The sequence below is a fragment of the Bufo bufo genome, chromosome 6 (assembly GCF_905171765.1).
Source record: "Bufo bufo chromosome 6, aBufBuf1.1, whole genome shotgun sequence".
Taxonomy (NCBI): Eukaryota; Metazoa; Chordata; class Amphibia; order Anura; family Bufonidae; genus Bufo; species Bufo bufo.
In genome coordinates, this window is record NC_053394.1 from 95379467 (window position 1) to 95523645 (window position 144179).

Here is a 144179-nt window from a genome sequence, read left to right on the forward strand (position 1 = left end):
GCCTGCTGCTGCTCGCACAGTCTGTCCAGCATATGCAAGGTGGAGTTCCACCTGGTGGGTACGTCGCATATGAGGCGGTGAGCGGGAAGGCGGAAGTTATGCTGTAGCGCAGACAGGCGAGCAGCGCCAGGGTGTGAACGCCGGAAGCGCGAACAGACGGCCCGCACTTTATGCAGCAGCTCTGACATGTCGGGGTAGTTGCGAATGAACTTCTGCACCACCAAATTCAGCACATGCGCCAGGCAAGGGGTGTGCGTCAAACCGGCTAGTCCCAGAGATGCAACGAGATTTCGCCCATTATCGCACACCACCAGGCCGGGCTTGAGGCTCACCGACAGCAACCACTCGTCGGTCTGTTGTTCTATACCCCGCCACAACTCCTGTGTGGTGTGGGGCCTGTCCCCCAAACATATGAGTTTCAGAATGGCCTGCTGACGTTTACCCCGTGCTGTGCTGAAGTTGGTGGTGAAGGTGTGTGGCTGACTGGATGAGCAGGTGGAAGAAGAGGAGGAGGAAGCTGAGTAGGAGGAGGAGGAGACAGGAGGCAAAGAATGTTGCCCTGCGATCCTTGGCGGCGGAAGGACGTGCGCCAAACAGCTCTCCGCCTGGGGCCCAGCTGCCACTACATTTACCCAGTGTGCAGTTAGGGAGATATAGCGTCCCTGGCCGTGCTTACTGGTCCACGTATCTGTGGTTAGGTGGACCTTGCCACATATGGCGTTGCGCAGTGCACACTTGATTTTATCGGACACTTGTTTGTGCAGGGAAGGCACGGCTCTCTTGGAGAAGTAGTGGCGGCTGGGAACAACATACTGTGGGACAGCAAGTGACATGAGCTGTTTGAAGCTGTGTGTGTCCACCAGCCTAAATGACAGCATTTCATAGGCCAGTAGTTTAGAAATGCTGGCATTGAGGGCCAGGGATCGAGGGTGGCTAGGTGGGAATTTACGCTTTCTCTCAAATGTTTGTGAGATGGAGAGCTGAACGCTGCCGTGTGACATGGTTGAGATGCTTGGTGACGCAGGTGGTGGTGTTGGTGGTACATCCCATGTTTGCTGGGCGGCAGGTGCCAACGTTCCTCCAGAGGCAGAGGAAGAGGCCGAGGCGGCGGCAGCAGCAGCAGAAGAGGCCGAGGCGGCGGCAGCAGCAGAAGAGGCCGAGGCGGCAGCAGCAGAAGAGGCAGCAGGGGGAGCCTGAGTGGCTTCCTTGTTTTTAAGGTGCTTACTCCACTGCAGTTCATGCTTTGCATGCAGGTGCCTGGTCATGCAGGTTGTGCTAAGGTTCAGAACGTTAATGCCTCGCTTCAGGCTCTGATGGCACAGCGTGCAAACCACTCGGGTCTTGTCGTCAGCACATTGTTTGAAGAAGTGCCATGCCAGGGAACTCCTTGAAGCTGCCTTTGGGGTGCTCGGTCCCAGATGGCGGCGGTCAGTAGCAGGCGGAGTCTCTTGGCGGCGGGTGTTCTGATTTTGCCCACTGCTCCCTCTTTTGCTACGCTGTTGGCTCGGTCTCACCACTGCCTCTTCCTCCGAACTCTGAAAGTTAGTGGCACGACCTTCATTCCATGTGGGGTCTAGGACCTCATCGTCCCCTGCATCGTCTTCCACCCAGTCTTGACCCCTGACCTCCTGTTCAGTCTGCACACTGCAGAAAGACGCAGCAGTTGGCACCTGTGTTTCGTCATCATCAGAGACGTGCTGAGGTGGTATTCCCATGTCCTCATCATCAGGAAACATAAGTGGTTGTGCGTTAGTGCATTCTATCTCTTCCACCCATGGTGAAGAGCTAGGTGTATGCCCTTGGGAAACCCTGGCAGCAGAGTCTTCAAACAGCATAAGAGACTGCTGCATAACTTGAGGCTCAGACAGTTTCCCTGATATGCATGGGGGTGATGTGACAGACTGATGGGCTTGGTTTTCATGCGACATCTGTGCGCTTTCTGCAGAAGACTGGGTGGGAGATAATGTGAACGTGCTGGATGCACTGTCGGCCACCCAATTGACTAATGCCTGTACCTGCTCAGGCCTTACCATCCTTAGAATGGCATTGGGCCCCACCAAATATCCCTGTAAATTCTGGCGGCTACTGGGACCTGAGGTAGTTGGTACACTAGGACGTGTGGCTGTGGCAGAACGGCCACGTCCTCTCCCAGCACCAGAGGGTCCACTAACACCACCAAGACCATGTCCACGTCCGCGTCCCTTATTAGATGTTTTCCTCATTGTTCCCGTTCACCACAATTTTGAGAATGGCAAATTTGGGAATAGTTTTTCAACCCAGAAAAAAAAAAGTGCTTTTACGGTCACTACAAATAACTTGACCAGCTAAAACAGTACAGATTTGCTTGAATAGAAATGTGAGACCTGGTTTTTTTTTTGCACTGTGTGACAGGTTAAGGTTTAATCACAGAATCAGACTTCTATCTGCACGGTAGCGTGTGTCTTAGGTTTTTCTGAATGACACTATCAGTACCTTTAATGTAAGATATCCTTTTTGGGATAGATTTCAAGTAGGCCTCAAATACCAGAAACTAGTTATTTTGAGAATGGCAAATTTGGGAATAGTTTTTCAACCCAGAAAAAAAAGTGTGCTTTTACGGTCACTACAAATAACTTGACCAGCTAAAACAGTACAGATTTGCTTGAATAGAAATGTGAGACCTGTTTTTTTTTGCACTGTGTGACAGGTTAAGGTTTAATCTCAGAATCAGACTTCTATCTGCACGGTAGCGTGTGTCTTAGGTTTTTCTGAATGACACTATCAGTACCTTCAATGTAAGATATCCTTTTTGGGATAGATTTCAAGTAGGCCTCAAATACCAGAAACTAGTTATTTTGAGAATGGCAAATTTGGGAATAGTTTTTCAACCCAGAAAAAAAAAAGGGCTTTTACGGTCGCTGCAAGTAACTTGACCAGCTAAAACAGTACAGATTTGCTTGAATAGAAATGTGAGACCTGTTTTTTTTTGCACTGTGTGACAGGTTAAGGTTTAATCTCAGAATCAGACTTCTATCTGCACGGTAGCGTGTGTCTTAGGTTTTTCTGAATGACACTATCAGTACCTTCAATGTAAGATATCCTTTTTGGGATAGATTTCAAGTAGGCCTCAAATACCAGAAACTAGTTATTTTGAGAATGGCAAATTTGGGAATAGTTTTTCAACCCAGAAAAAAAAGTGTGCTTTTACGGTCACTACAAATAACTTGACCAGCTAAAACAGTACAGATTTGCTTGAATAGAAATGTGAGACCTGTTTTTTTTTGCACTGTGTGACAGGTTAAGGTTTAATCTCAGAATCAGACTTCTATCTGCACGGTAGCGTGTGTCTTAGGTTTTTCTGAATGACACTATCAGTACCTTCAATGTAAGATATCCTTTTTGGGATAGATTTCAAGTAGGCCTCATATACCAGAAACTAGTTATTTTGAGAATGGCAAATTTGGGAATAGTTTTTCAACCCAGAACAAAAAGTGTGCTTTTACAGTCACTACAAATAACTTGACCAGCTAAAACAGTACAGATTTGGTTGAATAGAAATGTCAGGTCTATTTTTTAGGCGCTGGGTGACAGGCTCAACTTGCCCCTGATGTAGTATATGGCCAAAAAATAACCACACTGTTGATGGTTAAATGCACTTGGGTGACACAGGCTCAGCCTGCACCAGATGTAGTATATGGCCAAAAAATAATCAGACTGTTGATGGTTAAATGCACTTCGGTGACACAGGCTCAGCCTGCAGCTGATGTAGTATATGGCCAAAAAATAACCAGACTGTTGATGGTTAAATGCACTTCGGTGACACAGGCTCAGCCTGCAGCTGATGTAGGATATAGCACAAAATAACCACACTATTGATGGTTAAATACACTTGGTGATAGCTTGTGCTGGCGCACCACAAGTCACAAAATGGCCGCCGATCACCCCAGAAAAAAAGTGATCTAAAAACGCTCTGGGCAGCCTCAAAAAAGTGAGCAAGTCAATACTAGCACTTCAATGATCCACAGCTGCAGATCGATCACAGAATGAAGTCTTTTGGAGGAGTTAATCACTGCCTAATCTCTCCCTAACGTCGCAGCTGCAACCTCTCCCTATGCTTCAATCAGCAGAGTGACGTGCAGCGCAACGTGACCCAAGCTTATATAGAGGGTGGGTCACATGCTGCACTGGCCAATCACAGCCATGCCAATAGTAGGCAAGGCTGTGATGGCCTCTTGGGGCAAGTAGTATGACGCTTGTTGATTGGCTGCTTTGCAGCCTTTCAAAAAGCGCCAAGAAAGCGCCGAACACCGAACACGAACACAGACTTTTACGAAAATGTTCGGGTTCGGGTTCGGGTCCGTGTCACGGACACCCCAAAATTCGGTACGAACCCGAACTATACAGTTTGGGTTCACTCATCCCTAGTCTTCACTGATGCGCTCTTAGATCTTACCCACACCGGACTTTGGAAGATATTAGATTCGCTAGCACTACAATCAAAAGTATGTTCAGAATATATTTCCAATGTATTCAGTCAATGTCGCCGTCCACACCAGACGCATTTCGGAAATTCTGTTCCTTCCTCAGTGGCAGAATAGTCGTAACTTCATTGGGATCATTAGTTGCTTTAATAGAGCTATATTGGGCATTTTCAAAACATGGACCGGACTTTATACAACATATTGGTGTGATATACACACCTTGAGATTTTTCAACTCTCCCCAACTTTATTTTACATCTTCCAAATGAATACTGTCATTTACTATTGACCAATACTATATTCTGTCCATGATTGTAAGGAGGGCAAGATACCAAGTATGATTGGTCCTCTAGATTTCAGCATCAGTGGTACGATAGAGGATAGACATATATGATGCACCACATATTTGGTAGATTAACAAAACCTATGGTGACAATTTGGTAGAAATACAGGAGGTTTTGGTTGGGAAATGCTCCACTTTTTATCCCCTTTCTAGTTGGCAGTAGTCTAGAACTGTTCTCTAAACAGGAGATACATATTTGGTTACATTCTTGAGACAATATCATAATAAAGCCAGCCGACATGGGGGTAATATTGTGTTTAAGTCAAGGAGCTATTATGTGTCCTAACCCGAGAGACCAGCTCCACCTATGAGGATTTACTGTGACCCGACCACCAAGTTTCACACCAAATTTCAGAATTTTCTACAAAAAAGTTAATTATCAGCTTACTGATTATCCGAATGCAGACTCTATTCTGTGTTTGGATTCTTAAGAAAATCCAACAACAGGAGAAAAAGAAATTCAACACAAGATCCAAGTCTTCAATAAAACATCTCAGGATTTATTAATATTAATATGGACAATAGTTGTGAAACTACTGGGCCAAACAACTGGTTTCACTGTGGGCTAGGGTGTTATCCTGGCAGTCCTCTGGTATACAACCCTTAACCTCTATACAGGGATCTGGGCTTCTCTGAAGGGAGCCACCAGGCTGCTACCTCTTGGAATAGTCCTGGTGTGGTTGACTGCTGACTCATGGAGATGGTCTGTGGCACCAAAGAAACAAAAAAAACTCACAGTCAGGAAACAGGCAGAGGTCAGGGCTGGTAAAGTTTATGTGAAGCTGTGAAACAATCCAAAGGTCAGGAAAGGTGGCAGATGGTCAGGGTCCAGGAATCATGCAGAAGTCGGTACACTGAAGGACAAATGGATTGTAGCTCTTTACAAGTTTGAGCAGGCTAGAGAGACCTGAAACTGAAATCTGTAGAGACCAGCAGGGATCACTTGCACAGTAAAAGAGTTTAGGTCAACAGCAAAGATAAGTAGGTGCATCTAAGCTTATTAGTCAAGTAGCTGAGGACAGGATCTGAAAGGGCATTAACACCTGCAGTGCTGCATGGAAAGATTCTCTAATACATACACAAGAAGAGGCCGTAAAGGCCGTATACACCTTTAGAGGCAATTTTTTCTATGATTGCATTTTACTCAATTTGGGCTAAAAATATTTTTTTCAATTCGTCTTTATTTAAAAATATTAAGCCTTTCTGTCAAAAAGGTTAACTGTTTTTCTAGCTGTGTGACTGGTACTTTCACTTTGTACCGGCTGCAATAAACCTTATCTCAAAATTTCTAAGGTCATAAACACTTATATAAGCCACATTATGAGTGTTTATAATGTCAGAGAGTATACTGCTAAAGCATCTCAGCTATGTACAGAAAAAAGGGCTCCATATTTTTAATAAATTACCAATTAAAAAAATATTTTTTAGCTCAAAATGAGTACAATGCAGTAATAAAAACAAATTGCCCCCAAAAAGCCAGTATGCAACCTATGGGACATAGGAGTCTAGCGACAAGGCACAAAGTGTCAACATAACATATATCTTCATAAAATTCAAAGTAGAACACAAGAATCCCAGCAGCAGGGGAATCTTGCATACATTTCGATCTATTAGACTAATTTACAAACCTCATTTTCAAATACCCTAGAATTGTGAGTTAAAAGTGGAGACTCCTACAAAGAGGGACCCAGATTTACTAACCATAAAGATGGTGCAAGCTTAGCCAGGCTGTCTAGACCTGCACCAGATTTATCACATGGGCTCAGTCTGGATGATAAATCTGATACAGTGATAGACACTTTTCTCTGACTCTATACTAACTTTGATATAAATATTTATGCCAAAATCTTGGTGCAAAATAGTACATCGTAGGCCTCGCCCACTTGTCGAGCATGTCAAAAAATTGTGTAGAAAAGTGTAAAAATAAGTTTTTCCCAACCACTCCTGCTAGTTTGTTCCAAGCACCTAACATATTTAAAGGGCATCTGTCATCAGATTTGTACCTATGACACTGGCTGACCTGTTACATGTTCACTTGGCAGCTGAAGGCATCTGTGTTGGTCCCATGTTTATATGTGTCCCCAAAAAATAAATTAGACCCTATCTGGGAAAGTATTAACAATAAACAATCAGATAGCTACAAGCTAATATCCTCTCTTGTCCCAGATATTAAAATATAACTTTTAATAAATTGATTAAAATAGTATAAACAAACCTTTTAGACTATTATAAGTGGGCAACATTTTTGTGGGTTAAAACTAGCTGATACTCATTATTGGTGCCATATATCTGCGTAATTGTACAGCTTTGTTTCTAGAGGGTGGCTGGGAGTGCACTACCCCACACCACCACTCTGATTGTGGTGCACACTGGCACACACTATCCACTCTTAAACATGAGTGTATATGCGGATATTTCCTATCACTTTAGAGCACATTTCCATAAGAGACCAGCGTCTAAAACTTAAGTCTGCCCCCCAACATGTTTCACCAGTTATCTGGCTTCATCAGGGGTTTGGGCAGCATTGAGAGCGGAACGCCACAGATGGAGTATAAATGACCTATGTGATGTGATTGACAGGTACTTGCCCCAACAAGAAATGCTGAGTGTCATTAAAGTGGGTCTCGGTTGCCTGGAGGTTTCTCTAATTACAACTCTTGACTCTGCCTATCCCTGTCTTTAGGGGAGTGTCCAAGATCATGTGCTGCGCCAAAGAACGATGCGCACTGACTTACCTCACTGAATGCATACAAGTCCACACGGAGACTGCGCCAAAACGTAGAGTTTTCTCAGTGCGATCACACTCCATACTGATATGTTGCACATCAGAGGATGTGCCGGGACTTATCCTGCATACACTTCATCTCCCTCAGTACGCATGTCCTGCGCACCAGCGGGATGCGCCGGAACCGGCATGAGCTCTTGTTACTGAGCCTACGCCAGAACTTATACTTAAAACTGACTCACTTCGCTCAGTATACATGTATTACATGTGTAAGAAATATGCCAGGGCTTGAAATTGCTTAAGCCACATTGTCAATGACACATAATTATATATTTAAACACGGTTAGCAGTGACTAACACATCAGATTGAATAACAGAACAATTCTAGACGCAGAATGATAGGTAAGTAATACAGTCTTCAAATATTCAATTTATGTTGCAACCCAACCTTCCTCATTTATCAGTACAGCATTGTGAATTCCATAACATATTCCATTGGCTTCTTATTGTTTATTTCCGCATGCTACATGCTCACAAATGGATCATCAACAAATATAATAAACCATATATAAGCCTTATTATGCAAGACAGAGTCTGCGGGTGGCAGTTCATAAAAATGATGAAAACGTAAATCCGTCATTAAGGCCTTTAGGGCTGAAACTGTCTAGGCGGTAAATCCACCTTGTTTCTTCTTGAAGAAGGACTTTGTCCAAGTCACCTCTTCGTGCTCCAAGGGTCTTCTTATAGACACCCCAAAATTTGAGACACTTGGGGTCCCCACCATGAACAGACCTAACATGTCTGGAAATCGTTGTATCAGCTTTAGTATTTATACCCAGAATTATCCGAACAGTTTCTACGAGCCCGTATGTACTGTCCAATGGGTATACCCTTTCTCAGAGGCAACGGGTGGTGACTCTGCCAATGAAGCAGGTTATTGGTGGAGGTAGGTTTACTATATACCTCTGTTCTGATGCGTCCACCAGAGTCCAAGGAGAGACGCAGGTCCAGAAAGGTTAAAGTATGCACATGTATTTCGGAAGTAAATTTCATTCCTATGTCGTTAGTATTTAGAGCCTTCACAAATTTCTGAAATAGTGCTGTGGTGCCATCCCATAAAATCAAAACATCATCTTTAAAATGGCCCCAAAATAAAATGTGCTCAGTGTATTTTCCAAAGTGTTGCTTGAAAACAATAGTGTTTTCCCACCACCCTAAAAAAAGATTTGCATAATTTGGTGCACATTTACTACCCCTGGCGGTACCATTTAACTGTAAATAAATTTCCCATTAAATAGAAAATAATTATGTGTCAAAAGATAACGTAAAAGTGTGAGTATTAACTTATTGTGAGCGTGAAATTGCTTTTGGTGAAAAGAAATGAAGCCACTGCCTTTATACCTAACTCATGCTTAATGCTGGTATATAGGGCCTCAATATCCAAACTGGCAAGTTGCGTCTGTTCTGTGACCTCAATCTCCTGGAGTCTGGTGAGCGCATCTTTGGTATCTCTGATGTAGGAGGGCAAAGAGGGAACAAAGGGTGAAATTAACTCATCCACACATTGACTGATATTTTGAGTTAGGCTATTATTGCCAGACACTATTGGTCACCCAGGAATGGGTAGTCTTTGTTTGTGGATCTTAGAGATCAAATAAATTGTTGCAATAGTGGGATGTGCTTTGAGCAAAAATTTGTATTCGTCTTTGGAAATCAAATTATCACTCTTTGCCTCTGCTAAAATAACTCTGAGCTCCTCCAAAAACCGTGACGTGGGATTGGTTTCTAACTTCTTGTAAGTATGGATATCTTTCAATAGATCCATAACCATGTCCTCATCCATATGTCTCTCCGTAAGGACAATATTACCGCCCTTATCTGAAGGTTTGATAACCAATTCCAAATAATCCCTCAGTTCCACCATAGCCAATTTCTCATCCGGTTCTAAGTTATTACTGGTCAGAGATCTGGACGGTCTAATGGTCTTTAACTTATCTGTTACTAGGTTGACAAATGTCTCAATGTTTCCATACTGGGAAAATGGAGGTGTAAACTTGGACCGTGGTTTAAGTGACGACGGGGGGGGCTCTATACATTCAGGCTCTGTTAGATTATCACAATCCAACGATTCTAAAATTGCCAGGGCTGTGTTCTCTCTTACAAGAAGAGAGTGACAATTTCTCTCCTGTTTGTAGGTTTTGTGTAATGCTAATTTTCTTGCAAAGAGGTTAATGTCCTTCACCCACGTGAAACACTCAAAACTTGGTGTCGGGGTGAAGGACAAACCTCTTTGGAGGAATTCATAGTGTCTGTCCTCTAAACAAAAACTGGAGATTGATAATCTGTAAACTGTCTGAATTGTTTAATTATTGACACTGTAGGCCCATTTGTCCCTGTCTCTCAGTTGCACACCTGGAACTAAAAAAGGAGGAGGAGGGACCACCATAGATGTGTTGGTCATAAGGAGTACATTGGCACCCGAGGCAGAAGAAATACAACCAGGAGCAGAGAATGTCAAAACTGCCTGGGTGAAAGTAACCGTTACCGATGCATTGCTGAACATAGAGGGAGATTTTACCATCCCCGTTTGTCCCATAGCCCCTTTGTCTGCGATTGGCGCTGCGGTATCGCATATTGTCTGATTATTCGCTGCAGCGGAAGCTGTATAGGGTGTTGAACCTTTTCTTTGTGAATATGGTGTATGATATTTATTTTTACGTTTTGTCCCCTAATTGTTTATTAGGGTATTGTCTTACAGGTTAATCCTCAGGACCTGAAATATCCGATTCTGAAATATCTGTGTTGGATGCTTGAGAATTACCATTGATTGGTTTATTTCTCCCAAAGCAGAAATTATTAGCTATATAGATGTAAACCTGACCTGCGCCAAAGTCTCGCCTATCTCTGATATATTTTCTATGTTTCCTTTCTTTGATTTCTGTCTGTAACCACTCTACAATTTTTTTGCAATTTCTGCTCAAAGGTCGAGAATTCTGGTAATGTCTTAAAACACTGAATCTGTGCTCTCTTTTTCTAACTGTGTACTGATTTTACTAAAAATACACTTTTCATAATCCAGAAGGTATTGTAACATCTGCAATGAATTTTCAGTCAGAAAATGTTGCCACCCCTTGATAAATTCAGCATCCTCCTGATGAGAATTGGGAACAATGTTGATTCTCATACCTCTGTATATTAGTCCCTGTTGTACATAAATTTCTAAACTGGTAATCTCCCATAGTGACCTAATGTATTGTTTGTAGGTTTTATTAAGTTAATGTCACACAAATTAATGGGTAAGCTTTCTTTAGAAAAAACATGTTCAGCCTCATAGACTGGGAGTTAGTTTGTGAGACAAAAACCCACCCTCTAGAAACAATGTTGTACAATTACGCAGATACACTCACCTAAAGAATTATTAGGAACACCTGTTCTATTTCTCATTAAGGCAATTATCTAGTCAACCAATCACATGGCAGTTGCTTCAATGCATTTAGGGGGGTGCTCCTGGTCAAGACAATCTCCTGAACTCCAAACTGAATGTCAGAATGGGAAAGAAAGGTGATTTAAGCAATTTTGAGCGTGGCATGGTTGTTGGTGCCAGACGGACCGGTCTGAGTATTTCACAATCTGCTCAGTTACTGGGATTTTCACGCACAACCATTTCTAGGGTTTACAAAGAATGGTGTGAAAAGGGAAAAACATCCAGTATGCGGCAGTCCTGTGGGCGAAAATGCCTTGTTGATGCTAGAGGTCAGAAGAGAATGGGCCGACTAATTCAAGCTGATAGAAGAGCAACGTTGACTGAAATAACTACTCGTTACAACCGAGGTATGCAGCAAAGCATTTGTGAAGCCACAACACGCACAACCTTGAGGCGGATGGGCTACAACAGCAGAAGACCCCACCGGGTACCACTCATCTCCACTACAAATAGGAAAAAGAGGCTACAATTTGCACGAGCTCACCAAAATTGGACTGTTGAAGACTGAAAAAAAGGTTGCCTGGTCTGATGAGTCTCGATTTCTGTTGAGACATTCAAATGGTAGAGTCCGAATTTGGCGTAAACAGAATGAGAACATTTATCCATCATGCCTTGTTACCACTGTGCAGGCTGGTGGTGGTGGTGGTGTAATGGTGTGGGGGATGTTTTCTGGGCACACTTTAGGCCCCTTAGTGCCAATTGGGCATCGTTTAAATGCCACGGGCTTACTGAGCATTGTTTCTGACCATGTCCATCCCTTCATGACCACCATGTACCCATCCTCTGATGGCTACTTCCAGCAGGATAATGCACCATGTCACAAAGCACAAATCATTTCAAATTGGTTTCTTGAACATGACAATGAGTTCACTGTACTAATATGGCCCCCACAGTCACCAGATCTCAACCCAATAGAGCATCTTTGGGATGTGGTGGAACGGGAGCTTCGTGCCCTGGATGTGCATCCCTCAAATCTCCATCAACTGCAAGATGCTATCCTATCCATATGGGCCAACATTTCTAAAGAATGCTATCAGCACCTTGTTGAATCAATGCCACATAAATTTTTAGGCAGTTCTAAAGGCAAAAGGGGGTCCAACACCGTATTAGTATGTTGTTCCTAATAATTCTTTAGGTGAGTGTATATGGCACCAATGAGTATCAGCTAGTTTTACCCCACAAAAATGTTGCTCACTTATAATAGTCTAATAGGTTTGTTAATACTATTTTAATCAATTTATTAAAACTTATATTTTAATATCTGGGACAAGAGAGGATGTTTATAGGTGCCCGCATTGCTGAGAAAAATGATGTTTTAATGTATGCAAATGACCCTCTAGGAGCAACGGGGAGCTGCCATTACACCTAGAGGATTTGCTCTCACTGCAACTACCGCTCCCTCTCCACTCTGATTGACAGGGCCATCTGGTTTTAAACCTAATACATTTTAAAAGCAAAATACCATTAGGTTCATAGTATGGAGGGATCCCGGACCTTATGGAGGGATCCACATGGGTTAAAATTTCACAGCACTGCACAATGACATAGAATTGGTTTAAAAATTGTCATGGCTAGGAATGATGAATTTGTTAGCTATGAATGATGAATTTGGGTCCAGTTGGTGGAGCGATTTGTCTGGTAATACCTTCGTAGTTCCGACCATAAATTATTGCAATAACGACGCAGACAAATTTTTGTCACTAAAAAAACATTTTGGCTACAATGAATTTGGGTCGAGTTGGTGGAGTGATATGTGTGGTTCATTCCGATAACCAACAAGATTCCTCCATGCTAAGTAGTTATTTGACCCCAAGTGGTCCGCGTTTAACATCTTCGAAGGACAAGTGGTGTTCAGCAATAACAGGTCTTTGATGCCCTTAGATATCCAGGGCTGCATGCGTGCTACACTGAAGGGATCGCCGTGTGTCTACCCTTCGCTGAAAGATGTGGGTAACCTGCTCTACGCTGTTCATCAGATTAGCTATGATGAACAGGGCAAAATATTTAACTAACTGAATCATTAAAATAATGGACTAACTCTGAATGCCGGTGCAGTAGAATGTGATGCACACGACGATATATTACACCTGCAGCCATAGTAATTAAAGCTCCATCGTGTATTAAAGATTCATGAAGCTAAGAATCTTGTAGTTGGATTTTCAACTGTAGCCTAATACTGATGCTATATAACGCAACAGCTAACAAAAGTCATTTGCTATGATAAATTTGGCTCCACTGCTCACTTGAACAGGGCAAAATATTGAACCGTGGCCTCATACTGACGCTATGTAATGCAACAGCTAACATAGTGCATTCACTATGATAAATTTGGCACCACTGCTCATTTGAACAAGGCGAAATATTTAACCATGGCCTAATACTGACGCTATGCTACAGCTAACAGAATGCATCCACTATGATAAATTTGGCTCCACTATACAGTTAAACAGGGCAAAATATGTAACTGTGGCCTAATACTGACGCTATGCAGCAGCTAACAGAATGCATTCGCTATGATAAATTTGGCTCCACAGCGCAGTTGAACAGAACGAAATATTAGACCATCATGGAGTACGGACGAAACATAACTGTTGCACTAAGAGAATGGGTGCATTAGAACGTGCTGTACACGGTGATATATTACACCTGCCTTATATACTGAGGCACACTGGGGGAGATTCATCAAAACTGATGTAAAGGAAAACTGGCTTCGTTGCTTATAGCATCAGATTCCACCTTTTTTCCAAAGGAGCTCTGCAAAATGAAAATTGGAATCTGATTGGTTGCTATGGGCAACTAAGCTATTGTTCCTTTAAACCAGTTTAGATAAATCTCCCCCACTAACTGTATAAGTAAAATAATGGATTAACTTTTAATGTGGGTGCAGTAGATCATGCACACGGCGATACACTCATCCTGCAGTCTCAGTACAGTCTCAAAACAGTCTCCCTGCACTGTTCCTGCACTCTCCCTATCCAATATTCTTTTCTAAACCAGTTTTCAGCAACACCGTCCCTAGCACGAGCGCTTGCCACGTAAGTCCCTATGCTCAGCTCACAGTGAAATGGCAGAGACATCAGGGCTGTGACATCACAGGGGGTGGCTAACAGCGAATTGGCACGGCATTATGCGTCATATCGTGTTCCCAGGCTTCTTACTTTCACTTTGCAACACCTGCAGCAACCATTTTAGGAAAAACTGATTTGTTACCACCAAGCGCGAGGAAATTTCAATTAGTAGAGAATCGAATTTTTCCTAAAGTTCGGATCAAATTCCACTTTGGATGCTTCGATTCGCTCAACACTACATATGATCATTGGACCAACACAGATGCCTTCAGCTGCCAAGTACACAAGCTACAGGGAAATTTTCATGTCAGTAGCCGGGTACATAATATTAGGAGCATCAGGTACTTCTGCACCTTGTCAAATGTAAAACAGTTGTGAGTCATAAGAAGAAGGAAAAAACACTACTAATTATATATATATATATATATATATATATATATACACATACATATACTACACACACAGTCAGGTCCATAAATATTGGGACATTGACACAATTTAAACATTTTTGGCTCTATACACCACAATGGATTTGAAATGAAACAAACAAGATGTACTTTAACTGCAGACTGTCAGCTTTAATTTGAGGGTATTTACATCCAAATCAGGTGAACGGTGTAGGAATTACAACAGTTTGCATATGTGCCTCCCACTTGTTAAGGGACCAAAAGTAATGGGACAATTGGCTTCTCGTCTGTTCCATGGCCAGGTGTGTGTTTATTCCCTCATTATCCCAATTACAATGAGCAGATAAAAGGTCCAGAGTTCATTTCAAGTGTGCTATTTGTATTTGGAATCTGTTGCTGTCAACTCTCAAGATGTCACTATCAGTGAAGCAAGCCATCATTAGGCTGAAAAAACAAACAAACCCATCAGAGAGATAGCATTTCAAATCTATTGTGGTGGTGTATAGAGCCAAAAATCTTAGAATTGTGTCGATGTCCCAATATTTATGGACCTGACTATATATTCACGTGAATCATGAGTGTAATTACTATACAGTTTCAAATGATGTTGTAAGGCCAATGACGCAACGTAATGAGGAATGGAACATTACACAGAACATCCCTAATATCCTTTAGCCAGGAATCTATGACTGAAGAAGACAATGAACCGACCAAGCCCTCGCAAACTGAGCGATGCCCAATAAAATTGGCCTCATGGGTGGCTTGTCAGTGACTATAAGTACTATAGGGTTCAATACACACAGAAAATCCAGCTGTCAAGAATTACACCCAAAGGTACTCCCTCATCTATTAATTTGAACATTTTTTTCCCCATACTTAAAGGGGTTGCCCCACAGTTTTCAAATGAGCACCTGGATCTGAATACTTTTGTAACTGCATGTAATTAGAAATGTATTATAGGTACTGAGTTATTCAATGAAATATCTGCATAGCGCCACCTGCTGGTTTTTATTTCTTATATCCTTGTCCGGCTCACTGAGATGGCCGCACATGCTCAATTTCATCCTTCAACTGCCTCCTGAGTAGTGATACAGACAGTGCAGCAGAATGGACACGCCCCCTGAGCTGTGATAGGGAGAGCTGAGACACGCCCCCTTAGCTCCAGCAGAAAAGACCCCCCCCCCCTGAGCTGTCAGCTTGATATAAATCTAGCAGAGGAATGAATGGGGAGATCTCTGGATCCATGGGAGGTACAGGGCTGGTTCTAGCTTTTTCGGAAAGAGCTTATCATGTACTTATATGATGTCTGATTTTCTTTATTGACATTAGTCATGGGATAACCCCTTTAAGATAGTGGGATCTTTTACGACTACCGATAAGTAGAAGTGTCCTGTAACATAGCCATTAGAGATGGCCTTGCGGTTCGCCCGGCGGTCGTTTCGCGGCGAACTTTCCGTGTTCATGATTCTCTGAACATGCGAAAATATGGAGATGTTCGCGCCCGCCATATTCTTTTACATTGTGAAGAACTTTGACACATGACACATCCATCAGGTGGTACAGGACAGCCAATTAAGACGTTTTAGCACATGGACATACCACCTACCTTATAAATAAACCTGATCTGGCCGCCATTTTACATTCAGTGCTTTGCCAGTGTAGGGAGAGGTTGCTGTGTGGAGCAGGGACAGGCTGTTAGGGACACCAAACGCTAGCTATTAGAGCCACAAAAGTCCTTTTATAGGTGTACTATCGATAGGTGTGATATACTTATAATATACTTTTATAATGAGTCAAAAACACATAGATCTATATAGTGATCACCTGGAAGTCAGGGGCCTAGGGGCTTACTAGGGCCATTTTTATATAGGGTAAGGTTCCGTACGGGGTCGCTCTTATCCGGGCGGGTGGTCTGTGGTTAGGCTATCAGGGCCAGAATAGCACCCCCCTGTAGGGCAATATCAGGGACAGTTCTTTGCCCACCCTGTCCTTCAATACCACATCATTATCTAGCCCAGGGATAGATGGTTTTTGCTTTCCCTTTCGGGATTCATGGATGTGCACTGGAACCCCCCGGATTGTGGTAGGACATATGGTTTCTGATTTGGTGCCGCCGAGTACTTGTTATTGCCTACCACATCTATGCTTTTTGCTTAACTTTAATAATTTAATTTATTTTCATTTTGAGGGATATCTTTTCCATTCCCACGTCCGCAAAATGGGTCCGCACCCGTTCCGCATCTTAGCAATTTTCAATGGGGCCGGAATGTGCTGTCCGCATCCGCATTTGCGGATCCGCACTTCCGCATCCCTCCTTCCGTTTCCACATAAAAATAGATCATGTCCTATTCTTGTCCGCAATTGCAGACAAGATTAGGCATTTTCTATTATGTGCTGGCGATGTGCGGTCCGCAAATTGCGGAATGCACTCTGCCAGTGTCCGTGTTTTGCGGATCCTTCCTTGTACAGTGTTATAATATACTTTCTATGTTAGAAAGTATATTATAGAGCATTTGTATAGTGCGGCAGTTGTGTGTGGTTCTGCTGCGATACTGCAGGTATATAGAGGGACAAGCGTTATTGGAACAAATCATTTTTACTGGTGTGATATACCAGTCCCCCACAAAAAAACTGATTGAAGCGGGGTGTTATATACCAATCTACTTTGCTTATAGTGCATTTGCGCATGCGTGTACGCAAAAATTATATTGCCGATATTTCGCATTGAAAACAAAAATTAATGGAGATCGCAAATTCGAATAATACATCTGGTATGTCACTGTCCATGTTGTGGGACTATTTGTGCACTTCTAGTAATTATTTCTTGACTGCAAATATGAGCTGAAGGTTTTTCAGGTTCGCATGCCATTAAAATGAATGGGACCCGCCACGAACTTGTGGTTCGCGAACATTTAATCGCGTTCGCGAACCATCCTGGCAGATGTTCGTCCATCACTAATAGCCATCACTCTGTATGGATAAAATAAGCTGTCCATAACCATCACTGTGCCTCCCTTGTCGGCCATTTTGATGACCAAATTGTACATGTTTTTTAGCTGTGCCAATACATCACTTTGTTTTCTAGATAAATTATGAAAAATAGTGGTGACATCATACAACCTCTTAAGATCATGTTCAATTAATTCTTGATATCTATCCATTAATAATGGATTAGAAATATTACATGAAACGGCATAACTGATGTTCCGCTGCAGTGTGCACAACAGTTAACTATATAACAGCCCTTTATTCCACAAAGTCTAAATTTCTAAACTCTTTCTCACCAGGGACACATGACAGTGTGGTAATTACATATGAAAATTTCCTTTAAAGTCGAAAACAAATAAAAAATCTTAGGCTACTTTCACACCTTTATTTTTCTGGATCCGGCAGGGTTCAGCAAAAACGCTTCCATTACTGATAATACAACCATCTGCATCCGTTCAGAACGGATCCGGTTGTATATCTTTAAGATAGCCAAGACGGATCAGTCATGAACTCCATTGAAAGTCAGTAGGGGACGGATCAGTTTTCTATTGTGTCCGAGAAAACTGATCCGTTTCCATTCACTTGCATTGTGGGTCATGGGGGATCCGTCTTGCTCGCATCCCATGACGGAAAGAAAACCGCAGCATGCTGCGCTTTGCTCTCTGGTATGAGAACGCAACTAAATGGAACAGAATGCAATTTGAAGCATTCCGTTCTGTTCAGTTATGTTTGGACCCATTGACAATGAATGGGGACAAAACGGAAGCGTTTTTTCCGGAATTGAGACCCTATGATGGATCTCAATACCGGAAAACATTAACGCTAGTGTGAAAGTAGCCTTAGCTGGTACAAAGGTAAGACCCAAAGAAAGTTCACAGGAGAGAGTCACAGATGATAGATTTAGGGTACGGCCACATAGAGTTTTTTGGACAAGTTTTTTAAGCAGATCTACCTGCAGGATTTTCAGCCAAAGCCAATTGTTCCTAGATTGAGTAGTCTTTGGGGGGGAATTTATCATGAGTAGAGTTGAGCGGACACCTGGATGTTTCGGGTTCGACGGGTTCAGCCGAACTTCACAAAAAAGTTTGAGTTCGGGACCTGAACTTGACCCCGACCCCGAAGCACTAAAATGGCTCTAAAGAAGTAATGGAAAGGGCGGCTAGAGGGCTGCAAATTGCATCAAAATGTGGTTAAGAGCATGGCAAGTGCTCTGCAAAAAAATGTGGATAGGGATATGACTTAAAATAACATAAAATACGCAAAAATAAAAAATAATAATCTTGATCTAGGAGGACGAGGTCCATATGGAGTAGGAGGTTGAGGAGGCGGTGGATGTGGCAGTGTAGGTGGAAGCGGCGGGGGAGGAGGAGGGAGGTAGCCAACACTGCTTTTTGGTTTTAAATTTATTTTAATTTTTTTTAAATTAGGGTACACCCCAAAACATTGGGAAATATAACCTGTGATAACCCCCTCCAGCTGTGCTAAACAAACGTTCAGACAATACACTGGCTGCAGGGCAGGCCAGCACCTCCAAGGCGTAAAGGGCAAGCTCAGGCCATGTGCCTAATTTGGAGACCCAGAAGTTAAAGGGGGCAGACCCATCAGTCAGTTCGTGTAGGCGTCTGCACACATACTGCTCCACCATGTCACACGTCCCCATGATGTCCATGATCCAATTGGATATCTGCTCTATCAACTTTCGATGTTCTTTTATGCGCCTACCATGGTCATCACGGGTAACGAGGAATCAGGGTTCCAGGCCGGAGAGGGAGCCTGAAAAAAGGGATACCACATCCAAGGGACGTCAATGGAGGAAATGTGATCGAGCGGAAATGTGGGAGAAGTTATCAAAGCGGAAGGATCGAATGAAAGGAGGGGGCGCACAGCAATTACCCACGCCCGACTCGGGAGATAGGGACGATAAATAACAATACAGGACTCTTAAGATGCCCTGTTATTGGAATGATTAATAAAAAAGTATCACTGGGGTATTTCGGATTTGGAAACATTAGACAGGAGAAGCCCTGCTGCCGCTTTGTTGACTCTAGATAACATCTGCCTGATCGCATGTCTCCGTGACGTCCACAATCCAATTGGATATCTTCTCTATCAACTTTTGATGTTCTTTTCTGCGCCCACCATGTTGATCATGGTTAGCGGCGAATCAGGGCTCCACGCTGGAGAGGGAGCGTGAGAAAGGGATACCACATCCAAGGGAGGTCAATGGCTGCAATGTGATCGAGCGGAAATATGGGACAAGTTATTAATGCGGAAGGATCGAATGAAAGGGCCAATTAAATACGAATTATAGAAATTTAAGTCCCTGTCACCTATGCAGAACAGGGGTTTTTCATCGGCAAAAAATGGGTTAATGTCAGTGTCGGACTGGAGTACCTAGGGCCCACCAGTAAAATTTATTTTAGAGGCCCACCATACGGATACAATCTCACAAGTTTATTTTTCTTATGAACATAGGCTGGTTGAGGTGCTGTAGATTGAATATATGTATGTAGTGCAGTAAGTCTAATGTGTTATGTGCCACTTGTGCAGGGGGTGGGATACTAGGGGCCCACCTTACTCAGGGGCCCACCGGGGGATTCCCCTGTACCCCTGTGGGCCAGTCCAAGCCTGGTTAATGTCACCCTCCAATGGAATAGACGATTTTAAAAAATTTCGGGCCCTGTCAACTATGCAGAGCAGGGGTTTATTCACGGCAAAACTGTGTTCATGTCACCCACCAATTGAACAGACGATTTTACAAAAATTAGGTCCGTGTCACCTATGCAGAGCAGGGGTTTGTATACGGCAAAATTGGAAAAATGTCACCTGACAATGTAACAGACGATTTTTAGAAATTTAGGTCCCTGTCACCTATGCAGAGCAGGGGTTTATTCACAGCAAAAATGGTAAAATGTCACCCAAGAATGTAACAGACGAATTGGTGAAATGTATTTCCTTGTCCACTAGGTAGAGCAGGGGTATATCACAGCCAAAAATTGGTGAATTTAACCCGACAATGTAACAGACAAATTAGTGAAATTTATTAACCTGTCTACTAGGTAGAGCAGGGGTATATCACAGCCAAAAATTGATGAATGTCACCCAACTATGTAACAGACAAATTAGTGAAATTTAGTAACTTGTCCACTAGGTAGAGCAGGGGTATATCACAGCCAAAAAATGGTGAATGTCACCCAACTATGTAACAGACAAATTAGTGAACTTTATTAACCTGTCCACTAGGTAGAGCAGGGGTGTAGAGCAGGGGTATATCACAGCCAAAAATTAGTGAATTTCACCCGACAATGTAACAGACAAATTAGTAAAATTTATTAACCTGTCCACTAGGTAGAGCAGAAGTATATCATAACCAAAAATTTGGGATATGTAACCCAACAATGTATCAGACAAATTAGTGAAATGACTTAAAATAAAATATGTAAAAATTAACAAAAAATAATCTTGATGTATGAGGTAGAGGTCCATATGGAGTAGGAGGTTGAGGAGGCGGTGTACGTAGCAGTGTAGGTGGAAGCAGCAGTGGAGGAGGACGAGGTAGCCAACACTGGTTTTTGGTTAAAATTATAATTTTTTTTTAAATTAGGGTACACCCCAAAAGAGTGGGAAATATCAAAAATACAACAATGAGCAATTGCGCTGTAGTATAACAATGGCTGGGTCAGGCCGGTATACATGTCTATTCTGCACAAGGTACGGACGTCCTGTGGGATCCATGCCTGGTTCATTTTAATGAACGTGAGCTTATCCACATTGGCTGTGGACAGGCGGCTGCGCTTGTCTGTGATAATGCCCCCTGCCATGCTAAACACACGTTCAGACAATACACTGGCTGCAGGGAAGGCCAGCACCTCCAAGGCGTAAAGGGCAATCTCAGGCCAGGTGCCCAATTTGGAGACCCAGAAGTTGAAGGGGGCAGACCCATCAACCAGTACATGTAGGCGATGTGCACACATACTGCTCCACCATGTTGCTGAAATGCTGCCTCCTGCTAAGACGTTCCATATCAGCTAGTGGTGCTGGTTGTTGTGGCGTGCTGACAAAGCTTTTCCACATTTCGGCCATGCTAACCCTGCCTTCTGAGGTGCTGGTGGTGCCCCAGCTGTGTTGGCGACCTCTTCCTCCTCCTCGGCCTTCGCCTTGTGCTTCCACTGTGCCCCCGCTGTCAGGTGGGAATGCCACCAGCAGCGCGTCTACCAGCGTGCGCTTGTACTCGTGCATCTTACGATCACGCTTCAGTGACAGAATTATGGACGGTACGTTGTCCTTGTAACAGGGATCTAGCAGCGTGGCCACCCAGTAATCTGCACAAGTTAGAATGTGGGCAACTCGGCGGTCGTTGCAGAGACACTGCAGCATGTAATCATTCATGTGTGCCAGGCTGCCCAGAGGCAACGAAAAGCTGTCCTCTGTAGGAGGTGTATAGTCTGTGTCCTCTGTATCCCACCAGCCACGCACCAGTGATGGCCATGAGCTGGTTTGGGTGCCACCCTGCTCTGAACACAGTTCCTCCTCCTCCTCCTCCATCTCGTCATCCTCCAGAACTGTGCCCTGGCTGGACAATTGTGTACCTGGCGTTTGTGGGTGCAGGAACCCACCCACGGAGCCACTTGTGAATGACTGGCCTGAAACCCTATGAAATGATCCCTCTTCCTCCGCCTCCTCCTGTGCCACATCCTCTTCCATCATCGCCCAAAGCGTTTTTTCAAGGAGGCATAGAAGTGGGATAGTGACGCTGAGAACGGCGTCATTGGCACTGGCCATGTTGGTGGAGTACTCGAAACAGCACAAGGCACACAGATCTTGCATGGAGGCCCAGTCATTGGTGGTGAAGTGGTGCTGTTCCGCAGAGCGACTCACCCGTGGGTGCTACAGCTTAAACTCCACAATCGCCTGCTGCTGCTCGCACAGTCTGGCCAGCATGTCCAAGGTGGAGTTCCACCTTGTGGGCACGTCGCATATGAGGTGGTGAGCGGAAAGGCCTAAGTTACGCTGCAGCGCTGACAGGCAAGCAACAGCAGGGTGAGAACGCCGAAAGCGAGCATAGACGGCCCGCACTTTCTGCAGCAGCTCTGACATATCGGGGTAATTTTTAAGGAACCTCTGCACCACCGAATACAGCACATGTGCCAGGCAAGGGATGTGCGTCAAACCCGCTAGTCCCAGAGCTGCTACGAAATTTCGCCCATTATCGCACACCACCAGGCCGGGCTTGAGGCTCACTGGCACAAACCACTCATCAGTCTGTTGTTCCATGCCCGTCCACAGCTCCTGCGTGGTGTGGGGTTTGTCCCCCAAACAGATAAGTTTTAAAACTGCCTGCTGTCGTTTACCCCTGGCTGTGCTGAAGTTGGTGGTGAAGGTGTTACGCTGACCGGATGAGGAGGCGATAGAGGATGAGGAAGCCAAACTGTTATCTGCCTCAGGCCCAGCCCCCACTGCAGTTACCCAGTGTGCTGTTAGGGAGATATAACGTCCCTGACCGTGCTTACTGGTCCACGTATCCGTAGTTAGGTGGAACTTGCCACAGATGGCATTGCACAGTGCACACCTGATTTTGTCCCGCACTTGGTTGTGCAGGGAAGAGATGGCTCGCCTGAAAAAGTAGTGGCGGCTGAGCACGACGTACTGTGGGACAGCCACCGCCATAAGGCTTTTAAAACTCTCCATCTCCACCAGACGGAATGACAGCATTTCAAAGGCCAGTCATTTTGATATGCTGGCATTCGGGGGCCAGGGATCGCCGTTTGGGTAGGAAGGGGGGGTACTTCCTCTTTCGCTCCAGTGTTTGGGAGATAGAGTTGAACACTTCCATGGGACATTGAGGAGATGCTTGGTGACCCAGGTGGTGGCGTTGCTGGCAGATCCTCTGTTTGCGGGGTGGCAGGTGCCACTGTCAATCCAGAGGTGGATGAAGAGGCCTAGACTGCAGCAGAAGAGGAAGAGCCAAAGACCTTTCTTTGTTTTTGAGGTGTCTACTCCACTGCAGCTCGTGTTTTGCCCTTAGATGCCTGGTCATGCAGGTTGTGCTCAGGTTGAGAACGTTTATGCCTCACTTCAGGCTCTGATTGCACAGCGTGCAAACCACTCGTGTCTTGTCATCAGCACATTGTCTGAAAAGGTGCCACGCCAGGGATCTCCTTGGAGCTGGCTTTGGTGTGCTAGGTCCCTTGCTGCGGTGGGCAGTAGCAGGCGTACTGTCTAGGGGACGGTTGCTCCGCTTTTGCACCCTGCTCCCTCTTCTGCTCTGCTGGTGGCTCTGTGCAACCACTGCCTCTTCCTCCGAACTACACAGGTCACTCGCATGAACTTGATTCCATGTGGTGTTGAGGACCTCATCGTCCTCCACATCATCTTCCACCCAGTCTTCACCCCTGCCCTCCTTGTCGGTCTGCACACTGCAGAAAGCCAAAGCAGTTGGCACCTGTGTTTCGTCATCATCCGAGACGTTCTGCGGTGGTCCTCCCATGTACTCATCCTGAAACATAATTGGTTGGGCATCTGTACACTCAATCTCTTCCACTTCTGGGGCAGGGCTATGTGGATGGCCCTGGGAAACCCTGCTAGCAGAGTCATCAAAAAGCAGAAAAGACTGCGCCATGACTTGGGACTCAGACTGCTTGACTGATTTGCAAGGGGGTGAGGTGAAGGACTGATGGACATGGGCTGCAGGTGCCAACTCTGATCTTTCAGCAGGAGACTGGGTGGGAGACAATGTGAAGAAACTGGAGGCACTGTCAGCCACCCAATCTACTATCGCCTGTACTTGTTCTGGCCTCACCATTCATAGAGCCGCATTCAGCCCTACCAAATAACGCTGAAGGTTCTGTCGCCTATTCGCACCTGAGGAAGGTGTTTCACTTGTGCGTGTAGCTGGCACAGATCGACCACGTCCTCTTCCTGCAACAGGAGCTTCACCAGCAGCACCACGACCGGGGCCACGTCCCTTATTTGACACTCTCCTCATTCTTTGTGTTCACCCACCAAACTAACAGATGGTTTATGTCCGGCAAAAAATGTAACCGCCAATAGTCAACAATTAAGTTCACTGAGAGTAAGGCAGTGCCGGTGTCATAAAGAGGAAAAATTTCTTGAGGTCAGACAACAGTGTGACAGGCAAATTTTATACAATTACTTCACGGTCACAAAAAATGTTAATTTGTCAACCAACAATGTAACTGCAGTATTGACTGCCCAAAATGGGTGTTTTTTTAATAACAGAATATAACAGCAGTATCTAACACTTGTATTTCACTATGACAAATGCAGCAAAGACCACAAATGTATTATCTTGCCCAAAATGGGTGTTTTTTTAAACCCAGAATATTAGTGCAGTTTTTCAAGCTTGTATTTCACAGTGACAAATGCAGCAAAGGCCGCAAGTTTAGTATCTTGCCCACAATGGGTGTTTTTTTAAACCCAGAATATTATTGCAGTATTTCAAGCTTGTATTTCACAGTGACAAATGCAGCAAAGGCCCCAGATGTAGGGTATTGCCAAAAATGGGTGTTTTTTTTTAAAACCCAGAATATCATTGCAGTATTTCAAGCTTGTATTTCACAGGGACAAATGCAGCAAAGGCCCCAGATGTAAGGTCTTGCCAAAAATAGGTGTTTTTTTAAACCCAAAATATTATTGCAGTATTTCAAGCTTGTATTTCACAGTGACAAATGCAGCAAAGGCCGCAAATTTAGTATCTTGCCCAAAATTGGTGTTTTTTTTTTAAACCCAGAATATTATTGCAGTATTTCAAGCTTGTATTTCACAGTGTCAAATGCAGCAAAGGCCCCAGATGTAGGGTCTTGCCAAAAATGGGTGTTTTTTTAAACCCAGAATATTATTGCAGTATTTCAAGCTTGTATTTCACTGTGAAAAATGCAGCAAAGGCTGCAAATTTAGTATCTTGCCCCAAATGGGTGTTTCTATAATACCAGAATATAACAGCGGTATATAATGCTTGTATTGGACTGTCAGAAATGCAGCAAAGGCTGCAAATTTATTATCTTGCCCAAAATACGTGTTTTTTTAATAACAGAATATAACAGCAGTATCTAACGCTTGTATTTCACTGTGACAAATGCAACAAAGGCCGCAAATGTATTATCTTGCCCAAAAATGTTTTTTTTTTTTAAACCCAGAATATTATTGCAGTATTTCAAGCTTGTATTTCACTGTGACAAATGCAGCAAAGGCCCAAGATGTAGGGTATTGACAAATGGGTGATTTTTTTTAAACCCAGAATATAATTGCAATATTTCAAGCTTGTACTTGACTGTCACAAATGCACATATGCTGTGCTAGTGCACTGAACGGGAAAAAAATTCAACTTTTTAAATACCCTGTTTTTTTCACCCCTGGGTCTTATGGGGCGAATACTAATGAAGCGCTTCCATTTTGGAAGCGCTTCATTAGTACCGGAGGACCAGGAAGCAGTGAAGGATCTATACTCACTGCTTTCTGGTCCTCCGCTCAACTGTGTGCTGTAAAGGGCTGTGCACCATGTGCAGCGACCCACTCAGGAACACGTGGGAACTGCAAAATAGCTTAAAACTGCATTATCATACTGTATGTTATTTTGTACTACAGCACCTATTGTATCCCTGTTCATAGGCTGGTCTGGTGTAATTCATACATCCCACCACTAGATGGGGATAGCACTTAGACTATATATAAACCTTAGTCAGGCCTAGTGTGGAAGGAATTCAAATTCAGAGATGAGAATGCAGAGTGAAGACGATTAGTGAGTGGAGCCAACTTCGCTATGTGGTAGTACCAAGGTGTGAGGCGCAGAAGAGCGTTTTCCTTCTGTGGCCGGACTATACACTTGCATCCCTGACCAGAAGGAGAGAGTTTGCCTCCCTGGAACAGACCCAAGCATCAGAAAGATTCATCGGTGATAATAGCCGTTATTTAGGGCCACAGACACCTTTGCGCATGGTGGAGGACATCATAGCCTCTGGCTGCCACACCATAATTCTGGGAAACAGATTAGCTACCTGTCCCAATATTCAGCTTGGAGGGAAAAGACAAGGTATAGGACTGAGCATACCAACTAAAGTAAGGTACTCCATAACCACAGCCTGAATCAGGGCCTAAGAAAGCCTATTAACAGTGGATCAACAGGATTCCTTTAAATTACAAAGGACTGTATTCTATTTGATGTACATGCTACAACTGGAACCAACATCAGTAAAAGTTGTGAGTTGAATCCTACCACTGTCTACTTCATTCTTACCATTGGTTGTTCCACCATTAACTGTACTGGCGTCACGACAAATACCATCAAGGGACTCAGCCAGAACAAGGGACTCAGCCAGAACAAGGGACTCAGCCAGAACAAGGGACTCAGCCAGAACAAGGAACTCAGCCAGAACAAGGGACTCAGCCAGAACAAGGGACTCAGCCAGAACAAGGGACTCAGCCAGAACAAGGGACTCAGCCAGAACAAGCACCCCTGACATCAAGGGCACCTCAACCACCATCTTGGCTGATGCTTCCCTACCACAGAGCGTGCCCCGGAGGATTTCGTGCTGTCCACCTCAACACTGTGCTGCCAGCCCAGGGAGGCTTTCTGCTAACTGTGAGTAAACTGATGAACTGTGTGTTGTTATTTGGCCCCTCATCGGTCCACCATGCACCTCACGTGTTGCCCCTGCGGTACTGACTGGCTGCATATCTTTTCTTGGTGTCACAAACAGGATATTAACCCCTGCGCCATATTTGAGAGACTGTCGCATGTGAATAAGCCCCTTTGCTTTATTGAGAGACTTTTACTTATTGCGCACTGTATTGGGCCACAGAACTGTTTAACCGCCTCCGGACCGCCTAACGCAGGATCGCGTTCCGGAGGCGGCAGCGCTGCGCAGAGTCACGCATATACGCGTCATCTCGCGAGACGCGAGATTTCGCTCAAAGCCAGCCCGCGCATGCGCATTGCGGGCCGGCAAAAGTTAAAGGACAATTTCGTCACCAGCCTGCCAGCAACGATCATTGGCTGGCAGGCTGGCGATTTTCAAAAAATAGAATCACAAGCCATATAACAGATCATATTAGTAAATATGATCTGTTATATGGCTTGTCTGCTCCTCTGCTGGTCCTTTTCGTTGGTTGGATCCAGCAGAGGAGCAGGCTTCACAGTGAGTAGCACCAACACTACACTTTAGCCCCAGATCACCCCCTGCACCCCAATTAACCCTTTGATCACCCCTTTGATCGCCCCTGTCAATCACTAGTGAAAGGAAAAAAGTGATCAGTGTAAACTGTCACTTTCTTTTTTCACTAGTATTGGCTGTTAGGTTTTAGGATAGTTTAGGCCCCTTGGTTAGGTAGTTAGCGATTGGTTAGCGCCCAGCCCACCGCACCGCAGTCCCTTATTCGCTGTTTAGCGTATCGCTAATCAGCATTTGTACTTTTATAGTATCTGTATAAGTGATCAAAACTGATCACGGTCAGATCTATAATAGTATTAGTGTCACTTTAGTTCGCCCTCCACCCAAAACGCAGTGTTTGCCCGATCAGGCCTGATCGGTCGCCCACACGTGCGATCACCCACGCCCGCCTCACCGCAGTGACAAAAAATTTTTTTTTTTTGATCACTGCACATTCACTTTACAAGCACTGCGGCGATAAAAAAATTTGTTTTGATATTTTTTATCAACCGCAGCGGCCTCCGGTACTTCGCTAGCCTCCCCTTTGTAAGACAGACTTTCTTTTTTTCTTGGGTACTCAGGGAATACCCCTAAATTTAGTAGTCCAAATGTCAAACAGGGGGTATTCTTCTGAAGAGGCCTACAGGATTCTTACCCAGTCGGATGAGGAATGGGAACCCTCATCTGACGAATCTAGCGGGTCAGAATATGAACCTGTGGAAAGCAGTGGCTCTCTGACCCAAAGTTCGGACGAGGAGGCTGAGGTCCCTGATAGCACCAGGCGTACCCGGCCCCGTGTCGCTAGAGCACAGGTTACGCAGGATCCGCTTCAAGAGCAGCAGAGTGGGGCTGGCGCTGCCGGATCACGTGGTGAGGCATACACCAGCAGCGCAGCCCTTCCTGGACCTAGTACCAGCACTGCCGTACAACATGGTGACGTGGCGAGCACCAGAAGGGTAGTTGAAGCTGGTACGGTGGCACGTGCAATAGTTACCCCGTCGCAGCCACCGCACAGACAGGCCCGTAGAGCCCCTAGAATCCCTGAGGTGCTGGCAAACCCTGATTGGCAGTCACCAACTTCAGCCGCACCATTAGTTCCCCCTTTCACCGCCCAGTCTGGAGTTCGGGTTGAGACGGCTCAGATCGGTTCGGCCCTGGGATTTTTTGAGCTGTTCTTGACTGCGGAGCTCTTGGACTTAGTCGTGGCAGAGACAAACCGGTATGCCACACAATTTATATCCGCCAACCCGGGAAGCTATTATGCCCAGCCTTTCCGGTGGAAACCAGTCCAAGTTTCCGAAATTAAAATTTTTCTGGGCCTTCTCCTAAACATGGGTCTAACTAAAAAGCATGAATTGCGGTCATATTGGTCCACGAACCCGATTCATCACATGCCCATGTTCTCTGCTGCTATGTCCAGGGCACGATTTGAGGCCATCCTGCATTTCCTGCATTTTAGCGACAACACCACCTCCCGTCCCAGAGGCCACCCAGCTTTTGACCGGCTCCACAAAATTCAGCCCCTCATAGCCCACCTCAACCAGAAATTTGCAAATTTGTATACCCCCGAGCAAAACATCTGCGTAGACGAGTCCCTAATACATTTTACGGGGCGCCTTGGCTTCAAACAATACATCCCAAGCAAGCGTGCCCGGTATGGGGTCAAATTGTATAAGCTCTGTGAAAGGGCCACAGGCTATACCCACAAATTTCGGATCTATGAGGGAAAAGATCAGACCCTGGAGCCGGTCGGTTGCCCTGACTACCTGGGGAGCAGTGGGAAGACAGTCTGGGACTTGGTGTCACCCTTATTTGGCAAGGGGTACCATCTTTATGTGGACAATTTCTACACAAGTGTGGCCCTCTTTAGGCATTTGTTTCTAGAACAGATTTGCGCCTGTGGCACCGCGCGAACTAGTCGCGTGGGCTTCCCCCAACGGCTCGTTACCACCCGTCTTGCAAGGAGGGAGAGGGCTGCCTTGTGTAACGAAGAACTGCTCGCGGTGAAATGGAGAGACAAGCGTGACGTTTACATGCTCTCCTCCATTCATGCAGACACGACAATACAAATTGAGCGAGCAACCCGTGTCATTGAAAAGCCCCTCTCAGTCCACGACTATAATTTGCTCATGGGAGGGGTGGACTTCAATGACCAGATGTTGTCTCCGTATTTAGTTTCCCGACGCACCAGACGCTGGTATAAGAAGGTGTCTGTATATTTAATTCAATTGGCTCTGTACAATAGTTTTGTTCTCTACAGTAAGGCTGGGAGAACACGATCCTTCCTAAAATTCCAGGAAGAGATCATCGAGAACCTCCTGTATCCAGAAGGTTCCGTGGCCCCATCCACCAGTGTAGTTAGCAGTCTACACGAGCGACATTTCCCCAGTGTCGTTCCTGGTACCTCAACCCAACCGTCACCCCGAAAAAGATGTCGTGTCTGTAGCAGGAGTGGAATAAGGCGTGACACCCGCTATTTCTGTCCTGACTGTCCTGACCACCCTGCCCTATGCTTTGGAGAGTGTTTCCGGAAGTACCACACCCAGGTACACTTAGCATAAAGATTGCATCTCACAGGACAGGCACACAGGGCTATTAGGGCCCTTTTACTCACAGCTGCTGCAAACCTCTCCTTTCACCTGGGATAAAGTGCATAACGTACTTCGCCACATCTTTGGGCGATTTGCGCTTTGCACATTGTCCCATGGGGAAGGAGAGGTTTGTTCTATAAAGGTAAAAAAAACAAAACAAAAAAAAAATTACCGGTAAGTAAAAAAGTTTACATTCAGTTAAAAAAGTTAAAAAAAGTTTATATGTTCTGTTCAAAAGTTAATAAATTTATTGCGTTGCGGCCTGGTTTTTTCTTTTTTGTTTTGTTTTTTTTACCTTCCAGGTGGACCAACCGATCGACTAGCTGCAGCACTGATGTGCATTCTGACAGAAGCATTGCGCTGCTGTCAGATTACACGCAAGTTGGTGTATGCGGCGCTGCAAGACGAGATTTCTCCTCTGCAGTAAAAGATACGTTTGCGGAGGCATATGAGCTGAGGAGGTGGCGGTGTTCATATACTTTGGCAAACACTTTTTATATATAAAAAAAAAAAATCCCGGCAAGGATTTATTCATCCACATCGATTGATGTGAATCGAGAAATCTGGTTTGCCAGGGCATACGAGCTAAGTGGGTATGGATGTTGGGCGGAGCTCCTATGTCCTGGCAGACGCCTTTCCCCTCCTTTTTCTTTTTTTGGCAGAGATTTTTTCATCCACATTGATCGATGCGAATGAAGAAATCTGTGCCGTTCATTTTTTTCTTTCAGCCCAGAGGCTGAACGGAAAAAAAAAATCTCATTACCCGTATGCTCAATATAAGGAGAATAGCAGAAACTCCTAAAGCTGGCCATACATGTAATGATTGCGGAGACCCTCAAATGCCAGGGCAGTACAAACACCCCACAAATGACCCCATTTTGGAAAGAAGACACCCCAAGGTATTCGCTGAGGGGCATATTGAGTTTATGAAAGATTGAAATTTTTGTCCCAAGTTAGCGGAAAGGGAGACTTTGTGCGAAAAAAACAAAACAAAAAATCAATTTCCGCTAACTTGTGCCAAAAAAAAAGGAATGTGGGCCCCTTTGCGCATCTAGGCTGCAAAAAAGTGTCACACATGTGGTATCTCCGTACTCAGGAGAAGTTGGGGAATGTGTTTTGGGGTGTCATTTTACATATACCCATGCTGGGTGAGAGAAATATCTTGGTCAAATGCCAACTTTGTATAAAAAAATGGGAAAAGTTGTCTTTTGCCAAGATATTTCTCTCACCCAGCATGGGTATATGTAAAATGACACCCCAAAACACATTCCCCAACTTCTCCTGAGTACGGAGATACCACATGTGTGACACTTTTTTGCAGCTTAGGTGGGCAAAGGGGCCCACATTCCAAAGAGCACCTTTCGGATTTCACCGGCCATTTTTTACAGATTTTGATTTCAAACTCCTTACCACACATTTGGGCCCCTAGAATGCCAGGGCAGTATAACTACCCCACAAGTGACCCCATTTTGGAAAGAAGACACCCCAAGGTATTCGCTGATGGGCATAGTGAGTTCATAGAAGTTTTTATTTTTTGTCACAAGTTAGTGGAATATGAGACTTTGTAAGAAAAAATAAAAATAAAAAAATCACCATTTTCCACTAGCTTGTGACAAAAAATAAAAAGTTCTATGAACTCACTATGCCCATCAGCGAATACCTTAGGGTGTCTACTTTCCGAAATGGGGTCATTTGTGGGGTGTTTGTACTGTCTGGGCATTGTAGAACCTCAGGAAACATGACAGGTGCTCAGAAAGTCAGAGCTGCTTCAAAAAGCGGAAATTCACATTTTTGTACCATAGTTTGTAAACGCTATAACTTTTACCCAAACCATTTTTTTTTTTTACCCAAACATTTTTTTTTTATCAAAGACATGTAGAACAATAAATTTAGAGAAAAATTTATATATGGATGTCGTTTTTTTTGCAAAATTTTACACCTGAAAGTGAAAAATGTCATTTTTTTGCAAAAAAATCGTTAAATTTCGATAAATAACAAAAAAAGTAAAAATGTCAGCAGCAATGAAATACCACCAAATGAAAGCTCTATTAGTGAGAAGAAAAGGAGGTAAAATTCATTTAACATAGAAACATAGAATGTGTCGGCAGATAAGAACCATTTGGCCCATCTAGTCTGCCCAATATATCTGAATCCTATGAATAGTCCCTGGCCCTATCTTATATGAAGGATAGCCTTATGCCTATCCCATGCATGCTTAAACCCCTTCACTGTATTTGCAGCTACCACTTCTGCAGGAAGGCTATTCCATGCATCCACCACTCTCTCAGTAAAGTAATACTTCCTTATATTACTTTTAAACCTTTGCCCCTCTAATTTAAAACTGTGTCCTCTTGTGGTAGTTTTTCTTCTTTTAAATATGCTCTCCTCCTTTACCGAGTTGATTCCCTTTATGTATTTAAAAGTTTCTATCATATCCCCTCTGTCTCTTCTTTCTTCCAAGCTATACATGTTAAGGTCCATTAACCTTTCCTGGTAAGTTTTATCCTGCAATCCATGTACTAGTTTAGTAGCTCTTCTCTGAACTCTCTCTAGAGTATCTATATCCTTCTGGAGATATGGCCTCCAGTACTGCGCACAATACTCCAAGTGAGGTCTCACCAGTGTTCTGTACAGCGGCATGAGCACTTCACTCTTTCTACTGCTTATACCTCTCCCTATACATCCAAGCATTCTGCTGGCATTTCGTGCTGCTCTATTACATTGTCTTCCCACCTTTAAGTCTTCTGAAATAATTACTCCTAAATCCCTTTCCTCAGATACTGAGGTCAGGACTGTGTCAAATATTCTATATTCTGCATTGGGTGGTAAGTTGCATGACCGAGCAATAAACGGTGAAAGTAGTGTAGGTCAGAAGTGTAAAAAGTGGCCTGGTCATTAGGGGGTTTAAGCTATGGGGGCTGAGGTGGTTAAACTGATTGGAAATTGCATGGAAGTGCTATACTAGTCATCAGCATAAAAATCGCAGTGTTAAAAGTGAGAAAAGCAGACATTTGTGTGTTACTAAAACGGCTTGCTGTCATTGAATAGACTGTTTCTATACGCTTAAGATGGCCGCCGGAGTTCTTGTTTGAAAAAAAATATACTGCGCCATCACTGTGGACGAGTTAGTAACACCCCCTGAAGAGCAGGAAAACGTAGAGCCGCCCATTTATGCAAAATTGTCTGGTCAAGCCCATCCTACCTTTACTGTGTCCATTCTGAGAGGCTGAACCCTGTATGCAAACGCAGCGCCGCCTCCTCTGCCCTATGAAAAGTTCTGCCGCAGAACGGAATGGGTGGAACCATGTGTGGAATATCGATGTGCCCACTTATGGGATGTTGTGACAAAGACATAGCCACCTATGAATATCTTAACACACAAAAAGCTGCTCCATTATTATGTGCCCCTACACCATCCAACCCAAATGGAGTACTGACCAGTGTTGCTCCGGACACCCGATTCACTGAGACCGCCCCTTGTACGATGGATAATGGTTGTGCCGCTCCTGTCACTCAGACAGACCTGGGAGGCTGGCCTAGCACTCAGGAAGAGCGTGACGTGCGTGCGCACGTTCAAAAGAGAGACGCTGATTGCTGTATGGAGAGAGGAGTGTATTGCCGAAGCAGCATGGCAGAAAAGCAAGAGAGCTCTGCACCAGAGATTGAATCCGGACGGGACCCTGTCGCCGCTTCGACTTGGACCCCTACGCATATGACTCCAGAACTGCAGGTTCGTGTACAAGATTTGTGGGACCGCCACTAGAGGGAACGTAGTGAGGACCGCAACCCTGAATCTGCGGATGGTAGTGCAGGTCAGCAAAATTTGCTGAATGGTCCGGTCTGGTTGCTGATGCCCCCGCCATAGCGTGGCCCACCACAGAACAGACAGCACTTTGGGCTAAGTTGTCCGCGGAGATTAAGTCCGCTCGACTCCCGCGCACCCACCACGCTTGCAAGAAATATAATGAGGGTCTAACCCGTAAATTACTGGAGGCACCGGTAAAGGATTTCCTGGTACCAGTACGGAAACTGGGCCGAGTGCTGGACTTTTGCAAACAACGGGGATTTGGATTCATCCGCGATATGGAGCCCAATCGTGATTACTATGTAAATCGCCGGTCTGTGCAGAGGAAGGAGCTCCCTCCTTGGCTACATAGCCTATATGTTAATGAGGTGGTTGAGTTCACCCCTGCAGAGGGTACACGTGGACCTTATGCTACCGCAGTACGTCAACCAGGACAGCCCACGGAGACCCAGTTGCTCACCAAAGACTCAGAGTCTGAGGAGGATCCAGAACAGGAACTTTCTACCGCCCCCGTGCGGCCTGCTGCAAAATATGTGCCACCAAGTACTCAGAACCAATACACCACTGGTTTTGCAGGAACCAATATTCTCTGGCAACCCGCCATTGTTACCAGAGACTCTGGCAGTAAACCTAAACCCCAGAGGGAACGGGTTAGAAGAAGAAGGCCCGAGCCACAAAGCCTCAGTACAGCTGTAGAGGACTGTGCAGTTTTGTTCCAGCAACTAGCTGTACAGCAGCATCAGGGATTCACTATCCCACCATATGAAGAGAAACCAGCAGATTCTTCAGCAATGAAAGCTCCACCAGAGGAATCAAACCCTGTAACTAGGATTGACCCTGCAATTGGGCTGATTTGCAACATAAAAAAAGAACAGCCCCCTATCTTTGAAAAGGTGAAAAGGGAACTTAACTTGCCATCCACACCCAAACAGAGGATAATGGAGGGACAGCCAGAAGGATCTTTCCCCGATTCATGGGATTCTGGAAGCCCAATTCCTATGGATGTGTCATCATGTTCCGATCCCTACAATTAAGTAGGCCGTTCACCAACCACTTATATGGAGCAGGAGCTGCCATTTGTTTGAGAAGACTTCTCTTATTGTTTTTGTTTTGAGCCCCTCTCTATGTTCTATTTGCAAGGACTCCATCCAGGACTCCACCTGAATCCAGAAAAATCTTTGTATTTTCATTTTTTTGTGTGTTTTATCCTGTTTAACCCCTTTTTACCCCATTTTCAGGTTATCAAGGGACTATGTTAATGTAACGTTTAAAGCATACTACCCAGAAAGACTTTTCTGTGCTCATCCTTTTTACAACAAAATTTTAGCAGTTTATACATGTTTTATACCCCATTTTAGGTATGAACACCACTGTCTACTTCATTCTTACCATTGGTTGTACCACCATTAACAGTACTGGCGTCACGACAAATACCATCAAGGGACTCAGCCACAACAAGCACCCTAAGCACCCCTGACATCAAGGGCACCTCAACCATCTTGGCTGATGCTTCCCTACCACAGAGCGTGCCCCGGAGGATTTCGTGGTGTCCACCTCAACATTGTGTTGCCAGCCCAGGGAGGCTTTCTGCTAATCGTGAGTACACTGATGAACTGTGTTGTTATTAGGCCCCTCATTGGTCCACCGTGCACCTCACGAGTTGCCCCTGCGGTACTGGCTGGCTGCACATGTGACCTCACTGTGCGCAGCCTTTACAGCTGACAGCCGAGAACCAGGAAGAAGAGAGAGAGCACTGGTGGTGAGGAGCGGCGGCGTCCAGGAGCAAGAGAGGTAAGTTATTTTATTTTATTTGCGCTGATGGCTGACATGGGGCATGATGGCTGACATGGGGGGCATGATGGCTGACATGGGGGGCATGATGGCTGACATGGGGGGCATGATGGCTGACATGGGGGGCATGATGGCTGACATGAAGAAGGTGAGGACTGATAGTAAGCAGCTGTTGGTGGGCGATTCCATCATAAGAGGTGTGAAGTTTGAGGAGAATGGTGTTGTAAGATGTCTCCCTGGTGCTACCGCTAGCAGTGATAGACGACGGATCCTTAATATTGTTAGGCAAGCAAAACAGGAAAGGGAAGTGGATGTTATTGTCCATCTGGGGACAAACGATCTGGCTTGCAATGAGGTTTCAAAGGTGAAAGAAGCTTTTCACACACTTGGAAAGGATATACGGGAGGTTGCATCAACTGTTTCATTCTCTGCAGTTTTGCCTGTGCATAACCTTCAGCATGACAGGAAGATGCGCATTAAGGAATTCAATGTATGGCTTGGTGAATGGTGTCGGAACCAAGGGTTTGGCTTTGTGTCTCATGTTAGCTCTTGTTGGAATGGAAAAGAACTGTACAAGAAAGATGGTTTGCATCTTTCTCTCAAAGGAACGAATGTCCTCGGTGAACAGATCCAAGTATTTGCTAAGGAGCATTTAAACTAGGAAAGGGGGGCAAAAGAGTGATAATCCAGCAGACGGACTGCCCCCCGGAACAATGCCAGAAGATGCCAGTAGCACAAAGGTTAAGAAATGACAGGCTCAGATTCTTATCTACAAATGCTCGCAGTTTAGGGAATAAGATCAATGAACTTGAGGCTATAATGGCATCTGAGAATATAGATGTAGTGGCTGTTACTGAGACGTGGTTCAAGGGGAGTAATGACTGGGATATATCAATACCAGGGTTCTCTCTATACAGGAAAAACAGAGAAGGCAAAAAGGGGAAGGGGTGGCCCTGTATGTGAAAGACAGCATAAAATCTAATTTGATACAAATTAGGGAGAACAATTTAGAGTCAGTTTGGGTTACCTTGCAGCTTGATAATCATAAGGTAACTCATGTAGGTGTGATATATAGACCACCTAGCCAAGTCAAGGAATTAGATGATCTACTAGTTGAGGAAATAGCTAAAATGACATTGAAGGGGGAAGTTATCATTATGGGAGACTTCAATCTTCCTGATGTAAACTGGAAAACCAAAATAGCTAGTTCTGCCAGGAGTACAGATATTCTAAATTCCCTACTGGGAATTTTAGATTTAGTATTCACAAATGGGAATTTGGCATATGATATTACTGTAGGGGAAAGCTTGGGATCTAGTGATCACCAGTCAGGGTGGTTTACTATAAGTTATAAGAGCTTCTAAAGCACAGGCAGAAGAGAAATTAGCTCAGTCAGGGAAAAAAGGCGATAAGGCATTCTTCAGATACATAAATGAAAAAAGGAAACTAAAACAAGGAATTACAAAATTAAAAACAAAAGAAGGAAGGTATATGGAAGAAGATAAAGAACTAGCTGACTGCCTCAATGAATACTTCTGTTCAGTCTTTACGAGGGAAAATGAAGGAAAAGGACCTCAGTAAGGAAAGAAGACTAATGAATCTTTTGATGCATGTGTCTTTACAGAGGAAGAGGTTCTAAGTCAGCTGTCTAAAATCAATACAAATAAGTCACAGGGGCCTGATGGGATACACCCAAAGCTATTAAAAAAGAGCTCAGCGGTGAACTAGCAAAACCATTAACAGATTTATTTAACCAATCACTGGCAACAGGAGTCGTCCCAGAAGATTGGAAATTAGCAAATGTTGTGCCGATTCACAAGAAAGGTAGTAGGGAGGAATCGGGCAACTATAGGCCAGTAAGCCTGACATCAATAGTGGGGAAATTAATGGAAACCATACTTAAGGAGAGGATTGTGGAACATCTAAAATCCCATGGATTGAAAGATGAAAAACAGCATGCGTTTACTTTAGGGAGATCATGTCAAACTAATCTTATTGATTTTTTTGATTGGGTGACTAAAACAATAGATGGCGGAGGTGCAGTAGACATCACTTATCTAGACTTCAGTAAGGCTTTCGTTACTGTCCCACACAGAAGGCTTATCAATAAATTGCAGTCTTTGGGCTTGGACTCCCATATTGTTGAATGGATTAGGCAGTGGCTGATGGACAGGCAACAGAGGGTTGTAGTCAATGGAGTATATTCAGACCAAGGTCTTGTTACCAGTGGGGTACCTCAGGGATCTGTTCTGGGACCCATATTGTTTAATATCTTTATCAGCGAAATTGCAGAAGGCCTCGATGGTAAGGTGTGTCTTTTTGCTGATGACACAAAGATTTGTAACAGGGTTGATGTTCCTGGAGGGATACACCAAATGGAAAAGGATTTAGGAAAACTAGAGGATTGGTCAAAAATCTGGCAACTAAAATTTAATGTGGATAAGTGCAAAATAATGCACCTGGGGCGTAAAAACCCAAGAGCAGAATTAAAAATCAGTGATACAGTCCTAACCTCAGTATCTGAGGAAAGGGATTTAGGGGTCATTATTTCAGAAGACTTAAAGGTAGGCAGACAATGTCATAGAGCAGCAGGAAATGCTAGCAGAATGCTTGGGTGTATAGGGAGAGGCATTACTAGTAGAAAGAGGGAGGTGCTCATGCCGCTCTACAGAGCACTAGTGAGACCTCATTTGGAGTATTGTGCGCAGTACTGAAGACCATATCTCCAGAAGGATATTGATACTTTGGAGAGAGTTCAGAGAAGAGCTACTAAACTGGTACATGGATTGCAGGATAAAACTTACCAGGAAAGATTAAAGGACCTTAACATGTATAGCTTGGAAGAAAGACGAGACAGAGGGGATATGATAGAAACTTTTAAATACATAAAGGGAATCAACAAGGTAAAAGAGGAGAGAATATTTAAAAGAAGAAAAACTGCTACAAGAGGACATAGTTTTAAATTAGAGGGGCAACGGTTTAAAAGTAATATCAGGAAGTATTATTTTACTGAGAGAGTAGTGGATGCATGGAATAGCCTTCCTGCAGAAGTGGTAGCTGCAAATACAGTGAAGGAGTTTAAGCATGCATGGGATAGGCATAAGGCCATCCTTCATATAAGATAGGGCCAGGGGCTATCCATAGGTCCTCAAACCAGTGATTGTCTGAAGCAGAGAGAAGATACCAGGACCACACAGAGGAGAAGCCAGCTGCTGCAGACGGGACTAGGGCCAGATGAGCTGCGAGGGGGTGGGGGGGCGCCAAAATGTAGCTTCGCTTGTGTTGGCAAAAATCCTTGCACCGGCCCTGCTTGGTGTGGCAGTTTCAACGTGTTTTGAACGTAAATACAATCTTAGGGCTCATGTACACAAACGTATTTTCTTTCCGCTTTCTGTGTCCGCTCCGTTTTTTTTTGCAGACCAAATGCAGAACCATTCATTTCAATGGTCTGTAAAAAAAAACTGGCTACTCCGTGTGCATTCCGTTTCCGTGTATCCGTTCTGCAAAAAAATAAAGCATGTCATATTATTTTCTGCATTATGGACAAGGATAGGACTGTTCTATTAGGGGCCAGCTGTTACGTTCTGCAAAATACGGAATGCACACAGACGTCAACTGTATTTTTTGCGGACCACAAAATACATATGGTCGTGTGCATGAGCCCTTAGTCATGAGGTTAAAGGGGTTCTCCGGGCTTTTAATATTGATGACCTATCCTCAGGATAGGTCATCAATATCAGATCGGCGGGCGCCTCCTCTATAAACAGCTGATTAGCGGGGGTGCCGGGTGTCAGACCCCCGCCGATCTGATATTAATGACCTATCCTGAGGATAGGTCATCAATATTAAAAGCCCGGAGAACCCCTATAATACTGCGCTATAAATGCCTACCAACCCCACTCAGTCATGACTGTGCAAGGGAGCAGAAACCCTCCTCGTCCACTTTTTAACCATTTCACAACAGAAAGAATGCACAAACACAATCTCAGTCACAGTGTGAACGCTGTGCTATCCAGCATGCTAGAAATGCCTACCAACTGCATCCATGATGGCATTTTATATTATGCTGGTTTTCAGGCGCAAATGAAGACAGAAATCGACGACAGTTCCGAATTACTCACGGCCTGTTGGACAATGTTCCTAATATATGATGATGTCTGTGCCTCCACATATCTTAGGCACATCTTCCGGCAGCACTGGTGATTTCAAAGAACGGTGTAGAATACTGGTCTTAATAAATTTTACCCAAAGTATTAGGCTACTTTCACACTAGCGGCAAGGAACCCCAGCAGGCTGTTACGGCGGGTGAACAGCCTGTCGGATCTGTGCTGCCGCTAGTGCACACGTGCCGCCGAACTACCGGTCCAGGCCCATTGACTATAATGGGGGCGGGCTGGAGTTCCGGCGGCCGCACGGCAAACATGCCGAGATGTGACCGGAATAAAACTACGACTACGACACTGTGGATATTGACACAATCCTACCAGCTTCCGCCACCATCTTCACAAGGTCTGTTGCTTTTGTTCTTGGGTTGATATGCACATGTCGGACCAAAGCACGTTCATCTCTGGGACACAGAACCTGAGCGGTATGATGGCTGGACATTCCCATCTTGTTTGTACTTGTGTATAATTGTTTGTACAGATGAACAAGGCACCTTAAGGTATCTTGAAATTGAACCCAAGGTTGAGCCAGACTTGTGCAAGTCCACAATTCTCTTCCTGATATCTTGGTTGATTTCTTTAGACTTTCCCATGATGCTACACAAAGAAGCAGTGTGTTTCAGGTGTGCATTTAAATACATCCAAAGGTGTGTCTCTAACTCAGATGTTGCCAACAAACCTAACTCAGAAGCTTCCAAACACATGACATCATCATATGGGCAGTCCAGAATTGTTTAACCCCTTCAGGACCCTGCCATTTTTCACCTTAAGGACCAGGCCATTTTTTGGAAATCTGACATGTGTCACTTTATGTGGGGATAACTTTAAAACGCTTTTACTTATCCAGGCCATTCTGAGATTGTTTTCTCGTCATGTATTGTACTTCATGACAGTGGTAACATTTAGTCAAAAAAATTTTTTTTTATTTATAATTTTTTTTTTTTATTTACCAGAAATTTGGTAAATTAGCAAATTTCCATATTTCAATTTCTCTACTTTTATAATAGATAGTATTACCTCCAAAAATAGTTATTACCGTACTTTACATTCCCCATATGTCTACTTCATGTTTGGATCATTTTGTGAATGCCATTTTATTTTTTGGGGACTTTAGAAAGCTTAGAAGCAAATATTTTTCAGAAAATTTCTAAAACCCACTTTTTCAGGACCAGTTCAGGTCTGAAGTCACCTTGTGAGGCTTACATAAAAGAAAACCAACCAAAAATGACCCCATTTTACAAACTACACACCTCAAGGTATTCAAAACTGATTTTACAAACTTTGTTAACCCTTTAGGTGTTTCACAAGAATTAATGGAAAATAGAGATAAAATTTCACTTTTTTGGCAGATTTTCCATTTTAATAATTTTTTACCAGTTACAAAGCAATGGTTAACAGCCAAACAAAACTCAATATTTATGGCCCAGATTCTGTAGTTTACAGAAACACCCCATATGTGGTCGTAAACTGCTGTACGGGCACACGGCAGGGCGCAGAAGGGAAGGAATGCCATACGGTTTTTGGAAGGCAGATTTTGCTGGACTTGTTTTTTTGACACCATGTCCTATTTGAAGCCCCCCTGATGCACCCCTAGAGTAGAAACTCCCAAAAAGTGACCCCATTTTAGAAACTACACCCCTCAAGATATACAAAACTGATTTTACAAACTTTGTTAACCCTCTAGGTGTTCCACAAGAATTAATGGAAAATAGAGATGAAATTTCAGAATTTCCCTTTTTCTGGCAAATTTTCCATTTGAATCAATTTTTTCCAGTTACAAAGCAAGGATTAACAGCCAAACAAAGCTCAATATTTATGGCCCTGATTCTGTAGTTTACAGAAACACCCCATATGTGGTCGTAAACTGCTGTACGGGCACACGGCATTGCGCAGAAGGAAAGGAATGCCATACGGTTTTTGGAAGGCAGATTTTGCTGGACTGTTTTTTTGACACCATGTCCCATTTGAAGCCCCCCTGTGGCACCCCTAGAGTAGAAACTCCAAAAAAGTGACCCCATTTTGGAAACTACGGGATAAGGTGACAGTTTTGTTGGTACTATTTTAGGGTACATATGATTTTTGGTTGCTCTATATTACACTTTTTGTGAGGCAAGGTAACAAGAAATAGCTGTTTTGGCACCGTTTTTATTTTTTGTTATTTACAACATTCATCTGACAGGTTAGATCATGTGGTATTTTTATAGAGCAGGTTGTCACGGACGCGACAATGCCAAATATGACAAAAAAAAATTGTGTCTCAGTAGTTTTATTTATTTTTTTGGCGACTGACTTTTGTAGGGGCTCATTTTTTTCGGGATGAGATGACGGTTTGATTGGTGCTTTTATAGGGTGCATATGACATTTTGATCGCTTGCTATCACACTTTTTGTGATGTAAGGTGACAAAAAATGGCTTTTTTTTACACCTTTTTAAAAATATTTTTTTTACTGTGTTCATCTGAGGGGTTAGGTCATGTGGTATTTTTATAGAGCTGGTCGTTACGACATGGCAATACCTAATATGTATACTTTTTTTTACTTATTTAAGTTTTACACAATATCATTTTTGAAACAAAAAAAATATCATGTTTTAGTGTCTCCATATTCTGAGAGCCATAGTTTTTTCAGTTTGTGGGCGATTATCTTAGGTAGGGTACCATTTTTGCGGGATGAGATAACGGTTTTATTGGCACTATTTTGGGGTGCATATGACTTTTTGATCGCTTGCTATTACACTTTTTGTGATGCAAGGTGACAAAAAATAGCTTTTTTTACACCGTTTTTATTTTAATTTTTTTACGGTGTTCATCGGAGGGGTTACGTCATGTGATATTTTTATAGAGCAGGTTCTTACGGACGCTGCGATACCTAATATGTATACTTTTTTTTATTTACTTAAGTTTTACACAACAGCATTTTTAAAACAAAAGAAAACTGTTTTAGTGTCTCCATATTCTGAGCCATAGTTTTTTTTATTTTTCGGACGATTGTCTTAGGTAGGGGCTACATTTTTGCAGGATGAGGTGACTGTTAGATTGGTACTATTTTAGTGGGCGTACGCCTTTTTGATCGCTTGGTGTTGTACTTTTAGTGATGTAAGGTGACAAAAAAATTGTTTATTTAGAACAGTTTTTATTTTTTATTTTTATGGTGTTCATCTGAGGGGTTGGGTCATGTGATATGTTTATAGAGCCGGTCGATGTCTACTTTTCTTTTTTTCCCTATTTTTTGCAATATTTCTATACTTTATTTGGAGAAAATTACTTTTTTTTTTACTTGAAACTTTACATTTTTGGGGGGAAAACGTTATTTTTTTCACCTTTTTTTTTGTCCCACTTTGGGACTTCAACTTTGGGGGGTCTGATTTCCTTTACAATGCATTCCAATACTTCTGTATTGGAATGCATTGGCTGTATGAGTAATACAGTGTGTATTACTCATACAGCTTCCTGCCTGTGAGATCCAGGGGGCTGGATTCCACATGCTCTCCACCGGGAGGCAGCCCCGATGCCTAAGGAAGGCATCGCGCTGCCTTCCATGCCATCGGCCCCCGTCACAGCATCATGGGGACCCGATGGCAGTGCCAATCCCCGCCGGACATCGCACTTGCCGCAGTCAGCGCTGACCGCGGCACATGAATGGTTAAAGCGCTGGCATCGGTGATTTCATTGATGCCGGCGCATGCGCCAGGAGTCCGGCTATCAGTGAGTGCCGGACCCCTGCTGCGGATCGGGCGAGCGCAGCTTCTGCACCCGCCCGATCCCCATGAAGTACATGTGTGTCACGGGTCCTTAAGGAGTTAAAGGCATAGTAATCTTAATGTATGTAAACTTTTGACATTGCAGAAGGTAATAAAAAATGCCTTAAAACATTCTCTCTCTAATTTTTCAGGCATTTGGCAAATAATAATAATTATGGTAATCCTAATTGACCAAAAACAGGAAAGGTTTACTCTGATTTCATGTCACATATTGAGAAAAACATGCATATGTGTCTTTTTATAAAGTAACATAGTACATAAGGCCGAAAAAAGACATTTGTCCATCCAGTTCGGCCTGTTATCCTGCAAGTTGATGCAGAGGAAGGCAAAAAAAAAACTGTGAGATAGCCAATTTTCCCCACTTTAGGGGAATAAAAAATTCCTTCCCGACTCCAATCAGAATAACTCCCTGGATCAACGACCCCTCTCTAGTAGCTATAGCCTGTAATATTATTACACTCCAGAAATACATCCAGGCCCCTCTTGAATTCCTTTATTGTACTCACCATCACCACCTCCTCAGGCAGAGAGTTCCATAGTCTCACTGCTCTTACCGTAAAGAATCCTCTTCTATGTTTGTGTACAAACCTTCTTTCCTCCAGACGCAGAGGATGTCCCCTCCTCACAGTCACAGTCCTGGGGATAAATAGCTGATGGGATAGATCTCTGTACTGACCCCTGATATATTTATACATAGTAATTAGATCTCCCCTCAGTTGTCTTTTTTCTAAAGTGAATAACCCTAATTTTGAAAATCTTTCAGGGTACTGTAGTTGCCCCATTCCAGTTATTACTTTAGTTGCCCTCCTCTGGACCCTCTCCAGCTCTGCTATATCTGCCTTGTTTACAGGAGGCCAGAACTGTACACAGTACTCAATGTGTGGTCTGACTAGCGATTTGTAAAGTGGTAGGACTATGTTCTTATCACGGGCATCTATGCCCCTTCTGATGCAACCCATTATCTTATTGGCCTTGGCAGCAGCTGCCTGACACTGGTTTTTGCAGCTTAGTTTGCCGTTTATTAAAATTCCTGGATCCTTTTCCATGTGAGTGTTACAGAGTGTTTTACCATTTAGTATGTACGGGTGACTTGCATTATTCCTTCCCATGTGCATAACTTTACATTTGTCAGTGCTAAACCTCATCTGCCACTTATCTGCCCAAGCCTCCAATCTATCCAGATCCCTCTGTAGCAGTATACTGTCCTCTTCAGTGTTAATTACTTTACACAGTTTAGTGTCATCTGCAAAAATTTATATTTTACTGTGCAAGCCTTCTACAAGATCATTAATAAATATATTGAAGAGAATAGGGCCCAATACTGACCCCTGAGGTACTCCACTAGTGACAGTGACCCAATCTGAGTGTGTACCGTTAATAACCACCCTGTTTTCTATCACTGAGCCAGTTACTTACCCACATACAGACATTTTCTCCCAGTCCGAGCATTCTCATTTTATATACTAACCTTTTATGTGGTACAGTGTCAAATGCTTTGGAGAAGTCCAGATATACGACATCCATTGATTCGCCGCTGTCAAGTCTAGAACTTACCTCCTCATAGAAACTGATTAAATTAGTTTGACATGACCGATCCCTTATGAAGCCATGCTGATATGGCGTAATTTGCTTATTTCCGTTGAGATGCTCTAAGATAGCATCTCTCAGAAAACCTTCAGTTTACCCACAACAGATGTTAAACTTACCGGCCTATAGTTTCAAGGCTCTGTTTTTGGACCCTTTTTGAATATTGGCACCACATTTGCTATGCGCCAATCCTGTGGGACATTCCCTGTCAGTATAGAGTCAGCAAATATCAGAAATAAGGGTCTGGCTATGACATTACTTAATTCCCTTAGGATACGGGGGGTGTATGCCATCCGGTCCTGGCGATTTGTCTATTTTAATCGTTTTAAGTCGCTGTTGTACTTCTTCCTGGGTCAGACAGGACAATTTTAATGGGGAATTTATTTTTACATTCAGCATTTCATCTGACAGTTTATTTTCTTCAGTGAATACATTAGAGAAAAAAATATTTAACAGCTTTGCTTTCTCCTCGTCGCTCTCTGCGACTCCCCCCTCATTACTCTTTAAAGGGCCGGCACCTTCAGATTTATACTTTTTAACATTTATATAATTGAAGAACATTTTAGGGTTAGTTTTACTCTCTTCGGCAATTAATCTCTCGGTCTCTAGTTTGGCCGCTTTATTTGTTTTTTACATGTTCTATTTTTTTCCTTATAGTTTTTCAGTGCTTCCGCGCTACCCTCCTGTTTTAGTGATTTATATTATTTCTTTTTGTCATTTGTTGCTTTCTTTACAGTTCTATTTATCCACATTGGTTTCTTTTTGATCCTTAACCTTTTATTCCCATACGGTATGTACCTCTCACAATGAGATTTTAGGATGCTTTTAAAGATATCCCATTTTGTGGCTGCATTTTTATTTTTGAGGACTTAGACTCAGTTAGTTAGGCCTCTCTTAGTTGGCTAAATTTAGCTTTTTTGAAGTTTGGTATTTTTGTTCCTCCCTGTAGAAACGCTTTTTTGAATAATAATTGGAAGGTTATTACTTTATGGTCACTATTTCCCAGGTGTCCCCCAACCTGCACGTCTGTTGTTCTGTCAGGCCTATTGGATAGATCATCAGCTTCTGATCGGCAGGGGTCCGACACCTGGGACCCCCGCCGATCAGCTGTTTGAGAAGGCAGCGGCGCTCCAGCAGTGCCGCGGCCTTCTCACTGTTTACCGCCGGCCCACTGATGACACGACTAGTATCAACTAGCGTGGGCGGGGCAAAGCTCTGTTCACTTGAATGGAGCTTAGCCGCACCCACGCTAGTTGATACTAGTTGTGACGTCAGTGGGCCGGCGGCCCGGCGGTAAACAGTGAGAAGGCTGCGGCGCTGCTGGAGCGCCGCTGCCTTCTCAAACAGCTGATCTGCGGGGGTCCCGGGTGTCGGACCCCTGCCGATGATCTATCCAGAGGACCCATAATATAGCTTTATGTCTGAGTCCTTAGAATTGCGCCAAGACTAATGGAAGATTTAGGGTATTGTCACGCATGGTGTAATTCTTGCACTGGAATTTCCACTGTAGTTTTTGCAGAGTTTCTGCTGCAAAACCAGCAATAATATGTGCATGTGTTACATGTAGATTTGTAGTGGACTGTGCTGCAGATCTGCAGTGGATTTCACCTTATGCATTACAAGTGATAAATTCTGTAGACAAAATCATGAGCATAAATCGACATGCTGCGGGATTTAGGGCAATTTCACAAATTGCATCCCATCTGCACACTGCAGAGAAAACCCACAGACTAGCACCGCAGGTTTTTAATCTTCAGCATGTAAATTGTTTATTTTTTCTTTGTCTCAAAAATATAAAAACTGTAAAACCATCAGGCATACAAAATCATTACAGACAATTCTTTTTTTTTTTTATGCTCAGGTCTGAGCAAATCAGTTTTTCACTTGGTTCAAATAAAATTAATTTTTTTCCCATTTTTTCCTTTTTTCTTCCTTCGTTTACACTTAGAAAAGAAAAAAAGAAAAAGGAAAAAAATGTCGCTATTTCGCCGTGCCGCCGCCATTGACTATTATGGGGACGGGGGCGGAGCTCCGGAGCAGCACGGCAGTTCGCGGTGAGAGGCCGCCGGACTGAAAAGTCGGGCATGCAGTACTTTTAGTCCGGTGGCCTTTCGCCATGCGCTGCCCTGCTGTGCCGGAGCTCCACCCCTGTCCCCATTATAGTCAATAGGGATGGAGCAGCGGCACGGAGAAATAGCGGCAGGACGGATCCGACAGGGTGAACAGCCTGTCGGTATGTCCTGCCGCTAGTGTGAAAGTAGCCTAAGGTCAGTCTTGGTACAGTTTACACAGCTGCCTCCTGTCCACGCGGGCCCAAAGAGGCAGAGGGTTGGAAACACTCGAACACAATCCTGACGAGCTGAGAGCGCCTTTTCACTGCCCTAGTGAAACAGCGCGTTCTCAGCCCGGGTATACTGCCACCAGTTTCTTGTATGATATAAGCCTGTTCCGCAAACGGGATTATATAGGGTAAGAAAATCAACCCACGGTAGCGTATAACTATGCCGAAACACGGATGTTGGGATTCGTGATTGAGATACAAGAACAGCACAAGATTAAATTATATATTAAATTGCCTAGACATAACACAATATACACAAACTATATACAGTGGTCTGAGTGGTAAATACAGATGGCGTGGTACAAACAGGGCTAAGCTGAACAAAAGTCAGTTTACCAGGTATATGAGTCCTTTGGGTTGTGAAGAGTTCTTAGCTGTATTCACATGGAGGGCAGTGATGTCAGCTGATTGCAGGTCCCTCTAAACACATGGCACGATGTGACCTCCCTACAGAGAAAAGACACGCCCGCTTGCTGGCACAAGCCTTTTAACCTATAGCCGGCCCCTCCCTTCCCAGCCTCTGGGAGAGGTCCACTCCCCCTCTGCTGGGCTGACAGCACATGAGCCACAAAACCGATTAGGGCTCATGGCTCCAGACCAGAATGTCACAGAGAGGTGGTTCTGGGACCAATGGATCCGCCTGGGTTCCGGCTACCAGTAGAGTCCAAGCATGGTACTGTTATTTGGTTTCTGTGGGAAGATATGTATATCTGCCCTCCCTGGCATCCCACCACCAAACTATGACCATGAGCCTGTTAATCGTGGCCACAAATATGCATCTGGTTTATGTCTATAATGGACGGGCGATTCATAATTCCTTATGACTCGCCGGTTCCATGATGTCTGATAATGTTCATTGAACTGGGGAATGGTTCCATTAGCTGGGATCCTGGCTGGCTGAATGGAGGTGAGAAATTGTAAACAACGGTGGCCTGCTAGAGGTTCTCTGCCAGTTGGCTGGGCTTAGAAGCAGGGCCCCCCTGTGGAGTTCACTACCTCGGCTATCTGACAGCTGATGGCTGGTGTGGGAACATGGCTGACATAAAATAATAATCCATATTCCTCACAGTTGCTATCACGGAAGCACAGGCCCAGTCAAGACTTCACTGTATACAAACGTGATCCAAAGAAAAAACTTGTGGTCCAGCTTCCCATAAAAACTTGCAGCTTTATTAATAACAATAAAAAACTGCTATCCTAACACGAATCACATACAAGATCCACAATGTCTACGAATTTCGGACTCCACAATCTCGGACTCCACTCATTACATACAGAAAAGTGAATGCTCACCTCTCTTTAAACATGTGGTGCACCAGGTAATCAAGACTTCGGCATCACATGCTCAGAAGTGGAAGAGAACTAATCAGACACCAAAAACCAACACCCAGTGCATCAAAAAGAAAAGACAACATGGTTTCTGTTCAGGCATGTGGGAAAGCAACTTCCCAATTCAAACCTCCAATATGCCTCACGGCTGAGGAGTTTTCGTTGGTGATCTCCGCCTCTAATGGGAAGAGTAACCCTTTCCACTCTCTGAACAGAAAACGCTCTTGTATCTCCTTTGTGCACAGTGGCAAAGTGAAAACTGGCTGCAGATACATTGCGAGTTTCATAATATGGGATATCTGATAAATGTTTGTGTATTCTGCTTTTTATTTGTTTTGTAGTGCAGCCTACATATATTGTAGAAGACCATCTCTGCAGGTGATTAAATAAATTGCATAATCTGTTACAGTTCAGATATTGTTTCATGGTGTAATTCTTGCCATTCATAGGTCACATTTTGACACACTGACATGTATTTACAACAGATACATCTGTTATTACTACATTTGTAGCTCCCTTTATAGGTGAGCCACATAGGTGGAGTTGCTGATCGTTCCTGGAAAAGGCTGATTTTTTGTCCTATGGTTGGGGCAATGCGGGCCACACATTTAACCCACTCATTGACTATCCCTTTCCACTCATGGTCAAAGTTTAATACAGGGAGATGTCTCTGTATGATATTACAAATCTCTGTGTATTCCTTACTGGCTTCTCTTTTTTAATTTTCCAATCCGAAACTGCCTTTTGGGGAAATATTAATTTCTGTCTAAAGAGAGAGCCCATTTTTTTTGCCTCCTCTATAGACCGTGTAGCATAAGTTCTCGCAAGCTATTTGCTACCGATATTATCTGCTTCCCTCATAAATGCAGTACTATCCGAACAGTTGCAACATTTTGCCCCTTGGAATGTTCCTTGTCACATGAGGTGGGTGACATGAAGTCGCTAAAAGGGTAGTATTACCAGCCGTCTCTTTTCTATGAGTTGATGTTCAAATTGCTGAATTGGCGGCATCACTATATAAATGCAGGTCAAGAAATACTATAGATTTCGGATCATGATGGATGCCAAATTTGATTTCATCTATCCCCTCATTGAAGTATTCACCTAAAGCTGGAATGTCCGCCACATCGCCCGACCCACATAATCAACAGATCGTCTATGTAGCGTCCATACCACTTGATATTATCTAAAAAAACAGTTAGCTTCTGTAAATGAAAACTGTCTTTCCCACCAAGCCATGAAAATATTAGCTATGGAAGGCGGAAATTTTGCCCCCATAGACTCCTGCTAGCTGGAAATAATACTCTCCATTAAACATGAAAAAATTATGCTAGAGTAAAAATTGCGTAACCTTGCAAACATAGGTAACTCTTCCCATTAGAGGAGATCACAAACGAAAAAACTCCTCAGCCGTGATGCATATTGGATGTTTGAATTGGCAAGTTGCTTTCCCACAGGTCTGAACAGAAAACACGATCTGCAATGTGGAAGACCCGCTGTGATCCCAGAGCAAAATCCAGTCCTCTTTGGGCATATTTTTGTCCTGATCTGCTGTGGATTTTAGCCACATGTGAAGTTACTCTTACGGTGCAGATTTTTTTTTTTTTAAAAGCATGTGGATGAGATATCTTAAAATTTCATCCACTTTACTGGTACAGTAAAATGATAAGAATTTGCCAAATGCGAATCGACAATGTATGCAGTGTAATCCCCTCCACTGGGATTTGCTCACACGTATATCCCACATAACCACTGCAGCCAAACGTGGTAGTCTCATACTGTAGACCGCTGGGGCTAGCGATTGGCTGCAGCGGTGTTGTTGGTTATACATGCATGTCATTTCTTCAGCCAAGCAAACAAAGGCATGAGGGAGAATGGGAGTAGCAGCACTGGAAGTATCCGAGGATTAAAGGGGTTATCCAACCGCTATAAAGTACCCCCCCCCCCCCCCCCCCCCCCCCAATGCCTGGGTCCCTTATATAGAACAACACATAGTGCAACAGCACTCTACAAACCAAATAAAGTACAGAGACATAATACATTGCAAATGCTATGCTAATAAATTAGAGATGCTTGGCAAAACTATTTTGTACAAAAATATTTGAGCCCGTCTGCCACACGTCAAGGCGATCTCTATAAAACTCACCTCAGCACATGAATGCTGGGCGCCTTTTGGTTTATATCTCTGTGGTGCCAAAATTGCCTCTATTGAATCCAGGGACTACAAGTACCAACATGCATGCAGAGCAAACTATGTACTCATGCTAATTAAAATCAGCCTGTGAGGCAAAACAGGCTACAGGAGTGCACGGCCAAAATAGGAGTCAGCCACGTCTCCCATATAAACTACAAAGGGAAAGGGGGTTAGTCAGCACATCCCAATGCGCAGGTGCACGTCGTTATGGCTGAAAACACATATAGAACACCACATAGTGCAACAGCACTCTACAAACCAAATAAAGTACAAAGACATATTACATTGCAAATGCTATGCTAATAAATAAGAGATGCTTGGCAAATATATTTTGTACAAAAATATTTGAGCCCGTCTGCCACACGTCAAGGCGATCTCTATAAGATGGGAACCTAACACTAAATTCACCTACACTTCCTGAATTTCATGGTCGCTGTCATGAATTTAGTGTTAGGTTCCCGTCTTATAGAGATCGCCTTGACATGCGGCAGACGGGCTCAAATATTTTTGTACAAAATATAATCTCTAATTTATTAGCATAGCATTTGCAATGTAATATGTCTTTGTACTTTATTTGGTTTGTAGAGTGCTGTTGCACTATGTGTTGTTCTATATGTGTTTTCAGCCATAGCGACGTGCACCTACGCATTGGGATGTGCTGACTAACCCCCTTTTCCTTTGGGCCCCTCATATAGGTTATAGTTGCCCTGCTCCCGGGCACCCGCGTTGGTCCTGATCCTTGTGTCATTTGCTAGGGAGGCTCGTCCCCGTTGAAGTCTGCTCGGGGAGCAGCAGCGGCTGCACAGGTATCAGGATCGACGAGGGTGGCGGGGAGCGAGGCAAGTATAACCTATATGAGGTGCATTATAACCCCTTTTAACTAATGTGTGGCACAATTGTTGGCTTTGGGCTCATTTCTGAATAACTGAGAACCCCGTCAAGGCTGGTGTCCAAAAATGGCTGACAATTCATAAGCAATAATAAAGCACACACCGTTCCACTGCAAAGTCAAACCCAAACAATTTATTTGTGCTAAATGGAAAAAAAAAAATTTGTACTCAAAATAATTTTTTATACATTGTACCGGCTTACAGTATTCTGCTAAACAAGCATTTATTAGTGCCAAGCTGTGCTACTTCAATAGGTAATCTGTCCTGCTTCTATTAAGCAATACAAAATGACTGACTATGCTGCCAAATACTTTGCTAAAATTTAAATCTCAGGGGTACTTCCGGGTTAATTTTATGTCAATTTTTAAAAATACTTTGCAAAACTGAAGAAAAAATAAAATAAAAAATAACAATTGCCAAGGTATATTTTGCATCGCTTGTACAGCCAATTGTATACATCTTAAAAAAAAAAAATTTGCTAAATACTGTGAGTCATAGAAATGGATTTGCGGACAGCTTACAGAATAAGATTCACCTAAAACTGATACAATTAAATCTTAAGATCCATTTTACAATACATTCCACATAGTTAAACAAGGATTCCCACATTTCACTACCAGGTCATTATCGTTACTAGATGAGGATTTGGTTTTGTGATTGTTGCATTAGTTATGGTTTATGTGCGACGGACGACGCGTCTGGTTTATGTATAGCTAGCTAGAAGATGTATGTGAGTTACAGGCACTGGATAACTTGAACCTACCTCCGTAAAGCCATTAACACACCCTTACTAGCACATGATTTGTACATATAACACTGTGCTTTTATAGGCCTTTATATATTTTTTTTTTGCAACATAAGAAACATGCCGTTATATCAGATTACTGCTCTGCAATTAAGACAGTAAAACTGGGCTTTGAGCTACTGGTTTCCACTGCACGTGGGCTTACGATGAGCGTATCAGCGGTTGCAGTCTAAGACTACGTGATTGTAGTGATTTATGGTATATATGGGATACTTTAAAATATAAAAAAAATAAAATAAAAAAATCAAACCATCATGCTCTTAGAACGTTTATGCAAAATCCATGAGGAAAAAAAAAAAAATGTATCCCTTTTATTGTATAAACCTAAAAGCCTCAAAGAAAAAGCATGAGAGCAGCAGGATATAACAGAGTAAGGCTGCCCTGCTTATTACAGAGTAGCAGTCTCCCAGCCAGGGTACTAACGTACATGTAGTATCGGTAAACATGGAACGGGAACTGTGTGGGGATGCTGGAAGACCCCCGACACCGGCTGATTTTTGAGACAAACATTTACAACACAATTAGACAGTGAAGCCTATGTAACCTCAGTGCAAATAAAGTCAAATCCGAGTATGACAAGTAAGCCTTTGGCTCTGAGTAAACTGTTCCATGTTATGAGTCCAATTCAAGATGCAGAGACTGCAGAGGACATGCACTAGGGCTGAGAGGGAGGATGCACTGAATTGTGGGAAGTGGTGGACTGAGATGCAGTGGACTGGACTGCAGGTTGTGCCGGAGGAGGAGGTGGTGGGGGCGGAGGCTGCACTGGAGTCTGGGTGTTTGGAGACGGAGGTGGAGTGGGACGCTTAAACTTGTCAGGGCTGTTGCTCCTTCTAGGAGAGGGTCTCTGAAAAAAAAAAAAAAAAACATGACATATCTGTGTCTCCGTATCTACATATACATATCTTGACCATAAAGGCATCATTTAGGTCTTCAAGTGTCAAGCCAACTAAACGTAGCAGCGGTTTTCACTGTTGGTCTCCAGCGAGTGCCGTGGACTCTGGATTCTGATGAGCACTGGCCGCAGATCAAACTTTGCTGACCTATGCTACTGGTGAAAACGTCTCGAACCCAAAAATGTATGCCAATCTGTAAATATATTTTCTAATCGAATATATCTCACTACAAACGGCAAATTATGGCTCAGTTTACCCCTCCGACAAAAGTTATTTGTAACCCTATTTCCCTACACCTACCCTCTTGGCAGCTATAGGGTCCAACTTCTGCCTGGATACAAATAAAATAAGAGTCCCTGGGTACCACTAATTCTATGAACTGCAGTAATTGCCTGAATACTTGTACTACTAGGTCTGACTTAGGCCCCATTTACACAATGTTATCTGTTTTGCGGTCTACAAATTATGGATCCGCAATACACGGATGCAGTCTGTGTGCGGAGCGGAAATATGAATGCAGACAGCACACTGTGTGCTGTCCGCGTCTATTGCTGCCACACTGAATTGAACAGGCATGCATCTCATCGGATGCGGACGAATAATACTCGTGTGAATGGGGATTTCATGGAATACTGCTTAAATAACATTTCTGCCACAATTTGTAGAGCTCTGAATTATGCGTTTGCTATTTTTCTACCAGGAAATGCATGCTCACATCTGCGCCTGTACTGTTCAATCAGCGCTGAACTGACATAGAGATTGAAAGAAACACCCAGCTGTCAATTTATTCATACATTTCCAGATGGAATAACAGGAGTAGCATGCAGAGTTCCCAGAAAAGATGCTCTGAAATTACTCTTTTATGGAAAATGAAAAAAAAAAAAAAAAAAAAAAAGCATTAAAAGAGATGGAATTTTCTTAAATGGAGAATATATCTATTCCATATGGAAACAAGTGGAGGACTTGAAGAGAAGTATGTACCCTTAATGTTTTACTTACTGTAATGCCATGAGACGATCCCATGTGCTGCACGTGTAAACCTGGAGAATTGAAATAAGACATTCCAGCTCTAGTGAGGGAGGTTGGAGGGGTGAAGCCAACAGTGTGACTGGCATAGGACAAGCCTAAAACACAGAACATAAAGATCACATACGGCACAGAGCTGTACAGGACACAGACAATATACACGGCAAGGCCTCAGATGAGGAGAGCACAGCAATCTAATGTGTGCAGAAACCTCCCTACTGCCCCCTAACGGCCAATAAGGATGGGGCACATTCAATTTAAACTCCCTCAATCCTTTTGTTCAGTTGGAAGACATTTATTTAGGAGAGTTGTTGCTAGCAACTTGTCTCCGGGACCCTGCATCGAGAACGGACCCCTGAAGATTCTGGAGGGTGCACTGCGCATGCACAGCCGCCCTCAATTCATTTCTATGGGGCCACTGAAAATAGCTGACCACCGGCTGGCGCAGTGCGCTCCCATACAATCCTATGGGGAGCGCGCTTGGTGGTGGCTGGACGTCGAAAACCCTAGGGTCCTCCGGCCACCATCTTCCCCGCTCCATTCTTAGCGTAGGTGCGGGTCACTGGGACCCGCACATATCAGACAATTAGGGCATATCCTAGTGATATGCCTCCATTGTCTATGATGGAAAAAACCATTTAAAGGGGTTTTCCTGCCATATACATTGATGACCTGTCGTCAGGATAGGTCATCACTATCTGATCGGGGGGTTCGACACCTGGCACCCCTGCTGATCAGCTGTTTGACGGAGGTGGTGCTCCACGTCTTCTGTGGAACGGCGGCATAGTGTAATGACAAGTACTTCCCAGACGACGTGCAGTGTAATGAAGAGAAAGCAGTGCTCGCATGGAGTGCCGTCTCCTCTTCAAACAGCTGACCCGCCGATCTGATATTGATGACCTCTTCTGACCAAAGGTCATCAATATACAGATGCAGCAGAGTTAAACTTGATGGTTAACGTGTTAAGTAAAGAATGGCAAGAAAATGTTAACTACGTTTAACTAAGTTTTAAAGGAGGGAAATTGTGTATTACGGTGATTCGTAATACAATTTTAGCTCTGCTACATCTGCATAGGCCAGAACACTTAGCACTCAGTTTCTAACTAAGCTACAAAGAATTGTAGGCTGCTTATCCACCTGTCCCAAGTACATGCACACTTGGTTAATCCGGGAATGTATGCCTATGGTGGGAATCCGAGCAGAGAGCCGTTTGTCAAATTTTCTGCCAAAAGCATCTCAGTTCGTCACATACGTTTTTGCATAGTTGCAAAGATACTGTCGTTTCTACATTTTGGTTGCCATCTTTGTGAAAATGAGAATCTGTCAGCATGCTGTCTGCCCATGATAATACAGGACAAGCGTCACAAAGTTATTATTTGATGCCGGTTAAGCCTCATGCACACGACCGTTGTTTTGGTCCGCATCCGAGATGCAGTTCTTGCGGCTCTGGTCTGTGTGTGCTGTCCGCATCCGTTGCTCCGTTCCGAGGCCCCGCAAAGAAAATATAACATGTCCTATTCTTGTCCGTTTTGCGGACAAGAATAGGCATTTCTACAATGGGCTGCTTGTTCCGTTCCGCAAATTGCGGAAGGCACACGGGCGGCTTCCGTGTTTTGCCGGTCCGCAAAAAACTGAACGGTCGTGTGCATGAGGTGTTACTGAGAAGCTTAATTCTATGCCAGCACTATATTCCCAGCTCTAAACACGTGCACTGGTCTACATTAAAAACACATCCATACAGTGATGGTTCACAGCCAAAAAGAAAAGAGGCAATTTACCAGGTGAAATGGGTCTGCTGGAACTCGGGGATGGTGTGTAGGGTATTGGGCTGGACACAGTACGTGGCCTTAATCCTTGTGCAGACATCTCATTAAAATACCTAAAAAGAGAAAAGGACTATATATATTATTTTCTAAATTAAATTAAAAAAACATGCAAAGAATACAGAGGGGTTTGTCTTGTATATAGAGAAGTGAACTGTAAATATATAAATATATATTGCCAAGGAGGGATTAAAAAAACACCAAATACATTATAAAAACCGCCCCCACAACTGCTAAAAGTAAGAGACCCCTTATCACTGGGCCAGGCTGTTCATAGGAGGCCATGTCCACTGCTGTAGATGCCACATCATGCGACAAGCCTCATACCAGAGGCATGGCCATCTCTGCCACTACAGCGACTACCTCCATTACCCGTGTGTTGCACTCTTCTCCTCCGCACATATACCCAGGGAGATCTGAAGAGACCAGAAGGAGAGCATGGATGAGACAGAAAAAATGGGGAACAAGTGCAGGAGACCATGGATGAGACATGGGGAAGTTTGGCTTCTGGGAGTGCCCGCTGCTTCTAGTATCCACTCTGGGCTCTGGAGCGGGTGCCAGATGTCTGCGGTTACAGTAAGTGCTGGGCTCCCGCAGAGATCTGCAGCACTGTATCAGCGCAGCACGTGCAGATCTCTTCAGTCCCTGCAGCCTGCGCCAGGGATTGAAAAGACCTGCACGTGCCACAGAGTCAAAAATATAATCAATATGATGATTTTTGTTTTAAAAAAAAAAAATCAATATAGTCAGTCCCTAAAAGGGTGAATTAATCAAATTAATTCATGTGATCGACCAGCCCTATATTGGTATATTTCGACAGCTATGCAGTTGGTAATCACTGTAGTAAAATAAAGAAAAGATAACTAAGTCTACATCTTGGTTACCGCACCATGACTTTTAGTGATACACCGCTCGTAGTGTACCAATATAAGCCTGGGCTCCACACTAGGGCTGCTCAGCTCTATACTCTAGGAAACAGAGCGCATCATGTAGTGTGTAATACAAAACCGGAGGCTCCGGTAGCAGGGAACCTAGGAGACAGAGCAGGATGCAGCCGGCTGTTCTGAAAGTAGTTGTAGTTTCACAGTAGCTGGAGTGCTGAAGGTTGATGACCCCTGTCCTACTGTGAAGATGTGAACAATCACGCTTTTCTGTGCCGCTGTACAAAAGCAGAATCTGCAATCCAAGTTATTTAGAAAAACTATGTGCACTATGGGGGTCATTTATTAATCTGAAGTACACCTAAATTAATTTGTTAACGGTTAGTTGAGCCGCAGTCTGTGCCTTCTCCCCACTCATGCCAGGTCTAAAATTGTAAGTGGGGCGCGGATGGGCCGGCAGGCCTGTCTCATTTACCATTTTCTACCCCTGTTTTAGGCGTAGAAAAAGGTTTAAATGTAAGACAGCTCTTCATAACTTTGGCGATCCACCGCAACGTGTGGGGCTTATTAGGACCGGCGTCTAAAACACCAGTCTTAAAGGGATTCTGTCACCAGAATTAACCCTATTAAACTGGCTGACATTGGGGATGTGCTAATGTCAGCAGACCCTAACTCTACTAGTCTTATGCTTATTGATGGGCCCATTACTGCACAATTTAAAGTTTTATAATATGCAAATTATCCTCTAGGAGAGAGGATGGGGGAGGGGGGGGACGTTGCTCCTGCTCCTAGAGGCTCCGTTCTCCCACCTCATGTCACCCCCTGCCATCCTTGATTGACAGGGCCAGGCAGCGTTAGTCTTCTCCTGCCACCCCTGTGTGCTGGATAAATCTCGCGCCCCTATAATCGTATCGCCTACAAAACTGGAGGAACACTTTGAAGAGGACTTTCCTCCAAAACTTATGTTTCTACTGCTATTTTGCCTGAAAAGGGCAATTAAAATGTGATAGAATAAAAGGCTAATTTACCAAATTATTCAATATCCTTTACCCATTAAGGACAGAGCAATTTTGTTTTTTTATTCCCTGTCTTCCAGGAGACGTAACCTTTTTTTTTTTTTTTTTTTTTTTTTTTAATTCATATAGCCGTATGAGGGCTTGTTTCATGTGGGACAAATTGCACTTTGAAATGGCACCATTTTATATTGCACACAATGTAATGGAAGGCTGGGAAAAAAATTCCAATTGGGGTCAAATTGGAAGAAAGAAATGCAATTTTGCCAGCTTCATGGGTTTCATTTTTAGGACATTCCCTATGAAGTAAAACTGACCTGTCACCTTCATTCCCCGGGTCAGTATAATTGCAGTAGTACCACATTTATATAGTTTGTCTGTTTTCTTCTTTGCATCACCATATTCTGAGCCCCATAACATTTTTTATAGTAACATCTGTGGATTTGAGCTAATTTTTTGCAGCGCGATCTGTAAATATATATTTATTTAATATATTGATACCATTTTGGGGTGTGTATGACTTTTTGAATAGTGAAGTGGCAAAAAAGCTGCAAATTTAGATTTTTTTTCCTGTTACGGCATTCACCATATGGAACAAATGCATTTCTATTTTAATAGTACAGTGTTTTAGGACGTACTGATGACAAAGATCTTCATAAAAAAAAAATTAAAAAAATTATGGGGGAAGGGCGTGCGATTTAAATTTTAATATTTTTTTACTTACACATTTTAAGTCCCCTTAAAGTAAGAAGCGATTAACTTGTTTGTCCCATAGACTGTAAGAAATTACCACTGCAGCCTATGAGAGCCGTTTTATGTTCCTATGGAGCCCTGCCACCTGCTGGCACTCTTAGGAACTACTTCTGTGGTAGCCTCAGTCCTTAACCCCTTAAGGACTCAGCCCTATCTCACCCATTTTTTGCAAATCTGACCAGTGTCACTTTATGTGGTGTTAACTTTAAAACGCTTTGACTTATCCAGGCCATTCTGAGATAGTTTTTTGGTCACATATTGTACTTCATAACACTGGTAAAATGGAGTAAAAAAAAAAAAAAAAAAAAAAATGTTATTTATAATAAAATACCAAATTTACCCAAAGTTTTGAAAAATTTGCAAATTTCCAAGTTTCAATTTCTCTACTTCTACACTGCTCAAAAAAATAAAGGGAACACTTAAACAACACAATGTAACTCCAAGTCAATCACACTTCTGTGAAATCAAACTGTCCACTTAGGAAGCAACACTGAGTGACAATCAATTTCACATGCTGTTGTGCAAATGGGATAGACAACAGATGGAAATTATAGGCAATTAGCAAGACACCCCCAATAAAGGAGAGGTTCTGCAGGTGGTGACCACAGATCACTTCTCAGTTCCTATGCTTCCTGGCTGATGTTTTGGTCACTTTTGAATGCTGGCGGTGCTTTCACTCTAGTGGTAGCATGAGACAGAGTCTACAACCCACACAAGTGGCTCAGGTAGTGCAGCTTATCCAGGATGGCACATCAATGCGAGCTGTGGCAAGAAGGTTTGCTGTGTCTGTCAGCGTAGTGTCCAGAGCATGGAGGCGCTACCAGGAGGAAGGCCAGTACATCAGGAGACGTGGAGGAGGCCGTAGGAGGGCAACAACTCAGCAGCAGGACCGCTACCTCCGCCTTTGTGCAAGGAGGAACAGGAGGAGCACTGCCAGAGCCCTGCAAAATAACCTCCAGCAGGCCACAAATGTGCATGTGTCTGCTCAAACGGTCAGAAACAGACTCCATGAGGGTGATATGAGGGCCCGACGTCCACAGGTGGGGGTTGTGCTTACAGCCCAACACCGTGCAGGACGTTTGGCATTTGCCAGAGAACACCAAGATTGGCAAATTCGCCACTGGCGCCCTGTGCTCTTCACAGATGAAAGCAGGTTCACACTGAGCACATGTGACAGACGTGATAGAGTCTGGAGACGCCGTGGAGAACGTTCTGCTGCCTGCAATATCCTCCAGCATGACCGGTTTGGCATTGGGTCAGTAATGGTGTGGGGTGGCATTTCTTTGGAGGGCCGCACAGCCCTCCATGTGCTCGCCAGAGGTAGCCTGACTGCCATTTGGTACCGAGATGAGATCCCCAGACCCCTTGTGAGACCATATGCTGGTGCGGTTGGCCCTGGGTTCCTCCTAATGCAAGACAATGCTAGACCTCATGTGGCTGGAGTGTCAAAGGCATTGATGCTATGGACTGGCCCGCCCGTTCCCCAGACCTGAATCCAATTGAGCACATCTGGGACATCATGTCTCGCTCTGTCCACCAACGTCACGTTGCACCACAGACTGTCCAGGAGTTGGCAGATGCTTTAGTCCAGGTCTGGGAGGAGATCCCTCAGGAGACCGTCCGCCACCTCATCAGGAGCATGCACAGGCGTTGTAGGGAGGTCATACAGGCACGTGGAGGCCACACACACTACTGAGCCTCATTTTGACTTGTTTTAAGGACATTACATCAAAGTTGGATCAGCCTGTAGTGTGTTTTTCCACTTTAATTTTGAGGGTGACTCCAAATCCAGACCACCATGGGTTGAAAAATTTGATTTCCATTTTTTTTTATTTTTGTGTGATTTTGTTGTCAGCACATTCAACTATGTAAAGAACAAAGTATTTCAGAAGAATATTTAATTAACTCTGATCTAGGATGTGTTATTTTTGTGTTCCCTTTATTTTTTTGAGCAGTGTATAATACATAGTAATACCTCCAAAATAGCTATTAGTTTACATTCCCCATATGTCTACTTCATGTTTGGATCATTTTGGGAATGCCATTTTATTTTTTTGGGGACGTTACAAGGCTTAGAAGTTTAGATGCAAATCTTGAAAATTTTCAGAAATTTTCAAAAACCCACCTTTTAGGGACCAGTTAAGGTCTGAGGCTTACATAATAGAAACCACCCAAAAGTGACCCCATTCTAGAAACTACACCCCTCAAGGTATTCAAAACTGATTTTACAAAAATTATTAACCCTTTAGGTGTTCCCCAAGAGTTGATGGCAAATGGAGATGAAATTTCATAATTAAATTTTTTTTTTTTACACATTTTCCATTTTAATCCATTTTTTCCACTAACAAAGCAAGGGTTAACAGCCAAACAAAACTCTATATTTATTGCCCTGACTGCGGTTTACAGAAACACCCGATATGTGGTCGTACACCCCCACGTCAGGGCGTAGAGGGAAAGGAACCCCGTGTGGTTTTTGGAAGGCAGATTTCGCTGGGCTGGTCTATTTACACCATGTCCCATTTGAAGCCCCCTGATGCACCCCTAGAGTAGAAACTCCAAAAACGTGACCCCATTTTGGAAACTACGGGATAAGGTGGCAGTTTTTTTGGTACTATTTTAGGGTACATATGATTTTTGGTTGCTCTATATTACACTGTTTGTGAAGCAAAGTAACAAAAAATAAAAATTCTGAAATTTCATCTCCATTTGCCATTGACTCTTGTGGAACACTTAAAGTGTTAACAAAGTTTGTAAAATCATAGTTTCTTAAATGGGGTCACTTTTTGGAGTTTCTACTCTAGGGATGCATCAGGGGGGGCTTCAAATGGGACATGGTGTCAAAAAACCAGTCCAGCAAAAACTGCCTTCCAAAATCCATATGGCATTCCTTTCCTTCTGCGCCCTGCCGTGTGCCCGTACAGAGGTTTACGACCACATATGGGGTGTTTCTGTAAACTAAAGAATCAGGGCAATAAATATTGAGTTTTGTTTGGCTGTTAACCCTTGCTTTGTTACGGGAAAAAATTGATTAAAATGGAAAATTTGCCAAGAAATACCTGTTTTGGCAGCGTTTTTAGTTTTTATTATTTACAACGTTCATCTGACAGATTAGATCATGTGCTATTTTTATAGAGCAGGTTGTTACGGACGCAGGGATACCTAATATGTTTACTTTTTTTAATTTATTTAAGTTTTACACAATATCATCATTTTTTAAACCAAAAAAACTTTTTTTTGTGTCTTTATAGTCTCAGAGCCATAGTTTTTTTTATTTTTTTGGCCATTGTCTCATGTAGGGGCTCATTTTTTGTGGGATGAGACGACGGTTTGAATGGTACTATTTTGGCGTACATACGACTTTTTTGATCACTTTTACCACCTTTTTTGGGAAGTAAGGTGGGCAAAATTTCAATTTCATTATAGTTTTTATTTTTTATGGCGTTCACCGTGCGGGGAATGTAACATGACTGTTTTATAGATCGGGTCGTTACGGACGCGGTGATATATAACATGTGTGGGGAATTTTATTTTTTTAATTTTTAATCAGGGATAAATGTGTTTTTTTTATTTTTACTTATTTTCACGTTTTCACGTTTTGTGATGAATCTGAGGATGACTCAACACTGCCATCTGCACTGACACCTGTAATACAGTTAAATAAAGAAATCTAACCTCTCGTCATCCATCTCTAAGCTGGATTCACTTTCTGACAGCTGCCTGCACAGGGCTTCTCGTCTTTCCATTTCCCTCTGCAGTTTTCTTTGAAGCCTCAAATTTTCTTCCCTCATGTGGCGCTCTTCTTCCAAGTACTGGGCCATTTTCTCAGTGTCTGTATGAGATAAAAGTCGTTCAGATAAAATAGTAAAGTACAATTGTATTACAGAATGCATAAATATAACAGGAAGGTTCGGCTAACTCAGCTCAAAGCTAGACGAAAACAAGACATTCTGCACAGAGAGCCTGTTAAACCAAATTCAGAGTAATTTTCTAGAAGCGATCCCCTCCTTAAAGGGGTTGTACGGGTTCAGAGCTGAACCCGGACATACCCTTATTTTCACCCAGGCAGCCCCCCTGAGGCTAGCATTGGAGCATCTCATGCTCCGATGCGCTCCCTTGCCCTGCGCTAGATCGCGCAGGGCACGGGCTCTTTTGTTTACAATCACACACTGCTAGGCAGAAGCTTCCGCCTGGCAGTGTTCGGTGACGTCACCGGCTCTGATGGGCGCGCTTTAGCGCTGCCCTAGCCGTTTTACTGGCTAGAGCTGCGCTAAAGCCCGCCCATCAGTGCCAGTGACATCACCGGGCTTCCTGGCAGCCCCATGGAGAGCCCGGTACGTCACCGGATCTGCCAAAAAATGCCTTTAGCGCAGGGCAAAGGAGAGAATCGGAGCATGAACTACTCCGATGCTCATGTCAGGGGGGCTGCCTGGGTGAAAATTGAGGTATGTCCGGGTTCAGCTCTGAACCCGGACAACCCCTTTAAATAGTGGTCAGTTAGCCTGCACATAGAATGCTAAAAATTTTCAGGCCTAAACTAGTAAAATAATTGTACAATATACTCCCCTCACCGTTATCTTACTGATCCTGCATCACGCATCTGCTTGGTCCTGCACAGACTTGCCAGCTGCTGGCACATCAAGCTAAAGAGAAGATAAGTGCCGCACAACCACACAGACCAGTGGCATAGAGCAGTAAAAAACAAAAAACTCTAAGATTTATGAGGCAATGAAAGATATGGTTGGGAAAAACATTCAGATTTTTTATAAAATTTCAAGCTATTCTTCCAGGAAGGAATACTTGGGAACAAGCGTTTGTTCCCAATAATCTGCCATCTATATACACCTTAAGAATTCCTTCCTCGTGCAGTGTCCCGTCTGGAAGGAAGAATCAGGGAGACTGCCATCTCTGTCCACAGCATTTTGCGGGTCAAGTATTTGTGGCTCTTCCTATCTTCTAAGGCATGACAATTTAGGCCCTGGGGGAAATTCATGCAACCCCACCAAATACCTTTAATAGGTATCTGCATTATATGGATTTTTTTTTTTAAATAAATAACTTTGAGAATCCATTTTAAGGGCTTTTTTTCCAAGACCTTGAGAGAGATTTATAAGTGGCTTTATAAAGTTACAAACTGTGTGTTTATGACTTTTAAAATGCAATATATATATATATATATATATATATATATATATATATATATATATATATATATATATATATATTTTTTTTTTTAAGTGCCTCCTTTTACACCCCCCTGGCCCAAAAGGAGGCGTGGCAAGGGCAGGAAAGGGACGTGGACAACAGCTGAGACAAATTTATCTTCATTTACACCAGTTTTCTACACAGCAGCTCACAGCTGCCTTAGATTTCTGTTTAGGCGCATGAACTGCCTGTGCCCCGTCTTAGATGTGGTGCACCCTCCGACAGTGCAGGGCACATTAAGAATTTATACATTTCCCCCTATGTGTCTGATGACCAGTGATCATGAGAAAGGGGGCCCTCCCACCATATGAATGGAGTGGCAGTTGAGCAGGCATGTTGTCTCTCCATTCATCTTGATGGGACTGCCGGAGACAGGAAAGTACAGCGCTCGCCTATCTCTGGCAGTGCAGTAAAGATGAATGAAGCGGTGGTGCACAACTCCATTCATACAGGGAGAGGGAGAGGCAGGAACAGTGTTCTCTTGATCGAAGGATACTCGCCAGTATCCTTCAAAAGAAACCTGAAAACCCACCTCTTCAGACAAGCCTACAACCAGTGACCCTGCTGCCTCTATACCGCCATGACCAGCTTCACCCGCACCTACTGTGTCCTTCTCCCATAACATGTAGATTGTAGGCCCTCTCTCCTTCTGTACCAGTTTGTAACTTGTCTTGTTTATGATTAGTGCACTTGTCTGTATTATGTATGTGCACCGCTCATCATATGTACAGCGCTATGGAATGAATGGCGCTTTAATAATAAATAATAATAATAAAATCGTGAGGGTCCCGACCAAGGAGAACAGGGGAGAAGTTTAAATCTTGGGACAATCACCTTAAATAGGTTAGGCAAGTATTATCCTATTCACTCTATCCCCCAAGTTTATATTTTACTTTTGAACTCCAAAAAGAGAAATTGATCCAGCCCCTGGCGATATATATATATATATATAAATAAATAAATAAATGTGTTGACTCACTTCTATGGCATTATGAAATAGGACATCAGATAAAAGCGGATTGCACAGTTTGATAAGTACTAAGAGGAAGAACCTTTGTTATCGCCTGGAAATGCCAAGAAAACAAAGTACTCAAGGACAAAGCAAGAGCAAATGTCCCAGACTATCATCAAGTTCATTCATCATGTATGCCTGACTTCTCACAGCACTGCCAGACACCGACTGCGCCCAAGTTCAGTAGAGCTGTGGGTGGTCGGGTGCTGCATCCAGAATACAGACGGTTAAAGACGCGTACAAATAAGACCAGTTGCATAATTTATTTTACACCGAGGTACAGCCTGTATTATGGCCCTGTCAAATTCACAGTTCTTCTAGTAGTCACTGGAAACCGTGGACAACTTAGACTCGGTGCACATTACATCTAAGCCTCACATTAAATGTAAATGTCAGGAACCATTCACCAAAAGTAGGGCAGAAGTGTCTTCTCGCCAGTATTCGTTAGCATGCTTTTCCCCCCAACTGTTTAGGAGACTGCAGCATACTGCGTTTTCCTATACAGAAGGATGCGATGTGGTATACAGCTCTTTACCATAGTACCCGATGGGCGATGTATGCCACAATATGCCTACACTGTGGCATACGGCAGAGGTATACATTGGGAGTGGACACTTCTGATGAAAGCCTTGAACGCTGTACCCACTGAGTTATTATTATTATTATTAAAGCGCCATTCATTCCATGGCGCTGTACATATGATAAGGGGTGTACATACATAATACAGATAATTGCACTAAGTATAAACAAGACAAGTTACAAACTGGTACAGAAGGAGAGAGGTCCCTGCCCGTGAGGGCTTACAATCTACATGATATGGGAGAAGGACACAGTAGGCGCGGGTGAAGTTGGTCATGGCGGTATAGAGGCAGCAGGGTCACTGGTTGTAGGCTTGTCTGAAGAGGTGGGTTTTCAGGTTTCTTTTGAAGGATTCCACTGTAGGTGAGAGTCTGATATGTTGGGGTAGATAATTCCAGAGTTTGGGGGATGCACGGGAGAAGTCTTGGAGGTGGTTGTGGAAGAGGTGAGAAGGAGGTCTTGTGGGGATCGGAGATTACGTGTGGGGATGTATTGGGAAAGTCGCTCAGAGATGTAGGGAGGGGACAGGCTGTGGACAGCTTTATACGTACAGTTAGATATATATATATATAACACTATTTGGACAGAGACAAAATTTTTCTAATTTTTGTTCTGTACATTACCACAGTGGATTGTGAACACAATTCAGATGCCGTTGAAGTTCAGCTTTAATTCAGTGGGTTGAACAAAATGATTGCATAAAAATGTGAGGAACTAAGGGTACTTTCACACTTGTGTTTTTCTTTTCCGGCATAGAGTTTCATCCTAGGGGCTCAATACCGGAAAACAACTGATCAGTTTTATCCCCATGCATTCTGAATGGAGAGTAATCCGTTCAGGATGCATCAGGATTTCTTCAGTTCAGTCTTTTTGACTGATCAGGACGGAGATAATACCGCAGCATGCCGCGGTTTCATCTCCGGCGAAAAAAAACTGAACACTTGCCTGAATGCCGAATCTGGCATTTTTTTTCCATAGGAATGTATTAGTGCTATTCAAAATACCGGAATGCCGGATCTGTCCTTCCGGTTTGTGCATGCGCAGACCGAAAAAAAAGGTGAAAAAAATAAATGCCGGATCAGTTTTTACGGATGACACCGGAAAGACGCAGGGCTCCAAAGTTAAAAAGGCTGTGGTGAGGTGGGTTGGGATTGGGTCAAGTGCACAAGTGGTGAGATGTGATATGGAGAGTAAGGTGGAAAGTTTTCCCTTCTGTAATGGTGGAGAAGCTGGTTTTGGGGAAAAAAGGAATGAGCAGTTGTGTAGAGGGTCTGTGGGGACTGTGCACTGAAGCTTTCTCTGATGTTGATGATCTTTTATTTGAAGTATGTGGCAAAGTCCCCAGCTGAGATGAGAGGTGAGGGTAGGGGCACTGGAGGACAGAGAAGAGACTTAGGGCTCTTTCACACCTGCATTCTTGTCTTCCGGCATAGAGTTCCGTCGTCGGGGCTCTATGCCGGAAGAATCCTGATCAGTTTTATCCTAATGCATTCTGAATGGAGAGAAATCCGTTCAGGATGCATCAGGATGTCCTCAGTTCCGGAACGGAACGTTTTTTGGCCGGAGAAAATATCGCAGCATGCTGCGCTTTTTGCTCCAGCCAAAAATCCTGAAGACTTGCCGCAAGGCCGGATCCGGAATTAATGCCCATTGAAAGGCATTGATCCGGATCCGGCCTTAAGCTAAACGTCGTTTCGGCGCATTGCCGGATCCGACATTTCGCTTTTTCAGAGTGGTTACCATGGCTGCCGGGACGCTAAAGTCCTGGCAGCCATGGTAAAGTGTAGTGGGGAGCGGGGGAGCAGTATACTTACCGTCCGTGCGGCTCCCCGGGCGCTCCAGAGTGACGTCAGGGCGCCCCAAGCGCATGGATCACGTCATCCATGCGCATGGGGCGCTCTGCCGTCATTCTGGAGCGCCCGGGGAGCCGCACGGACTGTAAGTATACCGCTCCCCCGCTCCCCGCATGGCAACCAGGACTTTAATAGCGTCCTGGCTGCCATAGTAACACTGAAAGCATTTTGAAGACGGCTCCGTCTTCAAATGCTTTCAGTACACTTGTGTTTTTCCGGATCCGGCGGGCAAGTGGAGTACACGACGGATCCCAACAACTCAAGTGTGAAAGAGGCCTTAAAAGTGTCAAACAAAAACTTCATGTCTGGTCTAAGCTGCCGTTGTCTGTAGTAGGAAGGATTAATCTTATCAAGATGATCTGGATGCCGCAGCTGCTTTACTTATTACATAATTCCCCCATATGGTTACCGCTCAGGTTTTTTCACTCAATTAATAGGCTGTTTAGGGAGCTTATATGGAGGGGGGCTCAGCACGACTGTGGCTGGAGACACTGCAGAGAGGTAAAACTGATGGGGGATTGGCTCTTCCAAACCTGTGGGTGTATTTCCTAGCTTCCCAACTTCAGCATATGAGGGGCTGTGAAAGGCGAGCGGGAGATACCCAACATAGACTATTGAGAGACTTTTTGGCGGCACCAAATCTCTAGGCAGATAAGCTAAAACTGTCGGGTGTGGTGTTCCCTACGTTGCGTCTCTTGCATAAAACGTGGTGGAAAGTGAGGGACATGCAGGGTATTAAAGGCGTAACGCAGTATATTTCTATATGGGACACCCCGTGGTTGCCTCATTTAGGCTCTTTGCAGGGAATGGGGGGGTTGGCGCAACAAGAGCATTATTAGAGTCTACTTATTGATAATACTGGTCTCAAATCTTATGAGCAACTTCAGACGGAAACTGGATTACCGTCCTCCGATTTTTATAGGTACTTGCAGTTGCGCCATGCCTTCCGGGCTGACCATGACGGCGGTATGTTGAGCACGGAACTGCAAAACAAGATTATTGCGTTTATAGAGAAGAGGGATTCCTCTTCTGGAGTTATTTCTTTGCTCTATCAGACCCTGCTGGATCTATTTCTGCAAGACCATCTGGTAAATAGTAGGACAAAATGGGAAGCGGAGATGGGGCCATTAGAGGAAACTCATATTGGAGAGGATTCCGCAGCTCTCTCTCAGCGAGGCCCATAGGCTGTCGCACTTATATCTAATACATAGGGTTTATAGAACTCCTCAGTTTCTGTTTAATATTGGACTTCGGATGGACTCCAAATGCCCGCGATGTGGGGAGGAAGATGCGGGTATGCTGTACATGCTGTGGTCGTGCTCGGCACTGGAAGGTTTTTGGTGCATGGTGCTGCATCTCATTAATTCTCTGTATGAAGTTACACTGGATGTGACTCCATTTGTCTGATATATAGGGGTATGTGGAGGACTTGCCAATCACTGAGCCCAGGAAGATAGCAGTGGCCAGAATGTTGTATATGGCTCGTAAGCTGATTGCTCAACATTGGCTGGATGAGGGTAGTCCTAGTAAAACCGAATTTATAGCCAAGATTAATTGGTTACTTAATTTGGAATGAGGGGTCTATAGGAAGAGGGGTGCTATGGCCAAATTTGAAAAGCTCTGGACTCCTTGGATTGATGCCCCCGGGCTGGCGTCCAGGGAACTTCAGAGATACCGTCTGGGATTAGTGTGAGGGTGCTATCACTTAATGTACATATCTGGCTCCGTGGTTGGCGATTTCTTATAGGATACATGGAATGTTTCTACGCTATGTAATGTGGGGAGGTTATGGCCGATAACAAATGTATATTCCAATTAGAAGATCGCAGCTTTTTCTATCAATGTTTTGTGTGATTGTTGTAGGGAAAGGGCTTGTGCCTTTGTAATTATCATGCGGTTGTGATGATGTAACCGAATGTTGAAGCTATGGAAGATGGAGGGCATCATAATGATGGTTTGTGGGGGGAGGGTATGTGGGGGTTGGGGACTTATGTTTGTATTATTAAAATGCTAATAAAAATTACTTAATTTAAAAAAGTGTTAAAAAGCTGTTTAGGGCTGTGGGACACGGAAGATATGAGAAGTAGGCCTGTTTTGCATCAGCTAGTGAGGATTTGAAAATAAGAAGGGATTGCTTGTATGTGGTGAAGTGATACTTCGAATGGGATTTCTTCCATCGCTGCCTGTGAGTTTTTTGGTCAGGCTGGTGTGCCAGGGTTGTCTGTTGATTTTTCGGGTTTTGTTGTGTGTGAGGGGGGTAGCAGAGCTGTACTTATTGTGGCGTTATACAGAGTGGAGGCAGCATCTGCGTCCTGGAGGGAACAGATGGTAGCGAGTGGCAGAAGAGAGTCAGAAAGCGAGCGAAAGTCAAGATGTTTAAGGTTCCCTGTGGGGGTGTGCTAGTGTGTGGACCGGGGGAGCAGCAGAAGAAACGAGTGAAGAGAAGGTGAGTAGGCTGTAGTCAGATAGGGATAGGGAGCAGATGTGGGTAAAGATTAGATCCAGAGTGTGACCATCTCTGTGGGAGCGGAGGACCACTGTGAGAGGCCAAAGGAGGAAGAGAGTGATAGAAGCTTAGAGGCAGCTGAGGAACGATTGCTCGCGCGAGTGCCATTTACTTTTACATCCCCCTTACCGCTTTTACAAAAAGTGGGCAGGAAGAGGCAGAACCTCAGCAGCACCCCAACTCACTTAACATGTGCACCAGGAAACTGGCACAAATAAGACCAGAAATTTACATCAACTACCTTTTCTGGGTCAGATTTCTTTTTCTGACCCATGCAACTCCCAACAATGTAATAGAATTATTAGCTTTTAGGTTTGGCGCATCGTACACCAGTGGGATTCGCTATTAAGCCTGAAGCCAATCCTAATGCATTCCCCCAATGGATCTGTGAATGAGCATCAATAAATAGACAAACATTAAATGATCGCTTTTCACACACATTTCGCATGAGTCCTGGCATCAGACTTATCCAGGGGAATCGCACATGCGCCAGCTGTCTGCGCACTTCTGGGTCGCGCGAAGTGCACAGACAGCTGGCGCACGCACGATTCCCCTGGATGAGGCAGCCGCCAGGACACTGCGTGGGCCCGAACGTATGGATCAAGTGCGCATGCGCGAGATTACGGCGCACTGGGGGAACAAAAAGCAGAGGAGAGGAGTAAATAATTAACAGCGAGGTGGCGCTGGCCTCCAAGATAAGGGTCGCGGCTGGGCTCCAACAGCGGGAGGGACAGCCCCTTGGGCTCCTTATGTAGGTAATTAGCATACGAATAAAAGCGATTTTTAGCAAAAATTGAAAGACGTGGGGGTAAGACTAGCATATTTTTATCTAGACCAAGGGGACTGACATGATATGAAAAACTCTGTAGGGAAAATCTGGCCGACAGAATCCCTTTAATGAACTTAAAGGGGTTGGCCACTTAATAGCTAATCTTAGGCTACTTTCACACACGCGTTTTGAGCGGATTAGTCATGGACGGATCAGCTCAGATAATACAAAACCGTCTGCATCCATTCAAAACGGATCCGTTTGTATTATCTTTAACATAGCCAAGACGGATCCGTCTTGACCACCACTTAAAATCAATGGAGGACGGATCAATTTTCTATTGTGCCAGATTGTGTCAGTGAAAACGGATCCGTCCCCATTGACTTACATTGTGTGCCAGGACAGATCCGGATCAGCAGCGTTTTGGTGTCCGTCTCCAAAGCGGAATGGAGACGGAACTGATGCATTCTGAGCAGATCCTTTTCCATTCAGAATGCATTAGAATGCAAACTGATCCGTTTTGGACCGCTTGAGAGAGCCCTGAACGGATCAAACGCGAGTGTGAAAGACTTAAATGCATTCTTGCAACTTACTGATATAGAAAGTCAACTCTTTCACCTGCACATCAGTCGCCTCCATAAGATGGTGGCAGACGAAGGGACATGTCACCAAACATGTAATTCAGCCTCCTCCAGTGAAACAACATGAGCTAGATTTCTGGTAACAGAACCTGCTGATGTACGGAAGGCAAGTGCAGTTTGTTCTGCTAGAGTGGCAGTCATCTTTTGGACATGATTACTATGCAGACAGGAGTGAAGACCTGCCAGACGTGGGCATTGCTTCAGTAATAAAGACAATGGTGATCGTCAATAAAGGATATATTCGGTTGTAGAATAAATGCATCTAACACATTTGTTAGGGCTCATGTACACGGCTGTAGCCGTTTTTGAGATCCACAATATACAGATACCGGCAGTATGCCTTACGCATTTTGCGGAAGGGAACGTCCCGTCCATAATAGAACAGTCCTATCCTTGCCCATAATGCAGACAAAAATAGGACATGTTCTATATTTTTACCGGTGCCAAGGAATAGACAAACTGATGCGGACAGCACACGATAAAATGAATAGTCTGAATCCGAACATAAAATATGTGGATTGGATGCGGACAAAAAATAATGTTCATGTGCATGAGCCCGTAAGAGTAGCTATGATGTGGTCAACAAGAGACATGTATGAGTAATGAGGCTGGAGAAAGTCCAGCAAAATGAATCATCTTCTGCTTACGCTGTAGCTGTGCAGCTCTCAGTTGCTTCTTTAGCCTTTCTACTTCATTCTTAAGGAAACGTATGTGTCTCATCATGTTCTCTGGGGAGTCTATCTCCATAGATATGTCACGAGGTGAAGGTGGAGCAGACACTGGTTGGTCTAATTTTTCCTGTAAAATCCTAAGGAGACAAAATACAGCTATAAGGCTTAACACATGCTTTTACTGGTTGACAGGTTAGGCTACTTTCACACTAGCGTTTTTGGTGGATGCGGCATGGTTCAGCAAAAACGCTTCCGTTACTTATAATACAACCGCCTGCATCCGTTATGAACGGATCCAGTTGTATTATCTTTAACATAGACAAGACGGATCAGTCATGAACTCCATTGAAAGTCAATAGGGGACGGATCAGTTTTCTATTGTGTCAGAGAAAACTGATCCGTCCCCATTGACTTGCATTGTGGGTCATGACGGATCCGTTTTGCTCCGCATCCCAGGACGGAAAGCAAACCGCAGCATGCTGCGGTTTGCTCTCCAGTATGAGAACGGAACGCAATGCATTTTGGAGCACTCTGTTCTGTTCAGTTACGTTTTGTCCCCATTGACAATGAATAGGGACAAAACTGAAGCTTTATTTTCTGGTATTGAGCCCCTATGACGGATCTCAATACCGGAAAACAAACGCTAGTGTGAAAGTAGCCTAATAAGGTAATATCCAAACAGTTGCATAATACTAACAGTGAAATCAATTTAAAACATACCCATCATAAATTAGTAGTACTTGTGATTACAGTGATTACATAAAGTCCTGCAATAAAGCGGTATGCAAGGTAAGCAGCATCATCTTTACCTTCAAGTAGCCTGAAGCCCCCCTTTTGATGCCTGCAGTATTTTGCATGGAGGAGGGAGAGGAGAGTGATACAGCTGCAGCTTCTAGGTTTTTGTGACAATGCATGGTGTAAAGCTTGTCGGACCAATGGTTATTACTATAAATTCCCATAAACGGCCAAGAGTGCATGTTAATTTCAATAGCCAGCGGGGAATAAGATGTCACCAGACTCCTGACAGCATCTGACCTTCTGCTGGAACAAGGATCGAGAAGCCCCCATGAAAATGACAGGATCAGACCATCTTTCTCTTACTTGTATGGCCAAATTTAAAGGGGTTGTCTCACTTTAGCAAATAGTATTTATCATGTAGACAAAGTTATTACAAGGCACTTACTAATGTATTGTTCTTATCCATATTGCTTCTGTTGCTGGCTGGATTCATTTTTCCATAACATTATACTCTGCTCGGTTCCAGGGGTTATGACCACCCTGCAATCCAGCAGCGGTGGCTGTGCTTCCATACTATATGAAAAAGGGCCGTCCTCTCTGGTGGCTGGGAGTGTGGGAGCGCATATAGGCACGCATGCGCAGCAGCTCCTGTCCCGCCCACCTCGTTTCAGCGCTGCAATGATGGAGTGTACGATGCAATGGAAAAATGAATCAAGCCAGCAAAGGAGGCATTATGGACAATCACAATACATTAGTGCCTTGTATTAGCTTTGTCTGGAAGCAGCAGGGGTAAACACCTGAAGGTCACTACACCTATATTGTATGTCCACCCTCAAGTCAAGCCATCATTAGCTGCTACAAGAAAGCCTTGAAAAACCAACCTTTTCTCTGCTTCCAGCTTGTCCATCCTCTTCCAGAGACGATTGACTAGTGCTTCTTGTTCTTGCTCCAGGGTGTTTTCAAGGTCAATCTTCTCACGTCTTAGCTGAAGGCATAAAAAAGATTTTTGTTAGAAAATCAACATACGCATAGCAGTGGAGAATGTGACAGAATATAGCTGAACCTTCACCTAAGGGAGGGCAGAGCAATGTTTGGCACTCCCAGCTGCTGTGAAACTACAACTCCCAGCATGCACACCTCCTTGGCTGTTCTTGTAACTCCCACGGAAGTGAAATGAAGCATCCTGGGAGTTGCCATTTCAGAACAGCCAGAATGCCGGGGTTGCTGATCTCTGCTCTAAGGCAACAATGAAAAAGAACAAGAATGTTATAAACCTAGAAAAAAAAAATGTCATTAGATATTTTACCCAATGAGTGAAGCAAAGTACGAACAGTCATATGGAATGAAATCCTCAGATGACCAGAAGAGGCTGAGCCATGACCGATCATGATGGGGTAGTCTTAAGCTGGAAAGCCCTCTCTCCAATTTTGTGAATAAGGATGTTTTCTTGTGATGTCAGACAAATTTATATCAATGCAGTGGAGGTTTATTTAACTGAAAGTTTTTTTATTTTATTTTAATACCGATGATCTGTCCTCTGGATAGGTCATCAGTATCTGATCGGTGGGGGTCCAACAGCCGGGCCCCACAGAAATTAGCTGTTTTAGACTGCACCGGCACTTGCAGTAGCGCCACTGCCTTCTCACAGCTTCTTCTAGGCCAGTGACAACAGGTTCATCTGTCACATGCCCTAGGCGCAGCCTAGCCCCATTTAAGTGAATGGGGCTGAGCACGATTCCCAGTACAGCCACTGCATAATGTACAGCGCTGTGCTAGGTAAGCTGCGAGGAGGGTGGCACTCACAGAAGCTCCAGTGCCTTCTCAAACAGCTGATTGCTGTCGGACCCCCACCGATCAGAAACTGATGACCTATCTAGACGACAGGTCATCAGTTATAAAATCCCGGAAAATCTACCTTTTGGGATTAACCTGCAGTAGGTTGAACATTTGATTATTCAAATTTTGCCTTTGTGTCTGCAGCAATAAACAGGCATGTCGACTAGCTGGTGATACACGGAAGATGGCTGTCAGCCGAAGATTCATTTGGCACAGTTATGTACTCTGACCTCCCCATAAACACTCAGATGAGCAGATAAAGTAGAAAAAAAATAAAAAATAAACTAGCACATGCTTGTTGCACTTTTTATAGATCTCCCCTAAGTACACATGCATAGCACAAGAAGGTTCTTTACTTGCACTTACCAGGTTTCTTGAAAAGACAGCTCTGCCAAGTACGCAGTTAGCTGAAATGTTAGCATCCAGCACCATCTGGTGGACACATCTTAAACTACACTAGACACCACTGCACCACCTTTATAAATTATGTACTCGGTCTAGAACAGGCATGCTCAACCTGCAGCCCTCCAGCTGTTATAAAACTACAACTCCCACAATGTCCTGTGGTAGGCTGATAGCTGTATGCTGTTCCGGCATGCTGGGAGTTGTAGTTTTGCAAAAGCTGGGGGGCCGCAGATTGAGCATGCCTGGTCTAGAACATGTGGATATATACAAATGCACCACAAAAAAAAAAACATACATGTATGTTCTGATACAGTGTGAAAAAGGATGTGCACACAGACTAATTCAGGTAAGGGCGATGCGATGCAGCCCAAGCTACAAGATTACAGGTAGACTAAACATCACCTTGTGGTTGTCGTCATCTCACTGGACTTCATAATTCTACTACAATATGGCCACAAGCAGGCTAGTTACAGTCTCTTCATGGCGTTTACTACCTTCGCCCTCACTTTAGCTGGTGCACCCCTAGCTCAAAAATAAAATCTGCTGACTGCTGATCTCCATTCTCCGACATCCTCTGTCATCCCACAACCTTTGTTTTCACAGTAAATAGCAGAGTGTTATTCAGGCGGGTAAGAGAGCAGTTCAAGCTTATCTCACAATAATCTGTGTGCATGCCCGAGGCTACTGAAATCATCCCTGCAGAGGGCAAGAAGAATTCTATTAATGCACAGCAGCAATGAAACTAGAGAGAAAACCTGACTGGTACATGCAGTCAAATCTGTAGTGTACTCTGACAGATTCCTTTTAACATACACCCTGCCTGGCCGGGAAGAATTAAGGGGGTTACCCCACCATAGGAACTCATCCCCTGTCCACATCTTAATGGTGGGGGTCCAACCATAGGGACTAGTGATGAGCAACTTTATACGAATCAAATTAGTTTATAAAAAAATATATATATATTATATAAACCTCCTTGAGCAGCAAGGGGCTGGCATTACTTTCCAAGAGACTCCCCCAGGACTGACAGGGCCATAGATCTCGTGTGGCCCTGTCAGTCTCGCACCTGTGCTGTCGCTCCGAGTACCAGCACAAGTGCAGAGGCTCTGCTGTTGCTGCTTGGGTAGCGCAGATGCCCACAGTGCATGCACCACTCATGTCTGGGTACACCCAAACGTTCGGTATCTGTACGGGTCAGGTCGCAGCAGCACAGACTCTGCGCTTGCACTGATACTCAGAGCATTGGAGCAGGTGCGAGATTGACATGGCCAGGCGAGATTTCTGGCCCCGTCAAAGAAGCGGTATGTCTGAACAAATCTGATTCCTACAAATCAATTCGCTCGTCACTCGGCCAGAGTCCCCAGATTGAACAGAGCAGCAGTCATGCATGCCCTCTCCTGTTCCACTCAACTCTATGAAACTACCAGAAGAACGGATCCGTTTGTATTATCTTTAACATAGCCCAGACTGATCCGTCTTGAACACCATTGAAAGTCAAGTCAATGGAGGACGGATCAGTTTCCTATTGTGCCAGATTGTGTCATAGAAAACGGATCCGTCCCTATTGACTTACGATGTGTGTCAGAACGGATCCGTTTGGCTCAGTTTCGTCAGACGGACAACAAAACGCCCGCCTCCAAAGCGGAATGGAGATGGAACTGATGCATTCTGAGCGGATCCTTTTCCATTCAGAATGCATTAGGGCAAAACTGATCCGTTTTGGACCGTCTGTGAGAGCCCTGAACGGATCCCAGAAATGGAAAGTGAAAACGATATAGTGTGAAAGTAGCCTTAATTATAATAGGACAACCATTTTAATGCCTGAGAACACGATGCTCAAGCAAAACATGTCTGTGTCACACAGAATTGTGTCAATTGTGCGAGTGATTTCTGAGAGGTGTGCGTTTCTTTTTAAGGAGAGGTACTTTTTCTTTCTTTTTTTTACATTTTAGTTTTTTTAATGGGGGTACAAGGTTAGCAGGGAACACATTATCTAATATGTTTACTACTGTCCCCATACAGATCACTGATAACAGTAGCTTAAGGGGCTTATGCACACAAACGCATTTTCTTTACGTGCCCGTTTAGTGTTTTTTTTTTTGTGGACCATATGCAGAACCATTCATTTTAATGTTTTAATGGGTCCGCAAAAAAAAAAAAAAAAGTTACTCCGTGTGCAGTCTGTTTCCGTATGTCCATTCCACAAAAATATAGAACATGTCCTATTATTGTCCACATTACAGACAAGGATAGGACTGTTTTATTAGGGGCCAGCTGCTCCGTTCCGCAAAATACGGAATGCACACGGACGTCATCTGTATTTTTTGCAGACCGCAAAATACATACGGTGGTATGCATGAGCCCTAATGGGAACATTCACAATCGCTGTTTCCAGTGATCTATACAGTATCTCACAAAAGTGAGTACACCCCTCACATTTGTGTAAATATTTGTCTAATCATGGGACAACACTGAAGATCTGATACAATGTAAAGCAGTCCGTGTACAGCTTTGTATAACGGTATAAATTTGGTGTGCCCTCAAAATAACTCAACACACAGCCATTAATGTTTAAACCACTGACAACAAAAGTGAGTACACCCCTAAGTGAAAATGGCCAAATTGTGCCCAAAGTGTCAATATTTTGTTTGGCCACCATTACTTTCCAGCACTGCCTTAATTCTCTTGGGCATGGAGTTCACTAGAGCTACACAGGTCGCCACTAGAATCCTCTTCCACTTCTCCATGATGACATCACGGAGCTGGTGGATGTTAGAGACCTTGCGCTCCTTCACCTTCCGTTTGAGGATGCCCCACAGATGCTGGAATACTGCCCTGCGGCTCAGTTTCTGAAGGAAGGGGGCTATGCTCTGCTTCAGTATGTCACAGTACATGTCAGCATTCATGGTTCCCTCAAACTGTAGCTCCCCACAGCCGACACCACTCATGCAGCCCCAAACCTTGACACTCCCACCACCATGCTGGACTGTAGGCAAGACACACTTGTCTTTGTACCCCTCACCTGGTTGCCACCACACACGCTTGACATCATCTGACCCAAATAAGTTTATCTTGGTCTCATCAGACCAGAGGACGTGGTTCCAGTAATCCATGTCCTTAGTCTGCTCGTCTTCAGCAAACTGTTTGCCAGCTTTCTTGTGCATCTTCTTTAGGAGAGGCTTCCTTCTGGGATGACAGTTATGCAGACCAATTTGATCCAGAGTGCGGCCTATGGTCTAAGCACTGATAGGCTGACCCCCCATCCCTTTAACCTCTGCAGCACTCACATATATTTTGAAAAGACAACCTCTGGATATGATGCTGAACATGTGCACTCAACTTCTTTGGTCGACCATAGCGAGGCTGTTCTTAGTGGAACCTGTCTTGTTACACCACCGTATGGTCTTGGCCACCGTGCTGCAGCTCATATTCAGGGTGTTGGCAATCTTCTTATAGCCATCTTTATGTAGAGAAACAGTTCTTTTTTCAAATCCTCAGAGTCCTTTGCCATGAGGTGCCATGTTGAACTTCTAGTCACCAGTAAGAGAGTGTGAGAGCGATAACACCACATTTAACACACCTGCTCCCCATTCACACCTGAGACCTTGTAACACTAATAAGTCACATGACACCGGGCAGGGAAAATGCCTAATTGGGCACAATTCGGCCATTTTCACTTAGGGGTGTACTCACTTTTGTAGCCAGTGGTTTAGACATTAATGGCTCTGTATTGAGGGCACACTAAATGTACACTGTTATACAAGCTGTACACTGACTACTTTAGATTATATCAAAGTGTCAGATCTTTAAGTGCTGACCCATGAAAAGATAGAATAAAATATTTACAAAAATGTGAGGGGTGTACTCACTTTTGTGAGATACTGTATAGGAGACGTGCATCTTCTACGTATGCCATCAAACCCCCACTGTACAGGGAATCCGCCATTAACAAGTGTCCAACTGCAAAAGCAGCGTTTTCACATTTGGGAATACAGCAATCAATATGAGCACCGAGTTCAGGGATATTTTTTGTTAAATGGAACTGATCCTGCTGAAGCAGTGTCAAAGTCACCACATATTAACGAGCTGCGGGCACCAGAACCTGTAAATTAGCATGTTAATTTATGTGGTGTGGGTTAAACAATTATGGCTGCTATCTTCTTAGGGTACTTTCACACTAGCGTTTTTCTTTTCCGGCATAGAGTTCCGTCCTAGGGGCTCTATACCAGAAAAGAACTGATCAGTTTTATCCCCATGCATTCTGAATGGAGAGCAATCCGTTCAGGATGCATCAGGATGTCTTCAGTTCAGTCTTTTTGACTTTTCAGGACAGAGATAATTCCGCAGCATGCTGCGGTTTTATCTCCGGCCCAAAAAAAAAACTGAACACTTGCCTGAATGCTGGATCCGGTATTCCGGTCTGCGCATGCACAGACCTTTAAAAATGTGAAAATAAATAAATACCGGATCTGTATTGCAATGCATTTTTCTGGCGGCTCAAGATCCTGGTAAGTCTGAAAAATGCCTGATAAGTCAGAAAACATGAGTTTGCATACAGTTTGCCTGATCAGGCTAGCAGTTCAGGCAACGGAACTGCCTGCCGCAATCAAACAACGCAAGTGTGAAAGCACCCTTAGAACAGTACAGGTGTAGTGATGCTCGGCTCTACCCCACTGCTGGGACACAGCGTTACCTGTTCTAGTGTTAGCTGTTTGGAGATGGTATCATTTTCCAGTTTCTTTATTTTCTTCATTAACTTGTTAACTTGAAACTCTTGTTCTTGTTCCAGGTGTTGTTCAAGCTCCGCTTTCTCATGCTGTAACTAAATGGAAAAGCAGGGAGAATGTTAACAGACATGGACACAATCTACGTGAGAATAAAAGCCAGCCTTTGCTCACTATAAAGGGGTCGGACACTTTCTGGCTACTGTTGACCAATGTGTATGTGAGATGATTATATGGCATTTACTAATATAGGTTTTGTTAAAATTCTGCACCATTTTCTTTATTTCAGAAGGTATGTCCCCTTGTTTATAAAGTATTTTGTGCTGTCCACACACAGGTCCTGTCCATAAAATGGCTGCTGATTGAGGGTCATGTGACCAGACACATTACCTCCATGTGATGTCTCCTCCATTCAAATGACAAAGACTATGATTTATATGCTAATACTAGCTGACAGAACCCCTTTAAGGTGGCGAGCTTTTCCTCAGTGATGGTAGTAAACTGGGTTATATAGGAAGAGCACTGGGTAGTCATGTAGAGGGGATTGTTGGCTGAAGCTCTCTCAGATTTTGTCAACTGTATGTTTTAAACAGGAGGCAAAGTCTTATGCTGAGATGTCTAAGAGGAAGCTGGGCTCAGACGTCAGGGGCAAGTTAGACCATCTGCAAAAAACGTACATGGCCTATAACGACTTTCAATACTTTTCATTACATTTAGAGATTATTTTTATAGATTGTTAGTCCAACCAAAAAAGAATGTCCTCTACGGGAGTCCCACAAAAAAACAACCAACAACATCATGTGACTCCAGGGGCATACATGTCTTTCATGAGACTCCTATAGCCATGGCCCACTGTAAACGTATTACAGCAGGTCCTGGAAAGCTGCCATCACCTGCATGAGCTTCCGTGACAGCTCGTTAGTGAGGAACTCCTCTTCTTTCTCATAGTTCACTGCAAGGGTTTCCTTCTCCTTCTGCAAGGCCTGGATCTTCTTAAACAATGTGTTGCTGATGAATTCTTCTTCTTGCTCAGCCCTGGCTTGCTGTAAAGGAGAGAGATGTGTTAGGCTTCCCCTTCATCACACGTAGTCAGCACAGTACAGTCATATACAGTTGCAAGAAAAAGTATGTGAACCCTTTAGAATGATATGGATTTCTGCACAAATTGGTCATAAAATGTGATCTGATCTTCATCCAAGTCACAACAATAGACAATCACAGTCTGCTTAAACTAATAACACACAAAGAATTAAATGTTACCATGTTTTTATTGCACACACCATGTAAACATTCACAGTGCAGGTGGAAAAAGTATGTGAACCCCTAGACTAATGACATCTCTAAGAGCTAATTGGAGTGAGGTGTCAGCCAACTGGAGTCCAATCAATGAGATGAGATTGGAGGTGTTGGTTACAGCTGCCCTGTCCTATAAAAAACACACACCAGTTCTGGGTTTGCTTTTCACAGGAAGCATTGCCTGATGTGAATGATGCCTCGCACAAAAGAGCTCTCAGAAGACCTAAGATTAAGAATTGTTGACTTACATAAAGCTGGAAAGGGTTATAAAAGCATCTCCATAGAAACATAGAATGTGTCGGCAGATAAGAACCATTTGGCCCATCTAGTCTGCCCAATATACTGAATACTATGGATAGCCCCTGGCCCTATCTTATATGAAGGATGGCCTTATGCCTATCCCATGCATGCTAAAACTCCTTCACTGTATTTGCAGCTACCACTTCTGCAGGAAGGCTATTCCATGCATCCACTACTCTCTCAGTAAAGTAATACTTCCTTAAAGCCTTGCTGTTCATCAGTCCACGGTAATACATTGTCTATAAATGGAGAAAGTTCAGCACTGCTGCTACTCTCCCTAGGAGTGGCCGTCCTGTAAAGATCACTGCAAGAGCACAGCGCAGACTGCTCAATGAGGTGAAGAAGAATCCTAGAGTGTCAGCTAAAGACTTACAAAAGTCTCTGGCATATGCTAACATCCCTGTTAGCGAATCTACGATACGTAAAACACTAAACAAGAATGGATTTCATGGGAGGATACCACAGAGGAAGCCACTGCTGTCCAAAAAAAACATTGCTGCACGTTTACAGTTTGCACAAGAGCACCTGGATGTTCCACAGCAGTACTGGCAAAATATTCTGTGGACAGATGAAACCAAAGTTGAGTTGTTTGGAAGAAACACACAACAATATGTGTGGAGAAAAAGAGGCACAGCACACCAACATCAAAACCTCATCCCAACTGTAAAGTATGGTGGTGGGGGCATCATGGTTTGGGGCTGCTTTGCTGGACAGATTGCTATCAAAGGAAAAATGAATTCCCAAGTTTATCAAGACATTTTGCAGGAGAACTTAAGGCCATCTGTCCACCAGCTGAAGCTCAACAGAAGATGGGTGTTGCAACAGGACAACGACCCAAAGCATAGAAGTAAATCAACAACAGAATGGCTTAAACAGAAGAAAATCCGCCTTCTGGAGTGGCCTAGTCAGAGTCCTGACCTCAACCTGATTGAGATGCTGTGGCATGACCTCAAGAAAGCGATTCACACCAGACATCACAAGAATATTGCTGAACTGAAACAGTTCTGTAAAGAGGAATGGTCAAGAATTACTCCTGACCGTTGTGCACGTCTGATCTGCAACTACAGGAAACGTTTGGTAGAAGTTATTGCTGCCAAAGGAGGTTCAACCAGTTATTAAATCCAAGGGTTCACATACTTTTTCCTCCTGCACTGTGAATGTTTACATGGTGTTCAATAAAAACATGGTAACATTTAATTCTTTGTGTGTTATTAGTTTAAGCAGACTGTGATTGTCTATTGTTGTGACTTAGATGAAGATCAGATCACATTTTATGACCAATTTGTGCAGAAATCCATATCATTCCAAAGGGTTCACATACTTTTTCTTGCAACTGTACATCCGCCAGGCAGAACAGTAAACCGGTCCTTGAAATGTCTTTCCAGCCAGCACTTCCATCAGAGAACCTAGGGGACATTTATTCCTAGGAAAGCATAAGCACCAGTGCTCATAAAGATATATTCAAAGCACACCTAGCGACGCACCTTTACTAACCCTTTAAGAACTGGGCCATTTTCCCCTATAATGCATCTCCAGTTTTTTAACTCCGTGCCCTCCTAAAGCCATGGTTTTTATCTGTTCATATAGTCATACGAGGGCTTGTTTTTTGCAGGACAGGTAGCACTTTCTAATGGCACCATTTTATATTGTATATGATGTAGTTGGAGCAAGGTACACATACAGCTCTGGACATTTATTGCACAGTGTTACTTTAATGACACGTTTATTCTTTGCGTTGTCATTATACGGACGGCCAATATGCTATCTTTGTCATACTTATCCAGTGGACGATTCCTCGATTAGATGGACTTTTCCCACCACTGATATATATCTGTGCTTTATATACTTTTTGTACTGTTTTGGTTTAAAATAAAAAGATTTATGGAAATAAATAAAATCTTTTAAAAAATGATTTTTTTCTTTGCACTGCCATATTCTGATCCCTGTAAAACTTTTTTAGTCTATGGAGCTGTGAGGGGGGCTCATTTTTCGCGAGATGTCCTGTACTTTTTATTTATACCACTTTGGGGTGTCTGACTTTTTGATCACTTTTTATTAAAAAAAATTTGCATCGAGGATTCGTTTGTGTCATGTGACCACTGAGCGGGAGTAAAGCGCTTTCACTGGATGGTCACCCGCCGGCCCAAACCGCGCTGCACTGGATCCTGACACACGTAAACGCGCACTATGACCCGACGCTCTGTGACGTCAGGATCCAGTGCAGCGCACGGAGAAGAAGAGGGAGGAGCTGTGGAGCGGCACCCCTACAGGAAAGGTAAGTATTTTATTTCACTGTTGCTGGGGGCATGGCACTGAAGGGAAACCGCCGGCAATCGATGGCATGGAGGGACAGATGGGAGTGAGGGACATGGAGGGGCAGATCTGAGGCACTGGCGGAGTGGGGGACATGGCAACGGATGTCATGGAGGGGCTGATCTGATGGCACTGGGGGAGTGGGGAACATGGCAACGGATGTCATGGAGGGGCTGATGGCACTGTGGCAGTGCAGCTGAAGGCACTGGGGTGGGGGACTGCTGAAGGCACTGGGGTGGGAGCTGATGGCACTGGGAGATAGTGGAGCTGATGGCACTGGGGTGAGGGGGGAGCTGATGGCACTGGGGTGAGGGGGGAGCTGATGGCACTGGGGTGAGGGGGGAGCTGATGGCACTGGGGGATAGTGGAGCTGATGGCACTGGGGGAACTGATGGCAGGGGGTCTGACGAGTTTTTATAAAAGGAAAACAGTCTATTAATTTAATTTTTCTTATTAGATAATTTTTTACGATTAATCGAGTAATCGATGGAATACTCGATTACTAAAATAATCGTTTACTGCAGCCCTAGTACAGGCGTTTGGGACATGGTGATGCCTATAAATTATATATATTTTTTTTTTTTCCCCACTTTATAAAATCTCCCCTATGAGATCATTAGACAGCTTCTCCTACAGACTGCATGCATTTAATATTGCAACCTATGGGAGATTCAATATATTCCTATGAAGCACTGCCACCTGCAGGTCTCCATAGGAATACTTCTGTGGTAGGCATTGTATCCTGCAGCAGGCTCCAGCCTACCACAAGCAACAAACAACTTCCCCAATCACAACTGACCATGGTAACTGAGGGTTATCGTCGGTTGTAGACCAGAATACCTCTTTAAGGACATAATTTATTAATGCACTTATCAGACCAGGCAGAAGCCCTTTTTATATGGGGAGACAGAGTGCAGAGTTAAAAAAAAAAAATAATAATAATAATATAGGAGAAGGGAGCTCAGCGCTGGAATAGGAGCGCCCATGACAAGTTCCTTTTTTGCCAACATCTGAATACTTTTAGGTCACATGAAAATGGGTTTCCGGTCTCAGCGAGCCCCTTTAAAGAACATTTCCATGAAACAAAACAAAAAGTTATATAGCGGTTCATCAATGTGTTCAATTATGGACAAGAAAGAATGCTCATGGGGGCCACAGTCCATTTATCTGGCTCGAGATCAGGTAGGAATCTGTGCTGGAAATGACAGTTTATGACCTGAAGTACTGCTCAGATTCATTTCAATTAGACTGCCACTATACAAAGGTCGCATATAATAAACTACAGAAAACCTTAGAAGACGTGAATTATTACCATCTTGTAAAACCTATTAAATATTAACCGCTCATTGAAATCTCTGCAGGCCTATATATGGCCTTCCGCACAGTCTCGCTGGCTAGATCAGTGAGCTGCAACCAGAAAAACGCTCAGGTGGCCGTAGTTGTGGTTTGTACACTCCAAGCTGTCAATATAAGGCCAGACACAGACGAGCGAGTTCACTGTGAGATACTTGCTGCGTGTGGCAGTGCGAGTTCCAATTCTGACCTTTGACTGGATTGAACGGCATTAGGGTACTTTCACACTTGCGTTAGAGGATCCGGAAATCTGTATGCAAACTGATAGCATTTGTTTCCGGATCCGTCTGACAAATGCATTGAAATAACGGATCCGTCTCTCCGGTGTCATCCGGAAAAACGGATCCGGTATTTTTTTTTTTTGCATTTTTAAAGGTCTGCCAATGCGCAGACCGGAAAACCGGATCCGGTACCGGATCCGGCATTAATACATTTAAATTGAAATTAATGCCCGATCCGGCATTCCAGCAAGTGTCCCGGAATTTTGGCCGGAGAAAATACAATAAGAGGGACTGAACTGAAGACATCCTGATGCATACTGAACGGATTGCTTTCCATTCAGAATGCATTAGGATAAAACTGAAGCAGTTTTTTTTCTGGTATTGAGCCCCTGTGACGGAACTCAGTACTGGAAAACTTTAACGCTAGTGTGAAAGTACCCTTATATTGACTTATAAGACTTACAAGTCCCTGCGAGACCTATAGTCTACTGAATTACACCGACATAATGCTGTAGACTCCAGGTCTCACAGGGAGACACAGCTTCATAAATTATCATAATGCCGTGAGATCCTGTCAGAGGAGCAGAGTTTAGAACGGGAACTCACACTGCCACATGCAACTCGCTCGTGTGCGCCTGCCCTAAATGTAGCCACTTACAAAGGGATCTCAAAAAGAGTAAAAACTGCGCCTGCAGCTTGTGTTTAGTCAAACGACATACTGCTGACATCAAGTTTATCTTAAACATTTGTTTAATCATTTTTGTAGATCTTTGTTTAAAATTTTCCAGGGTTTTCTCCCTGACCCTTACAAAAAGCTGATAATTTTTGTTCGGTAGAGATCACCTTTCAGCAGTCATCTCATTATCCGCACTGTCAGAATCACAATGTCTATATACACGTAACACAGGATCCACCATTCACAATAGGTGATGATTACAGCTCACTCCCTGCCCTTCCCTGCACAATGACCTTTGCTCTCCCATAGAAGTCATCTCCAATGCACAGGTTCCTATGGTCTACGGTGGCCGCAGTAAAGCATCTTTCTAAATGCTGTTAACAGTTCAGACAAGATGGAAAATAAAAATAATCTAACAATCGGATAAAAACTAATTAGAAGAAAAGGGTGTGAATGAGATTTTAAATCAGCAAAAAATAAACACATATGGGATACATCCTCTTTTAGCTAAATCATAATTTTGCTTTTTAATTCCAATTTCATTAATTTTAAAAGGGGTTTTTAAAAAGGTATATATAAAAAAAAAAAAAGTCAGGGAACGTATTCGATTAAGGCTACTTTCACACTAGCGTTCGGGGCTCCGCTTGTGAGTTCCGTTTGAAGGGGCTCACAAGCGGCCCCGAACGGATCCGTCCAGCCCTAATGCATTCTGAATGGATGCGGATCCGCTCAGAATGCATCAGTCTGGCAGCGTTTGTCCTCCGCTCAGCAGGCGGACACCTGAACGCAGCTTGCAGCGTTCAGGTGTCCGCCTGGCCGTGCGGAGGCAAACGGATCCGTCCAGACTTACAATGTAAGTCAATGGGGACGGATCCGTTTGAAGTTGACACAGTATGGCTCAATTTTCAAACGGATCCGTCTCCCATTGACTTTCAATGTAAAGTCAAAACGGATCCGTTTGCATTATCATGAACAAAAAAAAATAAAATTTTTTTGTTCTGAACGGATCTAAGCGTTTGCATTATAGGTGCGGATCCGTCTGGGCACATACCAGACGGATCCGACCTAAACGCAGGTGTGAAAGTAGCCTAAAACACATATTTAAAGGGGTTTTCCAGGACTTCGACATTCATGACCTATCCTTAGCTCCAAACTCTATGTAGTGACCAGGCTGGGTCACTGCAGCTCAACACTTATACGTTGGGATAGAATGATATAAAAGTCCTAGAAAGATGTCTCAAGTCCTAATATCTACCAGATATGGCTTTTTCTTCAAGGAAATCGCATATCTCTCAGTACAGCTTGGCTGCTGCTGGTGTCGCAGTCTTGTGACACAATCTTGCGATGTTCACATATTTCTCATTAGGTGGATTTTGTTAAAGTGAGAATGTACAGTGTGTTCCCAGCTGGACTGACTTGTCAATGATCTCCTCCAGGCACACTATAGGATTGTTTTTGTGTGTTGTCTTCTTGCACAGTGTTCATACCTTGTTACTGAAGCTCTGCCCTTATGCCTTTCCATAAGTTTATGTGGTGAGTAATGAATTGGATACGACAGAAGCTCCACACCCTGTGCTGAGCAGGGTTTGTGGTAAACACGTTTCCTAGAAACACTCATGGTCAATAGCAGAGGTCGCAATAACGCATGTACAAGCGTCATAGACGCCTGTACAGGCAGTTTTACTCCCTAAAAAAAACATACCGGTATTTCATACGTGTTAAAGGGAAGTGTGAAGCAGGCTCACTCCATAAACTGCAGGTGCCGCCTGTATAATACAGATGACACCCACCAGTGGTGACCACCACTTTGATCCTGATCATTTAACCCCTCAGATGCTGCAGTTAATAGCGACTGCTGCATCTGTGGGTTGGGAGGGAGGGGGCTCCATCTGCCCTCCGACAGGAGACCCCCAGGGTGAAATTGCAGGGTTCCGATTGATTGCTATGACAGCCTGGAGCCTTGTCAAGGATCCCAGTGCTGTCCTAGAGAGCTGCCTACAAAGCTGAGCCAGAGGTATAGCCTGACAGGCAGGCAGTGAAAATCCCTTAGCCTACTGCAGTCTATGGTACCTGTCATCAGAAGATCAGAGGTACAAATCCCCTAAGGGAACAGAGTACAAAAAAAAAAAAGTTAACATGAAAAAAAATAAAAAAACAAACATACTAATATTAAAAATTCAAATGACCCATTTTCCAATTTTACACGTTTAGATAACCAAAATAATCACTGGTATCTGTGTGTCTGAAAATGTCCAAACTATTCAAATATAACAATATTTATCACGTGCAGGAAATACCAAAAAAAAAAAAAAAAAAGTTTGCTGTTTTTTGGTGACTGCCACCCACCAAAAAAATAAATAGTGATGAAATTGTTATGTATCCCGAAATGGCACCAATAAAAACTACAGCCAGTCCAGCAAAAAATGAGCCCTCACACAGCTCTGTAGATGGAAAAATAAAGTTATGGCTGTCGGAATATAAGATTACTATTTTTTTTAAATAGTAGAGCATAACGGAAAATATATCAATTTTGCATCACTGTAATCATACCAACCTGCGGAATAAGGCCTCATGCACACCGTGTGCTGGCCTTGCACGTGTCGCAGTCCGCACTGCAAAAAAGTAGTGCGTGTAGTACTTTATTTCCAGTGGCTGGTTTCTCAGATTTCACTGAGGGTCACATGACCTGTGATGTCAGCTTCTTTCCCTGCTCTGATAAAGGTGGTTTACAAGCCTGTAAACCAGAGTCACTGTGCTGGCCACGCCCCCCTTCACTGCCCCTAGGATTCTTAACCCCTTCAGCTGCACACACTGGGTATCTGCAGCAGTGACAATTCTGGGCACAGGAGCTGAAGGACTAGAGAGAGCATTGCACAAGAAGGTAGGGGGAAGATCCTGTGTGTATTAGCAGTGTCATTATACAGCTGGGACTTGTAGTTCTACACTTACAACATGCTGCAGAGTCTCCCAGCACTCAGGGCAGCTCTTGTATTCACTCCCTTAGGCCTATTTCACACTTGCGTTGTCCGGATCCGGCGTGTACTCCACTTGCCGGAATTACACTCCGGATCCGGAAAAACGCAAGTGTACTGAAAGCATTTGAAGACGGAACCGTCTTCCAAATGCTTTCAGTGTTACTATGGCACCCAGGACGCTATTAAAGTCCTGGTTGCCATAGAAGGAGCGGGGAGCGGGGGAGCAGTATACTTACAGTCCGTGCGGCTCCCGGGGCGCTCCAGAATGACGTCAGAGCGCCCCATGCGCATGGATGACGTGATCCATGCGATCACGTGATCCATGCGCTTGGGGCGCCCTGACGTCACTCTGGAGCGCCCGGGGAGCCGCACGGACGGTAAGTATACTGCTCCCCCGCTCCCCGCTACACTTACCATGGCGGTCAGGACTTTAGCGTCCCGGCAGCCATGGTAACCACTCTGAAAAAGCTAAATGTCGGCTCCGGCAATGCGCCGAAACGACGTTTAGCTTAAGGCCGGATCCGGATCAATGCCTTCCAATGGGCATTAATTCCGGATCCGGCCTTGCGGCAAGTGTTCCGGATTTTTGGCCGGAGCAAAAAGCGCAGCATGCTGCGGTATTTTCTCCGGCCAACAAACGTTCCGTACCGGAACTGAAGACATCCTGATGCATCCTGAACGGATTACTCTCCATTCAGAATGCATTAGGATAATCCTGATCAGGATTCTTCCGGCATAGAGCCCCGACGACGGAACTCTATGCCGGAAGACAATAACGCAAGTGTGAAAGAGCCCTTAGCAGGGCAGGGGAAAGGGGCAGAGATTGTTTTTATTGCATGTAAACAAAGGGCCAGAAAAGAACTAGGGAAATGAGGAAATCTATATATATTTTTTGCACAAAACTTGCTTAGCTTAGTTATATATTGCTGCCCATCAGATTTTCAGTGCTAAATATATTTTTTTCATAACTCAGACAACCCCTTTAACCCCTACCTACTGGATAAGGAATAACTGTTAGATCTGTGGGGCTACAACCAATAGATCTTTATAGAACAGGGGAGCACTTGGCTATCTCCAGCAGTCCAATAAGCTTTGACTAGAGTGACAGTGCACATGCTTGACACACCGGTCCCCCGTTCCCATGATTGGTGGGGTCCCAGATAATCATTAATTTAATAGCTACTGGGAGCTGGTGCCTTTGTAAACAGCTGATGGGCAGAGCCCCACCGAAATAGAGACGATGACCAATCTAAAAGATAGGTCAACGGTTAAAATGTCTCAGAAAACCCAATTAATTAAACTCCCTCCGACTCCTCGTGGTTGGGGGTGTTCCTGGGACGGGGCCTATTAGTCCCGACCTTTCCAACTGCCAAAGATGCAGATGGGGCCACCAGAGCAGCGCTCCGACCTCTGCGAGAAGGGAACAGAACAGTCCGCAGCTGCAATGAAAACCTGAAGGATGCAGGGGACAAACAAGAAACAAAGGAAGGAAATGGGGTTTTTTCCCCAAAAAAAAAGTTTGATGCAATAATAATTAAAAAAAAAGGTGTCCATAGCCTTTAACTGTTGAATGTTGGTGGAACCTGTGCCTAAATCCTGACAGAATCCTAAGGGCATATTGTCAAAATCCGCTGCCGTTTCTGCGGTGGTTTTTCATTTCGATTGCTGCGATCCTGCTCTCGCTTTTACTCCAAGGTGTCGGTAAAGCCGCACATGAGAAATCCTTGGCCGCATGAACTGTGGCCCGGTCTCCCATTGAAAACTATGGGAGACAGTTTCAGCACAGATACCGCTTTGTTTTCCAGAAAGGTGACATCATCGGCCTGGGTGACCTATCACCACAGAGGGCTGACAGGGGATCAGAACACCAGCGGATCTCATCCGCAAAGGGCACGTAGATAAATGTATTCCCTATCTAAGGCTACTTTCACACTCGCGTTTTGTGCAGGTCCGTTCATATAATACAACTGTCTGCATCCGTTCAGAACGGATCCGTTTGTATCATCTTTAACATAGCCAAAACGGATCCGTCTTGAACACCATTGATATTCAATGGAGGATGTATCCGTTTTCTATTGTGCCAGATTGTGTCATAGAAAACGGATCCGTCCCCATTGACTTACATTCTGTGTCAGAACGGATCAGTTTGGCTCAGTTTCGTCAGACGGTAACCAAAACGCTGCAAGCAGCGTTTTGGTGTACGCCTCCAAAGTGGAATGGAGATGGAACTGATGTAAACCGATGTATTCGGAGCGGATCCTTTTCCTTTCAGAATGCATTAGGCCCCTTTCACACGAGCGAGTATTCCGCGCGGATGCGATGCGGGAGGTGAACGCATTGCACCCGCACTGAATACTGACCCATTCATTTCTATGGGGCTGTGCACACGAGCGGTGATTTTCACGCATCACTTTTGCGTTGCGTGAAAATCGCAGCATGCTCCTCTTTGTGCGTTTTTCACGTAACGCAGGCCCCATAGAAATGAATGGGGTTGCGTGAAAATCGCAAGCATCCGCAAGCAAGTGCGGATGCGGTGCGATTTTCACGCACGGTTGCTAGGAGACGATCGGGATGGAGACCCGAACCTTATTATTTTCCCTTATAACATGATTAAGGTGAGTTAAATGATTTTTTATTTTTTTTAACCCCCTCCAGCCCTGTTTTACTTAGCATTCTGTATTCAGAATGCTATTATTTTCCCTTATAACCATGTTATAAGGGAAAATAATACTATTTACAGAACACCGATCCCAAGCCCGAACTTCTGTGAAGAAGTTCGGGTTTGGGTACCAAACACGCGCGATTTTTCTCACGCGAGTGCAAAACGCATTACAATGTTTTGCACTCACGCGGAAAAATCGCGGGTGTTCCCGCAACGCACCCGCACATTTTTCTGCAACGCCCGTGTGAAAGAGGCCTTAGGGCAAAACTGATCCGTTTTGGACCGCTTGTGAGAGCCCTGAACTGATCTCAGAAACGGAAAGCCAAAACAAGAGTGTGAAAGTAGACTAAGCAGTACAGCTGTAAGCAGTCTACTGCAACGCCGAGCAGAGTGCCATCAGCTGAATGGGAGGGGTGCGCCAATTACTTCGCTCAGCACACAATTACAATACTTCTCATTGAGGCCACACGCACACATGAATGTGTCCGAAAAACACGGCCCACGTGTCGGACGCATCTCTCAACAGCGATTTATGATGCAGTGAGTTCATACCTGACTGCGGGTCTATTGTATACTGTGCTCACATTTTTGGGGGGTTTGCCGTCACACAGGTATGTTTCCACTTTATTTCATGTCACCTATATTAGCAGCGTCAGGTGTCTGAAAGGGTACATTTTGCTGCAGATGCAATGGTTCTGGTGATACCTTACAGAGGTCCTTCACATTTCACGCAGAGACTGAGGCCTGCACTTCATCCATCCCAATTCCTGTATAATTTGACGAGCGCTAATGGACTAGACGTCTTTAACATTGTCTTGAGCCAAGAGAAATTTTTCATGTCTGGGAGGAGAGCAGCCAATGTTCTCTACCGCCTGATTGTAAAAGCATCCAACATATTCAATGCTGCTGCTGCTCCATAAAACTGTATAGGATGCAAGGATATTATCAGGTGAACGCTCCCATAGGGATGTGCAGAGCGCGTTTGTGACATGCAGAGTGCACTAGCCATATGAGGGGGTTGTTTTTTTGCGGTACGTGTAGGGTATTTGAGGTTTTTAACATTTTTAAGTTTGTTTTTATGGGACCATTTTTCACTTTTCTGTCTGGGGGAACTAAACCTGCAGACGTCCGCTTTTTACAGGCATACTATTATACCTCGTCTCTGGTAAGGTGTAATAGGAGCAGTAAAATGTCAGGCCTGTCGTAGGGGGGAGGGTAACTGGAGACAGCAGGAGCCCCCTCCCCCATCTTACCACTTAGATGCTGCGATCACTATTGAACGCAGCCTATGAGGCGATAACCAGCCACTGCAGACAGGCGTCAGCTGTGTAACACACACAACCAGCACCCGATATGCATGTCACTGGCCGTTAATGGGTTAAAGATGCACCAGCAGTCATATATGAGAACCGCCACCTGCCTACACAAATATATTCTTTTATCACACATGTCTTAACTACACCTATGTTTATCCGATTATTAGTCATATAACGACTAATCCTCTAATTATCCCGAATCAGCAGCCACACGGAAGTCTCGACAAGTTTGCCGGATAAATATTTCTAACGCAAACAATATATTATTAAGCACAATACATATAACAAAGGATGAAACATCATATACACTAGATCGCTCTACACGCGCCATCAATACCATTGCTTGGTACGACCATACAACGCATACGGGCTGGCTCTAATTAAAGTGAGAGACTAAAGCACGGTCTAGGTTAGGGCTACACGGTGACACTGGTCGCGGCCAGGATTGCAGAGTAGCAGTGATCCCACAGAAAGCAATGAAGACGACTGACTAAACAATGCAGTCCTAATCAATTAAATGGCACCAATGAAGGGGGGGGGGGGGGGCACCAAAACGCTGCACAATCATATCCCCTTTCTTAGGCTACGTTCACAAGGCAGATTTTGCACGCAACTTTCACTAGGTTTTCTGCACCAAAATCCACTATAAATCCCTGAGCAGTGCGTACAGTGGCCAAGGTATGCACCTTGTCCGAAGAGCTACATGCCCAAATGGTTTGAACATGACATTTTACATAAGAGGTCTCCTCTGTTGGCGGGTGCATTGTAGGCTTCCTTATTCTCATGTGTCTTGTATGCAGAAATCCAAGCAGTCTACACCTACCCGGCTCAATGATTAACAGCTCCCCCCCTGCTGCTGGGAAACTTTACAGTGCGCAGCGCAGCGCCACAAGACACGGCCCGCCTCATGCTGGAAGCAGCGAGGACAGCCCGTCTCGGATTTACACAGCGTTTGCTTTTGTGCTTATGAAATGGCCTGAATACATAACATATGCAGTATGCAATCGTGTCCCCCTGCCCCAATTCCTATATTCCACATACACCGTACATGTACCAATAGGTAATTATGCCATGGTGTTGGAATTCCCATAAAAACTGATTTTATTTAAAGGGGTATTCCGATCTCAGACAATGGGGGCATATCACTAGGCTATGCCCCAATTGTCTGATTGAAACCTGCACCTATCAGACAATTGGGGCATATCACTAGGCTATGCCCCAATTGTCTGATAGGTGCAGGTTTCAGAGGTGGGACCCGCACCTCTCTCTTAACTCCTTAACCCCTTCAGGACACAGCGTTATTTCACCTTAAGGACCAGGTCATTTTTTTGCAAATCTGACCAGTGGAAGTGCTGATAACTTTAAAACACTGACTTATCCAGGCCATTCTGAGATTGTTTTTTCGTCACATATTGTACTTCATGACAGCTGGTCTATTTATGGGCCAACTGTTCCGTTCTGCAAAATGCAGAAAGCACTTGGTCAGTATCTGTGTTTTACGGATCTGCAATTTGTGGACCGCAAAATAGCAACGTTCTTGTGCATGACCCTTATACTGGACAGCAGTCAGATCTCAATATAGTCAGTGTGAATCCGGCTGCGTGCACCAGTATCTGTCTGTGCTGGACACAGTAGTCTATTCCTCTGCACACAACTGTGTTTGTAAGTCTGAAAGCCGGCATTTTGCTGGAAAGTGACCGGATCCCATTATAGTCAATGGGTTCCGTTGGTGAATGGCAGTGTCTGGCTAGGCCGATCTCGATGAACTCTGACAGGCTGTTCTTCTGCAGGAGGTGTGGACCCAACTTAATGTGAAACGTCCCAATATTTGCCATTTTAATGAAGATTTAAATGGGTTGTGTCATCTCAGACAATGGGAGCATATCACTAGGATATGCCCCTGTTGTCTGATAGGTGCCGGTCCTATTCATCTCTGTGGATATTCCGAAAATAGCAAAGTGGCGCCGTTTGCCATTTTTGGTGGGCCAGTAGGTAGGCTTGGTGGTGGCTGGACCTGGCACTGCCAGCAGCCACTTTGCCAGCCTCGTGTTAGGCTCCGTTTAACCTCTTTAGGACACATGATGTACCGGTACGGCATGTTGTCCTGGTACTTAAGGACACATGACGTACAGCTACATAATGAGTATTTCCGATCACCGGCGGGCGGTGATCGGAACCCGGTGCCTGCTCAAATTATTGAGCAGGCACCTCCACCTCGGCTAAATGCGGGGGGATTACTCATACAGCCAATGCATTCCAATACAGAAGTATTGGAATGCATTGTAAAGGATTAGACCCCCAAAAGTTCAAGTCCCAAAGTGGGACAAAAAATAAAGTGAAAAATTAAAGTCTTCCCCCCAAAAAAATTAAAGTTTGAAGTAAAAATAAACAAAAATGTAATTTACCCCAAATAAAGTTAAAAAAAAAAAAATTGGTAAAAAATATATACATATAAGGTATCGCCGCGTCCGTATCGACCGGCTCTATAAACATATCACATGACCTAACCCCTCACATATCACATGACCTAACCCCACCGTAAAAAATAAAAACTGTGCTAAATAAACCATTTTTTTGTCACCTTACATCACAAAAAGTACAACAGCAAGCGATCAAAAAGGAGTACGCCCACCAAAATAGTACCAATCTAACCGTCACCTCATCCCGCAAAAAATGAGCCCCTACCTGAGACAATCGCCCAAAAAAAAAAAAAAAAAAAAAACTATGGCTCAGAATATGGAGACACTAAAACGTCATTTTTTTTGTTTTAATAAAGCTGTTATTGTGTAAAACTTACATAAATAAAAAAAAAAGTATACATATTAGGTATCGCCGCGTCCGTATTGACCGGCTCTATAAAAATATCACATGACCTAACCCCTCAGGTAAACGCAGTCTAAAAATAAAAACGGTGTAAAAAAAGCAATTTTTTTGTCATCTTACATCACAAAAAGTGTAATAGCAAGCGATCAAAAAGTCATTCCCCCCCCCTAAAATAGTGCCAATCAAACCGTCATCTCATCCCGCAAAAAATGAGACCCTAACTAAGACAAGAACTGAAAAAACTATGGCTCTCAGACTATGGAAACACTTTTCTTTGTTTCAAAAATGAAATCATTGTGTAAAACTTAAATAAAAAAATTGTATACATATTAGGTATCGCCGCGTCCGTGACAACCTGCTCTATAAAAATACCACATGATCTAACCTGTCAGATAAATGTTGTAAATAACAAAAAAAAACGGTGCCAAAAAAGCTATTTCTTGTTACCTTGCCTCACAAAAAGTGTAATATAGAGCAACCAAAAATCATATGTACCCTAAACTAGTACCAGCAAAACTGACACCCTATCCCGTAGTTTCTAAAATGGGGTCACTTTTTTGGAGTTTCTACTCTAGGGGTGCATCAGGGGGGCTTCAAATGGGACATGGTGTCAAAAAAACCAGTCCAGCGAAATCTGCCTTCCAAAAACCGTATGGCATTCCTTTCCTTCTGCGCAATGCCGTGTGCCCGTACAGCGGTTTACGACCACATATGGGGTGTTTCTGTAAACTACAGAATCAGGGCCATAAATATTGAGTTTGGTTTGGCTGTTAACCCTTGCTTTGTAACTGGAAAAAAAATATTAAAATGGAAAATCTGCCAAAAAAGTGAAATTTTGAAATTGTATCTCTATTTTCCATTAAATCTTGTGCAACACCTAAAAGGGCTAACAAAGTTTGTAAAATCAGTTTTGAATACCTTGAGGGGTGTATTTTCTTAGATGGGGTCACTTTTATGGAGTTTCTACTCTAGGGGTGCATCAGGGGGGCTTCAAATGGGACATGGTGTCAAAAAAACAGTCCAGCAAAATCTGCCTTCCAAAAACCATACGGCGCACCTTTCCCTCTACGCCCTACTGTGTGCCTGTACAGTAGTATACGGCCACATATGGGGTGTTTTTGCAAACTACAGAATCGAGGCAATAAATAAAGCATTTTGTTTGGCTGTTAACTCTTGCTTTGTTACTGGAAAAAATTGATTAAAATGGAAAATTTGCCAAAAATTTATCACCATTTGCCATTAACTCTTGTGGAACACATAAAGGGTTAACAACATTTTTAAAATCAGTTTTGAATACATTGAGGGGTGTAGTTTCTAGAATGGGGTCATTTTTGGGTGGTTTCTATTATGTAAGCCTCAGAAAGTGACTTCAGACCTGAACTGGTCCCTAAAAAGTGGGTTTTTAAAAATTTCTGAAAAATTTAAAGATTTGCTTCTAGACTTCTAAGCCTTGTAACATCCCCCAAAAATAAAATATAATTCCCAGACAATATTAGGACAGGTTTTATTTTTTTCCCGGAACGGACACAGAATGCACGCAGCGTCAATTCCGTTTTGTTTTGTTTGCGGCCCCATAGAAATAAATGGTTCCACATACAGCCCGCAAAAAATAAATAAAAAAATGAGCGGACAAAAAATAAGTTTATGTGCATGAGCCCTAAATGCAAGCTTTCAGCCAGACGAATCCCCCTGAATGCAGCAGTATTTGTCCAGCTGAAATCCAGCATTTATGCCGGATAACGGGCAGACCCCACTATAGTCAATGGGGATCCGGTAGTGTGTGACAGTAGCCGGCTTTTCTGGAACACACTACCACAGTTTGTGCCACATTTGTGAATGTTGCATTACTTAGAAACTGATTTTAGAGGTGACGGACCCTCATGCACACGACCGTATTTTTGGTCCATGTCCGATCCACATTTTTTGCAGTTCACACACGGACCCATTCATTTCTATGGGTCAGGAAAATAAATCGTTGTGCTGTTTGCATTCGTGTGGCCGGGCCACAAATTATAGAAACTGTCCTATTCTTGTCCGTTTTGCAGACAAGAATAGGCTTTTATTACGGTGCGCCCCATGAAAACAGCAGGATGCACACGGACCGCATGTGCAGAAGGCCTAAAGGAAATACTATTAATCCTAGGAATCTGCTCACATATCATTGGGGTTTCGATATTACTACGGTGGAACATTTGCCTCTGCAAAGATCTGTCAACTAAACAATGAACTCCCCGGATAGCGACAAATGCTGGAGCTGCAACTTTCTGTATTGTTTCATGACTGCGCCCTAAGGTGTGGGAAGAGGCAGATCGCAGACGATAGCAGATTTAACATTGTGCGTAGGGGAAATTTGTATAAAGGAATGTTGTCTACTGCAGTGGAATTTAATCTGGCAGATACAGGACTTTACAAAATGGATTACGGGGCCAACATAGAAAAATCCAGAATTAGTCTTACCGGTAATTCAGTTTCCATGAGATCACCAAGACGGCACACAAGGAGATTGACCCCTGACCTCTGAAGGGGCAGGAAAAGAGAAAGGTTTAAATCCGCTCCTCCCACCAAAACCAGTGTTTCCAAAATTACAAAGAGCAAAAGGTGGTGGTTAACGCATAGACAAAGGATAATATAACCTAGAAGGTATTACCTCATACCCACCAGAAAGTCCTCCCGAAAAAAACTAAAACAAAACAGAGGGAATAATGTGCCATTGTGGTGATCTCATGGAAACTGAATTACCGGTAAGACTAATTCCGGATTTCCATATCATCACCACGACGGCACACAAGGAGATATACAAAATTATATGGTATGAAAAACTGATTCTTTGTCGTTTGAAGGGTTAATACAAAAAATATTTTTTTTAAATTATCTCCTGGTCACGATGAAAATTTGACCCTACCTCTGGGAGGAACCCCGGATCTAATCTGAGTACAATTCTATCCTCCATAACCCGCAGGTAAGGTTCTCTAATGGAAATGGCCTGTATCTCACCCAGTCTTCAGGCTGGCATAAATGAAATTGGTAGCGCGGTTTTAAAAGATATTAGTTTGATAGAACAATCATCTAGTGGCTCAAAGCGAGATAGTGTTAGGCCAGTAAGAATAATATTAAGGTCCCGGGAGGGGACACGAGATTTTAGAGTTGGTCGAAGACTGGAAGCTGTTCTAATGAATCTTTTAATCCCTCTGTGGTTTGCAAGATCAGAGTCGAAGAAACCGCCAAGAGCCGACACCTGGACTTTGAGGGTGGATGGTCTAAGCCCCAGCTGAAGCCCCTGCTGTAAGAACTCCAAGATTATTTGGATGTTTGGTCCTTTCAGGTTCAGGGACGGGTTCCCCGACCAGGAACAGAATTTCTTCCATATCTTCAGGTAGATGGCGGAAGTTACTTTTTTCCTGCATGCTCTAAGAGTGGTTATCACTATCTGAAAGACCTTGGTACTTCAGTATCTGGATCTCAGGATCCAAGCTGTTAGTCTCAGGAACTCTGGATTGGGATGTAAAATCGGTCCCTGATGAAAAAGGTCCTTCCTGTATGGAAGAGGCCAAGGATCCGAGATAGAGAGTTTCTTGAGGGAGGAAAACCAGCTTCTCTTCGGCCAGAATGGGGTTATTAGAATTATTGTCTTCATGGATGTTTTGAATCACTTTTGGAATGAGTGAAAGCGGTGGAAAGGCGTAACTGAGACCCCAGTCTCATGCTAGGGTAAATGCATCTAATGCCCAGGGATTGTCCCGGGGGTTTAAGGAGCAGAATCTTGCCACCTTCGTATTCTCCCTTGAAGCAAGCAGGTCCACTTCTGGAACGCCCCCGATTGTCTACTATCATTTGAAAGACTTCTGTATTTAGAGACCATTCTGTCTGGTCTAACTTCCTCCGACTGAGATAGTCCACCTCTAGATTCAGCGACCCTTTGAGATCGATCGCCGAAATGGATCTTACGTTTTGTTCTGCTTAGTTAAAGATCTTGGCTGAGAACCTTACCGACTCAGCAGTGGCATCAGCCAGGAAAGCCGTGGCTGATTTCAGCAAGGGGATAGAGTTTAGAATCTCCTCTCTAGGGGTCTTATCCCTAATATGGTTTTCCAGTTCGTTTAGCCAAAGGAACATAGATCTAGCGACAGATGTTGCGGCGATATTTGATTTAAGGTTAAACATCGCTACTTCCCATGATTTTCGTAACAGACTGTCATCTTTCCTTTTCATGGGATCCCTTAACTGGGATGAGTCTTCAAAAGGCAATGATGTCTTCTTATTGACCTCGGCCACTTGCACGTCTATTTTAGGGATCTCATTCTCTTATGTTCTCATTAATAGGGAATACTTTTTTTTTAACCCTTGGACCCCCAAACACTTCCTCCTGGATGGAATGGGGTTTCTGCACCTCTTCCACCCCCCTAGTGGCCCTCACCGCTTTTAATAGATTCGGCATTTCGTCCACAGCGAAACAGAATTTTCTATCGCCCTTAGAGAATTCCGTCTCTGAAGCAAGGTCCTCTTCATCCCAATGCCTGGATGAGGAGGCATCCTCCCCCAAGTCCTCGGAATCCGAGGATGAGGGCGATCTTAATTTTTTGTCGTTTAGGGGGAAGAGGTCCCCTAGGAGTCGTGGACAAATTAGATAAGGAGGATTTAACTTCTTCCTGTATCATAGCTCTAAATATTAGTGAGGGATGTTCCTCACAAACAATACTTGCAATACAGTCATAACATTATTTTTTAGGATGGTTATCCGGTAGCCGTTTGTAATATGATATACATTTTGACGACTTCTTTGGTTTCTTCTGCTCCTCCTTGGAGACCTATGAGGCAAGAACGGACCAAAGTAAGGATGAGAGATAGATATAGATATATATAGAGATATATATATATATATATATACACACTGCTCAAAAAAATAAAGGGAACACTTAAACAACACAATGTAACTCCAAGTCAATCACACTTCTGTGAAATCAAACTGTCCACCTAGGAAGCAACACTCAGTGACAATCAATCTCACATGCTGTTGTGCAAATGGGATAGACAACAGGTGGAAATTATAGGCAATTAGCAAGACACCCCCAATAAAGGAATGGTTCTGCAGGTGGTGACCACAGACCATTTCTCAGTTCCTATGCTTCCTGGCTGATGTTTTGGTCACTTTTGAATGCTGGCGGTGCTTTCACTCTAGTGGTAGCATGAGACGGAGTCTACAACCCACACAAGTGGATCAGGTAGTGCAGCTTATCCAGGATGGCACATCAATGCGAGCTGTGGCAAGAAGGTTTGCTGTGTCTGTCAGCGTAGTGTCCAGAGCATGGAGGCGCTACCAGGAGACAGGCCAGTACATCAGGAGACGTGGAGGAGGCCGTAGGAGGGCAACAACCCAGCAGCAGGACTGCTACCTCCGCCTTTGTGCAAGGAGGAACAGGAGGAGCACTGCCAGAGCCCTGCAATATGACCTCCAGCAGGCCACAAATATGCATGTGTCTGCTCAAACGGTCAGAAACAGACTCCATGAGGGTGATATGAGGGCCCGACGTCCACAGGTGGGGGTTGTGCTTACAGCCCAACACCGTGCAGGACGTTTGGCATTTGCCAGAGAACACCAATATTGGCAAATTCGCCACTGGCGCCCTGTGCTCTTCACAGATGAAAGCAGGTTCACACTGAGCACATGTGACAGACGTGACAGAGTCTTGAGATGCCGTGGAGAACGTTCTGCTGCCTGCAACATCCTCCAGCATGACCGGTTTGGCATTGGGTCAGTAATGGTGTGGGGTGGCATTTCTTTGGAGGGCCGCACAGCCCTCCATGTGCTCGCCAGAGGTAGCCTGACTGCCATTAGGTACCGAGATGAGATCCTCAGACCCCTTGTGAGACCATATGCTGGTGCGGTTGGCCCTGGATTCCTCCTAATGCAAGACAATGCTAGACCTCATGTGGCTGGAGTGTGTCAGCAGTTCCTGCAAGACGAAGGCATTGATGCTATTGACTGGCCCGCCCGTTCCCCAGACCTGAATCCAATTGAGCACATCTGGGACATCATGTCTCGCTCTATTCACCAACGTCACGTTGCACCACAGACTGTCCAGGAGTTGGCAGATGCTTTAGTCCAGGTCTGGGAGGAGATCCCTCAGTAGACCGTCCGCCACCTCATCAGGAGCATGCACAGGCGTTGTAGGGAGGTCATACAGGCACGTGGAGGCCACACACACTACTGAGCCTCATTTTGACTTGTTTTAAGGACATTACATCAAAGTTGGATCAGCCTGTAGTGTGTTTTTCCACTTTAATTTTGAGGGTGACTCCAAATCCAGACCTCCATGGGCTGAAAAATTTGATTTCCATTTTTTTTTTTTTGTGTGATTTTGTTGTCAGCACATTCAACTATGTAAAGAACAAAGTATTTCAGAAGAATATTTAATTAATTCAGATCTAGGATGTGTTATTTTTGTGTTCCCTTTATTTTTTTGAGCAGTGTATATATATATATATATATATATATATATATAAAGAGATAGATAGATTATATATATATATATATATATATATAAAAAAGGAGGGGGGGGGGGGGGGGAGATTTAAACCTCTCTGTTCCTGCCCCTACAGAGGTCAATCTCCTTGTGTGCCGTCGTGGTGATTATATGGAAATATAACAGAACCAAAGTCTGCTAGTATCACTTAGGTTTAGAGGAGTCAGAGTTATTATCTCATGTCTGTCTTCTGCTTTCGAGAAATACCAAATTAAGACGGCCAGAAATCCTGGCCCAACACAGGCCTGATCCGTACTGACACCCTCATATGTGCCCTATCATGCTGTTAGTCTGGTTCATTAGGCCCTCAGTCAGGCTTGGATATGCATTTGTAATGTGTTAAAGAGCCTTTTCCATCAAAAGTATTAAATAGTGCATTTTAAAGTAATATAGCTGTATATATTATATGCAATAAATAATTTATTTATTTTTCCGCATATTACATTTTTCCCCTCTGGTAGCGCCCCCTGCTGTCTATCCTTCAGGTCCACCTTCTCCTGCATTCAGTAGTGGATTGACATACACAGTAGGTTTCCTGCTCCTTTCCCGGGGCCCTACAGGTAAATTTCCCGGTGGGCCAGTGCCCTCCTAGTGGCAGTCAGCCAGGTACATAAAGACCTGATGTTCTCATTAATTAATGCAGGAGCATCAGGCACGTATGCACCTTGCCAGTGGCCGCAGGTGTCCTCCTGAATTCTACTGTATTGCCATCCTCTGGAAAATGACCCAGTTTCATACTGTTGTGCAGGTCTCTGCCTACATGTGCTTGCCCTGTCTACTTGTGTTGGCCCACCTACAACATGAGACCATTATAATTTTTTTTTTCCAGGGCCACTTTACGTTCCCAGTCCACCCCTGTCCTTTCCTATCCCCCAGAGCTAACATAATGATCTTGTAGTGAGCCCAGACACCTTTCAACCATTCATTCATCCCTACTTCTACATTCATACAGAACATAGAGGTATATAGCTATATCTCACGCTAGGCACTAGATCCCATATGTATCTCTGAGACTATACATGATGGGAAGGAAAAGGATAACAAGAACTAATTGCCATGCATCCTGGGCAGGTGCTTGATGAGCTGCTGCCAACCCACAGAATGGCAAACAAGTCCTCCTGATATGTAACAGTCTTTAAATGCACCCCCATTACTGCTGTCTGAAGGAGGCCATACTAGCTAGCAGCTATGTGCGCTATGCCAGCCGTGATGTACCGGAATTAAATCTATGGCAGCTCGGAGCTGCCGTAGATTTCAGTCCTTATTTACGCTAGCTTCAGGTATACATAATGATGAATTAGCCCGGGCCTATGGCCCTGTCAGTGAGCCCCCCCCCCTTCCCATGCCCTCGTCACGCCCTTCCTTTTGCAGACTTGGCAAGGGCAGCGTAAAATTTAGATTGTGACTAGAAAAGTTGCACATTCATTGAAAAGCCACAAAGCCATGATTGGATCGGAATGATAAGTTCTCCCCCAAAGACTTTCAGATTTTTTTATTTTTTTTTTAAAGAAACAGCCATCAATTACACAAGCAGCAGCAACACGTCACCTCCTTACCAGCAGTGATCGATGTTAGCTGCCGGTATGAGATCTCACAACCGGAGAGACACAGAAGAGGCCGTACTGGTTCTGCCTCCCCCGGAGCCCATCTGGCTGGTTAAACTGGATATTGCGCAAAGTTCAAAACTGTGCCAAAACTCGTGCCCTGAACAACTCTGTGCCGTCTCACAACTTACCTTTAGTCAGGTGCCCCAACAGCCAGTCTGTCCTGACGACAGAAACCAGACTGAAGTCCACCCGCGATAGGACACTGACGGAGCCTGGCCGCGCAGGTCCAGATTCCATCAATTCCCACCAGAATCAGTAGAGTTTAAAAGCACCCCCTGTTCACACCCCCCAATTGGGTCATATGGGCTTCACTGGGGGGGTACAGAACAGAGCCAGACCTGGCCCTCACATGCCTCAGCAAACAGACAAACCTACGTCCCTTCCAGTGGCCAATGCAGAGGAGATGTATAGTCAGAATGCAACCGAGAAAACCGCGAATCGGCGTGGTATAAAATAGGAACCATACACGACAATAGAAAGTGACCCTAAACATAAGGAGCCAGTAGGAGATTTCTAGGCCGGGGATCAGCAACCTCCGGCACTCCAGCTGTTCTGAAACTACAACTCCCAGAATCCTCCTTTCACTTCTGTGGGAGCTACAAGAACAGCCACGTCTGCATGCTGGGAGTTGTAGTTTCACAGCAGCTGGAGTGCCAAAGGTTGCTAATCCCTGTTCGAGTCACACTCACCTGCCAAGCTCCTAGGAGCTGTCCATAGGCCTTCACCATATGCTAATATTAAAGGGCATCTGTCAGCAGATTTGTACCTATGACACTGGCTGACCTGTTACATGTGCGCTTGGCAGCTGAAGGCATCTGTGTTGATACCATGTTCATATGTGCTCGCATTACTGAGAAAAATCATGGTTTTAATATATGCAAATGAGCCTCTAGGAGCAACGGGGGCGTTGCCATTACACCTAGAGGCTCTGCTCTCTCTGCACCACAATTCTGGTATAAAATGTTGTTGTATACTAAAAGTACTTTCACACTAGCGGCAGGACGGATCCGACAGGCTGTTCACCCTGTCGGATCAGTCCTGCCGCTATTTCGCCGTGCCACCGCTCCATCTGCCTTGACTATAATGGGTACGGCGGCGGAGCTCCGGCGCAGCACGGCGAAAGGCCGCCGGACTAAAAGTACTAAATGTCCGACTTTTTAGTCCGGCGGCCTCTCGCCGTGCTTAGCCGGAGCGCTGCCCCCGTCTCCATTATAGTCAATGGAGACGGAGCGGCAGTCCGCCGAAATAGCGGCAGGACGGATCCGACAGGGTGAACAGCCTGTCGGATCCGTCCTGCCGCTAGTGTGAAAGTAGCCTAATACAACCAATAACTGGTATAAAGTGAGAGCGCCTGTCCCTGCTCCTCACTTCTCATCCAGTCTGAGCCCCTGTGGTGCAGGTCTACACAGCCTCAGCTTATAGGATTAGTAAATCTGCCCCATGGTATCTCCGGGTTGGCACCTGGTGTTTCTGTCAGCCATGTGCACTCGGTCGCATTCTGGGAGCTTCTGAACCATACGGATTTATTTTCGCTTTGGAATGTGCAAATGTAGCAGTGGATCAGCACAAGTCAAGCGAGGAAAACCGGGACTTGGTAGAAAGGTGGCAAAGTGACCCAGAGACCAATGTAAGTGCGCATATCCTGGGAATAAAGTATACGTTATACGGGCACCTTCACACGTGGTGGACAAACCTGCATCAGAAGAAGTTTCACATGTATTCCTATGGAGTCCACATTTGTCTATTCTGCGCTTTTCACGCCTCCTCCAGCAGTCTGTGCGTCTAAAGTGAAATCTACGCTAGTTTGTAGCTGCTGTAGATTTCAGTCATGATTTATGCCCGGAAATAAGTGGCATAAATGATAATAAATGTACCGACGCCAATGGCCTCGCCCACATCATGGCCCTTTTTTTTTCGAAAAGCGGGAAGGCTAGTGTAGAAAAGACTTCTGCGCCTAAGGCACAAAGGCATGTGAAAAGCCGCAAACCTGCGAGGCGCGACATTAAGCCGGTTTCTAGCGCAGGGGTTCGTAGTAAATGACCCCCAACATGCAATTTTGTGAAGCTTAATTTCTCCATAGAATTCAATTTGAAAACATAATCTGCAATGAAACCCAGGATAAAATCTTCAGCAAAAAGAAAAAAAAACGCACCAAATTCTGGGTGGATTTTCCCGCCCTATGTGAAGGCGTCTGCAGAGCTCAGAATAATTCACTTAAGTTCCCCTTTAGCCTTCAGATGATGAACCTGTAACCCCGGACAAAAGCCTGAAAACAGTAGTGGGAACATAACCTTACGCACCAGGTAATGGCGGTTTAGTTGGCAGTTATTGTGTAATTTTATCATATTATGGGGGCTGCCAGGCACCACTTATCTCCAGGGATTAAACAGGAAAAAAAAAAGCTCCACCCATGCCATAAAGGAGAGTAGGGCAAATCTCAGAGCCAGGCAGCACCTTGAGTATTATTCTATGGACGTCTATGAAGTTAGGACTACTACAAAAAAAACTTCAATAAAAATAAAAAAAATATGTATCTAAGATGCTAATGAAGTGGCTCCTGTGATCACACACCCTTATGAAGACTCGCTTTACAAAGCTTGTGCAAAACACGTGTGTCAGGTGGCTGAAAGGACAACTCCTCCCAAAACACAGGACGCCCGCCTTATCCTACAGTGACGTATTCCAGTGTACAACGTGACACCTTTTGGGTGGAGGCAGTCTGTAAGAAAAAAGATATCCTCAGTCTTTAAGCTATGCTGGGCTGACCGCCCATATAATGCACTACAATACTCACTGGGGCTTCTGGCAGCTTACCAAGCACAGCGCCACCCATTGGATGGTTTTTGTGCTTGGTATGGCAGCTTAGCCCCATGCATTTGAATAGACTGAGCTGCCCCAAGGCCATGAAACCTATGAATGTGATGTCACATGGACAAGGAAGAGGCTTACTCGCTCCCAGAGCACAATGGCTTCTTCCTACAGCCGATCAGTGGGGGTCCCAGGAGTCGGACCCCTACCGGTCTAACAGTGACAACCTATCCTGAGAATAAGCCATAGATGTGTAAAACCCCAGAGAATAATGGACCCTTTACACGGGAAGATGATCTAGCACAGGGGTAGGCAACCTCCGGCACTCCAGGTGTTGTGAAACTACAACTCCCAGCATGCATACTTGCTCTGCTCTTCTCAGAACTCTCATAGAAATGAATGGAGCATGCTGGGAATTGTAGTTTCACAACAGCTGGAGTGCCGGAGGTTGCTGATCCCTGATCTAGCAGATTGTCGGCAAGGAAAAGTCCCTTCCCAACAATCTGCTGATCGCTGGTGGAGGAGACCTCTGTTATTACATGCAGCGATTTCCTCTACAGTATGGGGAGGAGCGATCACTAATGCCATCGCTCTTCCCCATACTGTTTCCCGGCAGCAGATCGCGGTCACATAGCACTATCTGCCACTGGGAAACGATGATCTTTTGTCCTGTGTTTTGCTAGTTCATCGGGTAATCGGCGGCGCATTTACACCGCGAGATCATCCGTAACAAGCGACATGTTCAATTGTTGGGCCATGTAAAGGGCCTTTAAGTTCTACAAAAAATTTCAGTGCGATCAAGTGGCGGTGACACCCTGTTCGTAAAGTCCAGATCGGCAGTGCCAAGTAGCAGTTGTATAGTCCTAGGTGCCTAGGATATGGCCTTAGCCTGGGCTCAGCTCCCAGTAATGAGATCCTGACAACTGCCACCATCAGGAATGCTATGGCAGCCCCGGTGTCAGGGGAGCCAGGCTGTTTGAGACTATGCAATCATTTCTAGAGGAGCACTGACTTGTAGAAGGTCATTCCGGGATTACCAGAACATAGTACGGCTTCTCTGCGTCATCACAATTTCTCCTAGAAATGTGTTTCCTAGTAAGATGCAAAAAGCACTTAATAAAGGGTAAGTAAGGCCTCGTTTTCCATGATGCTGCCCTGGAGATAGACGTTTCAGGGTAATCCTACCGGTCTTCTCACTACTCACTCAGCAAACCAGAGATTAAACTGGAATGAGTACGTGAGACGTACAAACCTGAGTCGGAGGAGCAGTTCACCTCCTCCTTCCTGGGGAAAAGACCTGTACGTGGTGACCGAGGCGGACAGCGCGGTCAGTGACTCCGATCAATGGTGCCAAGTGACACAATCCTACGTCTTCTGTTGCCTTATAGATGTCAGAATTGATACTGCTACTGTCTCATGCCATAAGGTAATGTAAGCACATGGTACTAGACGGGTGCATTAGTATATATACACTTATGACCAATGTGAACAAGGGCTGGCTCTCCATTAAAGGGGTTCCCGAGTGCGTAGTATTTCCTCAGGATAAAGCTGGGTTCACATTACATTTTTCCCATCTACAAAAAACGTATGCGTTAAACGGATGCCTCAGACTGATGCCATACAGTGGCATCCGTTCACCATAGAGTTCCATTGTACACTTTTTTCACTGGACTGTGCAGGATGCAAGAATGTGGTGGGCTGCATTTTTGTATCCTTTTTTTCCCCAAACGTGTACATCAACCAGAGGCATAAGGCCTCTCACACTTGCGTTGTTGGGATCCGGCGTGCACTTCCGTTGCCGGAGGTGCCCGCCGGATCCGGAAAAACGCAAGTGTACTGAAAGCATTTGAAGACGGATCCGTCTTCAAAATGCTTTCAGTGTTATGGCACCCAGGACGCTATTAAAGTACTGGTTGCCATAGTAGTAGTGGGGAGCGGTATACTTACAGTCCGTGCGGCTCCCGGGGCGCTCCAGAATGACGTCACTCTGGAGCGCCCCGGGAGCCGCACGGACGGTAAGTACGCTGCTCCCCCGCTACACTTACCATGGCTGTCAGGACTTTATCGTCCCGGCAGCCATGGTAACCACTCTGAAAAAGCTAAATGTCGGCTCCGGCAATGCGCCGAAACTACGTTTAGCTTAAGGCCGGATCCGGATCAATGCCTTTCAATGGGCATTAATTCCGGATCCGGCATTGCAGCAAGTCTTCAGGATTTTTGGCCGGAGCAAAAAGCGCAGCATGCTGCGGTATTTTCTCCGGCCAAAAAACATTCCGTTCCGGTACTGAAGACATCCTGATGCATCCTGAACGGATTTCTCTCCATTCAGAATGCATTAGGATAATCCTGATCAGGATTCTTCCGGCATAGAGCCCCGACGACGGAACTCTATGCCGGAAGACAAGAACGCAGGTGTGAAAGAGCCCTAAAACATGATGTGAACCCAGCCTAAGCCATCAACATCTGATCAGATGGGACCCGACTCCTGGCACCCCTGGCTCTGCACTAAACGCCTCATAATAGGTTATGCCTTCCTGAGAGGAGTGACCACTCATTCTGTACTGGGAACCAGCAGGCCTAATTCCTTACTGGGACTAGTGTAGAAGACGAGGTAGTGAACGTAAAGCACATGACTGTATCCATTTTGGGGTCCACAAATCGCAGATCGCATTTTCTCCCTCTGCACAACCCGCATCCCCCCATGTTAGAACAGACAACGCACAGTATGCTGTCTGAAATGAAGGGGTCCGCTTCCGATAAGCAACAAATGCGGAACAGAAATATGGTCGTTTACAAGAGGCCTTAAAAGGGGTTATCTAAGACTATTAAATGCCCCCCATATGCCTGGGCCCCTCACTCAATCAGATGAAAACATCTGGTGTCCGGGGGGCATTTAATAGTCTTGGATAACCCCTGTCACCGGGATTTTGGGTATAGAGCTGAAAACATGGGTTGCTAGATGGCCGCTAGCACATCCGCAATACCTAGTCCCATAGCTCTGTGTGCTTTTATTGTGTAAAAAAAAAAAGATTTGATACATATGCAAATTAACCTGAGATGAGTCCTGTCCCTGACTCATCTCATGTACAGGACTCAACTCCAGCTAATTTGCATATGTATCAAATCGGTTTTTTTTTACACAATAAAAGCACACAGAGCTATGGGACTGGGTATTGCGGATCTGCTAGCGGCCATCTAGCAACCCATGTCCTCAGCTCTATACCCAAAATCTAGGTGACAGGATCCCTTTAAGGGAACTTGGCACCATGAACATGCTAGTACAGTCTGCAGGCAGCATGTTAGAGAGCAGGAGGAGCTGAGCAGACTGACATATAGTCTTATGGAAAAAGATGGAGTAAAACTTGGATTTAGTGTTGCGTGAACTTCTGTTTTCAAGTTTGGCGTAAAAAGTTTGGGATATTTAAGAGTTCCATTATGGATCCTGTTATGGTCGGTGGTAGTGGAATTCATAATGGAATTCTTAGATATCCCGAACCTTGCGCGCCGAAATTGAAAACAGAAGTTCACTCACCCCTGCCTAAATCTCTTCTCCTGCGGGCGGTCCTGACAGTGACACCGGGACGGCTGTCGCTCACTGAAGAGGACCGCCCACATGACTCCTCGACTCAGAACGAGGAGAGATTTAGATGAATACAATACTAGTAAGGGCACATGCTCATGTATTTTGTGGTCTGCAGAATGCGGACCCGGGACGAACGCACGCTGCACTTCCCGCAGGCCCCAGGGGCAAAATGGACAAGAATCGGACATGTTCTATCATTTGCGGCACGGACGCAGATGACACCGGTCATGAGAACTTGGCCTAATAAAGGCACTTCACCTCAGAGTTATTTATTTCCTTGGTTCTGTCTGGTTATAAGAGTGGAAATAACGGAAGGGCCGGATTCGGCACAAAACTGACAGGAACAATTCAGTTCGGGAGAAGGAGCGTTCGCTACACGCAGGACTTTTCTCTCCGTCTGTGACCGCCCAGAGCGGGGGCCTCTAACACAGATGTGAACATAGCCTTACACTGAATCTTCTCAGCTCCTCCTGCTCTATAACCTGCAGATTATTTTCATGGTGACAGGTCCCGCTGAAAACGATCATTCACACAAGACCCAAGTCCACCATAGCCGTGCCCACTCAGATCCACAGAGGAGAGGGGAGAAAGCTGCTGGCAGCATCTCATCTCCGTCAGGAACAAGGGATGGGGCATGTTGAAAACTAACCCGAGTCAGAAGGCCCCCCTAAAGAGAGCTTTACCTTATGTGTAAGCTTAAGGGGGTCATCCCACAAAGGGTAAGGCTACTTTCACACTGGCGTTTTGGCTTTCCGTTTGTGAGATCTGTCATGGGCTCTCACAAGCGGTCCACAACGGATCAGTTTGCATTCTAATACATTCTGAATGGAAAAGGATCCGCTCAGAATGCATCAGTTTGCCTCCGATCAGTCTCTATTCTGTCTGCTTGACGAGACTGAGCCAAACAGATCCGTCCTGGCACACAATGTAAGTCAATGGGGACGGATCAGTTTTCTCTGACACAATCTTGCACAATAGAAAACGGATCCGTCCGCCACTGACTTTCAATGGAGTTCATGACGGATCCGTCTTGGCTAGGTTACAGATAATACAAACGGATCCGTTCATGACGGATGCATGCGGTTGTATTATTGTAACGGCATGACGGATCCGCCCAAAACGCGAGTGTGAAAGTAGCGCAAGTTATAAACGGTCCAATGGTGGGGACCCCCAACGATCCTGAGAACGGCGGTCCCCAAGTGCACATATGACATCACTTCTACGGCGCTCTGTCAGGGGTGGACCATCCTGCACTACCACTAATCCGGTGAGGGGACCCCCGATATTGGGGACCTGGACATGAGATCGATATAAATAATCCAAGTGATAGAAGGAGGTGTAAAAAGACGCTCCCCAATCATATCAGCAGCACACGCCATCTGTTATTTCCAGCCATGGCGGTGCCAGCTGGCAGCCTGTGGAGGCATTTCTGTGCCCGAGAATTAGACTGCGCTGGGGACAGATGCCAGTGTCTTATCATGGATTGGGGCCTATAGACTGGAGCTGGGAGAACCACACGTGACTCATCTGTGTCAGAACTACAAGTGCCAGCAATCCCATCCAGGCCCATGCAGACACCTGGAGGTCCTCAGCAGGGCATGGCGGCATGCTGGGATTTGCAGTGCCCCCTGCAGGTGCTCAGGTGACGCCCTGGGCTGCACTACTCACTATGGTGACGCTGGCTTTCCGCAGGTCCCGGTTCTCCTCCTGCAGCGCCTTGCACTTCAGCTTGTAGGTCTCCAGCTCGATCTTCAGCACTTTGTTCTCCTGCTGCAGGGAGGCCAGGCGGTTAGTCAGCTCCTCCAGGCGGAATGGCGAGATGACGATGCCCGACTTCCCGGAGGAAGAGGCTGAGGAGGACGTCTGCATGGCGGCCGAGCTGTTGCCCGCTCCGTCCGTGTCACTCTCGCTGGCGCTGTCCGCCATCACCGCGGCTTATGACTGGGAGGGCGGGAGGGATGACACAGGACAGGACAGGCGGCGGCGGCGGCGGCAGCAGCCAGACACTCGCCCACTGTGTGAGCGCTCACTGCACTGCGCACACTCTCCCCGACCAGAGAGAGCGGAGCCAAGAGGGAGCGACCGCTCAGTCACAAACTAGGTCGCTTCACCACAGCGACCCCGTCAGGCCACACTGTGAACGGCGGGCGACTGTACCACTTGTCTCAGGAGAGCGCCAAATCTGCCGAGAACTGGATAGATAGAGTGATACATCATCAGACAGGCCCTTGTGAGGCTGAGGAGGAGCACACGGCCTAGCACAGGCCCCAAGGGCAGGTGAATGTCACCAGGGTTAGGGCAGCTTTTTTTGGTTTTGCATTCACACGAAAGTGTATTGGCCCTAAAGGGCGAGACACATTTCAGCGATTTTGCGCCGGCCCTAACTTTATTATTTCTTGTCAAAAGAACCGAAAAATGTTGCCGTGTTTTGTTTTTTTTACTCTTTTTTTTCTAGAATTGTTTTTCTTTTTGTCAGGGAGAACATGTACAAAAGGGAAAAAAATATGTTTCATATCTATAGTTCTTTGGTAAATTTGTAGAAAAGACAAGCCTTTACAGCCCGCCTCTGTCTCCTCCTCAGGTTCCGCGACTCTGAGCAGGAGTTTTACACATTTTCAGTGCTGGCGGTATTACACAGCAGACATACGTCGGCAGAGTCCGTGATCGGAGGCGACTCTGATCACAGACTTTAAAGGGGTTATCCCATCTTAGACAATGGGGGCATATCCTAGCGATGGGGGCATATCCTTGTCTGATAGGTGCAGGTCCCACCGCTGGGACCCGTACCTACAAGGAGAACGGAGCAGAGAAAGTGGAGGAGGGTGCACCGCGCATGCGCAGCCGCCCTCCGTTCATTTCTATGGAGCCGCTGAAAATAGCCGATTGCTGGCTCGGCTATTTCCGTCGGCCCCATAGAAATGAATGGGAGCGTTGGCCGCGCATGCGCGATGCGCTCCCATTCACTTCAATGGGAGAGGCGGGGAGCTGTGCCTGGTGGTGGACGGACCCTGGGAAACCCGGGGTCCTCCAACCACAACTCTCCCCGGCTCCGTTCTCGTTGTAGGTGCGGGTCCCAGAGGTGGGACATGCACCTATCAGACAATGGGGGCATATCCTAGCAATATGCCCCCATTGTCTAAGATGGGATAACCCCTTTAACCCTACAGGTGTCATGGCCGATTGTGCACTATGCTAGATGGCAACAAGGTGCTCTCCAGCCATCCTGCGAAATCTAATGTGGCCATCAATGGCGAGCAGTAGTGGTCAGTGATGAAAGCAGGTTCTGCCTTCAGGGGCGGACTGGCCATAGACCCTACAGGGAAATTATGCTGGTACATATGCACCCGGCCGGCAACCACAAGTGCCCCCCTAAATTCAGCTGTATCGCCATCTTAAAAAAGAACAGTCTCCAATTTTTGGTGTACTTATCGGAGCTGCAGATCCACCAAGCGACGTGAGTATAGATCGCTTCACAGTAAAAAATGTCCAGAATTTGTTAATCGCGCTGCCTTCTGAGTGCAAAGTTCCAGTCCCAGACCCTTCTTTCCAATGCTCAGGTTGTTCCACCTTGTAGCCAAACAATCGGTTACCAGAGGCTAGGTGCACTCACGTACACCTGCACCCTAGAGGGAAGTATTAGTACAAATAGTGAAGTTCCACCAGGTAATATCGCATTCAGCGGGTTTTATTCTACTTACAACAGGTCTAAAATTTCAGTCATAAAAACAAGTCTTTTTCATCACAGATCCACCCGACCCGGGTTTCGCCAGTCCAGCTTCGTCAGGGGCGATGATATTCTACCTCACAGGTGCAGTACTTATTGAGCCATAGTCCCTCCCACGGACCGCCCACTGGTATACATATATCTATTTTTCCTCCTTTTGGATGTTCACATAATACAGTCATGGCCAAAAGTTTTGAGAATGACACAAATATTAGTTTTCACAAAGTTTGCTGCTAAACTGCTTTTAGATCTTTGTTTCAGTTGTTTCTGTGATGTAGTGAAATATAATTACACGCACTTCATACGTTTCAAAGACTGTTATCGACAATTACATGACATTTATGCAAAGAGTCAGTATTTGCAGTGTTGGCCCTTCTTTTTCAGGACCTCTGCAATTCGACTGGGCATGCTCTCAATCAACTTCTGGGCCAATTCCTGACTGATAACAACCCATTCTTTCATAATCACTTCTTGGAGTTTGTCAGAATTAGTGGGTTTTTGTTTCTCCACCCGCCTATTGAGGATTAACCACAAGTTCTCAATGGGATTAAGATCTGGGGAGTTTCCAAGCCATGGACCCAAAATGTCAACGTTTTGGTCCCCGAGCCACTTAGTTATCACGTTTGCCTTATGGCACGGTGCTCCATCGTGCTGGAAAATGCATTGTTCTTGACCAAACTGTTGTTGGATTGTTGGAAGAAGTTGCTGTTGGAGGGTGTTTTGGTACCATTCTTTATTCATGGCTGTGTTTTTGGACAAAATTGTGAGTGAGTCCTCTCCCTTGGATGAGAAGCAACCCCACACATGAATGGTCTCAGGATGCTTTACTGTTGGCATGACACAGGACCGATAGTAGCGCTCACCTTTTCTTCTCCGGACAAGCCTTTTTCCAGATGTCCCAAACAATCGGAAAGAGGCTTCATCGGAGAATATGACTTTGCCCCAGTCCTCAGCAGTCCATTCACCATACCTTCTGCAGAAGATCAATCTGTCCCTGATGTTTTTTTTGGAGAGAAGTGGCTTCTTTGCTGCCCTTCCTGACACCAGGCCATCTTCCAAAAGTCTTCGCCTCACTGTGCGTGCAGATGCGCTCACACCTGCCTGCTGCCATTCCTGAGCAAGCTGGGCACTGGTGGCACTCCGATCCCGCAGCTGAATCCTCTTTAGGAGACGATCCTGGCGCTTGCTGGACTTTCTTGGACGCCCTGAAGCCTTCTTAACAAGAATTGAATCTCTTTCCTTGAAGTTCTTGATGATCCTATAAATTGTTGATTGAGGTGCAATCTTAGTAGCCACAATATTCTTGCCTGTGAAGCCATTTTTATGCAACGCAATGATGGCTGCACGCGTTTCTTTGCAGGTCACCATGGTTAACAATGGAAGAACAATGATTTCAAGCATCACCCTCCTTTTAACATGTCAAGTCTGCCATTTTAACCCAACCAGCCTGGCATAATGATCTCCAGCCTTGTGCTCGTCAACATTCTCACCTGAGTTAACAAGACGATTACTGAAATGATCTCAGCAGGTCCTTTAATGACAGCAATGAAATGCAGTGGAAAGTTTTTTTGGGGATTAAGTTAATTTTCATGGCAAAGAAGGACTATGCAATTCATCTGATCACTCTTCATAACATTCTGGAGTATATGCAAATTGCTATTATAAAAACTTAAGCAGCAACTTTTCCAATTTCCAATATTTATGTAATTCTCAAAACTTTTGGCCACGACTGTACAATAAAAAACAGAAAACTCAAAGCCCTTTCAGGCTCAAAATATTCGCATATATAGTAACAAAACATCAATGAACAGAGCATACTATACAAAAAATCAACCTCCCTCCTTTCTCATTCATAAAACAAGAGGTTACAAACACTCAAGTCACATGACTCACCTCGAGCCAATAGCATCCCACTACAATAGCTTCATTCATAGCCGAGCATCCAAGAACAGCGGCAATACACCACCTGATGACATCACACTGCAAAGAACGGCTCCCGCTATCCTGCATAAATCCACCTCGGTAACGATCCACCCCCTGGCTTCCTCTTCACTCTACCAGACACAGTTTCAAATCGAACTCTACATTGAGCTCTGCTGGTTTTAAAGGTCCCCAGTCTAAATATCCAGCCAACCTCCTTGCGATTGATGTTGGCGACAGGGTCCCCTCCCCTCCAATTTCTCTCCACCTTTTCCAGACCACTAAACTTCAAGCCCGCCGGATTCTTACCATGAACAATCTTGAAGTGCAGTGGAACACTATGATCCTCCTTGCCTTTCCTAATATTTCCTATGTGCTCCTGCAGTCGGGTCTTTAATTTGCGAAGGGTTCTGCCCACATACTGGAGCCCACAAGGGCACTCCAGGATGTAGACAACCCCCATGGTCTCGCATTCAAGCTTGTGCATGGTAAGAATCCGGCGGGTTTGAGGTTCATTGGTCTGGAAAAGGTGGAGAGAAATTGGAGGGGAGGGGACCCTGTCGCCAACATCAATCGCAAGGAGGTCGGCTGGATATATAGACTGGGGACCTTTAAAACCAGCAGAGCTCAATGTAGAGTTCGATTTGAAACTGTGTCTGGTAGAGTGAAGAGGAAGCCAGGGGGTGGATCGTTACCGAGGTGGATTTATGCAGGATAGCGGGAGCCGTTCTTTGCAGTGTGATGTCATCAGGTGGTGTATTGCCGCTGTTCTTGGATGCTCGACTATGAATGAAGCTATTGTAGTGGGATGCTATTGGCTCGAGGTGAGTCATGTGACTTGAGTGTTTGTAACCTCTTGTTTTATGAATGAGAAAGGAGGGAGGTTGATTTTTTGTATTGTATGCTCTGTTCATTGATGTTTTGTTGTTACTATATATGCGAATATTTTGAGCCTGAAAGGGCTTTGAGTTTTCTGTTTTTTATTGTATTATGTGAACATCCAAAAGGAGGAAAAATAGATATATGTATACCAGTGGGCGGTCCGTGGGAGGGACTATGGCTCAATAAGTACTGCACCTGTGAGGTAGAATATCATCGCCCCTGACAAAGCTGGACTGGCGAAACCCGGGTCGGGTGGATCTGTGATGAAAAAGACTTGTTTTTATGACTGAAATTTGTTGTAAGTAGAATAAAACCTGCTGAATGCGATATTACCTGGTGGAACTTCACTATTTGTACTAATACTTCCCTCTAGGGTGCAGGTGTACGTGAGTGCACCTAGCCTCTGGTAACCGATTGTTTGGCTACAAGGTGGAACAACCTGAGCATTGGAAAGAAGGGTCTGGGACTGGAACTTTGCACTCAGAAGGCAGCGCGATTAACAAATTCTGAGCTGTATTGCCATCCTCAGGATGGCGATAGGACAGTATTTTATGCTGTCCTGAGTTGTTTGGTTTTGCTAGGGAAGTATTTTGTGCTGCACTGCCATGTTGCTGGGGCAGCCTACTTGTGTTGGCACCGCCTTCTGTGAATTTGGACTCACAATATGGGGCCACTTGTAGGTTCCTTTCATTTTAAGTTCCCAGCACTGGCATAGCTATAGCGGTCGCAGCAGTTGCGACTGGGCCCCTAAGCCAGGGGGGCCCAGAGAACCTCCTTGCCAGTGCTGTGGTTCATCTTATGAATGGAATACTAGTGAGCGCTTCCATTATAGAAGCGCTCACTCACTAGTATGCAGGAGGCGGGGGAGTAAAGCACTGTGAGCGCTGTACTTACCCCTCCTCCCTGCTTGTTCTTCTCGGGGCCCGCTCTGCTGTGCCCTGGCTGCCTACAGTATCAGGACGTACAGAACACACTGTGACCTGACGCTGCAGGCAGTCAGGTGACTGTGCAGTGCGGGCCCCGCGGACAGCAAGAGAGCGGGGAGACTGCTGGACCAGGAGAGGTAAGTTACTTTATTTATTTTAAAGCCTGATTTGAGGGATCTGAGAGGTCTAATGGGGGTCTGGAGGTCTGGTCTGAGGTCTGATATAGGGATCTGGAGGTCTAATGGGGGTCTGAAGGTCTAACTGTAGTGTAATACAGCACCAACAAAGTGAATGACATTTGACAAATCTTATGGACACTTTACTTTTTTCTTTTGTGCGGAAATTGACCTGCCGTGCGGATTTAGAAATCTGCAGAATGTCAGTTGTTTGTGTGATTGGCCATGGTCACCTTATGTAGAGTGGTTTTCCCCATAGACTTCAGTGGGGTTATTAATATTATAAACACGCTACAGTGTTTGGGGTTGAGCACTTCCTCCCATTTAGGCCACTTATTCAGTGATTTTTCTTTACATGTATTTAATGTGCTTCTGCTTGTCATTGGTAACATTCTGTGCACCTGGTCGCCTGTGTTACATGGCCTGTTATAGGTGGGGCTCGCAGCCTCCTCCTCCCTTTCATTGTATTAATGATCTTGCTATGGAGGTATGTAGGAGCTTGGCTGTGAGTCGGTCCTTAGCACCTCTCAGACTGTGTTCACACACGATAGGTAGCTTAGCGGTAGGACCCATGCCACACTGAGATACCTTGACAGGGTGCGCAGGGCTTCGATATGTTCCAGACTTATATTTTCATCCACACATTATTTCATCTTATGTAGGATGTTTTTGTGGTGCATGTGGTCCGCTGCCGGCATCCTCCATTGTATGCATTTTTGCTGGGGATTGCCGTTAGCAATGGATCACTTGCGGAGGAATTGCTCCCCCGATTATAAACACGCTACAGTGTTTGGGGTTGCGTATTTACTCCCATTTAGGCCACTTTAGGGTCCATTCACACGTTCGTTGTTTCTTTACTGATCTGTTCCGTTTTTTGCGGAACAGATCTGGACCAGTTCTGTACCTATTCATTTTCAATGGGTCCTGAAAAAAATCGGACAGCTCAATGTCTGATTTTTTTTCAGGACCCATTGAAAATGAATGGGTACAGAACTGGTCCAGATCTGTTCCGCAAAAAAACGGAACAGATCAGGAAAGAAACAACGGACGTGTGAATGGACCCTTATTCAGAGATTTTTCTTTACATGTATTGAATGTGCTTCTGCTTGTCATTGGTAACATTCTGTGCACCTGGTAGCCTGTGTTACATGGCCTGTTATAGGTGGGGCTCGCAGCCTCCTCCTCCCTTTCATTGTATTAATGATCTTACTATGGAGGTATGTAGGAGCTTGGCTGTGAGTCGGTCCTTAGCACCTCTCAGACTGTGTTCACACACGATAGGTAGCTTAGCGGTAGGACCTACGCCACACTGAGATACCTTAACGGGGTGCATTGGGCTCCGATATGTTCCTAACTAAAATATATTGGCTAAAGTCCCTGAGGCTGATACCAGCACAGAAAAGGAACACTATACCGGCACTGCGCATGCGCGAGCTCGCGCATCGCGAGATTACGGCAATCTAACTGTGAGCAAGGAGGAGATTCGGAGGATGCAGGTGGTGTAGGGCTCCTTGACAGGGGGGCACGGCTGGGCACCAAGAAGGTTCGTACAGCCCCTTGGGCTCCTTACCAGGCTCATTTACATTTCTATAAAAATCATTTTTTAAACACAATAAAAGCACACAGCCCTATAGGACAGGTATATTGCGGACATGATAGCGGCGATCTAGCCGTGCATGTCCGCAGCTCTATAAGCTAAAACGAGGTGACAGAATCCTTTTAATATAACCAGAAAATCAACATAAAAAACACAAAAAATTAAGGAGAAATGACAGGACTATTATCAGTGTAAAAACCTTTAGGCCACCTGCACACATTGTGGAATACGTGCAGAAAAACCGCAGCTTAGTATAGTACCAGCAAAGTGTATGGGATTACAGAAATCTCATGTACACTTTGCGGAAATTGACCTGCCGTGTGGTTTTCCAAATCCACAGCATGTCAGTTTTGTTTGCGGTTATAGCTGTGAATTTCACCCTTTTCAATGGAAGGGTGAGATCTGCGACAAAACGGCATCAAATCCACACCAAAAACTGCTGTTCGAAATTGTGGATTTTGATGCAGATATGGTGCAGAAACGCACATAAATCCACCCAGATATTCTTGCGAATCTGTGCGTTCACCCGCATACGTGTGCAGGCGGCCTAAGGGTACCTGCACATGGTGCATATTTATGTGCAGAAATCTGCACCAAAAACGCATATCAATCTGCACTATTTATCAAGTTTTTTTAAATGCATTTTTAAGTTGATGCAAATTTTCCGCAGATCTTACGCTTCGATTGAAAAAGGGTGAAATCCGCCCACAAAAAATGCAACAATAATTCACAAGCTGCAGATTTCAAAATCCGCTCGGACAGATGGAAAACTCGCTTGTGTGAAAGAGCCCTTAGGGTACCTGCACAAGGTACAGATATGTATGCAGAAAATCCACATGAAATCCGCACCAAAATCGCACTATTTATCACAGTCTTGGTGTGCTTTCATGTGGATTTTCTGCATACAAATCTGCATCGTATGAAGATGAAGGCAGAAAAGATCTGTGCTAATTTATGTGTCTCTGCAGCATATCCGCACCAAAATCTTTAATTTCTAACAGAGGTTTTGGTGTGGATTTGATGCGGTTTTGCTGCAGATCCTTCTTTGGAAAAGGGTGAAATCCGCATCTAAAACCACAAAAATAATTGACATGTGGATTTAGAAATCTGCACGGCAGGTCAATTTCCGCACAGAAAATATCTGCAAAGTGTACACGATACTTGTGTAATCTCACTTTGCTGGTACTGTACTACTCTGTATTCCGCAACGTGTGAAGTTGGCTGTAAGGAATCTCAACGTCCCACTTGGTACCCCTGGCACCAGACTTCTAGTATCGGCTTGGTTTGAGTCTTTTTCTGACGTCAGGAGAGCGCTTCACTCAGTAGGGAATAAAAGACACAACAGTGATGTACTGAATGAACACTCTGAGGTTTATTTTTAATGCACACAGGTTATATAGAGGGGGCTTTACCCCCTTTATTAGCATATCATCGTAAGTTATGTATTCAACCTATCATATTAACACGTTTTATTCTACAGACAGAAAAACAGAAACAAAAACGGAACTTCCATATTAGGAATATTGTCCGGGAGTAGTGCCAAAGAGATAAGATTCAGGGTTACAGAGAAAAGAAACTTAAAGGGTTTCTACCACCAGAAATACTGTTATGTAGCTGACTGATATAGCGATGCGCTAATGTCAGCACTACATAACAGTATGTTTCTAACATTAGTCCCTGCAGAAGTTTTTGTTAAAAAGGCACTTTTATAGATATGCTAATGAGCCTTTAGGTGCTATGTGGGCGTCATTAGCACCTAGAGGGCTCCGTCCACTAACCATTTCAGCCGCCCATCGCGTCCCTCCAGCCCGCCCTGCTCCTGTTGATTGACGTGAAACTTCTCAGTATCTCGTACCAATTCCAACTGCGCCAACTACGTTACAATGAGGAAGCCGGCACCAGGAGCGCGGCATTCACTCACTGCGCCTGCGCCGAATACAGAAGCCCACGGCGCAGGCGCGGGAATTGGTACGAGATACTGAGAAGTTTCACGTCAATCAACAGGAGCGGGGCGGGCTGGAGGGACGCTATGGGCGGCTGAAATGGTTAGTGGACGGAGCCCTCTAGGTGCTAATGACGCCCACATAGCACCTAAAGGCTCATTAGCATATCTATAAAAGTGCCTTTTTAACAAAAACTTCTGCAGGGACTAATGTTAGAAACATACTGTTATGTAGTGCTGATTAGAGCATCGCTAATGTCAGTCAGCTACATAACAGTATTTCTGGTGGTCGAAACCCTTTAACAGCAATCAGAGTTAGTTTCTAATAGAGAAATGAAACTACAGCAGAAAGCAGAATTAGTTTTAACATATAAAAACATGGATTCCTTTCAAATCCCCTCTTAAGAACCTTGGGAAATCGCATGAAGAGATGTAAATAATTGAACGCCGCCTACACACGTGGCTTCTGGTCAATCATTTTAATAAATATAAGGCTCAACGCGTTTCGAGGGTCTGACTCCAGACTGGTCTCTGAATCTGCTAAAGCACTCCTGAAGAAGAGGGCCTCAGACCCTCGAAACGCGTTGAGCCTTATATTTATTAAAATGATTGACCAGAAGCCACGTGTGTAGGCGGCGTTCAATTATTTACATCTCTTCATGCGATCCTGGCCGGGGGGGAAAATAGTCTCAGGTGTCATGAGTTTATCCTGGTGACTGCCCCCCCTGTGAAGTGAGTGCATTTGTTTTTATTATCATTAATTTATGATTCTTAATATCATCACTATCGAACTGAGGTATTTGTTTCCGAAAACCCGAGCTCTTCAATAGACCTAGTGAAGGTCTTTTTTATTTTTTTATATTTTATACACAAATAAGAATCAACCTATATCTTTTTCACGACTAATAACCGAGGGATTTGGCGCCTGGTACGTGTTTCAAACTTTTTCCTCCACGGGTGTGATAGGTTCCTTTTTCTCTCTCCTCTCCACACCGCCTATATCTCTTCTTAAGTGGACAAGGGCAATCCTTTACCCACTGAAACACTTGAGCAGCCTATCCTGTTCCTTAATTGCAGACAGGCATAACTCCATATATATATATATATATATATATATTGATATATATATTGGCCTATATAGAATTCACCTCCGCCCCCTGGCGCCTCTGATAGCCTCTACTCTAGGTACCTATTTTGTGACTCCTGGTCTGTTTCCAAAACCAGGAAGTTCAAATTGTACCGTAATCCTCTTTTTGTATCTCTACTTTTTCACTTAGGAAGCAACACTGAGTGACAATCAATTTCACATGCTGTTGTGCAAATGGGATAGACAACAGGTGGAAATTATAGGCAATTAGCAAGACACCCCCAATAAAGGAGTGGTTCTGCAGGTGGTAACCACAGACCACTTCTCAGTTCCTATGCTTCCTGGCTGATGTTTTGGTCACTTTTGAATGCTGGCGGTGCTTTCATTCTAGTGGTAGCATGAGACGGAGTCTACAACCCACACAAGTGGCTCAGGTAGTGCAGCTTATCCAGGATGGCACATCAATGCGAGCTGTGGCAAAAAGGTTTGCTGTGTCTGTCAGCGTAGTGTCCAGAGCATGGACGCGCTACCAGGAGACAGGCCAGTACATCAGGAGACGTGGAGGAGGCCGTAGGAGGGCAACAACCCAGCAGCAGGACCGCTACCTCCGCCTTTGTGCAAGGAGGAACAGGAGGAGCACTGCCAGAGCCCTGCAAAATGACCTCCAGCAGGCCACAAATGTGCATGTGTCTGCTCATGAGGGTGATATGAGGGCCCGACATCCACAGGTGGGGGTTGTGCTTACAGCCCAACACCGTGCAGGACGTTTGGCATTTGCCAGAGAACACCAAGATTGGCAAATTCGCCACTGGCGCCCTGTGCTCTTCACAGATGAAAGCAGGTTCACACTGAGCACATGTGACAGATGTGACAGAGTCTGGAGACGCTGTGGAGAACGTTCTGCTGCCTGCAACATCCTCCAGCATGACCGGTTTGGCATTGGGTCAGTAATGGTGTGGGGTGGCATTTCTTTGGAGGGCCGCACATCCCTCCATGTGCTCGCCAGGGGTAGCCAGACTGCCATTAGGTACCGAGATGAGATCCTCAGACCCCTTGTGAGACCATATGCTGGTGCGGTTGGCCCTGGGTTCCTCCTAATGCAAGACAATGCTAGACCTCATGTGGCTGGAGTGTGTCAGCAGTTCCTGCAAGACGTAGGCATTGATGCTATGGACTGGCCCGCCCGTTCCCCAGACCTGAATCCAATTGAGCACATCTGGGACATCATGTCTCGCTCTATCCACCAACGTCACGTTGCACCACAGACTGTCCAGGAGTTGGCAGATGCTTTAGTCCAGGTCTGGGAGGAGATCCCTCAGGAGACCGTCCGCCACCTCATCAGGAGCATGCACAGGCGTTGTAGGGAGGTCCTAAAGGCACGTGGAGGCCACACACACTACTGAGCCTCATTTTGACTTGTTTTAAGGACATTACATCAAAGTTGGATCAGCCTGTAGTGTGTTTTTCCACTTTAATTTTGAGTGGGACTCCAAATCCAGACCTCCATGGGTCGAAAAATTTGATTTACATTTTTTTATTTTTGTGTGATTTTGTTGTCAGCACATTTAACTATGTAAAGAACAAAGTATTTCAGAAAAATATTGAATTAATTCAGATCTAGGATGTGTTATTTTTGTTTTCCCTTTATTTTTTTGAGCAGTGTATTACACATATAACATCACTTACTCTGCAGGATTCCCTACCTCTTTGTATCATGTAATCCATATCCTAGGACGGGTCATGGTCAAAATGTGGCCATGCTTCTTTGTCTCCCAGACAAAGACCCTTTATCATGTCCATGTGGTACGGGCTATTATCGCCGTCCCTGGGAAAAGGGGCTAGCAGCTTGCATGGACTCAGTCCATCCAGCTAAGTTATCCACCCATGGGTTAACTAGGAAGTAATTTGTGGGACTACACCGTGCAACATAAACTTTGCATGTTTCTCCCGTCTCAGGTTTGGGATAATCTGTTTTAGACCCTTGTGACCCCATTCCGTCTGATATTTTAATGATGCTACTTTCCTAGGACTGGCTGTACTGAACCGTTAAGGCTCCGAGAAATTAATCCTGTCAACTAGGCAAAGGACTCAGGTCTGATCTCAAAATATCAGAGAGTTTCATCAAACATATAATTTGCAGACCTCCGCAACACAGTAAAACAACAATGCAATGTCCTTAAAACTCTATGCAAATAGTGAACTTCAGTCCGTACACTTACCACCCGGACATCAGTATCCTTATCTCCACTCTAATATTCTTATACTTTAAAATAACTTTAAAAGAGTCAAACCAAGCTCCATCCTTGTCTCCCTGAGACAATATTATCTAGTGCGCACTATATTTTCTCTGAGTGATCCTCACGGCGGACTCCCGGAGTCCCCGGGTCACTCCTCCAGACTCCCGGAGTCTGTTCCCTTTATCCCTGATACAGTAATTATACTAGAAGTTGTAGGTTCTACTTACTAGATCGAGACGTGGTTCTCGGATCGGCCAGAGGACAATAACAGATGCCTTTCTCACCAGACCCGAGGATGACCTTCCCGACCCCGGACACGAGCCCCCAAACTGTAAGGAATCTCAACGTCCCACTTGGTACCCTTGGCACCAAACTTCTAGTATCGGCTTGGTTTGAGTCTTTTTGTGACGTCAGGAGAGCGCTTCACTCAGTAGGGAATAAAAGACACAACAGTGATGTACTGAATGAACACTCTGAGGTTTATTTTTAATGCACACAGGTTATATAGAGGGGGCTTTACCCCCTTTATTAGCATATCATCGTAAGTTATGTATTCAACCTATCATATTAACACGTTTTATTCTACAGACAGAAAAAGAGAAACAAAAACGGAACTTCCATATTAGGAATATTGTCCGGGAGTAGTGCCAAAGAGATAAGATTCAGGGTTACAGAGTAAAGAAACTTAACAGCAATCAGATTAACAGCAATCAGAGTTAGTTTCTAATAGAGAAATGAAACTACAGCAGAAAGCAGAATTAGTTTTAACATATAAAAACATGGATTCCTTTCATTGGCCCTAAGGGTTTTGTCCTGCTGCTAGGGGCATAGATGCCAGTGCCATGTAGAATACTGTGTGAGTCTTTTCTGAGTTATGTATCAAACTCTTATTTTTATCAGTCCTAGTGTAGCTACTAAGTAAACTACGAAGGAAATTGACTTGCTCAGTGTATTTACTTAGATAAGTGCATGTGATTCTCAGCTGCATGCAAACATACTAAATGTCAGTAATATTGCAGTCTACGTGAGACATTAGGGTGCACATAAAATAATATTTTGTAGCAGATGGATAAAATGTGTCATGGTGCCCGTAAAAACAGCATCCATCTTGTAGAGCTGTGTAGAAAGGAAATGTCAGAGCTAGTTTTGGGACCAGACTCACTGAAGCCTATAAATGTTATAAAGCAAATTATTTTTTGCAAATAAATGATTGGTGTGACCCACATTTCAATTTTTTTTTCCCATTCCATGACAGCACTACCATGAGAGAGAAGGAAGGGACAAGATGAGTAAATTTGACCCTCCTCTGGCTCCTCCTCAGTGTCTTCCTGTCCCTCTAGGTGGAGAGACGTCTAGTTCATAGTCGCGCCGTGGAGCCGTTCCTGTGGAGGCAGTGTTTTTTTTTTTTTTTTTTCAGTTATTACATGCCTTCCATTTGGTGGGGTTAGCATTGGCGTCTCAGCGAGTCAGATATTTGCCTTTAGTTGGTGCTTCCCTCTAGTCCTCTGTTGCTCCAGGCAGTGGACAACACGTATGTACCAGACACTCAGGGAGTCACTCCGGTTGGCAGACCTTCACTATCTGATAACCATCAGTGCTGGTGGATGACATAAGGACGGTGCCTCTCTGTAGGTGCCTGTGTTAGTGCCGGCTCCTCTTCCAGTATGGTGTGGCACTATGGCATTGCATGGCATGGAAGGTTAATACTAGAGCATAGATTCAAGGCGGATGTTGCCTTCTGATCTGAGATCTGCAGGTAAGTGATCATATAAATCAGGGCAGTTGAGGTGAGTAGTCCTCCAGTAATCATATATGAGTTAGGTGATGGTATGAAGGCCTCTCATCTACTATAAGTGACTGTGCTTTTTGGGGTGAATTCCTTCATTGATTCCTTCTGTGTGTAAATGGGGTGTAGAGTAACAAAGACAGCTCTCATGAAGTAAAATTGGCTTCTTAAATTACAAAATCTGTCATTTGCATGACTAAATTGGCTGAATCTTACAAGAATATGCTACAGTGCATTTGGAAAGTCTTCAGGCCCTTTCACTTTTTTCACATTTTGTTGTATTAAGGCTTTCTAATAAAATAAAAATGTAAATTTTTTTCCCCATCATTCTACACTCAGTCCCCCAGAATGAGAAAGTGAAAACAGAAAGCTGTAAATCTTTGCTAATTTACTGAAAAGAGAAAATGTAAATCTTGCATTGACATAAGTTTTCAGACCCTTTACTCAGTACTTAGTTGAAGCACCTTTTGTCAGCGATTACAGCCTCCAGTCTTCTTTGATAGGATGCCACATGGTTTGCACACCTGAATTTGGGGATTTTCTGTGATCCCTCTCTGCAGATCCTGTCAAGCTCTGTCAGGTTGGATGGGGACTGTCGATGTACAGCCATTTTCAGGTCTTTCCAGAGATGTTCAATTGAGTTCAAGTCAGAGCTCTGGCTGGACCACTCCAGGACATTTACAGAGTTCTCCCTAAGCCACTCCTGTGTTGTTTTGGTGGTGTGCCATGTTGTTTTCCTGTTGGAATGTGAACCTTCAGTCCAGTCTGACGTCCAGAACACACCGAATAAGGTTTATCTCTGTACTTTGCCCCAGTTAGCTTCCCCTTAACTCTTACCAGTTTCCCTGTACCAGCCAATAAAAAAACATCCCCACAGCATCATGCTGCTTTCACCATGCTTCATTGTATTGGGTTGGGATGGTATTGGGCAGTGCCTGGTTTCCTCCAAACAAGATGCTTAGAATTGAGGCCAAAAAGTTCAATCTTGGTTTCATCAGACTTTCTTGTGTCTTTTTTACTAAGGAGATGCTTATTTCTGGCCACTCTGCCATAGAGCCCAGATTGGTTGAGTGCTGCAGTGATGGTTGGCCTTCTTCAGGTTTCTCCCATCTGCACACAAGATCTTTGGAGCTCAGCCAGTGTGACTATTGGGTTCATGGTCACCTCTCTAACCAAGGCCCTTTTCTCCTTGTGGGGATTCGCTCTGGTAGGCAGGTTAGCGGACGCAGTATAGAGGCAACAACAAAGTCTTTAACTTAAACAGTTCAGTGTTTAATCACACTTGGCAGGTTAACAAAATATAAACAAAGTCACCTTAGTGTAAATCCTGGTGTTACATTCACACCTTGCTGCAGGTACTGCATAAGAAGATCAAGTCCTGGTTTTCACTTCACGCCATGCTGCGGGTACCGCATAAAGAGTCCCAGTCCTGGATATCGTTCCCTTGTCCTCCCAGACAGGTCGCAGACATGCATCCAGCTACAAGCCTCATACACAGACCCAGCCCTAGCTCTGAGCGCAGCTGCCTATTAAAAAACAACCAGGTGCTGTCAAAACCCAGACCGGCACTTAAACTGCCTTCCCATACAAAACCCCTTGCTGTGTCACATACCCTTCCCTTTGTTCAACCGTGAGGGGGTGAACACATGCCAGACAGTGTACCCGGGACAGGGCATCCACATTTCCCTGTAACCGGCCTGCTCTATGTTCCACTGAAAACTTAAAGTCTTGTAAGGACAAGAACCATCTAGTGACCCAAGCATTCCTCTCTTTGGCCTGGCTCATCCACTTGAGAGGGGAGTGGTCGGTCACCAGACGGAATTTTCTTCCCAACAGATAATAGCGGAGAGACTCGAGTGCCCATTTGATGGCCAGGCACTCTCTCTCCACTATACTGAACCCGGTCTCGGCTGGATTAAGCTTTCGGCTCAGGAAGACAACGGGATGCTCCTCCCCGTTGACCTCCTGAGACAGTACAGCACCGAGACCTACCTCAGAGGCATCGGTCTGCACTATAAACTCCCTTTTGAAGTCGGGCGTCACCAAAACCAGGGACCCACACAGGGCCGACTTCAAAGTGGAGAAAACCTTTTCCGCCTGCTCATTCCAGTGGACCGTCACTGAGGCCCTTCAAAAGGCCTGTCAATGGTGCGGCCACTGTAGCAAAGTGGGGGACAAATCTCATATAGTATCCCACCATTCCCAGGAACGACTTTACAGGTCAGGGCCAATTCCGAATTGCGTCAATTTTGTTCACCTGAGGTTTGATAATTCCACGTCCAATCACATACCCCAGGTCTCTTCTAACACTATCCCACACTTTTTGGGGTTAGCAGCTAAGCCAGCCTTCCTAAGGGAGTCCACTACAGCCTGTACTTTAGGTAGGTGACTTTCCCAGTCGGTGCTGTGGATAACAATATCGTCCAGGTACGCCGAAGCGTACCGATGATGTGGACTGAGTACAATGTCCATTAGCCTTTGAAACGTGGCTGGAGCGCCATGTAGACCAAAGGGTAATACCTTGTACTGATACAGCCCCTGTGGTGTAATAAAAGCCGTTTTTTCCTTGGCAGCCTCCGTCAGGGGTACCTGCCAGTACCCTTTGGTGAGGTCCAAAACAGAAAAATACCGGGCTTGGCCTAACTTCTCAATAACCTTATCCACTCGGGCCATCGGATATGCGTCAAACTTGGAAACCTCATTAAGTTTGCGGAAGTCGTTACAGAATCGTAACGTCCCGCCCGGCTTGGGTATTAAGACTATCGGACTGGCCCATTTATTTTTTGACTCCTCGATGACACCTAGCTGTAACATCAGGTGCACTTCTTCCGAGATGGCTTGTCGCCATGACTCAGGTACCTGGTATGGTTTCAACTGGATTCTGACCTGAGGTTCAGTGACAATGTCATGTCGGATGATAGAAGTGCGTCCAGGGAGGTACGAAAACACATCCGTGTTTCTGCTCACAAACTCCCTGGCCTCCTCAGTCTGTTTAGAGGAAAGGTTGTCAGCAATCTTTACTGTGGCAACTTCTTCCCTCGTATCAGACTGCAGGATTGGAAACTCTACCCCCAGAAAACCCAGCTGGGGGCTGTTGTCCGTACTGGTCTCCCTGTCTTTCCATGGTTTAAGTAAGTTTACACTGTTTACCGCCGGCCCACTGACGTCACGACTAGTATCAACTAGCGTGGGCGCGGCTAAGCTCCATTCAAGTGAACAGAGCTTAGCCCCGCCCACGCTAGTTGACACTAGTCGTGACGTCAGTGGGCCGATGGTAAACAGTGAGAAGGCCGCGGCGCTACTGGAGCGCCGCTGCCTTCTCAAACAGCTAATCAGCGGGGGTCCCGGGTGTCGGACCCCTGCCGATCAGAAGCTGATGATCTATCCAGAAGAGTGAAGGAGAAGAGAGAGGGAAACTCTTTTTTTCCCCTTAATTATAATCATGCAGTATATGTTATTCCCAATCATGGATTATATGTTAATTGCTTGTTATTAAGTGTTATTTGAATCATGTACAATTAATTTAGGGCTTCACATGATTGTGGATTGTATATTATTTGCCTCCTATTGCTTCTATGTGTAAAGTATTTTACTAGTGTGTGAAACAATCTCTCTCCTATTTATAACAGGTCCAGCCTCTGTACTCACTGTCACGATGAATGCACTGCAGCGAACGGCAGCGAGCGGGCCGGCCGGCGCGTGACTGGCGTCACTTAGTAACGCTCCTGCTTCCTGAAGTGGGAGGAGCGTTACTAAGTGACGTCAGTCACGCGCCGGCCGGCCAGCTCGCTCCCACTCGCTGTAGTGCATTCATAGCGACACTGACAGTGAGTACAGAGGCTGGCCATGTTATCAATAGGAGAGAGATTGTTTTACACACTAGTAAAATACTTTACACACACAGCCAGTTATGTGCGCAGTTTAGGACACATGAGGGGACACATAGGGCCATGAGGGGGACCAGCATAAGATGCTATATGTCTTATGCTGCCCCCCCCTCATGGCCCTATGTGTCATAGCACACATCCCCCATAACAGCGTCCTCCCCAGATCCCCCACATAACAGCGTCCTCCACAGATCCCCCACATAACAGCGTCCTCCACAGATCCCCCATAACAGCGTCCTCCACAGATCCCCCATAACAGCGTCCTCCACAGATCCCCCATAACAGCGTCCTCCACAGATCCCCCATAACAGCGTCCTCCACAGATCCCCCATAACAGCGTCCTCCACAGATCCCCCATAACAGCGTCCTCCACAGATCCCCCATAACAGCGTCCTCCACAGATCCCCCATAACAGCGTCCTCCACAGATCCCCCATAACAGTGTCCTCCACAGATCCACCCCATAACAGCGTCCTCCACAGATCCACCCCATAACAGCGTCCTCCACAGATCCACCCCATAACAGCGTCCTCCACAGATCCACCCCATAATAGTGTCCTCCACAGATCCACCCAATAATAGCGTCCTACACAGATCCACCCCATAACAGCGTCCTCCACAGATCCACCCCATAACAGCGTCCTCCACAGATCCACCCCATAACAGCGTCCTCCAGAGATCCCCCACAACACAGCGTCCTCCACAGATCCCCCACAACACAGCGTCATCCACAGATCCCCCACAACACAGCGTCATCCACAGATCCCCCACAACACAGCGTCATCCACAGATCCCCCACAACACAGCGTCATCCACAGATCCCCCACAACACAGCGTCATCCACAGATCCCCCACAACACAGCGTCATCCACAGATCCCCCACAACACAGCGTCATCCACAGATCCCCCACAACAGTGCATCATCCACAGATCCCCCATAACAGTGCCATCCACAGATCCCCTATAACTCTGTCATACCCAGCCGCGTCAGCGGCTCATATGGGAAAATCCAAGCAAATAGACCTCTAGCACAATTCCCTTAAAATATCGCATGCATATCGTTATCGCAATTTTTAGGGCCCTAACCGCAATCGCACACAATTCCCATATCGTGCAGCCCTAATTGGAATGAAGAGAGGAAAAGGAGAGAAAGGACATATAGATATTGGAAAGTTTGATGAACTACAGTAGAGATTATTAACATTTTTTTTTTTTGAGAGGGGAGAAGGGGAGAGTAGGGGGAGGGAGGAAAAAAGAGTGAAGGAGAAGAGAGAGGGAAACTCTTTTTTTCCCCTTAATTATAATCATGCAGTATATGTTATTCCCAATCATGGATTATATGTTAATTGCTTGTTATTAAGTGTTATTTGAATCATGTACAATTAATTTAGGGCTTCACATGATTTTGGATTGTATATTATTTGCCTTCTATTGCTTTTTATCAAGATTTATTTGAATCATGTACAGTTAATTTACAGGGTTGTATATAATCTCTAATTGCTTCAAGGAGTATAGAAGGAATGTAGAGGGAGGCAGGGAGAGAAGTGGGGAGAGGAGATAGGTGAATGGGAATAGGACATTTCAATCTAAATAGAGTAATGGCAAAACAAACAGAAGGAAAGAGAGGGAAGACTCAAATGAACTTGGATAATTCCACTTCCCAGGGATCAAAAAGGTAGATCGTACCAAACAACAGTTAATAACTAGGGAAGGATCGTTTCTCCAGATAGAAGAATATAACACCTCTAATATTACTTGTAAGGGACAAGGGGAGGATTCCTTGAATGAGGAGAGAGGTTCCAGAGAGAACATATCAGAAAGAGACGTCAGCAAAGTAAATGGTGAGCAATCACCTAGTTTGTAGGATATTTTCTTAGAAATCAAAAAGTATAAAACAGCAATACTGGATCTCTGTCTCTAAGTGGGAAATGTGAAAGAAAACGTAGGGTTACTCCGAGCGGATCTGCATAAGTATGAGAAAGATTGGAAGAGGTAGAAAAAAGGGTATCTGAAGTGGAAGATCTGGGAAAACAATACTGGAAAATAAAGAGTAAATTATTGGGCATGGAAAATAGATCTAGGAGCGCCAAATAAGATGTTTCGGGTTCCCTGAGGGAGTGGAAGGACAGGATGTGGTCCTTTGTATGCAGAAATGGTTTATGGAAATGTTTGGACAGCATGTGACAAGATATCCAGATTTTGTAGAAAGTGCCCACAGACTAACACTAAAGTACCGCCCCCCCCAGAGCGAGACCTAGACCAATATTGGTCAAGCTATTAACGTCCAGGGATAGGTATGAGATATTCCCTTAGGGCAAGGAAGAAGGGGAATCTGGATTATAAAGGGACTCCAGTGATGTTATTCCCAGATTATGCGAGAGAGACTCAGCAGGGCAGAAGTCGATTTATAGAAATGAAAAAAGAGCTACGCATGAAAGGGGTTCAATACTCAATGTTATTTCCAGCAAAGTTAAGAGTAGTGTGTAGAGAAAAAACTTGGTTTTTCAATCGCCCGGAAGAAGTTAAAGAGTAGATGGGAAAAAATGTTCATTAAATTAAAAGCGTCGGGCCGGCTGTCTAGGAGGGTGTCAATGCTAAGTTAAGAGAGTCAGGGGCATGAATAGCCCTATGGGTCAATGGGTCAATTGGTAGGGAATTTTGAGCGTGGGTAAGCTAGGGTGTTTCTTTTTTTGTTTGTTTGTTTTTTGCTCTCTCTCTCTCTTTCTCCCGTCCCATATCCCTCAGCGTTGATTTGTCTCCCTCCCCTTCTTGGGGTTTTAATATGTATTTATTTTCCAGGGACCCTTTCCTCGTGTTAAGGGAGAATGAGATTTAAAGTAATTATTAAGAAGATATAAGATGCGTGTAGTTTCTTGGAATATTAGAGGTATAGGAACTGGAGTGAAGGAATATCAGTATTTAATGTGATTATTTTTTACCAGCAATTATATGCCTCCAGGAAATGCATATAACTAAAGAAAATAGTAAAGTATTAGAGAAACCATGGGTACAGTATGCATATCATTCCGTGTTTTCCACTTATTCTAGAGGCGTAAGCATTTTAGTTCATAGGGATATTAAGATAAAAATAAGATAAGATGTAGTGATGGATAGAGAGGGGCGATATGTGTTAATGGATTGCATATTGAATAATAAACCTTGGATAATTGCGAGTGTATACATACCGCCCCTCTTTACAGTAGAGGTATTGCTGAAGATTCATGAGTTTTCCATAAATAGAAGTAATAGGACACTATTGATAGTGGGTGATTTTAATATGGTAATGGATGAGGGGATAGATAGATGCTGAATAGGGCATAAAATGGATTTACATACAAAGTCTAGACTTAAAAATACTATGCAAGAATTGGACTGGATAGATATATGGAGGTTGTTAAATCCGAAAGAAAAAAAAGTCATGTTTTTCTAAGTATTTTCACTAATAGATATGGCAGTAGTTAATAGAAATACAATACACAATATTATTAAGATTAAATATGCACAGAGAGGTGTATCTGATCATCGTCCACATATGGTTAATACTAGAGAGGGAAGGGAGAGGTGTACGGGTAAAAATTAATTTAGGTTGGATAAATATAAAGGTGACAGAAGAAAAGATTCAAAAAGAAATTAAAGAATATTTTGATATTTTGCGGATATTATGACAGTTCGGAAAGCTAATAATGTGGCAGGCGCAGCATTATGAAGTGCCTTTTGCGCTGTGGCATTAGAATAATTTTGATATCTCTGACTTTTTAGTCTAACCAGACTGTCTAGTACTCTGTAATTCCTCTAGCGCCGTTCTATGGAAGCAGTATGTTTAAAGAGCACACCGAATGCTTGAAATAACTTCTTTATTAACTTCAACTTTTCTTCATATATAACACTGCCGCCTGTGCAGATAGTCCATATACAAAACATGTGTTGAATAAAGTATCATAAAATGGCGGTATGCATAAGATGGTGGTTCAACTGTTCAATCTTGGAAATGCAAAAAAGGGAAAGTCGTCCCTCCAAGGGAGAATGGTGCGGCCGCACCTCTCACCGGAGTACTGCTCAAAAACGTAAGTATATGAAAATCGAAGGGGCAGTAACATATTAAAATTTAGCTTTTAGGCCTCATGCACACGGACGTTTTTTTTTTAACGGTCCGCAAAAACGCACCTGAAGGGGTTAATTGTACTATCATATCCCCCTGTAAGAGATCAGGGCTGCCAGGCAGCTGGGGGCAGACCCCCCCCCCCCCCTCCCCAGTTTGAATATCATTGGTGGCCAGTGCGGCCCCCCCCCCCTTTCTCCCTCTATTGTAATAATTTGTTGGTGGCACAGTGTGCGGCCCCCCGCCCCCCCCTTCCTCCCTCTATTGTAATAATTTGTTGGTGGCACAGTGTGCGCCCCCCCGCCCCCGCTTCCTCCCTCTATTGTAATAATTCATTGGTGGCACAGTGTGCGCCCCCCCCCCCCCCCTTCCTCCCTCTATTGTAATAAATCGTTGGTGGCACAGTGTGCGCCCCCCCACTTCCTCCCTCTATTGTAATAAATCGTTGGTGGCACAGTGTGCGCCCCCCCTTCCTCCCTCTATTGTAATAAATCGTTGGTGGCACAGTGTGCGCCCCCCCCCTTCCTCCCTCTATTGTAATAAATCGTTGGTGGCACAGTGTGCGCCCCCCATCGGCCCCCCCTCCCTCTATAGCATTTACAACATTGGTGGCCAGTGTGCGGCCTCCCATCTCTGCCCCCCCCCCCCCCCCCGATCATTGGTGGCAGCGGGTTACTAGCAATAGTACAATAGTAAAAGATTCATACTTACCTGGGAGCTGCGATGTCTGTGTCCGGCCGGGAGCTCCTCCTACTGGTAAGTGACAGTTCATTTAGCAATGCGCCGCACAGACCTGTCACTTACCAGTAGGTGGAGCTCCCGGCCGGACACGAACATCGCAGCTCCCAGGTAAGTATGAATCTTTTACTATTGTACTATTGCTAAGTAACCATGGCAACCAGGACTGTAGTAGCGTCCTGGTTGCCATGGTTACCGATCGGAACTCCGCTGCCACCAATGATGGGGGGGGGAGATGGGAGGCCCCACACTGGCCACCAATGTTGTTAATGCTATAGAGGGAGGGGGGGCCGATGGGGGGCGCACACTGTGCCACCAACGAATTATTACAATAGAGGGAGGGAGGGGGGGGGGGGGCGCACACTGTGCCACCAACGAATTATTACAATAGAGGGAGGGGGGCCGCACTGGCCACCAACCTATTATTACAATAGAGGGGGGGGGCCGCACTGGCCACCAATGATATTCAAACTGGGGAGGGGGGGGGGGGTCTGCCCCCTGCTGCCTGGCAGCCCTGATCTCTTACAGGGGGATATGATAGTACAATTGACCCCTTCAGGTGCCGCACCTGAAGGGGTTAATTGTGCTGATCACGGCCCCCTGTAAGAGATCGGGTGCTGCCAGGCAGCAGGGGGCAGTCTTGTACACAGTTTGTAGTGTATTCTAACTAGAAGCGTCCCCATCATCATGGGAACGCTTCTGTGTTAGAATATACTGTCGGATCTGAGTTTTCACGAAGTGAAAACTTAGATCTGAAAAAGCTTTTATGCAGACGGATCTTTGGATCCGTCTGTATTAAAGTAACCTACGGCCACGGATCACGGACACGGATGCCAATCTTGTGTGCATCCGTGTTCTTTCACGGACCCATTGACTTGAATAGGTCCGTGAACCGTTGTCCGTCAAAAAAATAGGACAGGTCATATTTTTTTGACGGACAGGATACACGGATCACGGTCTCGGCTGCAAAATGGTGCATTTTCCGATTTTTCCACGGACCCATTGAAAGTCAATGGGTCCGCGAAAAAAAACGGAAAACGGCACAACGGCCACGGATGCACACAACGGTCGTGTGCATGAGGCCTTAATGGTATAGATAAGAATATTATCCCCTTACAAACATAAACAGACAGACACAGGCGGGACCCTAAATGCGGGTATCCCGCGGTGAGGCGGGTCACGCTAGGTGGGGCCCCACGGGCAGACCCTTGTTAAATATGTGTGGACCCCAAGGATCAAGGGGAACCACACGTGATGGTGAAAATTAACGTCAGCGTCCTTTGTATCAATGTAAGGACCAGGACGGTGCCTTATGTGGGTAAGATAACAAGGAAAGATCTTACCGGTAAAAATTCATAGGCAGCGTGGTTCACCGAGCACAATATGTCACTGGAAATGGTGGTCTTTTCCAGTACGTAAATTCTGAGTGAGGTGTCCTTTTAGAGGGGGTCTTCAGGGAGTGGGTCATACGTCGTAGAGAGCCTCAGGGAGGTAAACTGCCCCTGTTGCACCCTACTTGACCTATTGAGACCCTAGTGCCCTAACACGGGATCCGTGCCCCGCAAGGGGTGGTCCCGTCCGGAACCTCACCCTGGTCTAAGGTCCCTGTAAGACCCTGCCGGTGTGATTGAAAAGACACCTGGTGTAATGATAATAAAACCGTAAATGTAGTAGATGAGTATGTTCACCTGTTCCTACGCGTTTCATCAATTGAACATACCTATGGGTTAGTCATAATAAACCCAATGAATCGTCAGGGGACGAGGGGTGACACTATTGGTAGCTGCCCTCGACTGCACAGTGTAGAAAGTGTATTGCTGAGCAGGAATAAGACCGACCTCAGCTGCAAAGAATAAGTAGAGTAATACTAAGCAGGGGAGAGGGGTGCGCAGACTGGCTCAGACCACTTAATGGTGTGTGGTGTGGTTTTGCTGTATACCTGGAGTGCGTATGGCAAATATCCAGGAGTACCTGTAACACACAAAAGAGTACAAGGGAATACCCTCTAAACCAAACTGTCTTAAGGTAGTTGTAATGCACTAGTTATAATGCACCTGCTGACCCCTAGTGGAAGAGGGGCCCGCAAACAATCCGCCAATGGGCATATGAAATCTCTAATAGTGTAAACTGTGTCACTTACATTCAGCCTAGGACGCGTGTGGCAGTCATCTAGGTGGACCGGCGTCAGACAGGATGTGTCATGCCGGCAGTGTAGCGTCTGTCAGCGCTGTTTGGCACGCCGATTCTATTTCAAAGAAAGGGGGAGGCGGAGATTAGTCTGCACATGCGCGCGCGAGACATGGCCGTGAGTATGACGAACAGGCATCACGTGTTGTGGCACATGTGTCACGGATGGTGTACAGGGAAACAAGACAATACAATATAATCTATGATTCACTGGATCCACAACTAAGGAACAAAAGGGAGACCCCTGCATGCTGGATCCAGAAAACAGAAAAACACAAATACATAAACAGCACTTATCTTGCAGGGAACTGGGAACTAGGAACAGCATGCACACACATTCCAGGAAGTTGTATAAGCCGCAACCTAATGCATTATGGGGAGGAACTTAAAGGGAAGCAATCATTCCAACTGCATGATAGCTGAGATAGGCTAACGAGATGAGGAACTGAAAACCAAAACAAAGAAACTCAAGGAGGAGGTTCTGGACGGCTCCTGTCAGAGCTTCTCAGCTGTCTGGTTGTGACAGTACCCCTCCCTCTACGAGTGGACTCCGGACACTCAGAGCCCACCTTCTCAGGATGGGACCTATGGAAAGCCCTGATGAGACGAGTGGCCTTAATGTCCGTCACTGGGACCCACATCCTCTCCTCAGGACCATAACCCTCCCAATGAACGAGGTACTGGAGGGAACCGCGGACAAGACGAGAATCCACAATCCTAGAGACCTGAAATTCAAGATTTCCATCAACCATAATCGGAGGAGGAGGCAAAGGCGAGGGTACAATAGGTTGAACATAAGGTTTCAATAAGGACTTATGAAAAACATTATGGATCTTCCAAGTCTGAGGAAGATCAAGACGGTAGGCAACAGGATTGATGACAGACAGGATCTTGTAAGGCCCAATAAACCTAGGACCCCACTTCCAGGAGGGAACCTTCAATTTGATATTCTTGGTAGACAACCACACCAGATCACCAACATTCAGGTCCGGACCAGGCTCACGTCTCTTATCCGCCACACGCTTATATCTCTCACTCATGCTCTTTAGATTATCCTGAATCTTTTGCCAAATAGATGACAAAGACGAGGAGAATCTGTCCTCATCAGGTAAACCAGAAGACCCCTCTCCCGAGAAAGTCCCAAACAGCGGACGAAACCCATATGCACCAAAAAATGGTGACTTATCAGAGGACTCCTGACGACGGTTATTTAAAGCAAACTCAGCAAGGGACAAAAACGAACACCAATCCTCCTGATTCTCCACCACAAAACAGCGCAGATATGTCTCCAGATTCTGATTGACGCGCTCCGTCTGGCCATTCGACTGCGGGTGGAAAGCAGAAGAGAATGACAACCGAACCCCCAAGTGAGAACAGAAAGCCTTCCAGAATCTGGAAACAAACTGCGTGCCCCTATCAGAGACTATGTCTGAAGGGATACCATGCAATTTGACAATGTGGTCAATAAATGCCTGCGCCAGCGTCTTAGCATTGGGCAAACCAGGAAAAGGGATGAAATGCACCATTTTGCTAAAACGTTATGAAGTCCATGGACAGATGTGTCCAAGGACGAGAAGGAATGGGTAAGGGAAGGAGAGGACCTGATGGCCGTGAATGAGGGACTTTGGCATGAGCGCAAGTCTCGCAGGCTGCCACAAAACCCTCAACCGACTTACGAAGCTCAGGCCACCAGAATCTCCAAGCGATGAGATCCAGTGTGGCTCTTGCCCCCGGGTGCCCAGCAAGGACCGTATCGTGGTGTTCCTTAAAAATCTTGTGTCTTAAAGCGAGAGGCACAAACAACCTCCCAGGAGGACAAAGATCAGGAGCCTCCGACTGGGCTGCCTGCACTTCTGCCTTCAATTCAGGAAAAAGAGCAGAGACCACCACACCTTCAGCCAAAATGGGACCCGGGTCTTCAAAATTCCCACCTCCCGGAAAACAACGTGACAGGGCATCTGCCTTCAAATTCTTAACCCCAGGGCGGAACGTGACAACAAAATTAAACCTTGAAAAGAACAAAGACCATCTGGCCTGTCTCGGGTTCAGACGCTTGGCTGACTCCAAGTAGGCCAGATTCTTATGGTCAGTAAACACGGTAATAGGGTGTCTGGCTCCCTCTAGCCAATGGCGCCATTCCTCAAAAGCTAACTTGATGGCCAACAACTCCCTATCTCCCACATCGTAATTTCTCTCTGCGGAGGAGAGTTTCTTCGAGAAAAAGGCACACGGTCGCCATTTGGCAGGAGAGGAACCCTGAGACAAGACCGCACCCACACCCACCTCAGAAGCATCAACCTCAACTATGAAGGGTAAAGATATATCAGGTTGTACCAGGATGGGAGCGGAAGCAAAACTCTCCTTGATATTAGAAAAGGCCTGACGCGCCTCTACCGACCAGGAAGAAAAATCTACCCCCTTTCTGGTCATATCAGTGAGTGGTTTAACAACAGAGGAATAATTAAAAATACATTTCCTGTAATAATTGGCAAAGCCCAAAAAACGCATCAGCGCCTTCTGATTCTCAGGAAGCTCCCACTCAAGCACAGCGCGGACCTTCTCGGGGTCCATGCGAAAACCAGAAGCGGAGAGAAGAAACCCCAGAAATTGAATTTCTGGAACCGCAAACACACATTTTTCCAGTTTCGCGTATAATTTATTCTCCCGCAGGATGAGCAAGACCTGACGTAAGTGTTCCTTATGAGTCTTGAAATCAGGAGAAAAAATCAAAATGTCATCCAAATACACTAATACAAATTTTCCCATTAAATGATAAAAAATGCTGAAAAACGGCTGGGGCATTCATCAAACCAAAAGGCATAACCAAATTCTCAAAATGGCCCTCAGGGGTATTGAAAGCCGTCTTCCATTCGTCTCCTTCTCTGACCCTGACCAGATTGTATGCCCCTCTTAGGTCTAATTTGGAAAAGACTTTAGCCCCAACAACCTGGTTAAACAGGTCCGGAATCAGAGGAAGCGGATAAGGGTCACGAATAGTGATACTGTTCAGCTCCCTGAAATCCAGACAAGGTCTTAAAGAACCATCTTTTTTCTTAACAAAGAAAAAACCAGCGGCAACAGGTGACTTCGAGGGTCGTATGTGTCCTTTTCTCAGACTCTCAGAGATATAAGCACGCATAGCGACCCTCTCAGGTTGGGAAAGATTGTATAAACGAGATTTAGGGAGCTTGGCGCCTGGGATGAGATTAATAGGGCAATCGTACTCCCTGTGCGGAGGCAAATCCTGAACTCCACTCTCAGAGAAGACATCCGAAAATTCAGAGAGGAAAGGTGGTACAGTCTTAGTAGAAACCTCAGAAACAGATGCCATGAGGCAATTCTCTCTGCAAAAGTCACTCCAACCATTTATTTGCCTCGCTTGCCAATCAATGGTGGGGTTATGTTTAGTGAGCCAGGGTAGCCCCAACACTAGAGGAGTAGGCAAACCGCTAAGGACGAAACATGACACATCCTCAACATGAGCATCACTCACAATTAAACGGATATTGTGAACTATGCCCTTTAATGATTTCTGAGAAAGTGGAGCGGAATCAATAGCAAAAACAGGAATATCCTTTCCCAAAGTGCATACCTGGAAACCATGAGTTATTGCAAATTGATTATCAATGAGATTGACAGCTGCTCCACTATCCACAAAAATCTCACAAAAAATGCTCTTGCTCTCTAGCGCCACCCTAGCAGGCAGGACAAAACGGGAACTACAAGCAAACGGAAAACCTTCAATTTCCGCCTCAACCCTGCCAATAGTAACAGACGGAACATTTTTAAAAGATTTTTTCCTTTTTGTTTCTTTATTACTCTCAGAAAACTGCCTGAATCTCCTAGAGGGACAAACATTTGCCAAATGATTTATACCTCCACAACAAAAACAAACCCTCCCATGCGGGCTGAATCTTCTATTGTCTGAGGCAATCAACCCCAGCTGCATGGGCTCCTGCTCAGAAGGGGCTGACAGCGACTGAGACCCCTGCGCACAGAATGAAACCGCTGCACTGTCCCGGGACTGAGTATGAGAGGAAGGAGAGATCTCTCCTCTCTCTCTAAGACGCCTGTCAATACGAACGGCCTGAGACATAGCAGAATCCAAGGAGATAGGCCTCTCATGAAAGGCAAATGCATCTTTCAATCCCTCTGAAAGACCATGGCAAAATTGACTTCGGAGTGCAGCATCATTCCAACCAGTATCAGCTGCCCATCTCCGAAATTCTGAGCAGTATATCTCTGCGGATTGTTTACCCTGGCATAACAGACGTAGTCTAGACTCAGCCAGAGCAATACGATCCGGATCATCATATATCTGACCCAGGGCTAAAAAGAATTCATCCACTGAGCGGAGGGGCCGTGCCCCCTCCGGTAGCGAAAAGGCCCAGGACTGAGCGTTACCCCTGAGCAGCGATACAATGATCCCCACCCTCCGTTCCTCATCACCAGAGGAATGGGGAAGAAGGCGAAAATGGAGTTTGCAAGCCTCTTTAAAACGCACAAAATTCTCACTACCCCCAGAGAACGTATCCGGGAGCGAGATCTTAGGCTCAGCACAAACTCCATGAACGCAAGCTGAACCGGTCACTTGAAACTGAAAAAAAATCCTACGGAGATCAGCCACCTCCAATGAAAGACCCTGGAGGCGTTCAGCCAAAAGTGAAACCGGATCCATGCTTGAGACAGTTTTGGCGGCTTATAATGTCACGGATGGTGTACAGGGAAACAAGACAATACAATATAATCTATGACTCACTGGATCCACAACTAAGGAACAAAAGGGAGACCCCTGCATGCTGGATCCAGAAAACAGAAAATCACAAATACATAAACAGCACTTATCTTGCAGACGACTGGGAACTAGGAACAGCATGCACACACATTCCAGGAAGTTGTATAAGGGCTCTTTCACACCTGCGTTATTGTCTTCCGGCATAGAGTTCCGTCGTCGGGACTCTATGCCGGAAGAATACTGATCAGGATTATCCTAATGCATTCTGAATGGAGAGAAATCCGTTCAGGATGCATCAGGATGTCTTCAGTTCCGGTACGGAACGTTTTTTGGCCGGAGAAAATACCGCAGCATGCTGCGCTTTTTGCTCCGGCCAAAAATCCTGAAGACTTGCCGCAAGGCCGGATCCGGGATCAATGCCCATTGAAAGGCATTGATCCGGACCCGGCCTTAAGCTAAACGTCGTTTCGGCGCATTGCCGGAGCCGACATTTAGCTTTTTCAGAGTGGTTACCATGGCTGCCGGGACGCTAAAGTCCTGACAGCCATGGTAAGTGTAGCGGGGAGCGGGGGAGCAGTGTACTTACCGTCCGTGCGGCTCCCCGGGCGCTCCAGAGTGACGTCAGGGCGCCCCAAGCGCATGGATCACGTGATCACATGGATCACGTCATCCATGCGCATGGGGCGCTCTGACGTCATTCTGGAGCGCCCCGGGAGCCGCACGGACTGTAAGTATACCGCTCCCCGCTCCTACTATGGCAACCAGGACTTTAATAGCGTCCTGGGTGCCATAGTAATGATGAAAGCATTTGGAAGACGGTTCCGTCTTCAAATGCTTTCAGTACACTTGCGTTGTTACGGATCCGGCAGGCACCTCCGGCAACGGAAGTGCATGCCGGATCCCAACAACGCAAGTGTGAAAGAGGCCTAAGCCGCAACCTAATGCATTATGGGGAGGAACTTAAAGGGAAGCAATCAGTCCAACTGCATGACAGCTGAGATAGGCTAACGAGATGAGGAACTGAAAACCAAAACAAAGAAACTCAAGGAGGAGGTTCTGGACGGCTCCTGTCAGAGCTTCTCAGCTGTCTGGTTGTGACAACATGTCACGTGAGCGCGCGCTAGAGTTCAGGTGAGCGCAGGAGCTGTCCTACTGTTATTAGTATCTGTCAGTGCATGCGCCCTGCTATCGCAGGGAAACCTATCGCAATCGGCAGGTGCAGAGTGGGCGGATACACAGTGGGCAGATGCAACACATTGCTCAGTTAAACTGAGTGGGTGGAGCTGGACAATGTGTCAGTATCCAGCTACTACAGAACCACTCACATATAAGCTTAAGGGCGGGGGGTCATAGTCACAGACCCTCCACTGAAGGACAACATAGTGGACATTAAAAGGCAGGGAAACCACAGTAGCTAGGGGGGACCATGATGAGTGAGTGAATAGCAGACTCCCAACCCACATGGAGGGGTAATGGACATATTAGAAAGGTACATGGAATAGATCGTGTGTGGGCAGTGAAACATAATTCACTTATCAGGAGGGTATATATGGGCTTCTTATGGGTGGCACGATGGCATT

General features: G+C 44.8%; 1 protein-coding gene across 1 annotated transcript; it reads right to left on the minus strand.

The window, feature by feature from the left end:
• Nucleotides 1–52195: 52195 nt before the first annotated feature.
• On the minus strand, nt 52196–112713 carry CCDC6 (coiled-coil domain containing 6). Its single transcript, XM_040435902.1, has 9 exons — nt 112346–112713; nt 81117–81266; nt 80193–80321; nt 74140–74243; nt 72497–72657; nt 62960–63116; nt 56596–56696; nt 54791–54915; nt 52196–53742 (listed from the first exon to the last, which is right to left on the minus strand). Exons 1-9 carry the CDS (start codon nt 112601–112603, stop codon nt 53551–53553), a joined length of 1377 nt encoding a protein of 458 aa, XP_040291836.1. The 5' UTR covers nt 112604–112713; the 3' UTR covers nt 52196–53550.
• Nucleotides 112714–144179: the final 31466 nt, after the last annotated feature.

What these genes read in the sequence shown, in the direction of transcription:
- CCDC6 (XM_040435902.1), bottom strand. Translation starts at nt 112,603, where the DNA reads ATGGCGGACAGCGCCAGCGAGAGTGACACGGACGGAGCGGGCAACAGC. An exon ending in TGTCACGGAAGCTCATGCAG is followed by an intron (nt 80,322 to 81,116) that starts GTGATGGCAGCT and finishes TTTTCCATTTAG; the next exon opens with TTACAGCATGAGAAAGCGGA. An exon ending in AACAGCTAACACTAGAACAG is followed by an intron (nt 74,244 to 80,192) that starts GTAACGCTGTGT and finishes TTATGCCTTCAG; the next exon opens with CTAAGACGTGAGAAGATTGA.